The sequence below is a fragment of the Oncorhynchus kisutch genome, linkage group LG24 (genome assembly GCF_002021735.2).
Source record: "Oncorhynchus kisutch isolate 150728-3 linkage group LG24, Okis_V2, whole genome shotgun sequence".
NCBI classification, from domain to species: domain Eukaryota; kingdom Metazoa; phylum Chordata; class Actinopteri; order Salmoniformes; family Salmonidae; genus Oncorhynchus; species Oncorhynchus kisutch.
The window spans coordinates 27,189,651-27,294,240 of record NC_034197.2 but is presented as its reverse complement, the minus strand read 5'-3'; the positions used below and the strand labels follow the sequence as shown (position 1 = coordinate 27,294,240).

Genomic DNA, 104,590 nt, shown 5'->3' with positions numbered 1-104,590 from the left:
ATGGTATTAACAGGAAATGGGGGAGATTTCATGACAATTCCTTCACATGGTATTAACAGGAAATGGGGGAGTGACCTCTCATAGGCTGCACTAACACAGGCAGTCCAATAATTATATTTGTTTCACTATTTGATCTTTTGACCAATCAGTTCAGCTCTGAAAAAGTCCAGATGAGAAAAGATCTGATGTGATTGGTCAAAAGATCAATACGTGGGGGGGGGGGGGGGGGGGGGGGGGGGGATTCGGCTGCCATAGTATCCTGATTGTGCAACTCAGACCTTTTTCAGTTGGGGCACGCTTTAGGAATGTTCAGACAGTCTCTGGTATGTACTGTGGTTTATTGGTAAATGGTACACTGTACACTGTAGCCTAGTTTTATGTGATTATTTGTGTACGAATAGTGTGTATAATAGTTTTTATGTTTGAGCCCTGCATGCAAACCCATTGATTGTCTTGATTAGAGCACTTCTTCCATCACTCAGACATCACACTAACTGTTAGCTTCACACATTGCTTTTCATGTGACCAAATGTGTTCAGTACCTGTTGGGTTCCTTGGCCACCACCACAGAGACACAAAGCCAGTCATCCTCATCAGTGCCCCATTTCAGAGAGAACTAGAGGAGATAATCAGGCGTTGCAGCAGTTTCTCCTCTCTTCCACCATCTCTCGCTGTCTCGCACGCACGCAAGCACACGCACACAGCGGAGATGAAGACAAAAAGGGAGAGATTATTTAAAAACGTAATCAATGGCCCTTTTGTTTCCATTCTGCTTCTGTCAAATGGTTATTCATGAGAATTGAACAGTGGTTGGTTGCAGTGCAACTCTAAAAATGCAATTTATACATTTGTCACGGACATTATAATCAGATTAGGCACATAATACACTGAAAATAAATCCTCCTTTTTGTAGAATGCCAGCATCTGAATGGGGCCGTTTCGTTTATAATTTGTACGTTTATTTGCCACGTGCTCAGGTGTAAAACAGTACAGTGGAATACTTACCTTGAGAGGTCTTTCCAACAATGCAGTGATAAGAATAATAATACTATAGATAATAATAATAATAATAATAATATAGATAATATTAATACTATAGATAATAATAATACTAATACTATAGATAATAATACTACTAATACTATGGATAATAATAATAATAATAATAATATAGATAATATTAATACTATAGATAATAATAATACTAATACTATAGATAATAATACTACTAATACTATGGATAATAATAATAATAATAATAATATAGATAATATTAATACTATAGATAATAATAATACTAATACTATAGATAATAATACAATAGATAATAATACTACTAATACTATAGATAATAATACTACTAATACTATAGATAATAATAATACTAATACTATAGATAATAATACTACTAATACTATAGATAATAATAATAATAATACAATAGATAATAATACAATAGATAATAATAATACTACTACTATAGATAATAATAATACTAATACTATAGATAATAATACAATAGATAATAATAATACTACTACTATAGATAATAATAATACTAATACTATAGATAATAATACAATAGATAATAATAATAATAATAATAATATAGATAATAATAATAATATAGATAATAATAATACTAATACTATAGATAATAATACAATAGATAATAATACTACTAATACTATAGATAATAATACAATAGATAATAATACTACTAATACTATGGATAATAATAATAATAATAATAATATAGATAATATTAATACTATAGATAATAATAATACTAATACTATAGATAATAATACAATAGATAATAATACTACTAATACTATAGATAATAATACTACAGATAATAATAATAATAATACTATAGATAATAATACTACTAATACTATAGATAATAATACTACAGATAATAATAATACTAATACTATAGATAATAATACAATAGATAATAATACTACTAATACTATAGATAATAATACTACAGATAATAATAATAATAATACTATAGATAATAATACTATGGATAATAATAATACTAATACTATAGATAATAATACTATAGATAATAATAATAATACTATAGATAATAATACTATAGATAATAATACTAATACTATAGATAATAATAATTTTTAAAACTATAGTTAATAATAATACTATCGATAATAATAATAAAACTACTATAGATAATAATAATACCATAGATAATAATAAAAATACTATCAATAATAATACTATAGATAATAGTAATAATACTATAGATAATAATAATACTATAGATAATAATAATACGATAGATAATAATAATAATAATAATACTATAGATAATAATAATAATACTATAGATAATACTAATAATACTATAGATAATAATAGTAAAATACTATAGATAATAATAATACTACTATAGATAATAATAATAATAATAATAATACTATAGATACTGATAATAATAATACTATAGATAATAATACAATAGATAATAATAATAATAATAATACTACTATAGATAATAATAATGCTATAGATACTAATAATGATGCTATAGATACTAATAATACTATAGATAATAATAATACTATAGATAATAACGATAATACTATAGATAATAATAATAATAATACTATAGATAATAATAATAATAATACTATAGATAATAATAATAATACTAAAGATAACAATAATAATAATAATAATACTATAGATAACAATAGAACAGAAAAACATTTTTAAGTACAAATAAAAAAACACACAATAACTATGATGAGAGTGAAATAAAATAGAATGCAGGTATATACAGTTCAGTGCCAGTACCTTATTCCATGTACAGGGGTACTGCAGTCGTTGAGGTGGGTTTATACATATAAAGTGACTGGTAATGGGATATACACTAAGTGTACAAAACATCAGGAACACCATCCTAATATTGAGTTGCATCCCCCTTTGCCCTCAGAGCAGCCTCAATTCATCGAGACATGGACTCGACAAGGTGTTGAACGTGTTCTACAGAGATTCTGGCCCATGTTGACTCACACAATGCTTCACACAGTTGTGTCAAGTTTGCTTAATGTCATTCTTGATACACACGGGAAACTGTTGAGCGTGAATAACCCAGCAGCATTGCAGTTCTTGACACACTCAAGTTGGTGTGCCTGGCACCTACTACCATACCCCTTCAAAGGCAGTTACATCTTTTGTCTTGCCCATTCAGCCGGTGAATGGCACAAATACACAATCCATGTCTCAATTGTCACAAGGATTAAAAATCCTTCTTTAACCTGTCTCCTCGCCTTCATCTACACTGATTGAAGTGCATTTAACAGGTGACATCAACAAGGGTTCATAGCCTTCACCTGGATTCACCTGCTCAATCTATGTCATGGAAATACATGTTTTGGATACTCAGTTTACATGTAAACAGGGCTTAAAAGTGGATGTTAGCAGAAATATATAAATACTTAAAGTCAGTGGCGATTTTAGCAAGTAAATCTTGAAGGGGCAAACTCCCCCAAAAAGTTTTAGATGCATGCCAGCAAGCCCCTACACAACACTAAACAATACATTAACTGCACTATAACGGTGACAAGCGGTGCCCACAAACTGTTAGGGCCTACATAAAGCTGTCCCAACAGCAGAGCTTTCTTTTCAGGGCCATGGAGTGAATCCTTACCACCACTACAACTGGCTATCAGCGGAGCCTTGTCTGGCAGCTAAACCGTTCATTCAGCCTCATTTACTGCCATTTTTAAACACATAGCTGATATGACTGACTTGCTTAAACAAATGTGGTTTCTACTGACAATTAAAATGTACAAACTATGGCATAAGGGAACGATGAGCGGATAGGAGGCAATCCGTCATTTCGATTAAGACATTAATGAACGAGCTAAGATAGACGTTGTAAATATAACTGTGTTTAGCAGTTTTGAAATGCAGCAACAGAATGCAGAACATGGGCTGCTCTTACAGTATTTACCCTGTAAACCAAGTCAAAACCGTAGGATAAATAAAGGGGACATATAAGCAGACAATGAAAGCTCCTACAATATTAGATTATGAAATTGCTCAAAAACAGGTTATAGGCTACATGTGCACCACCGAGTCAGAACAGTAGCATTAGGCGAAATTAAGAGGTGAAAATATACCAAATTATTAGGGTGAGGCACATGGGCTACTAACAGCTTACTACTTAACATACACTTATGTATACTGTAACTAAGATGTAATACTATCTCACTGGCATACTACATCATTTATGCAGCAGCATATAAGACATTTTTGGACTCACCTTGTTGTGATGTGCTCACTTGAACAGGAAGGTGGCGCGGCAGCCCTTCATGGGAAAATGTTGTAATCAAGGAAAGAGAAAGATTTACAATTCCGAGTTGGATGACCTTTCAAAACATATTTTCCCAGTCTGAGCTTGTTTATTCCCGACTTCCCAGTTGAAATGCTTGCGGTTAACCACTGTCACCGATTTCTTCCAAACCACTCATTGTTGAATTTGAGATTTCCAACTTGTTATGTAATGTTTATGTCCAATGGCCAATGAGCACCAATACGTTTTATCTATAATTTATCTTTATTATTTCTCTTCATATGACAAGGATTAAAAATGATTTGCCAGTAGATTGTCAAATTGATTCATGATGATGACTGCTTTTCTAGCTTGCTAGCTAAGATTTTGAAAGTAAGAAGTTGACATGATCAGTCCAATCAAAGCTACTGTACATATAGCATGATTTGATGTAATTTTATCTGTGGCCAATGAACGTGAGCCTTCTTGGAAGGGCAATACTAATGTAACTATATGGCAGGACGAGGAGGACTAGAATTTTCAATGTCTACCCTTACTAAGGACTGGTGACGTAGTTTCCCCATGAGTGACAAAACACTGAGCCATTCATGGCACGACGCTCCTATTTTCTGCCCCACCACCACAGAAAGCACTGAGCTAGGCTGAAACACCTGCATTTTGGAGCTGCCTTACTCAAGAAAACAGAAAAGAGACCATGTTTGTATGTAGCTTTATTAACTTTATTAATAAATATGTATTTTACATTGTTTGCAAACTGATATGTAACTTAATGCCAAAATAACATGCAAAACAGGCAAGCCACCTCAACAGAATATATCTATTTTTATTTTACTTTATTTATTTTTGCTATGAATGTGGGTCTTAAAGAGCTCCCCCAGCCCTGAATGACAGGTTGCCACTGATTAAGGTAATACACGAATGGTAATATATACACGTAAACAGGAGTAATAGTGACCAATAGCAGGATAAATAGATAAATAATAATGGTTATGGCAATCAATAATCAAAGGACAACAATGTGATGGAGTAATAAGTTTAATCAATAATCATTATAGCAGAATCGTGGATTATGTCTGAGTGGGTTGAGACCTGTGGATGGGCATAGAGTCAGTGTGGATAGTCTGTGGGAGAAGGAGGGCAGTAGTTGCTAACCATTTAACAGTCCTATGGCGAGGGGATAGAAGCTGTTAAGGAGTCTGTTTGTCTGAGCCTTGATGCATCAGTATCGCCTGCGGAACGGGAGCATGAAGAACAGTCCGTCGACTGGAGTCTTTGGCAATTCTTCTGTAATTTCTCAGACACCGCTTGGCATATACGTCCACGATGACTGGAGGCTCGCCCCCACTGATCCGCCTGCTGTCCGCACCACCCTATATAGGGACTTTCGAACTGGGCAGTTGCCATACCAGACGGGGATACAACCAGTCCGAATGCTCTCAATGGTGAAGCTGTAAATCTGAGGGGACATGCCAAATAATTTCAGCCACCTGAGGGAGAAGAGGTGCAGCTGTGCCTTCTTCACGACAGTTCTGGTGTGAGAAGACCATGTTAAGTCCTCAGTGATGTGGACAATGATTAACTTTAAGCTCTTGACCCTCTCTATTGCAGCCCCGTCGATGTGGATGGGGGTGTGCTCCTTGGTCTTGCTGTGACGTTGAAGGAGAGGTTGTTGTCCTGGCACCACACTGACAGTTCTCTGATCTCCTTCCTGTAGGCGGTCTCATCGCCGGTGGTATCAGGCTTACCAACGTTGTGTCGTCAGCAAACTTGATGATGGAGTTGGAGTCGTGGCCAGATATTGTGTATCTGTGTATTTATTTGGTCTAAATTATTATTTTCTTAAAAAAAATAGAGCTCTACATATTCTTGCCATATAAAACCTACCATATGTGATATAAAACTGTTGCATGATTGGACAGACATGGCAAGTCTTTATGGCTCATGGAAACTGGTCCTAATGGAACGTGGACAGGAAGTGAGGTCAAGAGGCACAGGGTTCGTTTGTATGTCCTTAATACACAGAAGAAAAATAACGGACAAGAAATAGGGGAAGGACAGAAAAAGAAAGGAAACGATGAGAGGGATAGATTTATCTAGAGAGTAAAATAGAAAAAAAGTGGGGGGAGAGGTAGAGGAGAAAAAAATAGAGGGAAAATGTGAGGTAGAAGAGGGAAGACATACGATGAGTGCAGGGAGAGCGGGAAAAGAGAGGGAGCCAGACGGAAGGTGGGGGTGGAAAAGTTTTGTGCATAGTGTGAAATTTGATCATGTCATGGAGACTTTACAGACAGCTGGGAAGTCCCCCCTAAGTTCTCCCTCGCCCCTTGCTTCCCAGCTAGGAATCTTCGGGAGAAAAAGAAGCCTGCAGCATCGGACTGGCTCCACAGTTAACTGTTCATTTACTTCGAGTGGAAGAGTTTGTCTTTATTTATTTATTTTTAAATGTATTTAACCACTCATTGAGAGAGGTAGTTAGGAAACCAGGCCAAAAAGACCCCTCAGAGACATCAATAATCGACAAGAATGGAATGGTCTACCGTATCAAAAGCTTTGGTGAAGTCAATAAAAATAGCAGCACAACATTTCTGACTTAACACAGTAATGAAAATACACACAGGACACCGTGTCTTTTTAGTCACATTTATTGTATTTATCCAGTATGACTACCTTTACACAGACATACCACTTCTCTATAGGAAAACAAAACTTCATAGGATTAGTTCAGCAGTATTACATTAGACTAAACTCAGTTATTTCATCATTTAATTTTTTCACTTTTTCAACATCTTCAAAGTTATAGGTTTGTTTTCGATTCTGTGTAAAGGTTCCCATGACTGATGAACATGCATATGACATTAAATTGTAATGAATATGCCACTAATCATAATGCACATTATTGAGAAGAATACCGTACTGCATAACAATTCAAATACATACCAACATACAGATGAAGTCGTTATTTCATATAAAGGTATCACACTCAATATGGATCAATACTGAAACACAATATGACAATATAAAGTTGACACAGCTAGTGTATTATCACAGTGCTATTGCTTCCAGCAAACAGAAAACGTTTATTTTCCTTGTAAAACAGCATTAAAATTGCACTTTATTTTCTTCTTTTGTTTTTGCTTCCCAACCGTATTGATAACTTTTTACGCCTCAACAAACGAGCATTGGCAATAATGGCACAATTCAAGCTTGTTGATGCAAAATCTGTTTTCTGTTTCCTGAAATCACAACGCTTTAATAAGATGTAAAAAAAAAGATTCAAGAATAAAAAATACGATTTAAAAACTCAAAATGGACAAACAAACGACAAAATGCGCTCCCTGCACATTTGCCAACAATACTATTGATAGCACATTACCTTAACCAAACAAAGTTCCAGATCACCTAGATGTTTCAATAGAACACTGATCTACCCAGAACACAGTAGTGGTGTTTGTAACATATTGTTCAATAGGAGGCCAAAGGGATTTATTTTGGTTCCCAGTTTGATAAAAATAAAAAAGATTCTCAATACCCCTGAATTTTCTGATAGGATCACTGACCCGCAGAATTCAACACAATATCAATTGAATTGAGCTAATTCGAAAACTATCATCTCACCCCTGCAAAAAGGGCTCATCTTTGCATTTATTGCTGCTCACAAAGTCGGTTTAAACCCAAACCTCCTCACCTAAAAAACGAACAAAAAACACTAGTCTACGATTCTCCCTTGAAACAATGAAAGGCACGACTGGTCAGAACGAAGAACAAAACAGACCCAAAACAAATCCTGGGCAGCTCTAGGACAGAAAGCCACGGCCCCAAACTATACCTTTCCCACTGATGTACGGCTTGTCTTTCTTTCTGATTCTTCATTCTTTTCAAACCTAAATGATGTACCAAGATTTGGCACGATAAACAAAGAGAGAATGAAACAATTCCAATTTGGAATTTAATCGTTGCACTTGCAGAGAATTCTGTGCGCCAGTGATCCCTTATCAGTGTGACACCCTGGTAAGAAGCTGGAAAAACCAAAATAATTTTGTCACTCCGTTTCTTCCCCCAAGAACTTCTTACCATTTTTGGAATCAGAGTGTCGTCAAGTTTCTCTGCGTTATCTTTGAACTATTCCTAGGAATAATAAATACACGAAAACCCCAGAATTTGCTCACCCTGGATTTTGTTTAGAACATGGCAGCAGAACAAACATAAAATCAAACCAACAGCATAATAATAATATGACACATAACAATAAAAGGATGCTTATTCAGTTGGACAAATTCTCAGAATCTTAACAGTAGGACTGTGGTTTGCGGTGTGGCTTTAGGAGAGTAAATGGTCTCTATGGATGATACAAAGAGACAACATATAGGAGGAAATATATTCCTATTCATATATGTGTATACTTGACTAAATAACTCACAAACCATAGCACTAAACCTTTCCTAGGTTAATAATATAAAGTTATAATACTATAATAAAAGTGCACAGGTTAAAGAAAAAAAGATATATAAAAAAATAAAAAGATCAAACCAGACAAAACGGTTTGTTGATTTACATTGAGGAAAGACCCCGACTCCCCTGGCTTCTCATGGGAGGGATAAGTCAAATAATCACAAACTCGGATCATCATTTTACTAGGAGGGCAGAGTTCACTGTACTTGTGAGCATTGTCTTCTCCCCAGCAGCACTGGGAAATGTGAAATACCTTTTCATTCCCACACATAGGACATAGAGGTTAGAGGTCATATAGGTTATAGAGGCCATAGAGGACATATAGATCATGCTATATAGTGAGTTAAAGGGCAACTTGGAGGAATATTTCATATTCATATAAGAGATTTTGTTTGGTCGGGTTTTACAATTTTGGCCTCTAGGGCTAGCTGTTTTCAGGAACACTGAATGTGACGTCGGCAGTGTTAGAGGATCCTGAGTTTGAGGATCCTCATCCGGGCAGAATTAAATTAATACAAAATGAAGAAACATAGAAATCAGAAAAATGTGGATTATTGGTCAATTTAGACTTGGTCAGTAATGATGCCAGTCCAATGAAAAACAGGAAATCAGAAAGAGTAAAAAGATGAATGCCGAAGCCCCAGTTAGTTATAGTTGCTACTAACTACAGGTAGGTGCAAACTGGGTTAGTTGTTTTGAAGCAGACTCTGACATATCAACATCATGTCAATATGTTCTAGAGGAGCTGATGTAAAAGCACTATTGCCTGAGGAAGATCAGCAAGTGCGAGAAGCCGATGACCTCACAAGTACTATGACCTTTGACACCCCCTCCCCCCAGAACCAGGTCAGTCATAGGAGGGCTTTTCCCAAATGGCATGCAGGTTAATGAGAACGGGCATGTTTTTTATTTGTTGCATGCAGGCTCTCAACCAATCAAAAATCTAATTAAGAGCGTGTGAGAGAACTCAACTTGATGTGGGCAGAGCCTACAGACAGAGGTAGGAGGAGTTTATTCTGGTGGCATTCTATTGATGACACCAGATAAACGGACATTGATCTCAAACTAGACCAAGAGAACTGGGGGGGGGGGGGGGGTCTCTCTAGCCACAATCACATCCTGGATTATTAAATCTATCTATTGCTCAGTGAATCCTTAGAGCCGAAACAAGGAAAGGGGGATAGAGGGTCAACTCATTTGAATCAATGTCCACTGGTAAGATTCCACAGTTAGAGACAAAGTAGTTTTTAAAAAATGATACATGTTTTTGTTTATCACCAAGGGTTTAGAGCACCTCAAATAACCCTGGAACCCATGTCTCCAAACACAGTATCAAATTCATGATCAGCATCGTTTAAACACTATTATTAGTCCTCTGTTCTCTCCTAGTCTCTACACTCAGCGCAAACTGATATAAACAAAGAGTGAATCTATCGCTGTCACTGAAGTGGAACAATAACCGAAGAGTGATTTTCACTCAGTGGAGGTGTTTGAATGATGTGAACACAGTCTCCATACTGTGTTGTGTGTCTAAAGGCCTCGTAGGGCAGCACAGCACATACTCAACTCAAGCAGGGTTGGGGATGTCCCTCGTTCTGAGGAACGACAGCTCTCCCTCTCTATTCCAGAGAGAGGGGGCCTAGGAGGATCCTAGAAGATTCTAACCTGATTACAATCATATCATTAAGAATATATAGTTTTTTTATATGTTACTGGTAGAAAAAGCATAATTTTATGAATCTTCAAGGATTTCCTGGCATCAACCCTGCTTTTAGCATCATAAAGCTAACAATGTGTGGTTATGTAAAACATAGATAAATCCAACACAAGCCCCACATTTTTGTTATCTGCCTGGCACAAGCTTGCAAGGTTTAAAGCTTTTTTGGGGATAATGAAGAGAGTATATTGGTTTGTCCTCTTGCATACAAACAGCAACTCAGAAATGAACGACCCTCCATTTATAATATTTTCAGAAAACAACATACACACACAGTGCCGGAGCTGAGATCACGCTCACTCACACAGACACACACACAAACAGACACACACTCATACACACAGACACACGCAGGGTTCAGAACACGCATACGCGTGAGGACGTTACCTGATGATATTCAGAGTCCCCCCCCCCACAAATCCCCCTCTCTACTTAAAGGGGGAGTGGCGTTTCAGGGCGAGCAAGCTGCTGACAATCTAAAAGAGAGAGAGAGGGGTTGTCATGACAACCAAGTGACGAGACACAGGTTATAGTCATGTGGAGGAGGACAGGGTTTTCAGCCACATAACCACACATAGTTCATTTGAGAGCTCAAAGGGGCCTCCAAAAAGAGAGGGAAAGGAGATAGAGATGAGCATTAGGGTGATAGACACAAAGACGGGGCTTTACATCGATAGATAGATATAGTTGATATCAAGTGCTTGGGTCAACAGGCACTTTGCTGAAGGTTGTCGGTTTTGTTTGCAGAATTATGATCCGGATCTGGGTGCCATTGATTTTTGTGCTTTTTTAGGATCTTTACTGATGTTACAAAAATCACCATCAATCAAAACTATATTGTATCTGTTCACAGTTATTTTATCCTTTTCTAATAGAAGTTAGAACCTGAGGCACCTATTCTGAAGTGCACTTAATTTAGGTGTAGAGATCGTTTCGTCTTGCTTTCGTTCTCTAGTAATATGGCTCTGAAAGAACACCAATATGACATATACTGGGTCACATGGAATAGCCCTCCATTTCTTTCAGCAGACATTAAATAACTGCTCTGGTTAAAATGTAGAGCCCTGTAGTACATAGCTTGTGCTGTGCCACACACCTTTTTACATAGAAAAACTGTTAAAAGCTCAGTAGCATTCTCAGCTGCAATGCCATGCGATTGATCTGAATGAATCCTGAAATTAAACATCTGTGGTCTTAGGTGCTCCTTTACCACCCACCTCCGACATCACTAATCATCAGCCAACCCGCTTTGAGAGTTTTGAAATTCAGTTAGAAAACCCAGCAAATCACACTGGACTCCCCTAAGCAACAGCATGGGGAGTTTGCATATTGTTTTGTTTAATTTGTTTATGTAAACATTAAAGAGTGACCTGATTGGTCAGCGGGTTGCTGGGCTGGCTCAGTCCTGGGGGGCCAGGAGAGAGGAGGATGGGAGGCTTTATCGAAGGAGCACCAACGCCAACAGACGAGCAACACAAGGAGAGGATGTCAGCTTCAGTCACATGACCCCTTAAAGTGACACCCTCTTCCCAAGTCCCCACCCCCTAAGTGCATTACAGTTACCAGGCAACACACTCAGGGGGTTCAGAACACACTAAGCACAAATGCTGCCACCTTTAACATCATCATAAGTGCAGCACCCCATAATATCCACAGAAGCCTACCGGCAGCCGGTTGAGACCCTATCCACATGCCATACATTATGTCTACAACAGTCCCAAACTTCTAGTGCGTACTGTACATGCACATCTGCATTCCCCTAAACGTTTACACTAGCAGACGTGAGTGGCCATACGTGGCCATGGGCATACTTATGTACTGTAGGTTAGACACACACCAGGCCCTATGAGGCTACAGGCTGGGCAGGCAGGGAGCTAAGCGAGCATAGTGGGGCTCTTTAACATTAATGCAGGGGAGCGCCTCGGGCTCCTCCCCTCTGTACACAGCAGTCCCGTGCTGACAACACAGCCGCTTCAGTCGCAGTAGATCTTGTACTTCTCGCTGCAGAAGACCACAGGGCCTCCACGGATGCAGTTGGGCATGGCGTTGAGCTCGTTGGGGCGGCCGATCCCGGCACAGGTGAGGCCGTGACTAATGCGTGGGTTGTTGGCGGCGTTGGTCTGCCCGTTAGTGGTTCTGCCGTTAGTGGTTTTGGCTTTTGGTTTGCCTCCGCGGCGGGTCTGCTCGGTGTCAAACTCCAGGTCCTCCAGGCGCTGGGTCAGGGCCAGCTTCTGCTGGATGGCCATACGGAGTAGGGAGTTCAGGGTCTTCTTCTCATCCTCCGCCGCAGACAGCTGTCTCTGCATCTCATCCAGCTGAGTCACATACTCATCACAGCTACAGCAGAGAAGGAGGGAGAGAGAGAGATACAGAAATAATGAGAGAGAGAGACGGAGGGAGGGAGGGAGGCTTGACTTTTTGTCTTTCTTTACTGAAACTCATTTCATTTTTTTAAAACTCACACCCACTTAAAAATAAAACATCTAAATATATCCTGTACTGCAAACATGTACCATACTCACCTTTCCATTTACCACACGATACAAACCGACATCACAATACCCAAAATAATACCCACTTCTACAACCGTATATCCAAAACATCTTCCCCAGCTACACAGACAAACACAGTTTCTTTCATTACACAGAAAGGACACCCCTGTCCGACTCCCGGTTCAGACCGTACCAACCAGCTGTTAGTGGCCAGGGCTCCATGAAGAACCCTCCACTGGAGGTCCACTGACCTCTTTGGTACTGGGGGTTTGTAGAGCCCCCTCCACCTAAAACCCACCATACTCTCCGCCCCACATATCCCCTGCCACTGATGTGCCTTCACTCCTGTTAGGCTTCTAATGTTCCTAACCTTAACGCAGAAGTTGAGGAGGGCTTTTAACTCCCACATCCTCAAACTCCCTCAGGCTCCTAATGTTCCTCACCTTAATGCAGAGGTTGTAGAGGGCTTTACCTCCCACATCCTAAAACTCCCCCAGGCTCCTAATGTTCCTCACCTTAATGCAGAGGTTGTAGAGGGCTTTACCTCCCACATCCTCAAACTCCCCCAGGCTCCTAATGTTCCTCACCTTAATGCAGAGGTTGTAGAGGGCTTTAACTCCCACATCCTCAAACTCCCCCAGGCTCCTAATGTTCCTCACCTTAATGCAGAGGTTGTAGAGGGCTTTAACTCCCACATCCTCAAACTCCCCAAAGCTCAGAGTGTAAAATCTAACAAGTCCTCCAGACCCCCTTGCCAGTCTCCAGTCTCTGCAGTCACCTGCAGTTGCGAAAACATTGGTGGCCGCTCCCCCTTCGGCCGCTCAAACACCCCCCCTTACCGGCTCAGACAGTGCCTCCTGGACCTCCTCCAGGAATCTCTCCAGCAGCCTAAGAGACATTATCCATGTTTGTTGTGCCAAGACTTCCGGGGTTTTCCACCCCTCCTCTCCCAGCAGTCTCAGGTCACCCAGCCTTTGTAAACCCCCTGTCATCAGTTACCTCTGCAGGGTGGCCGACTGAACCGATCTCAAAGGGATGGCTGGGTTGTGGAAGATAGGCTCCTCCCACACCCATAGCCCACGCTTCACACCCCCTTTTCGTATGGGCTTAGCAGCTGCCAGGCCCTCAGCACTGCAGAATAAAAATCTGAGAGACCTGCTGTACTCAGCCTCTCCAGCTTCATGAGGAATAGCTGCAGGTCCAACCCTAATCCACCAGCTCTCCTCAGCAGCGTGCATGCTGGTTCCCTCCAGCTTCATGAGGAACAGCTGCCGGTCCAACCCTAATCCGCCAGCTCTCCTCAGCAGTGTGCATGCTGGTTCCCTCCAGCTTCATGAGGAACAGCTGCCGGTCCAACCCTAATCCGCCAGCTCTCCTCAGCAGCATGCATGCTGGTTCCCTCCAGCCAACATCAGTATGGTACAGCAGTCTCTGCACCGCCCTTTGACCGGAAAGCAGCCATCCTGCTCTCCAGTTCCACCAGGCCCTGTCCTCCTTCGTGGACGGTCATGTACAACACTGCCGCCCTCAGCCAGTGATGGTCCGACCAGAAGAAGTCCACCAGCTTGCATTGCTGGTCTGCGAGCAGACTGGCGGAGGGGTTGAGGACAGCCAGTTTATGCCACAGGGAAGATGCCACCAGGTTGTTGATTATCAGCACCCTCCCTCTATATGACACTTTGGACAGGAGCCACCTCCACCTGGCCAGTCTTGACACCACTGCCTGTGACAGCCCCTCCCAGTTCTTCCAGACCAACTTCTCCGAGCCCAGGTACACCCCCAACACTTTAAGCCCTTCACAACCCCACTGCAAACCCCCTGGAAGCAGAGGAGCCCTATCCCCCCATGCTCCACATAACAGAGCTTTGCTCTTGCCCCAGTTCACCTTAGCTGAAGAAGCTCCCTCGTACACCTTCAGACTGGTCTCTAGTGCCTGCATATCCTGACCATCCCTGACCATCACAGAAACATCATCTGCATATGCTGACACTGCTATGCCTGCCATCACATCCATGCCTGTCCAGCACACTCTCTGCAGTCTCCTGCGTAGTGTGTATAACTGCCCAGATAGAGGGCATCCTTGTCTAATGCCCCGTCTCACCCAGACTGGTCTACTGAGCCCCCCTCCCACCTTAACCATACAGCTTGACTGGCTGTCAGCTCCGGGCCCATTGAAGAGGAGTCTGAAAAAAATAACTCCTCATCCTCTTCCTCAGACTCACTTTCCTCCTCATCTCCATCATCTCCCATCCTGACCACCTGCCCTTCCTCTCTGGTCAGGGCCTCCTCCACAGCACCAGGCAAAGTTTCTATGGTGCCTTTAACCACACCCCTTTTCCTTTTCCGCTTGACACCCTCTTCCTCCCCCCTAGTCTCTTACACTTCCCCACTAAACTCTCCTCATCCACTAGCATAACCTGACTAGATCCAGCCGCATCTACACCACCCTCCATAGCATGTCTAGGCCCCGCATCATCTACACCATCCTCCATAGCATGACTAGACCCAGTCTCATCTACACCACCCTCCATAGCATGACTAGACCCAGCCTCCACTACCCCACCATCTCTAGCATGACTAGACCCAGCCTCATCTACACCACCCTCCATAGCATGTCTAGGCCCAGCATCATCTACACCACCCTCCATAGCATGACTAGACCCAGCCTCATCTACACCACCCTCCATAGCATGACTAGACCCAGTCTCATCTACACCACCCTCCATAGCATGACTAGACCCAGTCTCATCTACACCACACTTCATAGCCTCCACTACCCCACCCTCCATAGCATGACTAGACCCAGTCTCCACTACCCCACCATCCATAGCATGACTAGACCCAGCCTCATCTACACCACCATCTCTAGCATGACTAGACCCAGTCTCCACTACCCCACCATCTCTAGCATGACTAGACCCAGTCTCCACTACCCCACCATCCATAGCATGACTAGACCCAGCCTCAGCTATCCCACCATCCATAGCATGGCTAGACCCAGCTTCAGCTATCCCACCATCCATAGCATGGCTAGACCCAGCTTCAGCTACCCCACCATCTCTAGCCTGACTAGGCCCAGATTCATCTACACCACCATCCCTGGCATGACTAGGCCCAGCCTCTGCTGTCTGCATCTCATTACCCCCTGCACTTTGACCTCGATTTCTCCCACTGGCTTTTGTGCCCTCACCTTGTCTACAGGCTTTATGTGGGCACGCAAAGCTCTTATGCCCCAAATCCCCACACTCAAAACACATAGACTATCTGTGCTGGCAAACCCTGCATAGAGCCCCTCCTCGTGCCTCACTTTAAAATGCAAATTTAGTTGTTGCTCATTGTTGTTCAGAAACATAAACACCGAAACAACGTGTTTAACGGCATCGGCCTGACAACCTGCCGTCAGTACACGAAAACCGCTAGCAAACTTACCAAACTGACTCTGCTCTTTCCGGATTTTATCCTCCGTAATAAATGGAGGCCCATTTTCAACTATCACTCTTGTCGAAGGGGTAGAGAGAGGTGAAGTTGGCACCAACACATCACTTACAAATATTCCACTTTCAATTAGCCTACCAACCAAGTCTGCTCTTTTCATGAACACAACCACAGCTTTGTTCATTCTAGAAGCAGAATGTATAAATTCAGCTCCTACCTGTTCACCGACCACGAGCAGAACCTCCTCCACCTTAACTCCATTCTCAGGAACACACCTGAATCCATGCTGTATCGACAGCGTCTCCTCCGCACTAGGCTGAGAAGCCATCGCACACACCACACCTTCCAAACCTCAGGAAACTTACTCTGTCCTCTTCCAACCTAACTTTGAAAAAACTGTGGATACCACTAAAACAAACAGTGCATTAACCCTCCACCATAGAAAAATAAAATTGAAAGAAAAAAACAAGAAAAGAAACAAGAAAGTTAGTTAGGACAGTGTACTCCACACCAAACACTCCCCAAAACTCTCAGCATGCACTGCAAGAGAGAGAGAAAGAAAGAGGGAGAGAGGGAAATGGGGGAGAGAGAGAGAGCGGGATAGGGAGAGAGAGAGCAAGATGGGAGACAGAGAGGGATATAGAGAGGGATGGGAGGATAGAGAGAGTGATAGGGAGAGAATAAGAGAGGGAGAGGGATAGAGAGAGAGCGAGAGAGAGAGAGGGATGGGAGGAGAGAGAGTGATAGGGAGAGAGAGAGAGGGATAGAGAGCGAGGGATGGGAGGAAAGAGGGAGTGATAGGGAGAGAGAGAGAGGGATAGATAGAGAGAGAGGGATGAGAGGAGAGATAGAGAGGGAGAGAGAGAGAGAGGGATGGGAGGAGAGATAGCGAGACAGAGAAGGATATGGAGAGGGATGGAAGGAGAGAGAGAGTGATAGGGAGAGAATAAGAGAGGGAGAGAGAGAGAGAGAGAGAGAGATGGGAGGAGAGAGTGGGATAGAGAGAGAGGATTGGGAGGAGAGAGAGAGAGAGATAGGGAGAGAGAGGGAGAGGGATAGATAGAGAGAGAGAGAGAGAGAGAGAGAGCGAGAGAGAGATGGGAGGAGAGAGAGAGGGAGAGAGAGAGAGAGGGATAGAGAGAGAGGGATGGGAGGAGAGAGAGGGATGGGAGGAGAGGGATGGGAGGAGAGGGAGAGAGAGAGAGATAGGGAGAGAGGGAGAGAGAGGGATAGAGAGAGAGGGATGGGGGAGAGATAGAGAGGGAGAGGGATAGGGAGAGAGAGAGGGATGGGAGGAGCGATGGAGAGAGAGAGAGAGGGATAGGGAGAGAGAGGGATAGGGAGAGAGAGGGATGGGAGGAGAGAGAGGGATGGGAGGAGAGGGATGGGAGAGAGGGGGATGGGAGGAGAGATATAGTGAGAGAGAGGGATAGGGAGAGAGAGGGATGGGAGGAGAGAGAGAGAGGGAGAGGGATGGATAGAGAGAGAGAGGGATGGGAGGAAAAGGGGGAGAGAGGGAAATGGGGAAGAGAGAGAGGGAGGGATAGAGAGAGAGCAAGATCACATTAGAATCAGGCATTTGTCTCCAAAGTAAGTGATATTCCAGTCTTTGAACTTGAACACCAGAGAAGATAATTGAGACATTTTCATTGTCCATCCAGTAGGTGGCAGTAGCAACCTGCACTGTAAACAGCCAAAGGTACAGTGTCGCAGTGACTGGTCTGTAGGGTTCACTACCGTGGGTAGTAAACCATACAGTCAAATAGTCATATAGTCCATTCAGACTATTCATATTGTCTGTGGCCATATCTGAAAGATTTCACTTCCCTTTGAGCCCTCTGAATACCAATGCAAGAAACACGTTTTGACCTATATTCGCCTTGACCTACCTCCCCAGGGCCTATCTTCACCACCAGATAGAGCCCTTAAGGTGTCTACCAGAACCCTGAAGTCTACGGCACTGTCATTTCACCAGACTATCTCTCCATCTCCCCAAGCACCTAAACTGTCATCATCTTGTAAGAACAACAGGATCTCATTTCACCCCCACAAGACCTCATCTAAGTGTTGCACTGAGACAATAGAGAATGTAGAGATGTATGTACCATTCACAGCCCCCCCCCCCCCCCTTCACCAAACGGTACACTGTTCATCTCAAGGCCCAGCTACACATGACTCACTTTGTGCTGCTAATATCCAAACACAGTATGGTAATATATGCAGAGTTTATTAGCCTAACATACAGCCCATTTGAATGTGTCCCCGGTTTTCATGTAGTCTTTGCTGATGAGGACTAAAAACTCATTAATTGATTAACATTCATTCTGAATGCAGCTCTACCGTGTGCCTCAGTTTGTCTGTCTGCATGACAATATGAGGAGTCTGAGCACAGAGCGAGTTAATAATAGATCACGCACAAAGGAGTAAATGTCCCTCCTGCATCACCTCAGGAATGGGCTAAGGGAGAGAGAGAAGAAGAAGGGAGAGGGGGAAAACGAGAGAGGTGCAAGGGATGGAGAGGTGCAAGACTGGGAGAGATACAGTTGAAGTCGGAAGTTTACATACACTTAGGTTGGAGTCATTAAAACTAGTTTTTCAACCACTCCACAAACTATAGTTTTGGCAAGTCGGTTAGGACATCTACTTTGTGCATGACAAGTAATTGTTCCAACAATTGTTTACAGACAGATTATTTCACTTACAATTCACTGCATAACAATTCCAGTGGGTCAGAAGTTTACATACATTAAGTTGACTGTGCCTTTAAACAGCCTGGAAAATTCAAAAAAATATGTCATGGCTTTAGAAGCTTCTGATTTACATCATTTGAGTCATTTGGAGGTGTACCTGTGGATGTATTTCAAGGCCTACCTTAAAACTCAGTGCCTCTTTGCTTGACATCATTAGAAAATCAAAAGAAATCAGCCAAGACCTCAGAAAAACAATTGTAGACCTCCACAAGTCTGATTCATCCTTGGGAGCAATTTCCAAACGCCTGAAGGTACCACGTTCATCTGTACGAACAATAGTATGCAAGTATAAACACCCTGTGACCACGCAGCCGTCATTCCGCTCAGGAAGGAGACGCTTCCTGTCTCCTAGAGATGAGAAAAGTGCAAATCAATCCCAGAACAACAGCAAAGGACCTTGTGAAGATGCTGGAGGAAACAGGTACAAAAGTATCTATAGCCACAGTAAAACAAGTCTTATATTGACATAACCTGAAAGAACGCTCAGCAAGGAAGAAGCCACTGCTCCAAAACCGCCATAAAAATGCCAGACTATGGTTTGCAACCTCACATGGGGACAAAGATTGTACTTTTTGGAGAAATGTCCTCTGGTCTGATGAAACAAAAGTAGAACTGTTCGGCCATAATGACCATAATTATGTTTGGAGGAAAAAGGGGAGGCTTGCAAGCCGAAGAACACCATCTCAACCGTGAAGCACGGGGGTGGCAGCATCATGTTGTGGGGGTGCTTTGCTGCAGGAGGGACTAGTGCACTTCACAAAATAGATGGCATCATGAGAAAAGAAAATGATATGGAGATATTGAAGCAACATCTCAAGACATCAGTCAGGAAGTTAAAGCTTGGTCGCAAATGGGACTTCCAAATGGACAATGACCCCAAGCATACTTCCAAAGTTGTGGCAAAATGGCTTAAGGACAACAAAGTCAAGGTATTTGAGTGGCCATCACAAAGCCCTCACCGCAATCCCATAGAAAATTTGTGGGCAGAACTGAAAAAGCATGTGCGGGCAAGGAGGCCTACAAACCTGAATCACTTACACCAGCTCGGTCAGGAGGAATGGGCCAAAATTCACCCAACCTATTATGGGAAGCTTGTGGAAGGCTACCCGAAACTTTTTACCCAAGTTAAACAATTTAAAGGCAATGCTACCAAATATTAATTGAGTATGTAAACTTCTGACCCACTGGGAATGTGATGAAATAAATAAAAGCTGAAATAAACCATTCTCTCTATTATTCTATCATTTCACATTCTTAAAATACAGTGGGGATCCTAACTGATCTAAGACAGGGAATTTGTACTAGGATTAAATGTCAGGAATTGTGAAAAACTGAGTTTAAATGTATTTGGCTAAGGTGTATGTAAACTTCCGACATCAACTGTACTTCTGAGCACACAGACCTAGATTTACTGTCCTCTCGCTATCTCTGATGCTTCTTTTATATTCATCCTGCTTCACCTTTTCTCTAGCATCAAATGTAATATAACATGCAATCTCTCACATTAGTGGGAAATAGCCCAAGATATGAACTACTCTTATTTTGCCTTTCTCTCCCTCGCTCTTTCTATCTCTTCTTTAGTCTCACTGTGCTGTGATGCTAATTCTACCCTTTCTATACCGTTTTGATCTGGTGTTTGTGGATGTGAGTGTGCTAGAGCCAGGCAGGTGTGAAAAACTAGGTCATGCTGCCCGGAATGTAGAGGCAGGGGTTCATATAATCATTTGGTCTCTAATCTGCTCAACCCCTCCTCTCTCATTATTACTCATTATGCCATTTTTACCCTCTCTCTCCTTTCCCTGCATCCTCATATTAAATCTCTCCATCATCTCTCTGTCATCCCCTCCTTAATGTATCATCCTTCCTTCATCCTTTCTCTTATTTCTTCTTCTCTCCCTCCCCCTGCCTTTCTCTAGCCTTCTATCAAACTCCTCTATGCTCGCTACCTGCAGTCACTTTTTTCTCTCCCTTTTCTCTCGCTCTCAGTCCCATTTCAATGCTGCTGTCGCGGCTATCTGCGATGACATTGACGTTCCCAAGTAATGATGTTAGCCACACCATTGCAGAGATATCTGCGTCCTACCTTCCACCCCAGCTGTCCTTTAGCCTAACTCACATTGGCACCAACGAAATGGCATCTCAAAGCACTCCCTCAATCCTGCCCGCAGGTCCCCACACATCCTGTAATTAGAACACTCCCTGGCACTGGATTCAATCAAAGGAATTCTAGGTTAGTCTGAATCTAAACCGTGCGACAAAAAACACTGCAAGTTCGATCTGCGGGATTGGAATGTTTTCCTCTACAATTCCAAGTGTCAATAATAATCTATAAAACGACGACACGACAACCATGTTGCTGAGGTCTGTTGTGGTTCTTACCATTGCCCCAGTCAATGCCTGAAAGCCTCTTCTTATTGTTCACATAAGACCTAATTTGTTATTGAGTCTCTCACTATTGGCCCGTTGAGGTGTTGTGTTATTGCACATGGGCACTCCTCTCTTCCCCCATATACACAAACACGGCCCCCCCCCTTGTGGGCTTGCAGTCTGATTCCCAGTGGGACACACACCCAGACAATAGGGATCAGTGCAGTTTAATTTGACCCAGTGTGAGATGGTGAATGGGGGTGGAGGGGCTCCCAGGATACGCAGTGCCCTTTAAGATGGACTAGCCATGCTGGGGAGAGGGTGTAAGAGGGCGTGGGTTTTCCCGGGAAAAAATACAGGGTTCCATTCTGGGGATGAGGAGTTACAATGGGGCCCTTCTTGGCCTGATAGAGAGGGGTGGCGGGCTACAATGCCCCTGGGTGTCTGGGGGCGGCTGGCCCTTTGTAGAGCAACAGTCTCCACATTCAGAGTAGTCAGGAACAGAGACTCCAAATCTCAGATGATCTATAGAAGCCAGGGGTTACGAAACACACACACAGGCTCACTGCACACACACACATGCGCACAGAGTATACACATGTGCACGGAATTCACTCATATCCACACCCACACACATGCGCTGAATGAAATATGACGAGGTGTTCATAGGGAGGGTATGGACTACACAGACAGGTGCACATGCCCTAAACATGGCCATACTGAAAAATGTGGTGCAGGCACACTGCACTACAGCCCATTTGTTTATCACATGGACTATGTACTCAGACCCACACACTCCCCTCAGCTGTTCTCTGGCTATGTGGGAACAGCACTGGTCATGGTGGAGGAAGATGAGAGAGAGGACACAGGAGGGAGGAGGAGGGAGAGAAAGGATGAATAACATAACCAACAATGAAATGAAGAACAAAATGGAAATCAGAGGAAGACAAAGATATACTGAACAAATATAAACGCAACATGCAACAATTTAAAATATTTTACTGCCTTACAGATCATATAAGGAAATCGGTCAATTGAAATAAATAAATTAGGCCCTAATCTATGGATTCTTGGGGGGCAGGGGCATTGGAGTAGAGAAATTAACATTAAATCCTCTGGCAACAGCTCTGGTGGACATTCCTGCAGTCAGCATGCCAATTGCACACTCCCTCAAAACTTGATACATCTGTGGCATTGTAAAACTGCACATTTTAGAGTGTCCTTTTATTGTCCCCAGTACAAGGTGCAGCTGTGTAATGATCATGCTGTTTAATCAGCTTTTTGATATGACACAAGATTTGCCAAGATAATCCATGCACCTGACATGGATTATCTTGGCAAAGGAGAAAGGCTCACTAACAGGGATGTAAACAAATTTGTGCCCAACATTTTAGAGAAATGTGCTTTTTGTATGCAAGGAAAATGTTGGGGATCTTTCACTTCAGGTCATGAAACATGGGACCAACACTTTACATATAGCTAATTAAAATGCCTTTATTTGTATGGCATGTTCAGTGGAAACAAAGATAAAAAATGCTGATGCGTTTCGGCTGCATGGCCTTCGTCAGGGAGTACCCCCTTATGAAGGCCATGCAGCAGACCATGCCATACAAATAAAGGCATTTTATTTCATTATATGAACAGTGCCTTGGTCCTCCTTTTTTTTGATGATCAATTTGTCCCTTTTACCAAAGAGCACCTTCTGTCTACTAAAACCTACTACTGTGTACCTTAGTACCTTCTGTCTACTAAAACCTACTACTGTGTACCTTAGTACCTTCTGTCTACTAAAACATAATACTGTGTACCTTAGTACCTTCTGTCTACTAAAACCTACTACTGTGTACCTTAGTACCTTCTGTCTACTAAAACATAATACTGTGTACCTTAGTACCTTCTGTCTACTAAAACCTACTACTGTGTACCTTAGTACTTTCTGTCTACTAAAACCTACTACTGTGTACCTTAGTACCTTCTGTCTACTAAAACATAATACTGTGTACCTTAGTACCTTCTGTCTACCAAAACCTACTATTGTGTACCTTAGTACTTTCTGTCTACTAAAACCTACTACTGTGTACCTTAGTACCTTCTGTCTACCAAAACCTACTATTGTGTACCTTAGTACTTTCTGTCTACTAAAACCTACTACTGTGTACCTTAGTACCCTCTGTATACTAAAACCTACTGTTGTGTACCTTAGTACCTTCTGTCTACCAAAGCCTACTATTGTGTACCTTAGTACCTTCTGTCTACCAAAACCTACTATTGTGTACCTTAGTACCTTCTGTGTACCTTAGTACCTTCTGTCTACCAAAACCTACTACTGTGTACCTTAGTACCTTCTGTCTACTAAAACCTACTATTGTGTACCTTAGTACCTTCTGTCTACCAAAACCTACTATTGTGTACCTTAGTACCTTCTGTCTACCAAAACCTACTATTGTGTACCATAGTACCTTCTGTCTACTAAAACCTACTATTGTGTACCTTAGTACCTTCTGTCTACTAAAACCTACTATTGTGTACCTTAGTACCTTCTGTCTACTAAAACCTACTATTGTGTACCTTAGTACCTTCTGTCTACTAAAACCTACTATTGTGTACCTTAGTACCTTCTGTCTACTAAAACCTACTATTGTGTACCTTAGTACCTTCTGTCTACTAAAACCTACTATTGTGTACCTTAGTACCTTCTGTCTACTAAAACCTACTATTGTGTACCTTAGTACCTTCTGTCTACTAAAACCTACTATTGTGTACCTTAGTACCTTCTGTCTACTAAAACCTACTATTGTGTACCTTAGTACCTTCTGTCTACTAAAACCTACTATTGTGTACCTTAGTACCTTCTGTCTACTAAAACCTACTATTGTGTACAGTATCTTTGCACCACTTCCCTTCCTCCTTTTTTCTACACTTTACATGTAGCGTTTATATTTTTTGTTAAGTATAGAATGAGAGTGTGTGCTTGTATGATTTAACTGCAGGTGCTGGTCTGATCATTAGTCTTGCCTTGTGTGTGTAGCGCTGTGGGCTGCTGAGAGCAGGCATGTCCAGACATGTCTTAGGAATGAAGAGCCAGGGTCTTACTGTAAACTGATACCACAGCTGGAGTAAAGCGTACGTGCACACACGCACAAACACATTGGGAGCTTGCGTTATATAAAAGGGTCTATAAAAGGGTATATAAAAGACTTGCACATTTATTCAGTCTCACTCCCTAACTCTGTTCACTCTAACCCCCCCACTCTGTTCACTCTAACCCCCCCACTCTGTTCACTCTAACCCCCCCACTCTGTTCACTCTAACCCCCTCACTCTGTTCACTCTAACCCCCTCACTGTGTTCACTCTAACCCCCTCACTCTGTTCACTCTAACCCCCTCACTCTGTTCACTCTAACCCCCCCACTCTGTTCACTCTAACCCCCCCACTCTGTTCACTCTAACCCCCCCACTCTGTTCACTCTAACCCCCCCACTCTGTTCACTCTAACCCCCTCACTGTGTTCACTCTAACCCCCTCACTCTGTTCACTCTAACCCCCCCACTCTGTTCACTCTAACCCCCCCACTCTGTTCACTCTAACCCCCCACTCTGTTCACTCTAACCCCCCCACTCTGTTCACTCTAACCCCCTCACTGTGTTCACTCTAACCCCCTCACTCTGTTCACTCTAACCCCCTCACTCTGTTCACTCTATCCCCCTCACTCTGTTCACTCTAACCCCCTCACTCTGTTCACTCTAACCCCCTCACTCTGTTCACTCTAACCCCCTCACTCTGTTCACTCTAACCCCCTCACTCTGTTCACTCTAGCCCCCCCACTCTGTTCACTCTAACCCCCTCACTCTGTTCACTCTAACCCCCCCACTCTAACCCCCCCCCACTCTGTTCACTCTAACCCCCTCACTCTGTTCACTCTAACCCCCCCACTCTAACCCCCTCACTCTGTTCACTCTAACCCCCCCACTCTGTTCACTCTAACCCCCCCACTCTGTTCACTCTAACCCCCCCACTCTGTTCACTCTAACCCCCCCACTCTAACCCCCTCACTCTGTTCACTCTAACCCCCCCACTCTGTTCACTCTAACCCCCCCACTCTGTTCACTCTAACCCCCCACTCTGTTCACTCTAACCCCCTCACTCTGTTCACTCTAACCCCCCCACTCTAACCCCCTCACTCTGTTCACTCTAACCCCCTCACTCTGTTCACTCTAACCCCCTCACTCTGTTCACTCTAACCCCCCCACTCTGTTCACTCTAACCCCCCCACTCTGTTCACTCTAACCCCCTCACTCTGTTCACTCTAACCCCCTCACTCTGTTCACTCTAACCCCCTCACTCTGTTCACTCTAACCCCCTCACTCTGTTCACTCTAACCCCCTCACTCTAACTCCCTCACTCTAACTCCCTCACTCTAACTCCCTCACTCTAACTCCCTCACTCTAACTCCCTCACTCTGCGGCCACACACTCCAAACTGAGGCAGTCCACTGAAAGTCTCAGAAATCCCAAAATCTACCTTTTAACTCGACAGAGTATGTCAAAAATGCAATTTCCATGAGAAAGACTCAAATCAAGTCCCTGTAGAGAAGCTACAATGAAAGACCCCTCCATCCCTCTAGGATGTGTTGCTGTGAAGATGGAGGACAGATGAGGGGATGGAGGGAAGAAACGGGGGGGGGGGGGGGGGGCGTGGGTCAGTCATGGCCATCTGCCTCTTAAAGTTTCTCAAAGAGGCCTCCACCCCTTCTCCTCCTGCCCCACCATCATTCTATAGGGCCAAATTAGCAGGCTCCAGACAGTATAGTGACTGAACACCACCACCAATATCCAGGCTGAACACAGCCAAGAACCCCACCACCACCAATACCCAGGCTGTACACAGCCCTGAACCCCACCACCACCAATACCCAGGCTGTACACAGCCCTGAACCCCACCACCACCAATAACCAGGCTGTACACAGCCCTGAACCCCACCACCACCAATACCCAGGCTGAACACAGCCCTGAACGCCACCACCAATATCCAGGCTGAACACAGCCCTGAACGCCACCACCAATATCCAGGCTGTACACAGCCCTGAACACCACCACCAATATCCAGGCTGAACACAGTCCTGAACACCACCACCAATATCCAGGCTGTACACAGCCCTGAACAGCACCACCAATATCCAGGCTGAACACAGTCCTGAACACCACCACCAATATCCAAGCTGTACACAGCCCTGAACACCACCACAAATATCCAGGCTGAACACAGCCCTGAACACCACCACCACCAATACCCAGGCTGTACACAGCCCTGAACACCACCACCACCAATACCCAGGCTGAACACAGCCCTGAACACCACCACCACCAATACCCAGGCTGTGCACAGTCCTGAACACCACCACCACCAATACCCAGGCTGTACACAGTCCTGAACACCACCACCACCAATACCCAGGCTGAACACAGTCCTGAACACCACCACCACCAATACCCAGGCTGAACACAGCCCTGAACACCACCACCACCAATACCCAGGCTGTACACAGTCCTGAACACCACCACCACCAATACCCAGGCTGAACACAGCCCTGAACACCACCACCACCAATACCCAGGCTGTACACAGCCCTGAACACCACCACCACCAATACCCAGGCTGTACACAGCCCTGAACACCACCACCACCAATACCCAGGCTGTACACAGCCCTGAACACCACCACCACCAATACCCAGGCTGAACACAGCCCTGAACACCACCACCACCAATACCCAGGCTGTACACAGCCCTGAACACCACCACCACCAATACCCAGGCTGTACACAGCCCTGAACACCACCACCACCAATACCCAGGCTGAACACCACCCTGAACACCACCACCACCACCGATACCCAGGCTGTACACAGCCCTGAACACCACCACCGATACCCAGGATGTACACAGCCCTGAACACCACCACCGATATCCAGGCTGAACACAGTACTGAACACCACCACCAATACCCAGGCTGAACACCACCACCAATACCCAGGCTGAACACAGTCCTGAATACCACCACCACCAATACCCAGGCTGAACACAGCCCCGAACATACTGAGGCCGCATCCGAAATGGCTCCCTATTGCCTATAGTGCACTATATAGGGAATAACAAAAACTTTACAATAATTATATCTAAATCAAATCAAATTTTATTTGTCACATACACATGGTTAGCAGATGTTAATGCAAGTGTAGCAAAATGCTTGTGCTTCTAGTTCCGACAATGCAGTAATAACCAACGAGTAATCTAACCTAACAATTCCACAACTACTACCTTATACACACAAGTGTAAAGGGAGCCCCGTCGCGGACCAGGCTAATAGCAATCACCATACAAGGTTAAGACTGAGGGGGAGGCTAAGGGCCAATTTCATGAGTCCCCCAGAGCAGAGCTGAGCTATGTTATGTTTGGTTTAGTTATGTTGTGTTATCAGCATATTCAGTCTCTTACAACAGCATAGGAGGACAAGGATGGAGACCAGGGAAATAAACATTTAACATGCCTCTCTCTGGTGCTGCCCTTTCCCTCTGTATCATACAGTATCTAACACCCTTGTTCTGCTACTAATAGCCACTACCTCTTAACGGCCACTAGGTTCAAAACCCCTGATTGTTCAGTGCCAGCAGAGAGGTAGAGGTGAAGTGAGAGGGTCCACGTCAAAATAGAGTGATAAGCAGACCGATAAGTAGACCGCCTGCCTTCCTGCTGTTGGGCCAACGACTCCCATTCTTAGGATGGAGACAAGACCATCTCGTCCTTACATACAGTATCTCTGGTGCTAGCTATTCTAAGCACAATGTCAGTTATTTTCTAAATGGCTGCCTCTGAGGTGCTCAGTGAGAGCTGAATTGCTCTCATGTCTTCAGAGGGGTGGTTTAACACCTGTATCAGACCATCTGGCCCTGCATTGCACCAAATCATTATGTCAACAGAAACTAATATTTACAGAGGAAGACAGTTTTCTCCACCATGCTAATCGATTAGCTACTGCAGTTATATAGAGTTTCTCAGTAACACCAGCTAATGGACTGGAAGTGAAGTTATAGCATTACCCTACTTTAAAGATGAGGGGTGCTGACTACACACTCTCTGTGGATGGCGCAGCCCTCCTCTCCTCTCTCCTCTCCTCTACTTTCAGCACAGCGTGACATGAGCTTTGCTGTAAGCTGGGGAGTCTTAAAGACAGAGAGAGACTGCCCCAGAGTCGCCATCTGGTCCAGGGAGGTTTGCAGGAGAAGAGAGGAGATCAGAGCAAAAAAACTACCAAAAGAATGTGCAGTACATGAATATACTGTACACATGTGTAGCGATACTCAGTCATTGTCACACCCATCCACCCAAAAACATAGAACCCCCACCACACACACACACACACACACACACACACACACACACACACACACACACACACACACACACACACACACACACACACACACACACACACACACACACACACACACACACACACACACACACCTCTTCAGGAGGAAGACTACTGTATGTACGGTGAGACTACGTTGAGTCTATGTTGAGACTGTAGTGCAGTACAGTGTATCTGAGGTAGTAATCCAGTCTAGACTGAGGTAGGGATTATAAGGGAAACCCTTAGGCCTGCTTCTTATGGGAATCAACAGACTTAGCCAGCAAGGGGTTTTAACGTAGCCCCTTCATCTGATACACTTGGTCAAAAACACTGCTTCTCCATCATAGCATTATTATCATACAGATTAGAGATGTGTTCATTTTATGGCCATCCTCCACTGGCCCAGATTCACAGAGAAAAACAACACTCCTATTAAACCTGTGTGATATTAAAAGCATGTTATGGACACGTCGTTACCATATGGTAAATATGGCGTGTGCTGTTAAACAGAGATTGACCTTGTTGTGAGTGTGGTGTTGGGATGGTGTCTCTGTGGTGTTAGGATGGTGTCTCTGTGGTGTTACTGGTAGGTTAAGATATTAAAAGTGGCCAGATGGCCAGATCGGGACTTATAGGTGTTTTGGACAATCAATCTTTCCATTTAATCTCATGGCAACAGCTTTTTAAAACATGAACATGCTAAATACATGACATGTACACTACCGTTCAAAAGTTTGGGGTCACTGAGAGTTTTCCTTGTTTTTGAAAGAAAAGCACATTTTTTGCTCAGAAATATGATGATGATGATCAGAAATACAGTGTAGACATTGTTAATGTTGTAAATGACTATTCTAGCTGGAAACGAGACATTTTTTATGGAATATCTACATAGGCGTACAGAGGCCCATTATCAGCAACCATCACTCCTGTGTTCCAATGGCATGTTGTGTCAGCTAATCCAAGTTTATCATTTTAAAAGGCTAATTGATTATTAGAACAACTTTTTGCAAGTATGCTAGCACAGCTGAAAACTGTTGTACTGATTAAAGAAGCAATAAAACTGGCCTTCTTTAGACAAGTTGAGTATCTGGAGCATCAGCATTTGTGGGTTCGATTACAGGTTCAAGAACAAGAATAGACTGATGAGTTTCAGAAGAATGTTCTTTGTTTCTGGCCATTTTGAGTCTTGTCGTGTGACAAACATAAAGAATACATAAAGTCTGATCTGATGTACAGAGATTAATCTGTTACCATTGTATATAGAGAGAGCATATGTAAATATCTGTTCTTGGAGCATCGTTGACTACTCTCTTACTGTGTGGCCAAGGAGCGAGATAGTGTGTTCCTAATGTGTTTTAAACAGGAAGTGTGATAGTGTGTTCCTAATGTGTTTTAAACTAGGAGCGAGATAGTGTGTTCCTAATGTGTTTTAAACTAGGAGCGAGATAGTGTGTTCCTAATGTGTTTTAAACAGGAAGTGTGATAGTGTGTTCCTAATGTGTTTTAAACTAGGAGCGAGATAGTGTGTTCCTAATGTGTTTTAAACTAGGAGCGAGATAGTGTGTTCCTAATGTGTTTTAAACAGGAAGTGTGATAGTGTGTTCCTAATGTGTTTTAAACTAGGAGTGTGATAGTGTGTTCCTAATGTGTTTTAAACAGGAAGTGTGATAGTGTGTTCCTAATGTGTTTTAAACAGGAAGTGTGATAGTGTGTTCCTAATGTGTTTTAAACTAGGAGCGAGATAGTGTGTTCCTAATGTGTTTTAAACTAGGAGTGTGATAGTGTGTTCCTAATGTGTTTTAAACAGGAAGTGTGATAGTGTGTTCCTAATGTGTTTTAAACAGGAAGTGTGATTGTGTGTTCCTAATGTGTTTTAAACAGGAAGTGTGATAGTGTGTTCCTAATGTGTTTTAAACAGGAAGTGTGATAGTGTGTTCCTAATGTGTTTTAAACAGGAAGTGTGATAGTGTGTTCCTAATGTGTTTTAAACATGAAGTGTGATAGTGTGTTCCTAATGTGTTTTAAACAGGAAGTGTGCTAGTGTGTTCCTAATGTGTTTTAAACTAGGAGTGTGATAGTGTGTTCCTAATGTGTTTTAAACAGGAAGTGTGATAGTGTGTTCCTAATGTGTTTTAAACTAGGAGTGTGATAGTGTGTTCCTAATGTGTTTTAAACAGGAAGTGTGATAGTGTTTTCCTAATGTGTTTTAAACAGGAAGTGTGATAGTGTGTTCCTAATGTGTTTTAAACTAGGAGTGTGATAGTGTGTTCCTAATGTGTTTTAAACTAGGAGTGTGATAGTGTGTTCCTAATGTGTTTCAAACAGGAAGTGTGATAGTGTGTTCCTAATGTGTTTTAAACTAGGAGTGTGATAGTGTGTTCCTAATGTGTTTTAAATATAAGTGTGATAGTGTGTTCCTAATGTGTTTTAAACAGGAAGTGTGATTGTGTGTTCCTAATGTGTTTTAAACTAGGAGTGTGATAGTGTGTTCCTAATGTGTTTTAAACAGGAAGTGGGATAGTGTGTTTCAAACAGGAAGTGTGATAGTGTGTTCCTAATGTGTTTTAAACAGGAAGTGTGATAGTGTGTTCCTAATGTGTTTTAAACAGGAAGTGTGATAGCGTATTCCTCTTACCGTGTGGCAAACATGGCCCTGAGTGAGGAGAAGGTGGCGGCGTCCTCCTTCAGGGCCTTGAGTTCGTTCCTCAGCTTCATCATGGTTTCCGTCACCATGGCCTTCTCATTCTCATACTTACTCTTCAGGTTGGCCAGCGCCACCTCAGCAGTCTGCAGGGGGGACACGACACAACAACGGATCAGACCACACACCGTCTTCAAAAAGTTGACACCAACTCCAGACTTCTTCTTTTTAGAAGAAACATCAATGTGTTGAAAATCCCAAATTATTTGCATAGTCAACTTACACACAGCTCTGACACACACACTTATCCCACCAGACGTCTTTTCCCAGTCCCCAAATCCAGAACAAATTCAAGAAAAGTACAGTATTATATAGAGCCCTTATTGCATGGAACTTCTTTCCATCTCATATTGCTGAAATAAACAGCAAACCTGGTTTCAAAAGAAGCAACACCTCGCCTCTCCCCTATTTGACCTAGATGGTTTGTGTATACACTGATATGTAGGCTACATGTGCCTTTTTTACATGTATGTCGTTCTGTCCTTGAGCTGTTCTTGTCTAATGACGTTCTGTATTATGTCATTCTGTATTATGTTTCATGTTCTGTGTGGACCCCAGGAAGAGAAGCTGATGCTTTTGCAACAGATAATGGGGCATCCTAATAAAATACCAAATACCGGCAACTGGACACACACAGACTGGGGCTCTGGGCTGGCAGGGTGTGTCTGCTTTAGAGAGCATTCATCTTTTCACATGGATACAAACCCACAGCCACCAGCTGTCATGGTGTTTTGTTATGAATTTTAGCTGCAGTGCATTTGCTGTGACAGCTGAACACGCTTCAGACAGCTACCTCCCTGCCTCAGTCTCCTGACTTTGATTATTAGAGGGGAGAGAGATACAAACAGAGATATTCAGTATCTGACCTGTTTGTTGGCTTTGAGCACGGTCCTCAGGGTGGCGATCTGCTCCCTCTTGGTGCTGAGGAGGGACTTGAGTTTGAGGATTTCCCCCATGCAGGCCTCCTTGTCCTTATCAGCCACTGTGCCTAGCTCCAGAGAGGCCATCCTCTGACGGGACAGCTCTGTGGTGCGGTCCACCGCCAGCTGGAGGTGCTTGATCTGGTCCCGGATGATGGCCACCAGGTTGTACACGTTCATTGGTTCCCGGGGCGAGGGGGGAGAGGAGACAGGGGACAGGGTGCTGTCGGCAGCTTCGGGGACGGGGAACAGGCCCTTAGTGAGCAGTATGGGGGAGCGGTGGCCGCGACCCTCAGGGCTGGTGCGCCCGCCCTTGCCCTGCTTGTAGAAGTCGAGCATGACGCGGTTGGGAGTCTGGTTGTTGCACATGCACACGTGGTTGTAGAGTGTGGCCAGCTCCTCGCTGAAGGTGACCAGCTCGTCCTGCGCTACGCTCAGGCTGCCCTGGGACTCGCCCGCCACGTCACTCACCTTTACAGATAGAAAGAGAGATACTTTATCAACTAATAAACCAGTCGTTTGTGAGAAATCTGGTTTGCAAGTATGAAAAAATATATATACACAATTCATACACAGAGAAAAGTACAAATAAATCAACTACAGATATCACCAATATAACACAAACAGAAAAATATGTTTCTCACCTTGCGCAGCGCCTTCTCCAGCCTGGCCTTCTCCTCTCTCTCCACGTGGCTGGTCTTCTCCAGAGAGGCCAGCTTCTCTCCAAGGGCTGTGACATGAGTCTCCAGACGGCCTCGCTCCTCCTCATAGTGTGACTGACAGGAGTGGTACTCTGCCTTCAGGGTTTTCAGCTCCTCCTTTAGCTCACCTGCCTCCGACACCGCAACCTGAGCCCATCAGAGAGTTTCAGGAATAGCTTCAACATCTGTGTGTGTGTGTGTGTGTGTGTGTGTTATTTTAGGCTTAGGGGGTAGTTTTAGGGTTAGAATTGGGGTTAGGTTTAGGGAAAATAGGATTTTGAATGGGAATCAATTGTTTGGTCCCCACAAGGATAGTAAAACAAACGTTTGTGTGTGCTTACAGTATATGTGTTTATATACATGTTCAATTACCTTGTACTTGCACTCCAGGATCTCGGGTCCATTGATGTCCACCTCGTAGTAGTCCCCGTCCTCGTTGCTGTCGCGCTCCTTCTCATTGTCCAGGGCTGACTGGCGCTCCTTGCTGGCCTGTAGCCTCCGGATGGCGTTGAGGTTCTCGGTGAGACGGCTAACCTTGTCCTGGTGCTCCTCCAGGGCCCTGTGGGCCTGCTCCAACTGCTTCTGGGAGTCCTGCAGCGTGGACACCAGAGACACCTTCTCACGCTCCATCTAGAGACGCAGGAGACAGAACATAAGACAGATGTATTAAGTTGGTACGGTAAGTGTCTGGACAGAAAAGTGACTGAAACAATTGATAAACATTCGAATTTAGACATAATTATGCAGACATAATCTTCCCATTTCCTTGTGTTGCTCTATCCCTCTCTGTCTCAGACTACCTAATGCAAATGAATGTCCTGAAGGATGATGGTGGCGGTTTTTCAATATAACAGATAAACATCTCTGGTGGTTTGAAGGACTCACTAAGAACACTACAGTATGTAACCAAAGACAGTGCGTCTCTGTGCCAATTCAGAGCCTGTGTGACCTTGGAGATGTCTGGAATGGGTTCAACTCTGTGTTGGCAGAGGGACCAGAGCTGGGTCCATTTACACACACAAGCACTCACACAGAGTAGTGCAGGCCTCAGAGGCACCCAGCTTTTTTCAGGGGCTGATGGTGTGTCAATAATAGATGAGTATCACTGTTAATCTTACTCTGTTATTCAGCTGGGATGAATATGTCTTGATGACAGGACTCAAAAGGAGGAAATGGTTTAATAAATATCTATCTAGAATATTTAGACATGAATAGTCAGGAAAGGAACTTTTAGCTCTCAGCATATTGTATTTTTAAGTAAAGTATATACAAACGTAATTATGTGATGATACTTAGACTAAGGATACAGCTTTCCATACCCCGCCCCCCCTTACCACACCCCGCCCTCAATCTGTCCCCCTCCCTAATTCTTGTTGATGACCTTGACAAGCATCTTGGTAATGCCAAGCTTGAGGAGTCTTAATCAAATGATTTCCTCAGAGTAGACGTTTGGCATATTAAAGATGCCTGCTGCTTACAGCTAGGACTCATCTTCCATCCTCTAATGCAGATGGACGTGACCTAAATATGTAAAAGGCATATGGGCCACTGGGCCTACTGTGTAAAAGGGCAACTGGTTCGCATGAGTGAGAATCATACTCCCACGGTAGCCATTTTGGATCTGATTGCACAGTGGGAGTATTGATTCTGCTGTAACTGAAGAGTAGGGTGACCTGCTGCGAGCGGATGTCTGGGATTGATTAATCGGTCTGTGATTGATAGGGCGAGGAGAGAGAGAATGGCATCAGAGCAGTTGAATTATTGAGTAGAGGTTAGGGTTTCCCTGTTGCAATTCCGGCCAGAGGAGGGGACCCACAGGGCTGGTTGACACTATGTTGGCTTAATGCTGAACACTAAGGCCTTGCTGCTGCCTCAGAAATTCAGTATCAAAGGACCAGATCGGGTTAAATGTCATGGTACTCATACCAAGGAAATGCTATGGTAACCTAGAGGCAACCTGGTGACAACCTCATTGTGAAGTGTTGGGGGGGGGGGAATTGAGTCTTTTCACCCACAGGTATCCAACCAGTACACATTGGTAACCATGGAGACAGCTGTGGTGTTCTGATGTTCTGACAGATGGCAGGAGGGGGGGGACACACTTGTCTGACCGAGTCGACCGGCCGACTTCACATTCCAACAAGAGGCTTGGCTTCTAGGGTAGTCAAGGAAATCATTCTGATTCCAATGAATGGTATTGTATGTAGGCTCTAAGAGCTGATGAGGCTATACAGAGATCTACAGTAAATGACAGCCTGAGGTAAAAAAGCCCTCATCAGTATTTGCTATGTGTACACTTAAAGTATTGGAGTTCTATGGTGTTTTATTGCTTTTGACTCTATGCTGTAATTGACTTTGATCTCCCTTTGGCTTCTCTGGACCAATGACACTTAATAAATCAGCAAGTGATAGATTGAGCCTTCTCAAGAGCTCTACTATTGAATAAATATCCTTCTGGACCCTTGCGGGGGAAGATTGATGTACAGTGTTTGGGTGGGCCTACGCTTCAGCAAACAGGAAAGGAGGGGTGCTCAACAACAATGACAAAAATCATGAGAAGAGCTTTCAAAGAAACACTTCTAAAAGGACTAATTCATGGCAGAAAGCAGTTGGAGCACTCAACATAAAAGGCAGATCATTTTTTTTAGCTCACACTAATCCATTGTTGTGGATGAGAACAGAATGAGAACAGGTGACAAACGTCTTCATCAGAGTGACTGGACCATTGCACTTAGCTCCTATTTGACCACTAGGCTATAAATAGGAGCTAAGTGCATTGGTCAGGTCACTCTGATGTACATCGTTATTGGATCTCTGAAGAAAATAATGACAGAATCGCCACAACTAATTTACATGTATGTTAGTGTGTGTAGACTGGGCCTTCAAATACACTGGGAAAGTGTATATTAAGTGAGTCTACACACAGTGTGCAGTCAATAGTCCATTCTTCTATTCCCAACTCCAAACAAGATTTGAATTACGAGGGTGACTGAGGGTCCTGGGCACGACAACGTTCCCGTAGGCTTTGAAGATATCAAAGTATGTTTTGAACATTTTAATATCAATGAGTATTTCAAACCTTGACGTCATTCATATCATACACAGTGTAACAGATTCACTGAATGCAACATTATGGTTATACCTGCAGCGGCTGGATATTCCTGACTGTTATCCCTCTCATGCAGTCATACACAGTGTAACAGATTCACTGAATGCAACATTATGGTTATAGCTGCAGCGGCTGGATATTCCTGACTGTTATCCCTCTCATGCAGTCATACACAGTGTAACAGATTCACTGAATGCAACATTATGGTTATAGCTGCAGCAGCTGGATATTCCTGACTGTTATCCCTCTCATGCAGTCATACACAGTGTAACAGATTCACTGAATGCAACATTATGGTTATAGCTGCAGCAGCTGGATATTCCTGACTGTTATCCCTCTCATGCAGTCATACACAGTGTAACAGATTCACTGAATGCAACATTATGGTTATAGCTGCAGCAGCTGGATATTCCTGACTGTTATCCCTCTCATGCAGTCATACACAGTGTAACAGATTCACTGAATGCAACATTATGGTTATACCTGCAGCAGCTGGATATTCCTGACTGTTATCCCTCTCATGCAGTCATACACAGTGTAACAGATTCACTGTCTACGTACCTGCAGCAGCTGCTGTTTGAGTTTCTGGATCTCAGAGATGTTGAGTTCACTCAGCAGGTCGTCTACCAGGCTGGGGACGGGGCGGAACAGGTCCCCCTTCTTGGGCGTGGACGCACGGTTGTCCTCAGTGATGGCGTTGGCAAGCTTGCTGAAGCCATTCTCGTAACCATGGAGAGCCTCGTCGTTGTTGGGTTCTGTGGCTGCGTCGTCGCTGAACTTGAGCCCATCCAGAGAGATGCTGAGCGGGCTGGGAAGAGAGAGAGGACCAGAACATGATAACATGAATTTCACAGTTATTCTCATAATGCTGTTTATTATATTGTACAGGGTTTTGATGGATGAAGTGTTACAGATGGAATTGGTGCCTTTGATTGTGTATGTACCTGTGGTACATAGAGTCGCCTATGCTCATGTAGTGGGAGAGCTCTTTCCTTAGGGCGGCCTTCTGCTCGCACTCAGTCTTGATGGTCTCCAGGGCTTCCCCTAGCTGTCGCTCGGCGATCTCCTTCAGGCGGATTGCGTCCTCTAATTGGCTGTTCAGGAACTGGGTGTCTTCCTCCAGACGACGAATCTCGTGCTTCAGACCCTCAAACTCCACCTGTAGGGGCGGGACAGACAGGTAGGTGTTAATAAAAGCATAAAGGTGGGCTTATATAGGGGAAATGGAAATAGGACACCAAACTGGTTTAATCAACTCGTTTTGTCACCATAAAAAGGGGGCTTTTAAAAGTGCAAAATTGCCTTTGGTACTGTAATCTGTAATACTCTAGTCTACAGCCTTCTGTTTTAAAATCATGTCTTTAAATTTAACAAACATCATCCCTGGATATGCGGCATGTGAAGTGTTAGCAGTTCCCACATTTAAAAAATAATTTCGAAAGGAAATCCCCCATGTTTTTTGCCATTGATGTGAATTAAACTCAGAGTATTTGCTTTGCAACACCGCAGCTCTCTCCGTCTCTGTGGCATACAGAGGGAAAACTGGCTAGAAGTGGGCATTACCAGAAACACTACATTAAATTGTGTCACATTCAGACACGCTTCTCTCTAGGTGCAAATAGGCCTCCACATAAAGGCGTATCGCTTAATTAAATCTGAGCATGGTTTCTATAATCTGAATTAAATCAGTGTATTCCAGGTCTATGTGAGCAGCAGACACTGGAGAGTGCAGACAGACAGACAGGGGTCTATGGTGTGAATACATGGACAACTGTGAGTCGCAAAGACTGGGTTGTGTGGTAGACAGTAGTGCAAAGCCTAGGTTCAGAGAGCCTGGGTTAACTGGGCCTCAAGCAGATTCAGCTATACGCAGTGAGGGGTTCATAATGAAGTGTGAGTGGAGGCGAAGCCTACAGAAGCAAGAGAGTGCATGTAAAGCAGTGGAGGCAGCTGAGGGGAGGACGGCGCATAATAATGGCTGGAACGGAGCGAATGGAATGGCATCAAAACACAAGGATACCATGTGTTTAATGTATTAGATACCATTCCACTGATTCCGCACCAGCCATTACCACAAGCCCATCCTCCCCAATTAAGGTGCCACCAACCTCCTGTGATGTAAAGATCAAATCAAATTCTATTTGTTACATGCGACGAATACAAAAGTGAAATGCTTGATGGGTTGATCTCATCTCATTTCCCTTCCCCCTTCCCCCATCCCATCTAGCCCCACCCCAACCCTCTGTTGAGCAAAGAGACCAGTTTCTTCAGGATGATGTTCCCTTACCTATTCTCCTTACTATCCCACATCCCCATTTGCCAACCTAGCGACCCCCCCTCCTCTCCCCGGTGTAGTGGTTTTGCTCTTCACCTGGGTCTGTTTGAGCCCGGAAACCTGTTTCTGAAAAGAGATGTTCTCCTCCTCCAGCTCTGTGTAGTCCTGCAGCAGACGTGCCTCCCGGAACTTATACTCTTTGATGTCATCACGCAGGCGAGTCCGCTGCAGCTCCACCACCTGGATGTTCTGTAGGGGTGAACGACAGGGACAGAGGGAGAAGAGGAGGGAGGGATGGAGAGAAAGAAATTAGAACAAGGCTGTAACGTAACAAAATGTGGAAAAAGTCAAGGGGTCTGAATAGTTTCCGAAGGCACTGTATGTTAGACTTGAGTACAGTAGCCTACATGTATTGACACATCAAGATGTCGGAGCAGCTCGATGTAGTACAGACGCTAGCATGTGTTATCAATACCTGACAGATTAACATGCTTACTGTAATACAGATACAGCGGAATGCAGCATCTCCCACCTTGCAGTGAGCTTGGCCTCGTCTCCTTTAATAACTTGAATGTAAGAATGTAGCGAGGGAAGAGAGGAGAGAGAGAACTCAGAGATAACTCCCTGTTCCCCTCCTCCGATGACAGACTGACAGGCTCAAAGCCAACAGGATCAGATACTGTAAGCCCTGCAGAGCAGCCAGCCTGTGTCCTCACCATCTCTCTCTGTCCCCCTGTCTGTCCTCCTTCATACCCCTTCCTTCCCCTCCGTTGGCCTCGAATACCTCCCCTACCACCCCTTAAACCTTCCCCTGTCACCCCCCCATCCCTACCCATCCCAGCCAGTCGCCCCTTCGCTTACAAATGCCTAAGTCTGAAGGTTAGGCTACATAAAAGCTCTGCAGTAAGGAGATACTCAGTAAAGGCGTGTGTGGTGCTTGCTCTGAATGTATGTGTGTGTGACTTTGAGAGCGAGCATGTGCAACCTGTTTTCTGCAGTTATCAGTGTATGAATCCATTAATTTTGAGAGTGAGTTCAGCCATGCAGTGGGGTCTCTTTGATTATGCGTGCATGTGTGTAGCGTGACACACAACCTCTAATCCTTTCAGGTGACCGAGTTAAGGTGAAAAAGGAGTATCCGTCAACACACACGTCACTCCAGTCACAAATCAGAGGGGTCACTATCTTTAAGAACAGGTGCTGATTGAGTATGTGGAAAGTTTGAAATGCATTCTACAAAAACATCTCAGTAATTTGACTCATCAGTTTAACCAATGTAATCAATTTAACCAATTGAATCAACCCATTTGTCTTTATTACTGTCCATTACCCATCTAATAGGACTTATTCATTCAATAGGACTTATTCATGAGGTTGTGTGCATGTATAATGAGTGTGGGCATAGTCTATCCTGCCTGTGTGGAAATCCTGGTATTGGTGCATTGATGAATAATGCATGATCTACCATACAGATCACACCAATCACGATAATACTACACTGTAATTACACTTCGGAATCTCCAGCTGGGAAGGCAGGAAGGAATCGATACAATCGCCATACAACTACAGTGGCTAAATCATTACCTACAGTCTTTGGACTTTACAGTATACTTAAATGTCTGTGTATTTCCCTAATCTGGTGTACATTCCGCTAACAGTCTTTTAGTACTTAAAAACACACTTGAATGGTAGTCTATGCTTAAATAGCCAGGTTAAGGCTGCACAGTAAGTGAAGGGTTAGGCTGACTGAAATACACTGACTATAATGAGAAAAGTTGGAATGTAGAAGGGGCTCTTGCCTGCTTATCTGTAAAATGTAAATGACATGACGGCTGTGCTGAAGTCAAGACCTAAAGCCCCATACGAGACATTCTGACTCATTTGGTTGGACCCTATCAACAACACTCAGCAGTGTAATTCCTTCACCTATAGACTACATTTAGCAGTGACACCACTGACATTTCTCAGAAAGCTAAAATGAACAGAGCACAGCTGCAGGACTGAGAGTTTCTGCACGCAGGGTCAAAATAAGGCCATCTCAATGACACTACTTCTGGACTTAAGAGCATGTTCAATGGAGAGAGTTCCAGAGTAGAGGTTTAAAGGAGCAGTTAACTATTTTACAATATGATACGAGATGGTTCCTCAACCTGATAGTAGTCTATGGGCCAGGAGAAATTGTAATCCATGGTTCGGTTTTCTTTAAACAGCCACTACAAACTTAAGCTAACTTTAGACACCGCTAGCTAAAAATCAATGGTAATGATAGGGGCATGTCCATATCACCTTGAAGTAACCTCAAACCAAATATGGAGTTTATTTGAGTAGATTTCAGGTGCTTTTGGTCATGTCCCCATCACTTCCATATATTTTTAGCTAGCGGTGGCTAAGGTTAGCTGAAGATTGTAGTGAACCCAAATTTTGGATTACAATTTCTCCTGGCCCATAGACTACTATCAAGGTGAGGAACCATCTAACATCATGTTGTAAAATAGTGAACTACTTAAGTCCAGGAGCAGGCTAAATCTATGTTAGCGTAATCTACAGTGCAAGTGTGTTTCCCTTTTCTCTACAGTGATTTGTCATGTGCAGGATTGACAGATAGCCAGGTGGTCCAGTCTAAGTAATATGGAACGGTCTCTTCCAGTCCAGGGTCAGTTTCCTCAGCTGGAGGGTCAGTGCTGTCTGGCCTTAATGAATACCGACCACCACACAAACTGATTAAGAAGCTCCCCAAACCGATTAGGATGCAAACGAGGGTTTTGACCTTCCACCCTGCTATCCGTAAGAGCCCACTCTGCTCCCGCCATCACTGACCATGCAGAGGTCCTCGGCGACTGCGTGAAGGGGTGTCTGCAATTCTGCCGGACAGAAAAGGTGGGCTGTAGTTACACAGCAGGGGTTATGGTGGCTGAGTGTGTGGCTGCCATAAAACCTGATTAACATTTACTCAGGTGAATGACAGAGCCCTCCCCTGGGGGTTTCTGGTTTTGTTGTCATTTGACGTCCCACATTAAGGACCCTGTCAATGTGAGGTGTCTGATTAACATAAAGAGATGTGTGGACTCCCTGCCTGCTGTCACTACAGGCACACACCAACTGCCTCACTCAGACACACACACTCAAACCCACCTGACTGGGGAGTGTGTGTGTTTGGATAATACTTAAGAGTATTAATGTTAATGTGTGCAAACTGTGCACAAGTACACAAGCATAGCTGTAGTGATAAATTAAGCCTAATGTGCAGTATACAGTATGTGTGCATATCTCTGTGTCCTCTGATAAGTCCTTGACTGTGGTGTAATCCTCTCTCTATATGGGATGCAGTGGGTGCTGCTGTAAAGGATATGAAAGCACTGGCTCAGTAGATTCTAGAGGTCAGAGCTCCCTCCTCTGAGCCAATTCAGTCATACTGGAACTCTACTGAACACTTTCAAACCTATAGCTCCAATTTCACAACTAAAACCGCCTTCGACAGCATACCGAGTCTTAACCAGCTCATGTCTCAGCAAAGCTTAGAGTTCGTACCTAAAGTGTTTGAGCTTTTCACAATCACCGCTATTGAAAATAGCTCTATAACTCGGTAAATCACTATGTTAGAGGTTACAGCTCAATACCGCTGTAGATTAGGTGGGTTTTGAAACTGTGGTTAGACTCTGGCTTGGTCTTAATAGTATGGGATATCTAGTGTGTTTCTCCATGAAAATCCCACATTTACTACCTTTTCCCATTTCCCTTCCCTGGAAAGAAGGTACAAGATTCCCAGATGGCACGAAGAGGGATTACTGATATGACAGCACTGTCTGGCTCACAATAATGGGATTTGTACTGGATACAAGGTAATGTATTGTGTTCTTCCCACCCCACACTAAGACATTACTCCATTTCACTACCTTTTCAAGCTTTTTTTATTATCTGAAAGCAACCTTTGCTTTTATACTGACAACACCATCAGGTCAGTAGGTACCCAACATGACAACAAGTGGTGGTGTGTTGGACACAGTCACTCATCTACATATAGAGGTCTATAGAGCCTGTCTGCATTCCTGATTTCTGTACCTGTAAGCTGTGTAATATTGACATAAGCTCAGAACCACTTGTTTTTCAAACATGGTCCTGTTTTATCAATTGCTGTGCTGAACAATGGACAGTTCATTACCTCAGTCAAATTACTATGTAGCTTAAATTTGTGTGTATTTATATTTATTTTTGCAATAAAGATCATGATGCTACAATAATACAAACTCACAATAGCCTGATGATATACACATGATTTAAATAGCAGGACAATGTAAAGTCCATTATCCCGCTGAAGAGTATGGATTTGACTGTTTGAGAAGGTTTGAATCCTAAGCAATCTATTGTTGGAAGTACAATAGACCAACATAGATACTGTAGTAGGTCAAAGCTGTGTGCTGGAAAACCTTGGTAGCGCATGGGTGAAGTATGCATTGTGATGCTGTAAAACCTTGGTAGCGCATGGGTGAAGTATGCATTGTGATGCTGTAAAACCTTGGTAGCGCATGGGTGAAGTATGCATTGTGATGCTGTAAAACCTTGGTAGCGCATGGGTGAAGTATGCATTGTGATGCTGTAAAACCTTGGTAGCGCATGGGTGAAGTATGCATTGTAATGCTCATGTGAATTTCAATTCTTTTTTGGATTCAGACCAATGCCTACTTCTCACTTAAAACATGTTTCTTTTTTACACCGGAGGGTGATTATGTAACATTATTATACAACATGATTCAGCATAACACAGCAATACTGTAAAGTAAAAATACACAATGACAAATGTCAACAGAAATAATGTACTTATTAGTATTTCATTTATATTATCAGCTGATTTTCCAGAGGGAAGAGAAAAACCATACGTTTAAGCTGCAAAACCTTTCCCTGATCTCTTTTAACAAGACAATCACGCAAGTTCCTGGAAAATACACAAATAATCAACATGCAGCCTATCCATGAACCATTTACATACATTACTGACTGTTATATTAGGTGCTCTGTATTCTGCAACAACAGAGGGCTGTGCTACATACTTCTCCCCCTGACATCCTTGTCATCCACCTTGGTGGAAACAACCTAGGATACACCAAGGGGACACAGACGTGCTGATTTCGAGGTGGTCATCCGAATGTTTCCTGGGACAATGGTGGTCTTCTCTGATATCGCGCAGCAGAGGAGCTAGATATTCCAGTGAGACCAGCGCGTAGAGAGGGCCCGGGGCTCTGTCAATCTCCTGGTGTACGCGTTTCAGGGAACACAATCCGTCACCCTGCCATTAAGCAGTGGAGTGGAGCGGGGTGGAGAGCATCTGACGGATGAGGGCAATGATGTATTCCTTGAGAGTTGGGAGTTGGTCTCTCCAGTCTCCACCGTTCTCTCCTCCGTAGAAGCAAGACGTGCAAAGTAGTACACACATCACACACCCTGTTCATTGCCACTCAACGATGCACTTTTAAGAGCCATCTAATCATTGAAAATAAGCACACACCGGGCATGTGTGTGTTGTGACTGGTATGGGCGGGGGAGTCCAAACTATACACGACAGAGAATGGTCAAAACGTATCCTCCGAGAGGCGAACTCAGGACCTTTAGATCCCAGGGTGGTGACGTAAACTATTATGGTACAAACCACTATGTGCCGCTGTGCGGTTTGTTGCAACCTTCAGGTTACCAATTAAATAAAAAAAACGTTATTTTGATCAATGTATTTATAGGCTACTATTTCATCCCTCAACAAAAATATAGGCCTAGTCCCGACACATCTACGGTTGCTAGCCAAGCCAGCTGGCCGTTCATTCTATTGGTTAGGTTGCCAGAGACCCGACCCGGATGTTAAGTCTTTTTGTTCTGTATCTATGAACATTACCCAGTCGTTTGTTCTAAATGTTCCGTTGCCATGCTGGCTGGCAACGCTCTCCTCCCTTGCTTGCTAGCTAGCCAACTACGGCTAACACAGTCATGTCAAACTGTGCAGCAAGAATAACAGCAAAGTAGCTGCATTTCATTTATTTGTTTATATCAATATTGAAACAATGTTGCAAATGTGCAGATACAGATAGCAAATGTAGGCTAGAAGCATTTGGGGAATAACGTCTAGATGCTTTTTACAGTTGAGATCAAGTTAATGAATTGGCTGGCTGGGCTGATGGGACAGTGGATGTGCAGGGATTTCTCAGATGTAACAGAAAACAAGATTCACATTTTAAGTCATAGGCTGACCTGTGCTAAACAGGTTTTTTAGTATGGCTTAGAATGCGTCTCAACCAATCCCAATGTTTGTTTTGACCAACCCTTTGTAGAATAACCAATTTACTGCATGGTGACGTCCCCATGGAAAGCAGTAACTCCTGCCCATGCAAACCTGTTGATTAGAAGGGCCTGTTTAGATTGTATTTTCAACCAGAAACTATCAGGAAATAACATGGATAACATTTTGTCACACTTTTACAATGTTAGTTTCATCATCTGTGACAATATATAAAACACAGGAAAAACAGAATTTTGACAGCACTGGTCATTAATGTCTATGGGACATCATGAAAATGACCTCTCACATGGTGCCTGAACCTTTCTGACACAATTATGTATCATAAAAATGTCTGCATCCGATATAGCAGACAGGTACTGTATCAAGCGTTGTTTAGGCTGTCTAGAGACTGCCTATTTTTCTATTTTAAATCTCTCATAGATAAAGAAGGTCAACAGTCACGGGGCAAAGCAAACAGTGACTAGTCTCATGACAGATCAACTGACAGAGGTTTGGATAAAATCATCCCCCTGACTAAAGCAGGTTTGCCCAGAAAAAGAAAGAAACGCATGACGATTAGGGGCTCTGTTAATTCTCCTTAAACCTCTCTCAGATGTTTCTCTCCTATTCTCCTCTCTTTCACACTCTCCAGGTCCTCTTGCCACCCTCTCCCTTTCTCCCTCCTTCCCTAGTTGCCTAATTTTAAAGCTAGCTGACAAAGGGTCCTTTCAGTGTCCTCAGTCCCCATCACAATGCCAGCCTCAGTGCCCTGGATCCACCCGCTGTCCGCCTTCTGCCCGCTACCTCACCTCCCGGTGCCCATAAAGTGCCAGTGGAGGGGTGTCACTATCTCCTGCAAATAGTGAGATTTACACTCCAACCCCCTCCATCTAGCCAATTAGCCCTGGCCACCCACCATGCCACTGCACCAGTCCCTGTGTGTGCGTGTGTTCACAATGGAGTTGGCTCCTTCAGGCAGACAGAGCCACACACAAGGACACCAGTCGAGCACCAGTACCAGCACTGTTACTGAAGACTTGCTCCCAGCATTAATATGGCTCTAAAATCAGCTTCTCTGTTTTCACAGAGAAAGAGCGATGTAAGTGGGGTAAGTACATAGGAATACGTGGATTCATGTGTTCATTAAGTGGGGTAAGTACATAGGAATACGTGGATTCATGTGTTCATTAAGTGGGGTAAGTACATAGGAATACGTGGATTCATGTGTTCATTAAGTGGGGGCTGATTCTTGTGTTCAGGTTTTCATGTGTTTACTCAGAAGGGCCTCCTATTTTAGACCTCAATCACACAGCCTAAGTATAAAAACATGTGAGCTACATTTTGGAGAAGGACATCTGGTTTCCAGAAAGCCAATCTTAAGACTAATTTCAGTCCCAGAGCCAAAATAACGGAGGAATCCGGGATCTGTCGAAAATCGTAAGTCCATGTGAAGTAAATGTCGTCTTAAGAACTTCTTTGCCCAAATCTCCGTAATAAACACTAGTCTTTAGCTGGCTCAAAGCAAAGTGTGGGGATTCATTAAGCTCTCAACAGACGTTTTTCCAAACAGACGGGGGGGTCAAACAGACGGGGTGTCAAACTCACTCAGAGACGGAGGTCTTCAGACCCCTCCCCTCCGAGAACTGGAGAAATCGCTAAGCAGCAAAACGCTATCGCAGAGTTTAACCAAACCTGCTGAATCCCAACATGGACGGATTTGAGGAAAGGGGTTAAACAAGGAAGGGTGAGAGAGAGAGGAGGAGACAAAGGGAGAGAGAAAGAATGAAAGAGAGCGACAAAATGGGACACCAAATTGAGAGACTGCATGCAGAATTCTGCAAAAACATCCTCCATGTACAACGTAAAACAAGTAATTCATGCAGAGCAGAATTAGGACAATACCCGCTAATTATCAAAACCCAGAAAGACATTAAATTCTACAACCACCTAAAAGAAAGCGACTCCCAAACCTTCCATAACAAAGCCATCAACTATAGAGAGATGAACCTGGAGAAGACTCCCCTAAGCAAGTGGCCCTGGGACTCTGTTCACAAACACAAACAGACCCCATATAGCCCCAGGACAGCAACACAATTAGACCCAACCAAATCAGGAGAAAACATGGAAAGAATTAACCAAAAAACGGAGCAAACTAGAATGCTTTTTGGCCCTAAACAGAGAGTAAACAGTGGCAGAATACCTGACCACTGTGACTGACCCAAAATGAAGAAAAGCTTTGACTGTGTACAGACTCCGTGAGGTTAGCCTTGCTATTGAGAAAGCCTGTCGACTCTTGAGAGCTAGGTCTGCCTATGTGCACACTGCCCACAAAATTAGGTGAAAACTGAGCTGCACTTCCTGAACCTCTGCCAAATGTATGACCATAATAGTGAAACATATTTTCCTCAGATTACACAGACCCACACAGAATTCGAAAACAAATCAAACGTTGAAAAACTCCTATACACAGTTGACATCAATCTCTTCGCCACTGGCTCAACCTTGACACACCCACATGACACGCAGGCATATCCACGCACACACACTCACTGTATACACATTCCTCGATAATTGGCTCTTATCTGTCCCTCCGCAGACAAGAGGGCAGGCGGATGGCACGGCTGGCGCTCTCAAGCAAGGGAGGAATGCCAGATCTGATGTGAGAGGAGAGTGACGTCACTGACGCCAGGGCTGGATGATGGGCACGTGATGCCAGTCTCAGGACCTAGTGCCTGTACCCTGCGTAATAAGGCATTTATGCTGCTGCACTGGGACTCAAGTTTCACCCATTACTAAAGCAACAAGTAACCTGTAACCACAGTAGATGTACTATAGCCAATGTCTGATATATAAAGTTATACTCAAGTATGATCTCCTTTCACCAGCAGCGGTTGTTAACCTTTCCCTCCATCACACCACAGCAGAGCACTCGCCAGCAGAGCACTCGCCAGCAGAGCACACGCCAGCAGAGCACACGCCAGCAGAGCACACGCCAGCAGAGCACACGCCAGCAGAGCACACGCCAGCAGAGCACACGCCAGCAGAGGACTCGCCAGCAGAGGACTCGCCAGCAGAGCACACGCCAGCAGAGCACACGCCAGCAGAGCACACGCCAGCAGAGCACTCCCTGCTCTCTCCCTGTGTCATTTCAGGCCTGCCCAGATCCCCAGGGTTGCAGTCTCAGGACCACATCAATACGACAGCCATGATGGCGCCATGATGGCGCTAGTTAAATCAGCTGAAACCATCAGGGTGTGATTAGTCCTGCCTGGACACGCCAAGCGGAGTTCTATCGGTAGCAATGCAGTCACGCAAGTCTGAAACTGTGGTGTAGTAGCCACAGTAAACAGTATCTGGATGTATAGCAAATATATATGGGTGTGTACATTGTGCAAGTGAGGGCAGGTTTGGTTAATTGGGAACACTTCAATGCTAGTATGGGTATGTGTATCTGCTGCTACAATGTATTATACTAATCCTGCTGCTCACTCACTAACCCTGATTACACAACTGCTACCAGTATCCCTCTAATGTATCACTACTGATAATGATCAGGGCCTCAAATTACATTTTTGGTACTCCAGCCACTGTGGCAGGTAGATTTAAAAATGTACCAGCCACTCAGAATTTTTACCAGCCAAAATATATGTTCCCGTGGTAATGCGGCTCCACTCATGTTTGTGCCTGTGAGATTGAGTCTGACTAGTAGAAGCGTTGTCTTCTCTTCCCTAGCAGTTGAATCTCAAACATTGACAAACAACCTAGCTTGTGAACAAAACAATGTAACCTACTAACAATAAGTAAATTAGACCAACTTTTATGCCTGTGCACAGTGTTTTCTAAAATGAACCTAATAACAATGGAACCTACTAACAATGTAAGTAAATTAAACCAACTTTTATGCTTGTGCACAGCGTTTCTAAAAATAAATCTTTCACTCAGCTCCTCAGTTGCGTACAGCCCCCAACCAGGCAGTGTTGCAGCGCAAGGTGGGATAGGCTATATAGGATTCCCTTTGACTTTGTGCGATTATTTCACCAGCTATGAAAAGAAAATTACAGAAATACTTTGAAAACAGCTACTGCAGTATTTAATTGACTATACATGTGACTCGTTTCAGGAAACTAGGCGTATGTCATACGTCGCTACTTCACAGGACAGGCATTTCAACATTTATTTTTTGGCAGAAATACCTTCTGGAACATGTGAAATTTCATGTGCCCTAATAACGAACTTGTATACCATTGTTAAATTACAAGCCTTGTTGGTTTATCCATGTAAAAAGACAGGAACCTTCCCACTAGCCATGATTGGCTGAGATAGATGGGCAGAAATGCCGGGAGATGAGTTTGGATTGGTCTGCCATGTAGCACGCTTCTGTCTATAACATGAGCGGTTCAGTATGTGTTGACAGTCCTCATACTACAGCTATGAGAATGTTTGTATTGGTAGTAGTATGACTTGGGATTATGCCCCAGGTAGCACAGTGGATCTGGGCCGATTCCGGCTGAGAGTCAGACTCGGCCGACGTCATGTGTCTTCGGCAGTATTACTTATGGCTAGGATGTGGGGATTGAGCTCGGGCTGATTCCGGTGCGAGTCATCTGGCCCAAATGTATTACTTGGGTCTCGGGAAGATTCCGGGGAGAGTTATCTGGCTCAAATATATTACTCGGGTCTCGAGCCGATTGGGGCTACTCTCTGATTACATGGGCTGCTTTTTATAATTAGCATTTCAATATTTATTTTTCTATATTTTCTCATTGTTTCTGTGAACAAAAATACAATCAACATTTAAATTAAATTATTTAAGAGTCCTGTGTAGTATTTTGATACTTTGTGCAAGGCAATTGATAAGCATTAAAAACTTTGTGGATGGAGCCTCCCGAGTGGCGCAGCGGTCTAAGACACTGCATTTTTGCTACAGATGCTGGTTCGAGACCCGTGCCAGCCGCGCCCGGTAGACCCATGAGGCGACGCACATGAGTTAGCGGAGGGTTTGGCCGGCCAGGACGTCCTTGTCCCATCATGCTGTAGCGACTCCTGTGGCGGGCCAGGCGCATGCACGCTGACACGGTCACCAGGTGTATGATGTTTTTTTCCTGATGGGTATAATTTGTATGTATAAAATGTATAATAGTCATATTTAAAATGACTAAATCTGATAATTTTGTATACATTTATTTACATTTGCATCGGGCTGCTTCTGGGGGGATTCTGGTAAGATGCCGGTCAAAGTCGGCTGAATTCCGGTAGACGGAACCGGTCCGATGTACGTGGGCCGATTCTGGGCCGTCATTCAGTACTTAGGCTTAGTCCGACACCCGATTCCAGGCCGATTCAATCGGTTCTGGCCCCCTGGAAGAGGGCCGCTTCTGGGCTCATTCCTCATTGCTATCTGGGACTGGTTCATTGTTTAGCTAGCTAGCTTTCTCCTGGATTCACCTGATCAGTCTGTCATGTAAAGAGCAAGTGTTCATAATGTTTTGTACACTGAGTGTATATTCTTGTGTATTTATTTTTTTCCGATGTGCATTTGTTTTATATGACAATAGAACTGCATTGTTGAGGAAGTAATTGAGGTTGACGAGCTTGCAAGCAAGCATTTAACTGTACTGTTTACACTTGCTGTATCCTGTGCACATGACAAATCAACTCTGATTTTATTTGTGAATGTGAAAGAGTGTGTGTGTGCCAGTGATTGTGTAGTTGAGCATGTGCAAGTGTAATTTTGATTGCATTCATGCACAGGTTGTCAGGATCTGATCTCATATAACCAGTCTATACCTATTATCAAATCCAATCACGAATGGTCCAACAAACTAATCCAGTCATGGTCAGTGATGGTTAACTAAAATCTAGATCCAATCAAGTTATGATTACATATACTGCGTTTAGACAGGCAGTGCAATTCTGATCTTTTTTTCACTAATTGGTCTTTTGACCAATCAGATCAGATGTGATTGGTCAAAAGACCAATAAGTGGAAAAAGATAAGAATTGGGCTGCCAGTGTGAACGCAGCCAATGTGTCTTTTGTGCATCTAGGCTACACCCGTCCAGATATCAGGACGCATTTTAATACCAGGTGCAGATGGGGTATATTAGTCCGTATGCAAACTTGTATCTACAGTAGAATGTGGCAACTGAATCTATTTTTTCTCCCTCTTCTTCTCGTCTCACCTCTCTCATCTCCTGGGTGATGGAGGCCAGGCGTTCGTTCTCTGACTGGGTGTTGGTGAGGACATTACGGGCCTGGCGGAGCTCCGTCTGCAGCTCCAGGACCCGCTGCTCGTAATAGGCCTCCTTACACACCGCCTCCTGGATCAGAGACTCCTCCCTGCTCTCCCCGTCGGCAGCCACCTTCTTATGGTTGGAGTAGACTTGTCCAAACGCCTGGAGAGAGAGAGAGAGAGAGAGGGTTTGGTGAATGAGCTATTTTTCCCATTTGAAATTCTGTCATTTTGAAATGAGCCTACTTTTACAGCTGAGGTTCAGCTGGGGACAGAACAGAGAAGTGTTGCACCAATAACCCTGCCTCCTAAAATAGTCTACCCTGGAGAGAGAACCACTTAGAAGAAGGCAGTTCTAATAAAAACAGAAGATTTAGGCTGTAGGAAACCTCCTGGACAAATATCACCATCCCTCTCTGATTATAGAATTTAGTCTAATGCTCTTAAGGTCATTTAGGAGTACAGGCAGATCAAATGAGGAAATCATCCAAATCCCCCAGATTGAAAGTAGCAGATGGAGTTTAGAAAGGGAAGATGACTACTACCTCAGGGACACAAGGCGGGAGTGTTAGCAGGTTGGCCATTATTGGGATGACTCATGTACTGGAGGTAGCTCTTCAGGTTAGTCACTAGCTGGCATAGCCACAAAGTCAAAAAATCTGATTTTAAACCTAAAACTAACCTTAACTCTAACCACACTGCTAACCTTACATTTTTGTTTTCATGATTTTTTACGATATATAATTTTGACTTTGTACATCTAGTGGAACTCCTTCAGCTCTGCCTCCAGGACAAGATTAATCTCAATAAACGTCAACCTGTAGAGTGTGACAGTGTGAGACGGCTTGTATTCACTAGTCTGTTTTGTTTCACTGATTCTATTGGTCTTTAGTGGCTTGGGGTGGGTGACGGAGTGTTTATTCACTATTAATGGTTGCCGCTCTCTGGACTTTGGCCTTAATTTCTTAATGGACCACGAGGCAGCCCTTTTACAATGCCTGTTCAGAAATGTCCAGCCACACAGAGAGACTCTAGGTTAGGAGTCTCTCCCTCCCGCTCCCTGCGTCTCTCTCTCTCTCTCGCTCCCTGCGTCTCTCTCTCTCTCTCGCTCCCTGCGTCTCTCTCTCTCGCTCCCTGCGTCTCTCTCTCTCGCTCCCTGCGTCTCTCTCTCTCGCTCCCTGCGTCTCTCTCTCTCGCTCCCTGCGTCTCTCTCTCTCGCTCCCTGCGTCTCTCTCTCTCGCTCCCTGCGTCTCTCTCTCTCGCTCCCTGCGTCTCTCTCTCTCGCTCCCTGAGTCTCTCTCGCTCCCTGCGTCTCTCTCTCTCTCTCGCTCCCTGCGTCTCTCTCTCTCTCTATCGCTCCCTGCGTCTCTCTCTCTCTCTCGCTCCCTGTGTCTGTCTCTCTCTCTCGCTCCCTGTGTCTGTGTCTCTCGCTCCCTGTGTTTCTCTCCCTCGCTCCCTGTGTCTCTCTCTCTCGCTCCCTGTGTCTCTCTCTCTCTCGCTCCCTGTGTCTCTCTCTCTCGCTCCCTGTGTCTCTCTCTCTCGCTCCCTGTGTCTCTCTCTCTCGCTCCCTGTGTATCTCTCTCTCGCTCCCTGTGTCTCTCTCTCTCTCCCTGTGTCTCTCTCTCTCTCCCTGTGTCTCTCTCTCTCTCTCCCTGTGTCTCTCTCTCTCGCTCCCTGTGTCTCTCTTTCTCTTGCTCCCTGTGTCTCTCTCTCGTTCCCTGTGTGTCTCTCTCTCTCTCTCGCTCCCTGTGTCTCTCTCTCTCTCTCGCTCCCTGTGTCTCTCTCTCTCTCGCTCCCTGTGTCTCTCTCTCGCTCCCTGTGTCTCTCTCTCGCTCCCTGTGTCTCTCTCTCTCTCCCTGTGTCTCTCTCTCTCTCTAGCTCCCTGTGTCTCTCTCTCTCTCTAGCTCCCTGTGTCTCTCTCTCGCTCCCTGTGTCTCTCTCTCTCTCCCTGTGTCTCTCTCTCTCTCGTTCCCTGTGTCTCTCTCTCTCGTTCCCTGTGTCTCTCTCTCTCGTTCCCTGTGTCTCTCTCTCTCTCTCGTTCCCTGTGTCTCTCTCTCTCTCTCTCGTTCCCTGTCTCTCTCTCTCTCTAGCTCCGTGTGTCTCTCTCTCTCTCTCTCTAGCTCCGTGTCTCTCTCTCTCTAGCTCCCTATGTCTCTCTCTCTCTAGCTCCCTGTGTCTCTCTCTCTCTAGCTCCCCGTGTCTCTCTCTCTCTAGCTCCCTGTGTCTCTCTCTCTCTAGCTCCCTGTGTCTCTCTCGCTCCCTGTGTCTCTCTCGCTCCCTGTGTCTCTCTCTCCCTCTCCCTGTGTCTCTCTCTCTCCCTCTCCCTGTGTCTCTCTCGCTCCCTGTGTCTCTCGCTCCCTGTGTCTCGCTCTCTCTTGCTCCCTGTGTCTCTCTCTCTCTTGCTCCCTGTGTCTCTCTCTCTCTTGCTCCCTGTGTCTCTCTCTCTCTTGCTCCCTGTGTCTCGCTCTCTCTTGCTCCCTGTGTGTCTCTCTCTCTCTCTCTCTCGCTCCCTGTGTGTCTCTCTCTCTCTCGCTCCCTGTGTGTCTCTCTCTCTCTCGTTCCCTGTCTCTCTCTCTCTCTCGCTCCCTGTGTCTCTCTCTCTCGCTCCCTGTGTCTCTCTCTCTCTCTCTCTCTCGCTCCCTGTGTGTCTCTCTCTCTCTCGCTCCCTGTGTGTCTCTCTCTCTCTCGTTCCCTGTGTCTCTCTCTCTCTCGCTCCCTGTGTCTCTCTCTCTCGCTCCCTGTGTCTCTCTCTCTCTCGCTCCCTGTGTCTCTCTCTCTCTCCCTCCCTGTGTCTCTCTCTCGCTCCCTGTGTCTCTCTCTCTCTCGTTCCCTGTGTCTCTCTCTCTCTCTAGCTCCCTGTGTGTCTCTCTCTCTCTAGCTCCCTGTGTCTCTCTCTCTCTAGCTCCCTGTGTGTCTCTCTCTCTCTAGCTCCCTGTGTCTCTCTCTCTAGCTCCCTGTGTCTCTCTCTCTCTAGCTCCCTGTGTCTCTCTCTCTCCCTCTCCCTGTCTCTCTCTCTCCCTCTCCCTGTGTCTCTCTCGCTCCCTGTGTCTCTCTCTCTCTTGCTCCCTGTGTCTCTCTCTCTCTTGCTCCCTGTGTCTCTCTCTCTCTCTCTCTCTCGCTCCCTGTGTCTCTCTCTCTCTCTCTCTCTCTCCCTGTGTCTCTCGCTCTAAAAATAATACTCATCCTTCCATTACATATTTAATTTCCAATGCCCAACTGCAGTGATTTATCCGACAGAGATGAAAATTTCTCAGCTGGACTACAATCCCCATGTCTGGATTCACCGGAGTCAATCAGACATTTGACATTACTTTAAGCTGTTCCCCGGGCGCCGAAGATGTGGATGTCGATTATGGCAGCACCCCACATTTCAGGTGAAGGCATTCAGTTGTACAACTGACTAAGTATCCCCCTTTCCCTTTACTTTCTCTCTGCCCCCGACCCACACTCTACACATCCACTCCACAGTACACATTCACTCTACAGTACACACACTCTACACATCCACTCTACAGTACACACACTCTACACATCCACTCTACAGTACACACACTCTACACATTCACTCTACAGTACACACACTCTACACATTCACTCTACAGTACACACACTCTACAGTACACACACTCTACACATTCACTCTACAGTACACACACTCTACACATCCACTCTACAGTACACACACTCTACACATTCACTCTACAGTACACACACTCTACACATTCACTCTACAGTACACACACTCTACACATTCACTCTACAGTACACACACTCTACACATACACTCTACAGTACACACACTCTACACATTCACTCTACGGTACACACACTCTACACATCCACTCTACACATTCACTCTACAGTACACACTCTACACATTCACTCTACAGTACACACACTCTACACATCCACTCTACAGTACACACACTCTACACATTCACTCTACAGTACACACACTCTACACATTCACTCTACAGTACACACACTCTACACATTCACTCTACAGTACACACACTCTACACATTCACTCTACAGTACACACACTCTACACATTCACTCTACAGTACACACACTCTACGGTACACACACTCTACACATTCACTCTACACTACACATTCACTCTACAGTACACATTCACTCTACAGTACACATTCACTCTACAGCACACATTCACTCTACAGTACACATTCACTCTACACTACACATTCACTCTACACTACACATTCACTCTACACTACACATTCACTCCACAAGTACACATTCACTTTACAGTACATATTCATTCCACAGTACACATTCACTCCACAGTACACATTCACTCCACAGTACACATTCACTACACAGTACACATTCACTCTACAGTACACATTCACTCTACAGTACACATTTACTCCACAGTACACATTCACTCCACAGTACACATTCACATTCACGTCACAGTACACATTCACTCCACAGTACACATTCACTCCACAGTACACATTCACTCCACAGTACACATTCACTCTACAGTACACATTCACTCTACAGTACACATTCACTCTACAGTACACATTCACTCCACAGTACACACGGGCACGTGACTGTGGATGGATTTCCTAGTTTTACTGCGTTCTATAATAATCCCAGTAATTCCTTCCTATAGAGAAAAAAGGAAATCTGCACTTTAAAATTACAATTATGAAATTGACCCAGTTACAGCTGAAGAACCCCTGTGTAGAACTAGTTCATCGGTTACAGCCAGACATGACAATGACATCATGTCTAGTGCATGATAGACATCTCACGTGTTGACATTTCTGTGTTGGGGAGAGTTAGAGGGTGCAGGAAAGTAGATGGCATCGTTGATCAGATAAACATTTTGGTTGAGATCAACGGTATGCTTTCAGTGGAATCCAGGAATGGCTCTAGAATGGTGGAATGGTTCTGGCTGTAGCATGGAACAAGAAGTCAAGGACCTCAGGCCACCTACACCTTAGCTAGCACACATACCCACAGGCCTGGAGAGGCTTATGGTTTAGGAGAATGTAAACACAGGACTCATGGAACTGGAGGTCTCTTATGAACATGTCCCTAAATGCCCCTCTGAAGGCCAGCACTGCGTTAGGTGTCCACACAGAGTCAACACTGAGCTCATAGACCTTGGGATACCTTAATAGATGATAAATGACCACACTTCTAGTCCGTCTACATACCGTATCCACACGTTATGAGTTCTACCACACACACCATCCAGTGTGCCCCAAATCTAGTCCCCCTCTCCACCCAAACCTCATCAACCCTCTTTGATTAGATTGTCATTAAAAGTAGGGATTAACCAAATCAGAAAGTAGGGGAATCCTATCACTATAATCTGGGTGTTTGTGGTGGGGATTGGGGGGGACACTGACTGGGGGGCAGGCAGGCAGGCTTCAAACAGGGGGCACCCAGCCAAATTCTGCTGACCCAAGCCCCTTAATCTCAACCCCTACGTGTTTGGTTACTTTTGGGGGGGGATCCAGGCAGGCAGGCAGGCAGGCAGGCAATCTTAATGCGGAATCCCAGACACCCAGCCTAAAAATGCATCAATACAGCACCATATGTTTTAGTTAACTGTGAGAGGATGTGAGTGGGCATTAGCACATTGTGATATGGCCAATAAAATGGGCATACATGATACCACACAAAGATCTGTATGGTAGGTGACAACTGACACTTATGGATCTAACCAGACTTCTTGCTGGGTTCTGATCCCTATAGGAACCCAGGCAGTCCAGTCCGCAAGGCACATCATCACAGTTAGCTTCATCATCATGTGATGTTCTGAGGAGGCAGATGATGTGGTGTCATCTCTAACCTTCCTCTCCATCTGTCTGCTTCTCTTTCTCACCATCTCCTGTTCCCTCTTTCGTTCCATCCCTTTCTATAACAGACAGAATCACAGGGGATGTGATTACTAGTCATATGAGAGAGAAACTTGTGACTAATCTTCAAAGGGTAGGAGATTCGTACGGCTAATGATTTCTGTTTGGACTCTCATGAGTAAGATTTCTAATTAATTAATCACACAAACTTGAAACTCTACTCTACTCTAAGATCTGGTGAGGGCAGAGGCCTGTGTTTGGTATCAACTACCAGGTTCCTAAAAATGTGGACTGAGTATGACAACCAGGAAATTGGAGAATATGATTGGCCAACAGATCAGCAAACAAATCCTCCATTGTTCAATAGTTAAGACAGACTATTTTGTTAGTCAGATCATTTATGATCCTAGACACAGTTCCTGGTCAGGATGACTGACTAACTATTTAAGCCCAAAGACCACCTGATTTAAAGCTATACATCAGCTCAGAGAGAAGGTTAGAGCAGGGTACTAGGGAGGGCAGGTTAGAGCAGGGTACTAGGGAGGGCAGGTTAGAGCAGGGTACTAGGGAGGGCAGGTTAGAGCAGGGTACTAGGGAGGGCAGGTTAGAGCAGGGTACTAGGGAGGGCAGGTTAGAGCAGGGTACTAGGGAGGGCAGGTTAGAGCAGGGTACTAGGGAGGGCAGGTTAGAGCAGGGTACTGGGGAGGGCAGGTTAGAGCAGGGTACTAGGGAGGGCAGGTTAGAGCAGGGTACTAGGGAGGGCAGGTTAGAGCAGGGTACTAGGGGGGGCAGGTTAGAGTAGGGTACTAGGGAGGGCAGGTTAGAGCAGGGTACTAGGGAGGGCAGGTTAGAGCAGGGTACTGGGAGGGCAGGTTAGAGCAGGGTACTGGGAGGGCAGGTTAGAGCAGGGTACTAGGGAGGGCAGGTTAGAGCAGGGTACTAGGGGGGGCAGGTTAGAGCAGGGTACTAGGGAGGGCAGGTTAGACCAGGGTACTAGGGAGGGCAGGTTAGAGCAGGGTACTAGGGGGGGCAGGTTAGAGCAGGGTACTAGGGAGGGCAGGTTAGACCAGGGTACTAGGGAGGGCAGGTTAGAGCAGGGTACTAGGGAGGGCAGGTTAGAGCAGGGTACTCGGGAGGGCAGGTTAGAGCAGGGTACTAGGGAGGGCAGGTTAGACCAGGGTACTAGGGAGGGCAGGTTAGAGCAGGGTACTAGGGAGGGCAGGTTAGAGCAGGGTACTAGGGAGGGCAGGTTAGACCAGGGTACTGGGAGGGCAGGTTAGAGCAGGGTACTAGGGAGGGCAGGTTAGACCAGGGTACTAGGGAGGGCAGGTTAGAGCAGGGTACTGGGGAGGGCAGGTTAGAGCAGGGTACTAGGGAGGGCAGGTTAGACCAGGGTACTAGGGAGGGCAGGTTAGAGCAGGGTACTAGGGAGGGCAGGTTAGAGCAGGGTACTAGGGAGGGCAGGTTAGACCAGGGTACTAGGGAGGGCAGGTTAGAGCAGGGTACTGGGGAGGGCAGGTTAGAGCAGGGTACTAGGGAGGGCAGGTTAGACCAGGGTACTAGGGAGGGCAGGTTAGAGCAGGGTACTAGGGGGGGGGCAGGTTAGAGCAGGGTACTAGGGGGGGGCAGGTTAGAGCAGGGTACTAGGGAGGGCAGGTTAGAGCAGGGTACTAGGGAGGGCAGGTTAGAGCAGGGTACTAGGGAGGGCAGGTTAGAGCAGGGTACTAGGGAGGGCAGGTTAGAGCAGGGTACTAGGGGGGGCAGGTTAGAGCAGGGTACTAGGGAGGGCAGGTTAGAGCAGGGTACTAGGGAGGGCAGGTTAGAGCAGGGTACTAGGGAGGGCAAGTTAGACCAGGGTACTAGGGAGGGCAGGTTAGAGCAGGGTACTAGGGGGGGGCAGGTTAGAGCAGGGTACTAGGGGGGGGCAGGTTAGAGCAGGGTACTAGGGAGGGCAGGTTAGAGCAGGGTACTAGGGAGGGCAGGTTAGAGCAGGGTACTAGGGAGGGCAGGTTAGAGCAGGGTACTAGGGAGGGCAGGTTAGAGCAGGGTACTAGGGAGGGCAGGTTAGAGCAGGGTACTAGGGAGGGCAGGTTAGAGCAGGGTACTAGGGAGGGCAGGTTAGACCAGGGTACTGGGAGGGCAGGTTAGAGCAGGGTACTAGGGAGGGCAGGTTAGACCAGGGTACTAGGGAGGGCAGGTTAGAGCAGGGTACTGGGGAGGGCAGGTTAGAGCAGGGTACTAGGGAGGGCAGGTTAGACCAGGGTACTAGGGAGGGCAGGTTAGAGCAGGGTACTAGGGGGGGGCAGGTTAGAGCAGGGTACTAGGGGGGGGGCAGGTTAGAGCAGGGTACTAGGGAGGGCAGGTTAGAGCAGGGTACTAGGGAGGGCAGGTTAGAGCAGGGTACTAGGGAGGGCAGGTTAGAGCAGGGTACTAGGGAGGGCAGGTTAGAGCAGGGTACTAGGGAGGGCAGGTTAGAGCAGGGTACTAGGGGGGGCAGGTTAGAGCAGGGTACTAGGGAGGGCAGGTTAGAGCAGGGTACTAGGGAGGGCAGGTTAGAGCAGGGTACTAGGGAGGGTAGGGTCAAAGAGTTCAACCTTGTTCTTCTACTCCAACAACCATCATCCCCTCATCCCTCATCCCTCCCACTCACAAACACACCACCTTCCTCTAAACCTGTAACTATAGAGCAGAAGAAGGGGAATGGGTTGCTATTCATGCTCTCTAACAGGTTTAAACAAATCAAGAAGCAGAGCCTGTGGTGTCAAACTAAACTCCAGCTGTCTGAGATATTCTATTTTTCCCTCATGTTCCAATGGGAGAGAAGCAGGCTTCTTGTTAGAGGGGGTTGATCAGGGCCAACACTGCAGGTGGAAGAAGGGAGAGATCCTCCAGAGATACAGCAAGACCTTCAGAAGCAGAAGATCAAACTAGCAGAAGACTAAGTTAAGCCTCTTATCTGTTCTCTATCTACATGTGTATGCTGTAGTCCACTGAGAAAGGCCTGTCGTGAACTAATCGATTCCATTTTTTTTAACAAACATTGCCTCAGGGCCAAACTCTGTTGGAGCCCACACTATCCGGATAAATGCTATTCAGGTTTGGATCAGCTTCTCCAATCTCTGACCTTGTGATGATCCTTAAACTCCTGTTTAACCCCACACTGCTATCCCCTCCATATTCCATCACAAACAAACATACAACAACAAAATGGCCCTGAATGACAACCCCTGTCGTTCTCTGTAAACACCAAGGCAGTGACTTGCTCCTGCAGGTTCACGCTCTAAAACTGTTTCTCAAACTCGGTCCTCTGGATCCCAAGGGGTTCACATTTAGTTTTTTGCCCTAGCACTACACAGCTGATTGAATTATTTGAGGACCAAGTTTGAGAAACACTGCTCTACAACATCTGTAGAGTACAACCTTTCCTGACACAGGAAGCAGCGCAGACAGACAGACAGACAGACAGACAGACAGACAGACAGACAGACAGACAGACAGACAGACAGACAGACAGACAGACAGACAGACAGACAGACAGACAGACAGACAGACAGACAGACAGACAGACAGACAGACAGACAGACAGACAGACAGACAGACGAGTACAAAAAGGAAGAAAGAGAACCCAGATCTGGAAAAAGTTAATTAATCAAATAAAATACAATATTGATATCAAAGGAAGCTAGCAAGGGGAAATAGATGAAAATGTTATGATAGAGAGAGAGAGAGACAGAAAGAGAGAGAGAAGGAAGGACGATCTAACTGTTTTCTGGCCCCTACATTGCAGTCTCCACAGGGGCTGGATGGATGTGAGTAGCACACAGACCTAGAGACTGGTCCGTCAGCACACAACACACAACACAAACACACTGCTGTACTGCAGAAAAATAACACAGAAATTGCCAAATGAGTTTAACAACAAACCCAGGACTGTTCACTATGACAGCATCTCTAAGCCAGATTCTGATAGCTAAACGAATGGTACACACCCTGGCTGTATCCGATAAGACACCTTTGGGTACGCTCACAGGGCAATACCACTCTGGCAGGGCATAACACACCTAAAAGGCCACCACCACCCGCAGTACAGCCCAGAAACGTGAGAGAGAAGGTACAGTAGGCACCAAGACCTTTGGACCAGCAACAGAGTGAGACAGAGAGATTTGAAGATAAACATAGCTTCAACTAGGTCTAGATTGATTGTGGAAACAAAAATACTGACAACCAGGTTTAAACCAGTTAAATACTGTATTTAACACACACAAACCAGTTTATACAGTAACACACACACACACACACAGGTGGTAGTGTTATATAATGAGAGAGAGAGAGGGCCTGTACTGGTTACTCAGACAGTCAGTCAGTCACATAGCAGTTGATAATAATCAGTGACTTGACCCTGCATGCCTCTGCAGTGTCTCAGCTCCCTGAAGACTGCTCAGTGTTTCAGTGCACCTATACACAGACTATGCGTTGTGCGTAGGGCCCCACAGCCACTAGGGCCCTCAGAATTTGGTAGTGCATCCGCAGTTTTCCACTTGTTATGTCAGTCACTGACAGTCACTCAATTAGTGTATGTTAGCAGTAATCTGCTTATTCCCAGAAGGGGCCCCTGATACACATGCGTGGCCAATATATAGTGGGCCCTCTAATAGACAAATCCAAATCACACATTGGCTAGGCATGTGTATCAGGGGCCCCTCCATTGGCTAGGCATGTGTATCAAGGCAACATTTTTTCAGGGTTATGAACAGAGCAGTGGAGAGGGGAGGTTATAGCTAGCCTTGTACATCCTGATTTCGCAAGCTTACATTCCGTTTCACTAGCAGATGGTTCAGGATGATTCATACGAGACTAGGTTAAAGCCGGTTAGAGAGAAAAACAGTCCAACTCAGTCGTTCTTCCTGCTTCGTGAATCACACCTCACAAACAGAAACATCCTCCCTCTCTCTCTTCCTCTTCCTCCCTCTCTGCCCCGCTGTCTCTATCTGTCATTCCCAGAACACTGCACAGAGGTTTTTCTCTACCTTTCACAGCTTCAAGGTGTGTCTGCAGTTTCTATATTTAGTGCCCATTGCCAAATGCTTACAATTATGGATTTCTACAAGTGTGTTCTTCATAATGGACATACAAACACTGACCCTGGCACTTGAGGTTCTCTCACATTCCCTCACTCCCTCTGACAGCATCTGAGGTCATTTCTATTGCTAAACAACAAAAGAGCTGACCCTGTTTTTCCCTCATCTGCATGCTACTCCTATAAAGCCTTGGTGAGGAATGTTAAGCCTTTCACATGGATATGTGTGGTTCTGCTACTCATTTACCCAGAGAGCAGTGGCACTGGTGGTTGATGTGCTACAGTGATCTCAAAGCCAATGGCAACGTGTTAATGAGTGACAGAGAGCTAATTATCACTACTGTCTGAACGAGCCTCCTCACCAGCTCGAGAGAGAAAGAGAGCGAGAGAGCGAGAGAGAGAGAGGTAGATTCCTCACATCACAACATGGTTAACGCTGTTCATTCCCTATAGTTCAAACCTCATCTCCTTCATCATGGAACACCTTCAGTAGGCTTTCATCATGTCACATGGAAAACATGTGATCTGGGCTATGTTACCGTGACAACTGGGCCTGTTCTATAGTACATACAATTCTACAGATATAAATCAAGTAACATATTTTCCCTCCAACTCTCAGCAGATCCAGACATGAGTCATCTATCAGGAGATAAAACGATGATGATCTGATTAACGACGAGGTCCTTCATTGTACGGACCTGTTTCAGAATGAGAGAATCATAATTTCCAAGAGTGAGAGAGAGAGGAGAGAAGGAGAGAGGAGAGAGGAGAGACAGGAAAAGTAGAGAGAGAGAAGGGGAAAGGAGAGAGGGGGAAGGGAGAGAGAGAAAAGGGAGAGAGAGAAAAGGGAGAGAGAGAAAAGGGAGAGAGAAAAGGGAGAGAGAAAAGGGAGAGAGAGAAAAGGGAGAGAGAGAGAGAAAAGGGAGAGAGAGAAGGGGAAAGGAGAGAGGGGAAGGGAGAGAGAGAAAGTAGAGAGAGAGAAAAGGGAGAGAGAGAAGGGGAAAGGAGAGAGGGGGAAGGGAGAGAGAGAAAATGAGATAAACGGAGGCAAAGACATTAGCTATTGTCTGGGAGAAAGCCCCATTGATTCTCTGCACTGAAAAGAGCCATTGGGCTATTATTTATGCACATGCGCACACACTTTTTACACACTTGCTATTGCGTATTTTCATTTGTCCTATTTGCCCTGCAGTGAGGTGTACTCCAGCACCTGGTGCTCCATGTCGGGGCTCGCTCTTCCTCCAGACAGTGTTCAGAGTTCTCAGTACTGCTGGGGTTTCGAAACACACAGTGATGGGAAGGAAAACCATACCAAAGAGCCTAGGGAGCAGTGTGTGAGAGGTTAGACACAACAGGCAAACGCACACTAAAGCATTGAAACGCACAGACAAATAGCAGAATTGGGTTTTATCTGGATGGGGATCATCAAAGTGTTTTTGTGTTTTCCTCTCCTCATCATGAGATTAAAGTGCCAGAAGATGAGGGGGCTGAGACATCTGAACTTCATCCCCTAAAACCTACTACTGCAGGCCCGGGAGTTTGCACACCTCCAGAGTAGTGCTGGGAATTGCCACGGACCTCACGATACAATATTATCACGATAGTAAGGTGCGATTCTTATCGATACGATACTGCAATTGTATTGCGATTTGATTTTGCTCACGGAAAGAAAAGAGAGAGCCATGAGAGAAGTTTTGATCAGTCAGAGAAATAGAAGTGCTGAAAACATGTTGGCTCACTATTTAAAAAGAAGATGAAGAACAAGCAATAGGATGATAAATACAGGAGTATTGGCGCAGGTACAGCCAACTAGCACTACCTCCAGTAGAACATATATATATTTTATTTTTATTTTTTATATATATATATTTATTTTTACAAATTGATACTTGGAGTCAAATATCAATACAATATTGCGATACGTAACTGTATTGTTTCCACCCCCCATAATTTCTCTATAATAGAAGGGCTGGAGGGTCACGTTAGATGGAGAATGCCAGACACAGAGAGAGAGGCTGGAGGAATGAAACCCCCTCGCTCACACACACTACACACACACTGCAGTGTCTCTGTACTAGAATCAGACTCAGGAGGCCCTTTACACGGCTGACAGAATACTTCTGCTCCGCTACAAAACAATATCAGTACAATCAATTAAGCCTACAGTGTATATCTATGTGTCTCCTCTCAAAAAAGGGAATAGACTACTGTGGCTCTCAAGCTTTCCACTTAAGTCTGATTAGTGCTATAATCAGATGTCATTGGAGAGAATCACCTAGGCCTAATTTCTTATTCAATGAAAGTACTCCTAGTAGCTGTGTTAGCGATTCTGTCAGTGTGCTATCTTCATGTTTAACCCTTATATTGCCAGGTTAGGAAGCTGAGAACACATTCTATTTTACAGCAACAACGAAGGGAAGAGGAGAAAGGTTAAATGTGTCAATTGGAAGTTTAGTGAAACACCTGCAATGGAAGGACCTAGAACCTTGCACTGTTATTGGACTAGATGATAGAGAGAGAGACAGTGTCTGCATGTGTATCGGTCCGGGCCTCAGTGGGTCAGTATTACTGTGTTATTACAGGGTAAAAGCACTCATCATGGACTTTGCCGTGGCACTAACCAACAGAGCTCAGCATTAAAACACATTTTTCTTTTTTTAATACATTATCTGTGGGTGGATCTTAGCAGTTCAGGCCTATTAACCCTGCCTGTCTACCCATTTACACTGCTCCAGCCAAATGTCACGCCCACTAACGTTTCTTCTCCACGATGAGTCTGGATTTAATCTCATTCCCGATGACTTCTCGAATGCAAACCCAATCAAAGATTTCTGATTGGTCCCAGAAACTGATGGGCTGGGCCAGAACCTGAACACGTGTGCAAAGCAGCGTTTAGGAAATACTCATTGGCTTTGATACTCTGATTCATTACAGATGATCCAATTGCTGATGACATGTTTTGTACAATGGCCCTCACTTTAACATCAGCACAAACAACTTCTTGCCTTTATGGTAGGGTGGCCAGATGGAAGCCACTACTCAGTAAAAGGCACATAACAGCCCTCCTGCCAAATGGCAGGAAACCTGGCACAATCCCTACGGTGAAGCATGATGGTGGCAGCATGATGATGTGGGTATGTTTTTCAGCGACACAGACTGAGACACGAGTCAGAATCAAGGGGAAGATGAACGGAGCAAAGTACAGCGAGTTCCTTGATTTTAAAACCTGCTCCAGAGCGCTCAGGACCTCAGACTGGGGCATTCACCTTCCAACAGGACAACGACACTGAGCACACAGACAAGACAATGCAGGAGTGGCTTCGGGACAAGTCTCTGAATGTCCTTGAGTGGCCCAGCCTCTCTCCAACATCTCTGGAGAGACCTGAAAATAGCTGTGCAGGAACGCTCCCCATCCAACCTGACAGAGCTTGAGAGGATCTGCAGAGAAGAATGGGAGAAACTCTCCAAATACAGGTGTGCCAAGCTTGTAGCTTTATACCCAAGAAGACTCCAGGCTGTAATCGCTGCCAAAGGTGCATCTACAAAGTACTGAGTAAAGGGTCTGAATACTTATGTAAATGTGATATTTCAGTGAATCTTTTTATTGTGCAAACATTTTTTTTGAAACATTTTTTGCTTTGTCATTATGGAGTATTGTGTATAGATTGATGCACTGTACGTGAGGTGAGGAGGTAGGGTAGGGTAGGGTAGTTTTCTGAACGGGTTCAACCTGAAATGAGTTAGTGGTTTATTTACATAGAAAAAACACTGGAAGTTAAAAGTCTACAGAAAAACGTGTTATTTCTCCCTACCAGAGAAAAAGTAGTTATTCTGCCAGGGTGCTGTTTCGCAATGCAAAGGAGGGAAGCCAAATAACTCCAAGCAATTTTCTGCTTATTTGCCTCCGGTCTCAACAGAAAATGTATGTAACGGACGGGTTAAACTAGTAATACATACAGTCTACTGAATAGTAAGGGAGGGGCATGTTTTTTTCTGGTAGTGGTTTTAATCCAGTCAATTGAATAGTAAGGAACCATCTGTATAATATATGAGAGGATATTTATATGTAGCAGTCTATAGAAAATAAGGCAAGCAGCTGTAGGGGCCTGTCCTCTAGAGGTTATTTATGCAGTCTATTGTCTGGCTGCTAAATCTTCAATTGCCCATGAGGAAAGGAAACTCTCTCAAGGGAGGGTACTGATTCTAAAGCTCCATACATCAGGCGCACCTATCAGAGCCTGTCTCTGGTGTTGATATCATTACTCATATCAGAGCCTGTCTCTGGTGTTGATATCATTACTCATATCAGAGCCTGTCTCTGGTATTGATATCATTACTCATATCAGAGCCTGTCTCTGGTATTGATATCATTACTCATATCAGAGCCTGTCTCTGGTGTTGATATCATTACTCATATCAGAGCCTGTCTCTGGTATTGATATAATTACTCATATTAGAGACGCTCGGTGCAGCACAGGCTCATTCATGATTTAGTCTCTCTATGATTTGCAATACAAAGACAGCCTTATCTGGTGCCAGGCTGTGTGTCAGTTGGTCCTCTGCCACTAAACAGAGTGAGATATGTTTCTCTGACAGGCTGAACCCATATTCTGACATGATTTACAGTTCTACACCAATGAAGCGAATTAACTGTGTATAACCTCTCCATTCCCCTCAGACTCATTCTTCGTAATGTCACTGGGGACAGACTCGGGAAGGTGGGGGGGGGGGGGGGGTGGGGGGGGGTGGGGGGGGGTTGAGCTGGTACTTAACAGATCGCATTTTAAAATCAATCCAGAGTTCATAAAGCCAGGTGTCATTTCATCTTCATTATCTTACATTAGATGAATACTGTATACGAGACCTCTCCATCATCACAGCCCCATATATCACTACTCAGACATGTCTAATCAATTAGGAGGTGAGGAAGGGAGTAGGGTGAGGGTTAGGGAGGGAGGGAGGGAGGAAGGAAGGAAGGGAGGGGGGTAAACGATATACCAGATTTGCCTCCTTCCTGTGCATCCCCAACTCATTTATTCACTCACCTAATGTATCCCTCATTCCAAATCCCTTCCTTCCCTCTCTCTGCCCCCTTACGGCCCAAAACCCTCACCCTCTAGTCCACACCCATCCACCTGTCACCCTCTATTCCACACCTCACCCTCTATTCCACACTCATCCACCCCTCACCCTCCATTCCACACCCATCCACCCCTCATCCTCTATTCCACACCCATAAACCCCTCATCTATTCCACACCCATAAACCCCTCATCATCTATTCCACACCCATCCACCCCTCATCCTCTATTCCACACCCATCCACCCCTCATCCTCTATTCCACACCCATCCACCCCTCATCCTCTATTCCACACCCATCAACCCCTCATCCTCTATTCCACACACATCAACCCCTCACCCTCTATTCCACACCCACCAACCCCTCACCCTCTATTCCACACCCACCAACCCCTCACCCTCGATTCCACACCCATCAACCCCTCAACCTCTATTCCACACCGATCAACCCCAATTCCTATCTGCTAACCCACCCACCCAACCAACCCAGTCTCTTGGCTAGCCCCCCCTCCCCCCAACATAGACAGAGAATAATGACCCCTTTCCTACTAGCAGTAATTGGTCTCTGGGTGTGGGGGGCTAGTCACTCCTGCCCTCTCTCCCAGTGGGGTTAATTCTCAGGTCAGGAAGGTACAGCCCTGCCATATGAGACCCAATCAATCATACAGACAGACACACAGACAGACACAATGTCACATACATTAACCATTCTGTATTACAATGACAAATTGCTGGGTTTCATATGCACACTATCCTTCAAGTGAGAAATTAGTCCAAGCGAAATGCATGGATGTTCACTTCCAAGAACTGCATTGACTTTCTGTCAAATGATGGATATCTCATCATTAGTCTACCTTAATATACTTTAACTCTAACATACACAATGCAGTGAAATACTTGGGAGACTGTATTCAGTGCAAATGCAGGCCACATATTCCTCCTAACACAGCCAAACAATGGTTAAGCACTTCCCTTTTGAGCCGTGGCTCTTTAAACTCATTAGGAAGACTTCTGGTGTAACCGAGCAGGGTTTTGCACTCCTCTATTCACACCTAAAAGAGAGGAGGCTGGTTCCCACAGGAAAGCCTGGCACTGGGCCTTGCCACCCCACCCCCCTCTCCCACTCTCCATCTCTTAGTCCCAGTTCTCAAGGACCCCTGAGAGACTGGCACACATCCAATTACAATCTCCCCATACCTACCCTCTTTTCCAAAACACACACAATCCCCCTACCCCTTCCTAGGCCTACAAGTCCCTTGTGATCGGTCTTGATCCACCCCTCCTGCTTCACCCATTTTCTATCACCATCCCTCCCTGCCTCCCCTCCTACATGTCTGACATACAATAGCACATATAGCAGTGTTCCAGTTACGTTTCCCTGACTATGGTCCACTTTCCTCCACACCCACCCAGGCTCCACACCCACCCAGGCTCCACACCCACCCAGGCTCCACACCCACCCAGGCTCCACACCCACCTAGGCTCCACACCCACCTAGGCTCCAGATCCACCCAGGCTCCACACCCACCCAGGCTCCACACCCACCCAGGCTCCACACCCACCTAGGCTCCACATCTACCCAGGCTTCACACCCACCCAGGCTCCACACCCACCCAGGCTCCACATCCACCCAGGCTCCACACCCACCCAGGCTCCACATCCACCCAGGCTCCACATCCACCCAGGCTCCACACCCACCCAGGCTCCACACCCACCCAGGCTCCACACCCACCCAGGCTCCAAGGGGATACTGCGGGAGAAAGGAGGAATACTGGGGGATAAAAGAAAGGGGATACTGCGGGAGAAAGAAGGAATACTGGGGGAGAAAAGAAAGGGGATACTGCGGGAGAAAGGAGGAATACTGGGGGAGAAAAGAAAGGGGATACTGCGGGAGAAAGGAGGAATACTGGGGGAGAAAAGAAAGGGGATACTGCGGGAGAAAGGAGGAATACTGGGGGAGAAAAGAAAGGGGATACTGCGGGAGAAAGGAGGAATACTGGGGGAGAAAAGAAAGGGGATACTGGGGGAGAAAGGAGGAATACTGGGGGAGAAAAGAAAGGGGATACTGCGGGAGAAAGGAGGAATACTGAGGGAGAAAAGAAAGGGGATACTGCGGGAGAAAGGAGGAATACTGGGGGAGAAAAGAAAGGGGATACTGCGGGAGAAAGGAGGAATACTGGGGGAGAAAAGAAAGGGGATACTGCGGGAGAAAGAAGGAATACTGGGGGAGAAAAGAAAGGGGATACTGCGGGAGAAAGAAGGAATACTGGGGGAGAAAAGAAAGGGGATACTGCGGGAGAAAGGAGGAATACTGGGGGAGAAAAGAGGAATACTGGGGGAGAAAAGAAAGGGGATACTGCGGGAGAAAGGAGGAATACTGGGGGAGAAAAGAAAGGGGATACTGCGGGAGAAAGGAGGAATTCTGGGGGAGAAAAGAAAGGGGATACTGCGGGAGAAAGGAGGAATTCTGGGGGAGAAAAGAAAGGGGATACTGCGGGAGAAAGGAGGAATACTGGGGGCGAAAAGAAAGTGGATACTGGGGGAGAAAAGAAAGGGGATACTGGGGGAGAAAAGAAAGGGGATACTGGGGGAGAAAAGAAAGGGGATACTGGGGGAGAAAAGAGGAATACTGGGGGAGAAAAGGGGATATTGGGGGATCAAGGGGGATACTTGGAGAGAAAGGGGGAGAGAAATGGGGATACCAGGGGAGAGAACTGGGGATACCGGGGGAGAGGAATGGGGATACTGGGGGAGATATTCGGGGAGTGAGAAGGGACCCAAATTGACTGGCCTACTTGCACTGAGGGCCTGGTGGAAGACAGGGGAGAGGGATGGGGGGGGGGGTTAACAGAAGGCCTGGGGCCATAGCCTGGAATGAGAGGGTGGCCCAGTGGAGCTGGGTCTGGTAGTGTGGTGGGACTCAGAAGGCAAACCATGGACCCACCCAGATACACTATACACACAGTGCCCCCAAGCTCTTCAACATGGTCATTCAAACAGTGAGCCGCAGTCTGCAGTGTAAGATGGCTGGATGGATGCATAAATTAACGGAGGTATTTCATCACCGAGTCTGACACCTCATCCCAATATAAGCTCTACTTTCCATGTCTGTGCCCCTGAATTGAAGATAGGGGTGGGGCTGGTCACACCTGTGTGTGTGTGTGTGTGTGTGTCAACTAATGCCATAAACATCATTATTCCTGCGCTCTGTATTATGCTAATAATACCCCCTCCCCCTGCCCCTCTTTTGTTTTTGGGTATGCTCCCGTACCCCAAGGGGACCTCTTATACACCATCAGGGTCAATTCTCCCTCTATATGCCCTGAGGGTGTTCTCCTGTGGGAGAGGCTCAGGAGGGGAGGTGGATCCAATCTCCCATACAGCACTGAGCACGTGTGTAATGGCCAGGTCATTAGCACATTCACCCACATACTAGAGCGTGAGTATGTGTGTGTTAGATTAGAACACATTAGTAGATGCTGGTTAAGGACCACATCACAGCATCAGCTCAGAGGGGTAGGTATCCTCCGTTTCCTTGGCGATAGTCAGAACAGGAAACAGTGCATTTAAACACCCCACTGAGAGGAAACCAACACATTGCTTCCACAAACACCCATCTTCATTGCCTGACGACTCATACAGTATTGAATTTCCCTGCTCTGTCTATCACAATACATTAATCTTGGGGATGAAACGTTTGTGGGTGTGGCGTTTGGACGGAGCAATGTGTATGGATAGCCAGGCTACCATCTTCAGTATTCAAAACATAAAGGGGGGGTGGACAGGGATTTTAATTAACTCTATGCCTCTGCTCTGTACCTCTTATTCTCTCAAAGATGTCCGGTCTGGTCCATAGAGCCATATTTCATCTGCTTCCGTACTCCTATAATTAACCAGCTAGGGCTATGTTGAGGTAAACAGGATGCATGGCTGGACTGTAATTCAATAGAGGGAAGGAGCTGTGAGGAGCAACAGGGAGGTAGCTGAGGGAGAGCGGAGGGAGGGAGTCAAGACGCCATGGGTTAGGAGTGAGGAGGCCAAGCAGGGTTGAGACTTGACGCCTCCAAAGATGCCCTTGAAGTATGGCCTTATCTCTCTTCTCTTAACCTCTGAGGAGGGCTGGGGGCAAGAAAGATGTCTTGTGGGCTCTGAAGCAGAGACATGACATTTGTTAAAGACTTTTTCCACATTTTGTTACAGTCTTATTCTAAAATTGATTAAGTCGTTTTTTCCCTCATCAATCTACACACAATACCCCATAATGAGAAAGCTAAAATAGGTTTTTTATAAATGTTTGCACATTTATTGCATATGAAAAACGGAAATATCACATTTACATAAGTATTCAGACCCTTTACTCAGCACTTTCTTGAAGCACCTTTGGCAGCGATTACAGCGTCAAGTCTTCTTGGGTATGATGCTACAAGCTTGCTTGGCAAACCTGTATTTGGGGAATTTCTTCCATTCTTCTCTGCAGATCCTCTGAAGCGCTGTCAGGTTGGATGGAGAGCGCCGCTGCACAGATATTTTCAGGTCTCTCCAGAGATGTTCGATCGGGTTCAAGTCTGGGCTCTGGCTGGCTGGGCCAAGAACATTCAGAGACATGTCCTGAAGCCACTCCTGCATTATCTTGGCTGTGTGCTTAGGGTTGTTGTCCTATTGGAAGGTGAACCTTCGCCCCAGTCTGAGGTCCTGAGCGCTCTGGAGCAGGATTTCATCAAGGATCTCTCTGTACTTTTCTCCGTTCATCTTTCCCTCAAACCTGACTAGTCTCCCAGTCACTGCCGCTGAAAAACATCCCCACAGCATGATGCTGCCACCACCATGCTTCACCGTAGGGATTGTGCCACGGTTCCTCCAGACTTGACACTTGACATTTAGGCCAACGAGTTCAATGTTTGGCTGAGCGGCCAGCTCTAGGAAGGGTCTTGGTGGTTCCAAACTTCTTCCATTTAAGAATGATGGAGGCCACTGTGTTCTTGGGGACCTTCAATGCTGCAGAAATCTTTTGGTACCCTTACCCAGATTTGTGCCTAGACACAATCCTGTCTTGGAGCCCTACGGACAATTCATTCGACCTCATGGCTCGTATTTTGCTCTGACATGCACTGTCAACTGTGGGACCTCATATAGACAGGTCTGGGCCTACCAAATCATGTCAAATCAATTGAATTTACCACAGGTGGACTCCAATCAAGTTGTAGTAACATATCAAGGATAATCAATGGAAACAGGATGCACCTGAGCTCAATTTCAAGTATCATAGCAAAGGGTCTAAATAAGGTATTTCTGTTTTTTATTTTTAATACATTTACAAACATTTCTAAAAACCTGTTTTCGCTTTGTCATTATGGGTTATTGTGTTTAGATTGATGAGGATTCTTTTGTATTTAATCCATTTTAGAATAAGGCTGTAACGTAACAGCATTTCGAAAAAGTCAAGGAGTCTGAATACTTTCTGAATGCACTGTAGGTCTTAAATCCCAAAATGGGGAGAGGGAAGGTACAGTGTTGCTCACAACAAGCAGAGAGGAGCAGGGTAGGGTGGTAAGGCTATCTGTTTCCCTGGATCCGTTAGGGGTGTGTGGGTGTAAACTAAACTACTGTATCTCAGGTCACCTGGAGCGCTTGGCAAGGCAGAGAGCATAAACAGGGTTTGATGGCGATCCGATAATAGAGTCCACACACTTTCATAAAAGGAACTATGCAGGCGGGAGTCAAGTAAACACACACACACACATCTGATCCATTTATATAACATACAGTATACTTGCAGAAACAGCATCACATAACCACCCTGACACTGACAGGCATTTACTCTTGACCAGGCAGAGAATAGAGAGCCTATCTCCAGAAACACTACATAACCAGGTGATGGTCAGTGCAAGTACAAATAGCATGTATGGGTAAGTGAATCTAACACCAGTGACAGTACCCAGTGTCTAGCCGAACACCAGTGACAGTACCCAGTGTCTAGCCGAACACCAGTGACAGTACCCAGTGTCTAGCCGAACACCAGTGACAGTACCAAGTGTCTAGCCGAACACCAGTGACAGTACCCAGTGTCTAGCCGAACACCAGTGACAGTACCCAGTGTCTAGCCGAACACCAGTGACAGTACCCAGTGTCTAGCCGAACACCAGTGACAGTACCCAGTGTCTAGCCGAACACCAGTGACAGTACCCAGTGTCTAGCCGAACACCAGTGACAGTACCCAGTGTCTAGCCGAACACCAGTGACAGTACCCAGTGTCTAGCCGAACACCAGTGACAGTACCCAGTGTCTAGCCGAACACCAGTGACAGTACCCAGTGTCTAGCCGGGTGATAGTGAAAATCATGGGACTAACAAGCCTTTCACTCTCAGAATATGTGTAATAATAATCATCAGCACAATCATTGATATAGGACATATGTAAGAGAGACAATTAAGAGACACAAGTTAGATAAAAAATGTGCTGAAGAGTACATTCTGTGGTGAAGACAAAACGTCTAGCCTAATCAGCTAGTTGAGGAACGGACAGAATGTGATGACGGAGAGATAAAAAACAACAGAAAGAGGAGGAGGACAGGAGAGGGGGGGAGAAGTGGGGAAGGAGAGGCTCCCCTCCGTCAGTTCACAGCACCAACTCTGTAACATACACGCACACAGGCATGCACACATGGTCTCAGATGGCCCATTCAAACACATTGGGTTCTTTGTGTTGAGGGATTTATGAAGGCGATGAGTGGAGGAGGCAGGAGAATGTCAGCCGTACACAGAGACCAGAGCTCTTCTGTTTAAACCCTAACATCGTGACAGAGGATCTCAGGCCCGCCATGATGACCTCACCCTCTACTTATAGCCTGATCTGGCCATAGTGCTCCACTAACAGGATTACACTAGTGGAAGAATGACCCTGCTGGGCCACTGTACTGCTACTCTCAATGCACTGTGACTGGATTCATTCATTCAGAGCTGCCTCGATCTAATGTCCAAAGAAACAATCACTATTCCACACACACACACACTTTGTCTCTTTATGCCCTTCTGAATTCCAGGGGTACTCCGGGTGGTCGAGGAAAACCCCAAATTGCCGTTATCCTCAGTCTAATACCCTCCGAAAGCTAAATACAGCTAATATGGCCCGGTGCTGTAATCTGGGGTCCATACTGCACTAGAGAGGGCAGATGGGGGTCTGGGATTTAACCCGCTCTAGGTTGGCATCCTGGGGGCGGGGGGCATGGCCCCACCACAACAGAGAGGTGGCGGACTCAACAGGGCATGTGTTTAGAAACGGTGGCTGAAGTGAGTCAAAATCCCCATGAACATGAACTTCTACCACACCAAGTCTGATAAGACTGAGAAACACGGTCAATGAGAGTTGGCCAGTGAGAGGGATTTTGACGAGACACAGGTAAGCTGCTTGATATCAGATCGTGGCGAGAGAGCTTCCACTGCAGTCAGTAATGACACCATCCTGCGTACTATATACTTAACTAGGCAAGGGGGCAGTCAGTAATGACACCATCCTGCGTACTATATACTTAACTAGGCAAGGGGGCAGTCAGTAATGACACCATCCTGCGTACTATATACTTAACTAGGCAAGGGGGCAGTCAGTAATGACACCATCCTGCGTACTATATACTTAACTAGGCAAGGGGGCAGTCAGTAATGACACCATCCTGCGTACTATATACTTAACTAGGCAAGGGGGCAGTCAGTAATGACACCATCCTGCGTACTATATACTTAACTAGGCAAGGGGGCAGTCAGTAATGACACCATCCTGCGTACTATATACTTAACTAGGCAAGGGGGCAGTCAGTAATGACACCATCCTGCGTACTATATACTTAACTAGGCAAGGGAGCAGTCAGTAATGACACCATCCTGCGTACTATATACTTAACTAGGCAAGGGAGCAGTCAGTAATGACACCATCCTGCGTAATATATACTTAACTAGGCAAGGGGGCAGTCAGTAATGACACCATCCTGCGTACTATATACTTAACTAGGCAAGGGGGCAGTCAGTCGCCACATGCTGTCCATCATGTGTGTTGCACTACAGTAAAACCCAGAGAAGTTATATAACAGACAGTTATACCCTGGAAATACCAGGCACCTGGAACATAATATCAGGCACCTGAAATTCTAAACCTTTACTCTTGTTGATGTCTTGGCTGCTGTCTCCCAAAGCAAACAGCAACAGTTCACCTGACTAACCCTCCCACCAGAGACGCACCTACACCAAACCTCATAACTGAAGAAGAAACAAACACAGCTCCTCCCCCTGCCACACCACCCAGCCACTACCCTGCTTCACAAACACTCAGCTCCTCCCCCTGCCACACCACCCAGCCACTACCCTGCTTCACAAACACTCAGCTCCTCCCCCTGCCACACCACCCAGCCACTACCCTGCTTCACAAACACTCAGCTCCTGGCCTTAATCTGGCCTTAATGGCCATGTATTCTCATAATCTCCACCTGGCACAGCCTGAAGAGGACTGGCCACCCCTCAGAGCCTGGTTCCTCTCTAGGTTTCTTCTTAAATTCCTGTCTCTCTAAGGAGTTTTTCCTAGCCACCGTGCTTCTGTGCTCAGCCACCCTGGCCCTGTGCTCTGCTTCACTCAGCTCCTGTGTCAGTAGAGCCACCCTGGCCCTGTGCTCTGCTTCACTCAGCTCCTGTTGTTTCAGGCCCTGTGCTCTGCTTCACTCAGCTCCTGTTTCAATACAGCCACCCTGGCCCTGTGCTCTGCTTCACTCAGCTCCTGTTTCAGTAGAACCACCCTGGCCCTGTGCTCTGCTTCACTCAGCTCCTGTTTCAGGCCCTGTGCTCTGCTTCACTCAGCTCCTGTTTCAATACAGCCACCCTGGCCCTGTGCTCTGCTTCACTCAGCTCCTGTTTCAGTAGAACCACCCTGGCCCTGTGCTCTGCTTCACTCAGCTCCTGTTTCAATACAGCCACCCTGGCCCTGTGCTCTGCTTCACTCAGCTCCTGTTTCAGTAGAACCACCCTGGCCCTGTGCTCTGCTTCACTCAGCTCCTGTTTCAGTAGAGCCACCCTGGCCCTGTGCTCTGCTTCACTCAGTTCCTGTTTCAATACAGCCACCCTGGCCCTGTGCTCTGCTTCACTCAGCTCCTGTTTCAATACATCCACCCTGGCCCTGTGCTCTGCTTCACTCAGCTCCTGTTTCAGTAGACCCACCCTGGCCCTGTGCTCTGCTTCACTCAGCTCCTGTTTCAATACAGCCACCCTGGCCCTGTGCTCTGCTTCACTCAGCTCCTGTTTCAGTAGACGCACCCTGGCCCTGTGCTCTGCTTCACTCAGCTCCTGTTTCAATACAGCCACCCTGGCCCTGTGCTCTGCTTCACTCAGCTCCTTTTTCAGTAGAACCACCCTGGCCCTGTGCTCTGCTTCACTCAGCTCCTGTTTCAATACAGCCACCCTGGCCCTGTGCTCTGCTTCACTCAGCTCCTGTTTCAGTAGACGCACCCTGGCCCTGTGCTCTGCTTCACTCAGCTCCTGTTTCAGTAGACCCACCCTGGCCCTGTGCTCTGCTTCACTCAGCTCCTGTTTCAGTAGAGCCACCCTGGCCCTGTGCTCTGCTTCACTTACACTCAGCTCCTGTTTCAGTAGACCCTGCCTGGCCCTGTGCTCTGCTTCACTTACACTCAGCTCCTGTTTCAGTAGAGCCACCAAACAACTCAGTGCTTCACTGTACAGTACCTCAGACTTAAACACCCAGCAACCAACATACATTTGATCTGTGATTAATACAGCCTGCTGGTCCTTTATCCATCACTGATGGTAGAAACAAAAGCCCTTTATTCATCCAGGCTAACAGCAGTCGGGTCTTTGTACAGTCCAAAGCACCATATATAGTAGCTCGGTCCAAGTGATTGTAGTTACACCAGATACAGAATGTTGGCTTCACTTGACAAATCTAGAATGGAACTCTTTTCTGAAGGCTGTGTTTTTGAGTCATTGCTGACATTGCTTTCTGCTCTACTGCCCACTGGACCCACACATCCTCTATCTCTCTATCTGACTTCATTTCAGTTTGGCCTAATCTATACGACACCAGAGAAGCACGACAGAGCACCAGGAAGGGGAGGGTCAGGCAGCAGCACCCAGACAGGCCCTCCCTTCCCTGGGCTGAGCGTGGAGTGTCGCTGGGCTCTGGCCTGGCTCCCAGACCTCCGTAAGCCCTGAGCACAGTGGCTGGGATTCATCCTCTTAGGCCCAGAAGGGAGGGGATTTGGGACTTTATTTAGTGCCATTTAGAAAAGATTACCCCTTAATTGCGGAGTGGATGTCCGGCGCAGGGCCGCCACAGATGAAAGGGCTTGTTAAAATACCCTCTACAATACGGGGAGAGGGCAGGAGGAGGGACATAGTTTAGAGAAGAATCCCCATCAAACACACACGGTTTGATGGCTCCAGGGAGGGAGGCCCTGTCCATCTCTGAACAACCCCACCATCAGGGCTCCATACTGGGGCAAACACACCAGACAAACACTCCCTACTACCAGAGTCCAATCCAACTGTTGGACTACAATCAAACTTTCCGACATTTCTTCCCTTATAAGGCAGCAGATGGGACTGTGTTTCCTCCTCCTATTTTTAAAATGGATCCAATGGGGATCCTAGGTCAAACACAGTGGAAGAGTTTAAAGTCACACCAAACATTTGTTGAAGGACATATGTACGTTAGTGAATTTGCATTTAAAAGTGACCTGTCGTTTCAAATATGGCCACAATGGGACGCCTCTCTCAATCTGTCTTTTGTTCTCCTCTGTGAGCGTTTAACTCTCCCTTTGTCTGTGACACCCAAGACGTGTTAACCCCATCGGGCTCAGGCACACAAAGACTAGCGAGTCAAGGACAGAGCTGGCAGTTTTTATTAAACTTAACAGTGTCTTGGACTTCCACAGCTGTGAGTGTGTGAGTGAGTGAGTGAGTGAGTGAGTGAGTGAGTGAGTGAGTGAGTGAGAAAATGGCTGAATGACACCCCCCATAATGCCACAAGAACCCAGAGAACACTGGCCTTTGTTATGACAACTGTGTGTTGAATTACAGAGAGGTCTGGCATTGCTGTCTGGTCCCCTAATAATTAGAGCATGCTGACATCTTTATGGCCACTTGGTCAACCTTGTAGCATCTCTAAAGCACCCAGAATGTCACATGTAACAGCAACAGTTGCTTGAGATAATGTCACATCATGCCTCATCTTCACCACAAGACAAATATGCCACAATCAGTGAAGTTTCCCCAGACCACTCATCCCTGTAAGAGTCATGATTAAGATTGGGGTTGAGGAAATCTCAATTTCAGTTTTGGGCTAATTGGGTAACATTTGCAAACTGTTTGTTGTCTGAGAGGGATATGCTGTAAATGAAGATGACTTGATGTATTTTGAAAGTAAGACATTGAAGATTATAATAAATAGTGCTTTGACGTCATACAACCAAGTCAAACACCTGCGAGTCCAAATGTGTACTTTACATTTTCAAACCATAAAACTCATGTCATATCCAATGTCAACGCTTATGATCACTATGTTTGATGTACAGCCACAAAATGACATGGCGTCATACCCTGGATTGGTCTGAACAGAATGAGCCTGTTTGTTCATTGTGCAGAAAATTTGCCGGGGCACATGCACCTGAATGCACTCATGACTATTTTCTATGTGCACCAAAATGACGATCTGTTTCTCTGAATTGCCTTGTGAAAGTCTAACACTGTAAGATCATATTTTATAACTTAGCTAATCATGTTGGCAACAGAATAAGCTTTTAAATCTTTCCCACCTGACCCAGATTGCCATTTCTAATGGACCGTTCTTGGATTCCATAAACAACAACAATAATTGTGTCATGGCGGGGATGCAGGGTTGTGTTCCAAATTAAACAACTACAAGTGTGCTTGCTCTAGTTCCTCAACGGCACAGCTAGGAGCTCAAAAAAGTACCTTATAGTTGACTCTTCTTTACGTCATAAAAGTGAACACTTTGGAGGTTTGTGTCCACTTGGAGACACCAGCTAGTCCTCTCACTCAAAGCCTTGTAGTGTTTTTGTCCTATGTTGCACCTACCCCGCAGAATAGTCTTATCATGTTACTGAATATCTCCAGAGTATTTTCAGATTTCGATATCAAAAAATGAAATGTACAATGCACATAAAATCAAAAGTGTAATGTGTGGATTCAGTCTTGTGTCCAGTGAACTGTTGTGTCCTCACCTTTGGTCTAATAATTTCCCCATAATATCCAAACTGTTCCCTTTCAATGGCTACCATTGTTGTGCATATGCTTTTCATATTTCTTAGAAACATTTCTATCCATATAGGCCAATTCCCACGAGCGTAAATGGTTAATGTAAGAGGTGAAAGTCCACAGTCTTCACATCACAGGGTGGTGAGTACCTTTATTACTTTATAGAACTAAAGGATGTACTAAACCTCCTCTTATAAACCTACACTATGAAGAAAAAAAATGTATGTTGTGTTTTGATACGATCTGATCATTGAAGATGAAGGAGATGACGGAAAGGAGACGAGGAGAGGAATCCACTTTAAACTATTGAGAAACACCCCAAAACACCTCACAGGGGCTGGGAGCCAAGTGACCCAAGATGTAGGTCTCACTGGACAACAGATGGACACTAATCCAGCGTAGCCGTAGCAGCTAGCTCAGACTGCCACTCACTTCCCCTCGCTATGGGCTATCAATGGGTAGCTAGCAACAGTCACCAAGCAGTAAGCACCCTCTACCCCTGTGAGGTGGGTGTAAGATTAGGGAGGGAACGTTAGCTTGCCACCAGTCCACTCACTCACAAACAATGACAAGAGTCAAAAGCAAAGCAAAACAGAGAGATCGCAACCTTACGTTATAGCTATGAGTCCTATGGAATATAAAGAGATTGAATGATAATATACCAGTAGTATGAATCTAAAGCCTGAGCAGTATGGGAGCAGTAATTCAAGGCGACTAGCAATTAGGAGGGCAGTAGGATTCCTTGAACACTTTCTACTAGAAAACGTGAAAACAACATGTGGGGGAAATCATGTAAGTATTCAGTGGATGGACCTATAGAAAAACAGAAAATATCCTCAAAATATACTATATCAAATCCATCCATAGTTATAGCCTCATGGATGGTCTCTCATGTTCCATTATATGCCATTCTGCAGCAGCAGGTAGCTGCTGTAAAGCCATAGTCTGCAGAACAGCAGACTCAGTCACACTTATTCACAGGCACACTGCCTCCCAAGTGGTGTGGACTAGTGTGTGTGTCCTCTTCTTCAGGTCTGTCGTTGACTGCCCCCGGGGTTAAACCTACTGTATACCATTGCAGCTGGACTTTGCTCACTGCCAAAGTGGACTTCTGACCTGCTTGTTCCACCCAGATTGGAACAAAAGAGTTTTAAAAAACAGTCATTTTAAACACGCAACAAATATTAATTACATACAAAGGCTGAGTGTGTGTATCATCTGGACAGGGTTCAGTGTTGGACAGACAGTACGGTGTAAATCTTCCAGGTCTTTTATTCCGACCTGTCTAAGTCCTCAAAGAGGACCGCCAAAGAGAAAGGAAAACCAAACATGGTATTCAGCAGGGTAAATAGTAACCAGGTACAACCATCTCCAGAGACAATGGTCATTCAACATGACATTTACCTGACTAGACAGTAGTCCAACAGTCTTAAATACCCCTAGAGACAAAGGACAGCCAACATTCTGTTTGTAGAGGTCAGCTAGACCATTTGCAGTTGCTAAAGAAAATGAATAGCAGTAAACCAGAATTGCTCCTAATAGCACTGCCCTAACTCAACACACAGTGGCAGGCAAAATTAAATGAGCTATTTGAATTCAGACAACCCATTGTGACTGAAGACCTATAATGGCATGAGTGCACTGTACTTCAAGAGGCCATCTGAGCTAAGAGTTTGTTTCAACAGAACAACTCGTCTCTTCTGTAACAGATAACTATATTCAGGCATCCTGTATAATATGAAATATGAAGACATTTTGAATGATTATTATATTTCCCACAGATATACTGTAGATAAGGTGTATTTTTAGACAGGCCTCTCTTGTCTCTGACCATGTTAACCAGGTACCCAGCTGCTATCCCACAGTGAACTAGAGGAAGTCAGAGTTGAAAGGGATCTGTTTTTCCCCCGTCCTCTTTCCTGATAACAGAGCTTCCTGCCTCCACACACCACCACAGAGGGAGAGGAGGGCTGGGAGAGAAAGCGTAGGGCGGAAGGGGGAGGGGGAAGATGGAAGAGGGGGAGGGGAAATGTTGTTCCTCTTAGAGTCAACTTTTACAATGAACCTTGACCAATGACCTACGGCCAACATTTAACTCTAAAGGCACAATACCAGACAACACAACAATCCCCGGATATCACTGCCCTCTGGTTATTATTGTGGTTAATGGCTACACAGATGGGATATTTCTTACATTAAACATTTTTACACTTATCCAGAGTGACTTACAATTAATGGATTTATCTTAAGATAGCTAGGTGAGACAACAACAAATTGCAATCGTATCATGTACATTTTCCCTCAGCCAAGTATTTATCAGCAAAGTCAGTGCTAGTGGAAAAAGAGAAGTAAGGAGGGGGGGCATCGAGCTGGGCTCTTCAAAGAGGTAGGGTTTCAAACGTTTTCCAAAGATGGTAGAGACTCTGCTGTCTGCTGTCCTGACTTTAGGGGGAAGCTTGTTCCATCAGGACTGAGAGGTGCTTTGACTGGGCTGAGTGGGAGCTGACCTCTCGTATGGGTGGGAGGGCCAAGAGACCGGAGGTGGTGGAACAGAGTACTCTGATTGGGATGTAGGGTTTGAGTACAGCCTGAAGGTAAGGAGGTGCAGTTCCTCTTGCTGCTCCGTAGGTAAGCACCATGGTCTGGAAGATGATGCGATCTTCGACTGGAAGACAGTGGAGTGTGCAGAGGAGCAGGGTGACATGGGAGAATTTAGGAAGGTTGAACATCCGGTGGGCTGCGACTTTCTAGATAAGGTGCAGGGGTTTGATGGCACAAGCGGGGAGCCCAGCCAACAGAGAGTTGCGGTAGTCTAGACGGGAGATGACAAATGCCTGGATCAGGATCTGCGCTGCTTCCTGTGTGAGGAAAGGTCGTAATCTACAGACGTTGTAGAGCATGAACCTGCAGGAGCGAGTCACTGCTTTGATGTTCGCATAGAATGACAGGGTGTTGTCCAAGGTCACACCAAGGTTCTTTGCACTCTGGGATTTCTAATACTAAAAAGTACTGTTGGACAGAAGGCTAGTATCAGCCAGGACTTGACCATACATCTAACACTGGCAGTAATGAAACCATTGTTTCATCTACCAAGCGGAGAGGAAGAAACACATTTATCATGGCAATGATGTCATCTCCTCAGCTAGGCTATGAGGGTAGTCACTAAAATGGCAAAATATAAATTCGATTTCGACACCATTCGGATCCAGGCATGACTCAATGCAAATGGGGCGGCAGGTAGCCTAGTGGTTAGATTTGATTTGATTTGATTAGAGCGTTGGGCCAGTAACCGAAAGGTTGGTAGATCAAATCCCCGAAGTGACTACGTAAAAATCCGTTGTTCTGCCCCTGAACAAGGCAGTTAACCCACTTTTCCTAGGACGTCATTGCAAATAAGAATTTGTTCTTAACTGACTTGACTACTTAAATAAAAGGTTAAAAAATATAGCAATATCTACAATAGGCCCACAAATGGCAGCCAGACAAACAATGAACTGATTTCCAAATAGACAACGTTTGACTGATCATCAAACCAGAATCAATCAAACAAACATTGGACATTTGTTCATTACACCATTGTCAACGGGTCACTAACTTCATAAGTCAGACAAAAATGCAATGATTCAGACTGCTTTTTGAAACAATTGTTGGCTTGGAAAATAATCAAAAAAGAAGAAAAACAAAAGCACTCCATCTGTATCTAGGAGCAACCAGTTTATCCTATTCTCTCTCTTTTACTGCCATGGTTACCATTCTTGCTTCCAGTCTGTTTCCTCTATTCAGAGGTTTCCTGTTGTTATTCTGAGATTCTGGCCAGGGGAATGCATGGGAACGCAGAAGAGAGGCTGCTGAGACAGCCCCAAGAAAACCTCTCTGAAACCCAGCCACTATGCACAGAGGAAGAAGGGGAGAGGAGGGAAAGAAAGTGAGACATGCAATAGGGAAGGAAAGAAAAAGGGAGAGAAGACTGAGGAGAGGGGGGATCGAGAGAAACAATGAGCTCATTTCCTTCAGATTTTACAGCGTCATATCTGTTCGGCCAAGGGTACCTCTCTCCCTCTGCCTCCCTCCTCCATCTCTCTCTCCGTCTCATTCCTCAACCCACTCACATATTCACACACCCAAGGGAGCTGTGCACATGTTAAGCGAGACAAGGAGGAGTGAAGCATCACGGGGTACCCGGCCCACTGTGCACTAATGATTGGTCTATTCTAGTCATGTGGGAAGAAAGAGGGATGTAAAGATCTCAGAGTCGTCACTAGCTTCTATACCCACAAAGTCATAAACCCCAACCATTTCCAGAATTGATCTTCTTACAACTGTATTTCTAAACCTTAAAATAAGTATCAAAATGTATGTAATCATTACTGTAAGTCGTGATAAATTACTAAAATGTAAATGTCAAATGTAACCCTAACCTTAAACCAAAAATATCATGTTTGTAGCCATTTTTGACTTTGTGGCTGTGGCATCTGACTTTGTGGCTGTGCTAACTAATTGAACACCTCAGAAATGGGTTCCACATAGCAGGAAGCAACTCATCCAGGCCATGAAGTGACGCTCTGGGTAGAAATCTCCTCACTGCTAAAGAGGGCATCCCCTTTTTCTACCAAACTGCCCTGGGACACGTGAGCTGTTCAGCTGCTGCAGCGGTTCACTCTGACTCGCTTACTCCCTAACCCAGTTCTTACCCTGCTCTCTCTCTCTCCTAATCAAAATCACAAGGCTGCTGAAACCTCTGCCAGGAAAGGGGAAGAGAGATCTAGGACTGGCATGTGAAATTTAAGTGGGAAAGAGGTTTTCACAGTTTGGAAACACAGGACAGTCCTTTATCCTGTCTCCCTGCCCTGACTAACAGTCAGCATTCCTCCCATTCCTGAATGGTCAGAACTCCTTCAGTTTCCTCCATTAATAAGTTACTCATCCTTCCTCTTTTTCAGGCGGGAACTTTCAAAATTCAAAAACCACATGCCCGCCTCTTTCAAACCGTACTGGAAATACCAGATCATTCAGGTCCTCTGGTTTGGGAGACTGCTTTAGTAAGAGTACTGTCTTAATGAGCATTTGAAAGCTTTCATGTGTGTGTGTAAATTAGAATTGAAACCATATCAACCAAAAGCAATGGAGTGAATGTCCACTTTTTAATTAGTTACACATGAATAATAATAATTTATTACATTTCTACAGCGCTTTTCATAAACTATCAAAACGCTTTAATAAGCAGGGTGTCAGTGGATAACCATTACTCAAATACATTTGTGATGATAGAACTTTCAGCATTGGTCAGATAACTCATCTTCACCTTCATCTTCATCAGAGTACTATTTCAGTGGTGCAATGTATTAGAGTTCACATTTCAAATCCCACAGAAAATGACTATACACAGCAAACACTGTATGGGCATGCAAATATTACTAAGCATGGAGCTAGAGAGAAGAGGCAGTACGGCAAGAATATCAATGCACCCACAGACGCCAGGGGAATCACTGATAGAGCATGAGGCAAGGTTACAAATACATCATCTCCTCACCCCGTTACAGTTGACCTTGTGGGGTGGGGAGCACTTGTCAGAATAGAATGTAAAAAACAATAATGGCATTTCAGGACATATCATAGGCTAGGCCTACAGCTGCCAATAATAAATAAGCACAGGGCCTATATCATTCATGCAAACATAAAATCTATGGTATTTTATAGCACTGTACATTTAATGCAGTAAATAGACACCAGTAAAAGACTACTAGGTATATGCCTACCTCTTTGAGCATGTCCAGTTCCTGGCGCACGGTCTCGTATTCGATCTCCAGGTCGTCATACTGCTGTTTCAGCTGCTGCTTCTCCTCCAGCACCGCCAGCCCGTACTCTGCCGCCTGGATCTTCTCATGGGTAGTCTCACTCAGCTCCCGGGAAAGGCGCTCGATCTCGGCTCGTAGCCACTCCGGTCCGGCCTCTAGCACCCGCATCGCGTCGGAATAGCGCTGGTCCTCCACGGACATACTATGGACGATGGTGATCGATCAACCGCGGCCGATGCGCCAGCGACGTACAATGTGGGGACGGGACGGCTTGAAGCGGTTCCAACCTTGAAGGATCACGGAGAACCCTTTCGTTGGAATAGATTATTCGATTATTCTGTATTTGAACTGCATGATTGATACTCTTGTGTTTCTCGTTGCCGCTTTGGGAATTACGTTTTCGGTCAAGTAGCTTTGGTTTCTTTGCTTTCTTCCGGAAGGAGAGGCTTGTCCATTATCCCCTACAACTGCTCCATGATTGCTGTTCCTTTGCCCTTCGCCTCTCCCCGGCTGCTGAGCGATTGGGGAAGAAACGGTCGGTCGCTGTCAGATCACTCAGCTGAGAGTACAAGAAAAGAATGGTGGTTGATGGGAAATGTAGTACCACAGACAAATCACTCACGAGGGTAAACTTCCTGTGAAATTGGTGGCTTTTCACAAACAGGCTATAATGTGCTGGTCTTTGCTGTATAAACAGAACTTTTCACCTCATAAATGTTTTATATGGAATAATGGGTAGATATTACATAGAAGATGTTATTTTACCGTAATTGGTTCTCGAAAAACATTGTCCTTGTCAGCCAATTATTTAGTAGTTGTGGGAATACATTTAAGCAGAGAGTTATGGAAAGATACAAGGAATATGGAATATGGAATATGACACTGTTATAAAAGCTATACCTAGTGGGATAAAATCTTACTTCAGAATAATGCATATTTTGGAACATCTAATCTAAGCAATATCCAGGTGAATGGCATAGGTTTACTAGATAAGAAATTCAACAATAGTTTAATAAGGGATATTTTTTTTTGTTGTTGGATTTCAATCGTTTGATTTAAACTGACGCCATGCTTGGCTCACTCCACACAAATTTTATGGTGACCAATAAAGTAAAGGAGATCTTTTTTAAGATTATCAATAGATTCTACCCGTGTAATATAGACTGACCACACCGCTCGCATCGTGGGCGCAAACATTGCAAAATAAATTTAGGAATCTATGTTATTCAATTATTGCACCCACAGTGCTCGCATGCGTCAACGAGCGTCTTCGTTGCCAAGGGCTCAAATAGAAGTCATTCCTTTTTCTGACGCAGATCGGGCTGCAAGTCCTGCTTCTCCCAGGACTTGCCATCTCCTCATTGGTTATACCCACATGGGTGATTGGAAGATGAATTGTGTTGCCGGTTGTCGTAGTAATACTATGAAAGTTTAGATGCCAATGACCATATAAGTTCAAAGATGAAAAAAGGAGGAGAGATGACTAGAGAGATGACTAGAAATTATTCTGTTGACCGTTTTGTGTGTGGATTAATTGTCGGAGTAGAGGACCTTGTGCATTTCAGGTAAAATATCAACCTAATGTTTATATCCCTGGACAAATTAGCTAGCAACAGCAAGCTAGCTAAATAGGACAAATTAGCTAGCAAGTGCGGGCTAACTAGCTAAATTGCCATAAATGTTTAATGCTTTTCGACCTATCCCCAAATTAATGTCATTGGTTCAGAGTTTGTTTTGATATTTTAAGCTGCGTGTCATGATCACGTTTGGTGTAGAGGAACAAAATAAATGTATGCACGATGTCGCAGCCGGTTTGGGTTCCGTGTTATAGCTTGATTTCTAAATATATACCTGATGTTACTAGTGAATGCAGTTTTTGTGAACTAGAAACTGAATCTATTGAACACTTATTTTGTATTTGTTTAAATAGTGAGGTGTTCTGGACTGATGTCAATCTATATATTGGCAACAAAATGCATACAACCATAGAAATATCTAAGTTTGACATTATTGGACTACACCGATTCCACAATTAAAGTCAGTATGTCATAAATCTATTTTATTAGGAAAACATTTCACACAAAAAAAATCACAATTTACGAAGAAAAAGCTACTTATTAAAGAAATCTGATTTGGAAAACTATTTAGAATCAGTAAAACGTATGCAAAAAGTGTATCCGTTACATGTCTGTATTTGATATGGATGTATTATTATTTTTTAAATCTGACTTATTTCTTTGTGTAATCCCTCTGGCTATTGTTTTGTGTTTTGCATTTTACTGTTGAATAAAATTAAATTTAAAAAAAATAGATTGTGGAAAGAAACGTACAGTTGAAGTCTGAAGTTTACATACACCTTAGCCAAATACATTTAAAACTCAGTTTCACAATTCCTGACATTTAATCCTAGTGAAAATTCCCTGTTTTGGGTCAGTTAGGAGCACCACTTTATTTAAAGAATGTGAAATGTCAGAATAATAGTAGAGTGATTAATTTCAGCTTTCATTTCTTTCATCACATTCCCAGTGGGTCAGAAGTTCACATACACCGAATTAGTATTTGGTAGCATTGCCTTTAAATTGTTTAACTGCAAATGTTTTGGGTAGCCTTCCACAATAAGTTGGGTGAATTTTGGCCCATTCTTCCTGACAGAGCTGGTGTAACTGAGTCAGGTCTGTTGGCCTCCTTGATCACACACACACACACACACACACACACACACACACACACACACACACACACACACACACACACACACACACACACACACACACACACACACACACACACACACACACACACACACACACACACACACACACAAACAGACACACACACACGCTTTTTCAGTTCTTCCCACAACTTTTCTATGGGATTGAGGTCAGGGCTTTGTGATGGCCACTCTGATACCTTGACTTTGTTGTCCTTAAGCCATTTTGCCACAACTTTGGAAGTATGCTTGGGGTCATTGTTCACTTGGAAGACCCATTTGCGACCAAGCTTTAACTTCTTGAGATGTTGCTTCAATATATCCATATAATTTTCTTACTTTATGATGCCATCTATTTTGTGAAGTGCACCAGTCCCTCCTGCAGCAAAGCACCCCCACAACATGATGCTGCCACCCCCATGCTTCACGGTTGGGATGGTGTTCTTCGGCTTGCAAGCGTTCCCCTTTTTCCTCCAAACATAACGATGGTCATTATGGCCAAACAGTTCTATTTTTGTTTCATCAGACCAGAAAATATTTCTCCAAAAAGTACCATCTTTGTCCCCATGTGCAGTTGCAAACCGTAGTCTGGCTTTTTTTATGACGGTTTTGGAGCAGTGGCTTCTTCCTTGCTGAGTGGCCATTCAGGTTATGTCAATATAGGACTCGTTTTACTGTGGATATAGATACTTTTGTACTTGTTTCCTCCAGCATCTTCACAAGGTCCTTTGCTGTTGTTCTGGGATTGATTTACACTTTTCTCACCAAAGTATGTTCATCTCTAGGAGACAGAACGCATCTCCTTCCTGAGCGGTATGACAGCTGCGTGGTCCCATGGTGTTTATACTTGCGTACTATTGTTTGTACAGATGAACGTGGTACCTTCAGGCATTTGGATATTGCTCCCAATGATGAACCAGACTTGTGGAGGTCTTGGCTGATTTCTTTTGATTTTCCCATGATGTCAAGCAAAGAGACACTGAGTTTGAAGGTAGGCCTTGAAATACATCCACAGGTACATCTCAAATTGACTCAAATGATGTCAATTAGCCTATCAGAAGCTTCTAAAGCCAATACATTTTTGGGAATTTTCCTGATGGTGGGACATGTGAAGATGAGAGTACAGAGAGTGACAATGAGTGGCCTACAATCGTGAAAAAGAAAGGAAACAAAAGAAGTAAAGTTCTGATGGAAACTAAGAAATCCCTAGATTTGTTTATAGTCGGTGTTTTCGATCAATTTTACCTGTGGGGATCCGTTAGAGGTCATGAGGAGAGGAGTATCATGGAGGCATTAGGTACATTTGCATCTGTGAGAGTCAAGAACTGGGGGGCGTATGAAGGCATATCAAATATCTCAACGTAGCAGTGCTGCTGATTTAAGATCAGTTTAGCCTTTTAGATCACTATAAATACGATTACATGAACAGAAGGTGCCTGATCTTAGACCAACACCCCTACTCTAAGAGGCTTGATACACATTTGGCCCCTGGTCTTATTCAGATTTTGTGTGAATATTTCAAATACATGTAGATACATTTGCATTTTTGCTCAAATACATGTAATGCTTTAAAAAGTATTCCAGAGATGCATGTAAATAATGCGTATGCCTGACAATGTATTCCAGAAAAGCGTGTAAATACTTGGCTTTGACATATAGTCTACAAGGTGACAAGATGGTTAATATTATAACAAAACAATGGAAAAACACAAAGGAAAAACAATTTCAAGCTATTTGTATTACAAAGTAGACATTAAAAAGCATTTAATTTCACACATCAATGTAGGCATAAATGTTCTTTTCAAGTTTTCATATTCTATACATTCATGTTCTTGTCTCATGACATATTCCATGTACATATTCCATGGTAGATAGCCTACGTTTTTTGTCAAGTATCACTGGACCATCTCTTGCAACAGACATTTTCACACCTACAGTATTTACACTTGTCCATTAACATGACATAGCCTAATATTATTCCATGTTCAAATGCCATGCTATATAGATACAGTGGCTTCTTCTTTAATTAAATGTACAATTTAAAAAATAAAAAATAAAGAACCTTTAAGAACTATTCATATTCCATACTTTTATGTTTTTGTCTAAAGACCTTTTTCATGTACATATTCTATATCCCATGCTAGATACAGTGGCTTCTTTGACTTTTTTTGTGAGAAGGTCCAGTAAGACACACTTCAAACATTTTTAAATAAACTTTCAGCTTGGTGATTTGAATGAACAAACAAAAATTCAAGCCAAGATAAAATACTGGGGTCTTTAATTCCCTTTCCAGCTTTGCCAGACTCTAGTGCTGAATCTATAAATAAGTCAGTCTGAGGCTGATTTCTGAGTTAACTGTTTTCATCAAAAGGATATGCACAAGTATGCTCTCTTCCTTTTGCTGCTACAGTACCTTTATGGAGACAAAGTGCAGCTAAATTCCACATTAAACTGTTTAAAGTTTTGAAGAAGAGGTCTGGCAACTGAGTTATTGACTAAAGGACAGACTATGTTCATCACAATAGCACCTTCAAGATTTTTCCATTTGACACCTTGAATGTAATACATTCATCTACAAAAGATTTCAAGTACTTTTTCATGTGTGGCTTTTGGGGCCCAAACCATAAGTGTGCTTTTTTTATATGTGTATGGATTTCCGAAGCAGGGCACCTGTCGAGGGGGTTATTTATGGGGTTTTGCATTAAATGGATGCAGATGATAGGTCTATACCTGAAAAAGTAGATTAAGTTATTGGTGCATGTTGACTGACCTGTATGGGGAATGTTGTAAGGAAACCCACTTCATCCATATAAAACCATTTTTATGAGTCTCTCCCTTCTCATGTAACGCTAGGCTTTATGACACCCTGTAAGAGTGTTTGTGCACAAGCACCATAGCCGCGGGAAGTAGGGGTGCTGGAGGTGCTGCAGCACCCCCTGGTGGTGAGATGGTAAGACTGAAAGAATGGGTGGTGTTGCAAAAAAAATGGGACAAAAAAAGATGCATTATTGATATAAATGATAATGGAATTGGGGAAGGGGAGAGAAAAACATGTAATATTTATATATGTGCCTCATTCTGCATGGAGAGCTATCAGCTCTGCTTTGTAAGCGGTGTGCTGATGATATGCTTTTATCTATTCAGTTATGGGGGTTTGGAGTTAGCCAGTACGATAAACAGTTTAGTTTGAGTTGAGTTTTGTCTCTCTCTGTCCCTCTCCCATAGGCGACATGTGAGTTTCAAGTTTGGGAAAGCTAATTTTCACCATAAAAATGCAGCTTTATAATGAAGTATTCCATGCATCTATCATTGCATCTATCATTGCATTTGCAGACTTAAACACAACTTGTGCAATTTGAAGTCCATCTAACCTGGAGGAGGAAATTATTGTCCAAAAACAAAGTTTCAAGTGGCACTGACCCAACAATAATAAATAGTGAATATGCTCCGTTTGGAGCGCATTCTCCTCTGTCTCGAATAGCTCAACAGTGAAATGACTGACAACACTGTCAGCCAATCCGATGTCTAGCCAGTCAATTCAATTCAAGGGGCTTTATTGGCATGGGAAACATATCTTAACGTTGCCTGAGCTTGTTAAATTGTCTCAACTAGCGAAAAGTCACCAATGGGAATACGAGACAGTCGCAAATATTGTATCCAACCACCATCTCCTGTTTGACATGTGATCCAATCATATTTGCCCTTTGACTTTAGACCCGGCCCCAACTAGAATTTCCAAGAAACTATCGGCGGCCATGACACTTTACCCGCATCGGATCATTGTTGTTTACATCACACGAAGAGAGAGTGACAGCGTAAATATATTTTATAAGCTGCATGAAATCCATTGTAATGTTATTGCTACATCTGTGAAGTTGTAAGAATGGAAAATTCAATTGTGAACATTATTATACAGTGCGATCTCTGGTGTCATCTACCTATGATGCACGTAGCATTGGTTTTGTCATCGGTAGCGTTAACTAACGTCACCGGTAGAATCAGCCACAATTTATCAGCCACAACCTCCCTTATCTCACCTCATTTGTCACATCGTATATAAAAATGTTATACTGTATTATTGACCGTATGTTTGTTTTACTCCATGTGTAACTCTGTTGTTGTATGTGTCGAACTGCTTTGCTTTATCTTGGCCAGGTCGCAATTGTAAATGAGAACTTGTTCTCAACTTGCCTACCTGGTTAAATAAAGGTGAAATAAAAAATAAATAAACTTGGCTGACATTTTTTATAATATTTTTTTACAATCGTAACTATTTTAATGCATACGACGATTAAATTCGTGCATTGTTGTATGGTATTGTAACGACCCTGGGTTTATAAACGCGGAAATCGACCCTGGGAGGTTGTGAAAGCATGTGCACGCGGTGCAGGCTAAAGTACAGTAACGTTAGTGTACAGTAGTTTATTTTCGGTCCCAGTATATGGCACAATTTTCCAGTATATGGTACAATACAATGTAGTATTAGCTAATACATGTATTATGTTAGCTAGTTTAAAGGTGTGAAAACCGTGATATTTGCCTTGCATTTCAATCTAGACACACATACATATGAGTCAGCAACGTGTTAAGCTATTCAATTCCCTTGACGTTCTGCATGCATGAATACTTACCATAATGGAAGATATGCATTGTGTTAATCTTACTATTTGCCAATGTAGATGTGACATGCATTGAATGCTACACAACTTTATATGCATGGTTTCCATAAATGCAGTGTGTACTTTGCAAAGATGAAAACCCTTCCATGATGACACTCCCTTCCTGTATTTGTCATATAGGCATATGCATTCTTTGTCCTATAGCTACATAACTAAAACTAGTAGCTGTCACTTACCATTCATGCTGCGGCTTGGCTCTAGATGTGTTCTCATGGTGCTGAGAATGCTTAGTACTGTAGCTGTCACTTATGTATTCTCTGTATGTATTATGTATGAACCCTTGGACATAGAGGTACCTCCAGCGCTCCCTCCTGCCTCTCGTTCAGCCCCTGCCCCTGGTAATCTACCCAAGGCCCCCTTGTATCCATCCCAGGCTTCTGTCCTTCCGGTGAGGGCGGCGACTAGTAGAATAGGTGAAGGAGGCAGGAAGGACATCACCTATTCTACTGGTCATCGTACAGAGTTTTTTCAAATAATAAATGAGAAGCTTAGAAATGGTAATTCAGTATTTGCTAATGTTGCTTCTATATTGTCTGTAGCCTATGACTAATGGCAGGAACTCTCATGACAGACAAGTCTGAGGTGAGACACCAGCCTGAGATCTGTCCTTTTTTTCAATGTTGGCCTCTGCTACACTGATCTTCAACACAGGGGTCCCTCAGGGGTGAGTTCTCAGTACCGGTTCACTCATAACTGCATGGCCAAGCACGAATCCAACACCATCATTAAGTTTGCCGACAATACAACAGTGGTAGGCCTGATCACCGACAATGATGAGACAGCCTATAGGGAGGAGGTCAGAGACCTGGCAATGTGGTGCCAGGATAACAACCTCTCCCTCAACGTGATCAAGACAAAGGAGATGATTGTGGACTACAGGAAAAGGAAGACTGAGCATGCTCCCATTCTCATCGCTTCAAGTTCCTTGGTGTCCACTTCAACAACAAACTAGAATGGTCCAAACACACCAAGACAGTTGTGAATTGGGCACGACTATGCCTATTCCCCCTCAGGAGACTGAAAAGATTTGGCATGGGTCCTCAGATCCTCAAAAGGATTTATACAGCTGCACCATTGAGAGCATCCTTTTGAGGATCTGAGGACCCATGCCAAATCTTTTCAGTCTCCTGAGGGGGAATAGGCATAGTCGTGCCCAATTCACAACTGTCTTGGTGTGTTTGGACCATTCTAGTTTGTTGTTGAAGTGGACACCAAGGAACTTGAAGCGATGAGAATGGGAGCATGCTCAGTCTTCCTTTTCACTGCCTGTTATGGCAACTGCTTGGCTTCTGACCGCAAGGCACTACAGATGGTAGTGCGTACGGCCCAGTACATCAGTGGGTCCAAGCTTCCTGCCATCCAGGTCCTCTATACCAGGCGGTGTCAGAGGAAGCCCTTAAAAATGGTCAGACTCCAGCCGCCCTAGTCATAGACTGTTCTCTCTGCTCCTGCATGGCAAACGGTACCCGAACACCAAGTCTAGGTCCAAAAGGCTTCTTAACAGCTTCTATTCCCAAGCCATAAGACTCCTGAACATAAGACTCTCTGTTTATTATCTATGCATAGTCACTTTAACTCTACCTACCTGTACATATTACCTGGACTAACTTGTGCTCCCACACATTGACTCTGAACTGGTACCCCCTGTATATAGCCTTGCTACTGTTTACTGCTGCTCTTTAATTTTTATAATTTTTTAATTACATGTTTTTTTTAACACTTATTTTTTCTTAACTGCATTGTTGGTTAAGGGCTTGTAAGTAAGCATTTCACTGTCTACACCTGTTGGATTTGATTTGAACTGGCCCAGCGTTGTCCGGGTTAGGGGACGGTTTGGGCGGGGTAGGTCGTTATTGTAAATAAGAATTTGTTCTTAACTGACTTGCCTAGTTAAATAAAGGTTAAATAAAATAAAATAAATGAAAGTGATGCTGCTATTTGCATCATGTGATGCAAAATGCATCATATGGGGATGATTTCTGTATTTTGAAAGTTACATATCTTGAAAACGTGATTGCTGACAATGAAAACATTTTGGGACTATGACAACAGTGGACTAATGAAACAAATAGCAAAATATAGTTTTTGGGTGTAAGTTTCCTTTAACGTTAGCTAGCTAGGAAGCTAACTAACTAATGTTAACCATGTGGTTTAACCAAAGCTAAGGTGGTTTGGTTTTCTATACCGTTCCTGGTTTAACTAAGAGCATTGTACCATTAATGTGGATGCTACCATGATTACGGATAGTCCTGTAATCATGGTAGTGAGAAAGTTGGATGCACAAATATCGTAATCATAGTAGTACAAAAAGTGCTGATATGGAGGAAAATGCCCTCATATTAAAGCTGACAGTCTCCACTTGAACCTCAGTCATTGTATCATTTCAAGTCCAAAGTGCTGGAGTACAGGGCCAAAAAAATGTGTCACCGTCCCAAGACTTTTGTATCACACTTTATTTAGCTAAATGATTATCCATAGTTGCCTCTTTTGATACAGCTACAGCAGTATGTAAATGGACTGTTACCTTGGAGACAACATTAAGGTAGAAAAACATTTACACTCCAATTGAACTCCCTGTGAAGTTTTCCTTTCTCTCATTCCAGTTGTTCTCGGGAGACAGATCAGTGTCTGTAGAGAGAAAACATTTGACCAGGTGGAGTCAGGCTTCTTCTTCGTCTTTGGACCACTACACCAACAAGGCAGAAGTTTTGGATCAGTGAGTCACCAACTCATTTTATGCCTTACACAACTCAGCACATACTTTTGTATATATAGTGTATGTGGACACCCCTTCAAATTTGTGGATTTGGCTGTTTCAGCCATAGACGTTGCTGACAGGTGAATAAAATTGAGCACACAGCCATGAAATCTCCATAGACAAGAGAATGGCCTTACTGAAGAGCTCAGTGACTTTCAACGTGGCACCATCATAGGATGCCACCTTTCCAAGTCAGTTCGTCAAATTTCGTCCCTGCTAGAGCTGCCCCGATCAAATGTAAGTGTTGTTATTGTGAAGTGCAAACGTCTTGTAGCGACAACGGCTCAGCAGCGAAGTCGTAGGCCACACAAGCCCTGAATATTCTTAGCAAAAATCGTTATCTTTAATTTACAATCTGTAGAAACGATGAGAATAGAAAGGTTCAGAACTTTTGTTAAACATCACAGCACAGTTGAAAAATATATGGCAAATAGAAATCAAAACTTAATGGTCTTCCGAGATGGATGGGAGGAGTTGATGGTAGCTAAAGGATGGCATTAAAAACAAACAAAAGATAACTATTGTAAAATATACTGTGTCCGTAAAATGTATATAGCATGTAGGCGAAGTGTTGTTGTCCATTAGTTTTGTGCAATTATGGGAGGGGTGGTCGGGTTACTGGAAAATAATAAAGGAAAATATATATATAGAGCCTTCGGAAAGTATTTAGACCCTTTTGACTTTTTCCAGATTTGGTTACGTTACGGGCTTATTCTAAAAAGGGTTACATAAAACAATTTCCTCAGCAATCTACACACAATACCCCATAATGACAAAGCAAAAACAGGTTTTTAGACATTTTTGCAAATGTATTAAAAATAACAAATAAAAATACCTTATTTACATAAGTATTCAGACCCTTTGCAACAGTAAGAGACTCAAAATTGAGCTCAGGTGCATGTTTCCATTGATCATCCTTGACATGTTTCTACAACTTGATTGGAATCCACCTGTGGTAAATTCAATTGATTGGACATGATTTCGAAAGGCACACATCTGTCTATATACGGTCCCACAGTTGACAATGTATGGCAGAGCTAAAACCAAGCCATGAGGTCGAAGGAATTGTCTGTAGAGCTCTGAGACAGGATGCCAAGCATCATGCCAACATCCCTACGGTAAAGCATGGTGGTGGCAGCATCATGCTGTGGGGATGTTTTTTTGCAGAAGGGACTGGGAGACAAGTCAGGATCGAGGGAAAGATGAACGGAGCAAAGTACAAAGATCCTTGATGAAAACCTGCTCCAGAGCACTCAGGACCTCAGACTGGGGTGAAGGTTCACCTTCCAACAGAACAACGACCCTAAGCACACAGCCTAGACAACGCATGAGTGGCTTCGGGGCAAGTCTCTGAATGTCCTTGAGTGGCCCAGCCAGAGCTCAGACCTGAACCCCATCCAACATCTCTGGAGAGACCTGAAAATAGCTGTGCAGCAACGCTCCCCATCCAACCTGACAGAGCTTGAGAGGATCTGCAGAGAACAATGGCAGAAAATCCTCAAATACAGGTGTGCCAAGCTTTTAGCGTCATACCCAAGAAGACTTGAGGCTGTAATCACTGCTGTAATCACTGCTTCAACAAAGTACTGAGTAAATGGTCTGAATTCATTTAAATTATATTTCAGTTTTTAATTTTGAGTACATTTGCAAACATGTCTAAAGACCTGTTTTTGCTTTGTCATTATGGGATATTGTGTGTAGATTGATGAGAAAAACAACAATTTAATACATTTTAGAATAAGGCTGTAACCTTACAAAATATGGAAAAAGTCAAGGGGTCTGAATACTTTCCGAAGGCACTGTAAATACATATTTCCGAAATAAAATGTATGCGGGATTGGAAATAATGCAGACAATTACATTGATGGAAGTCACAATACATCTGCTATATTAAAGCTGATATACCCCTGCCCCCCAAAAAACAACTAAAAACAATGGCTCAGCTGCGAATTGGTAGGCCACACAAGCTTACAGAATGGGACCGCCGAGAGCTGAAGCGCGTAAAAATTGTCCTCGGTTGCAACACTCACTACTGAGTTCCAGACTGTCTCTGGAAGCAACTTCAGCACACGAACTGTTCGTCGGGAGCTTCGTGAATTTGGTTTCCATGGCCAAGCAGCCATACACAAGCCTAAGATCACCATGCACAATGCCAACCGTTGGCTGGAGTGGTGTATTGCTCGCCATCATTGGACTCTGGAGCAATAGAAACACGTTCTCTGGAGTGATGAATCACACTTAACAATCTGGCAGTCCAACGGACGAATCTGGGTTTGGCGGATGCCAGGAGAATGCTACCTGCCCGAATGCATAGTGCCAACTGTAAAATATGGTGGAGGAGGAATAATGGTCTGGGGCTGTTTTCATGGTTCGTGCTAGGCCCCTTAGTTCCAGTGCGGTACCGGAGCGCCACGTCTAGGTCCAAAAGGTTTCTTAACAGCTTCTACTGCTGAACAGTTCCTCAAATTGCTACCCAGACTATTTGCAATTACCTCGACCAACCTGTACCCCCACACATTGACTCGGGGGTACTTTTATTTTATTGTGTTACTTTTTATTTTGTATTTAAGAAAATATATATATGTTGTCCTTTTGTGTATTTTGTAAATATTTTCTTAACTCCTTTTTTTCTTAAACTGTGTTGTTGGTTAAGGGCTTGTAAGTAAGCATTTCACGGTAAGGTCTACCTACACCTGTTGTATTTGGTGCATGTGAGAAATACAATTGTATTTTATTTGAAGGGAAATCTTAAAGCTATAGCATACAATGACATTCTATACGATTCTGTGCTTCCAACGTTGTGGCAACAGTTTGGGGAAGGCCCTTTACTGTTTCAACATGACAATACCCCAGTGCACAAAGCGAGGTCCATACATTAATGGTTTGAGATTAGTGTGCAAGAACTTGACTTGACACAGAGTCCTGACCTCAACCCCATTGAACATCTTTGGGATGAATTGGAACGCTGAATGCAAGCCAGGCCTAATCGCCCAAGATTAGTGCCCGACCTCACTAATGCTCTTGTGGCTGAATGGAAGCAAGTCCCCGCAGCAATGTTAGTGGAAAGCCTTCCCAGAAGAGTGGAGGCTGTTATAGTAGCAAAGTGGCGTCTAACTCCATATTAATGCCCATGAGTTTGGAATGAGATGTTAGACGAGCAGGTATCCACACCTTTTTGGTCATGTAGTGTATGTATCGCTCCACCTTCCTCAAACTCCAGTGACCTACTTTTGTTTACCTTTTTACCTATGTCTATCCTTGTACAAGGATTTTAAGTTGGGACTTCAACTCCATACTAAATCTAATTCCATATCCTGTATTGTTCTGCACACTCTATAGATTATGCTGATGCCCCACTGTAAGAACCTGGAGATCTTCACTGTTTCTGGTGGAGGTGACGTGGCCACAAACAATCCGTGGGACACCTTCCAACGCTACCTCTGTCTGGACAACAGCCAGAGGGTGATCAAGACATCTTCAAACCCATTGGAGGAGACGACCCAAGGTTCCTTGCCTCAGACTTCCTCCAATGGGTTTTGAGAAGGATGTGAGTAGTGAGGAGTTGAGCAGAGATTAATTGGGACAGAGCTCATGTCATTGTTTTAGGTGGAATGTATTCAGTTTGCAGCACAGGAGGTTGGTGGTGCTGTACCTTAATTGAGAAGAACGGGCTGGTGGTAATGATGAGTGGAATAGTATCAAATACATCAAACACATGGCTTCCAGGTGTTTGATGCCATTCCATTTGCTCCATTCCAGCCATTCTTATGAGCTGTTGTCCCCCCTGTTCTCACACTTACATATTTTGTTCTACCTGTGCTCTTTCTACAGATTTTATTTTATTTAACTAGGCAAGTCAGTTGAGAACAAATTCATATTTACAATGACTGCCTACACCGCCCAAACCCAGATGACGCCAATTGTATGCCGTCCTATGGGACTCCCAATCACGGCCAGTTGTGATACAGCCTGGATTCGAACCAGGGTGTCTGTAGTGGCTCTGGCTTGCTGATATCATCTGATCTGATGAGATTCCCTGTGATTTGACTCCTGTATTACTGACAGTTTTCAATAAAACTTCCAATGACAAATTGAAATAATTTGAGATTCTGTAATTGAAAGACAATTGTAGTTCCCAATCAGATAATTACTATAAAACAAATCTGTTTTCCTCAGTGCAGTTGTAAACAACCATCATGGACTCCATCCTCAGCTCCTCCATCACTGCAACGGATTGTCCAGTCTGCTGAGAGGGTCATTGGCTGCCACCTGCCCTCCTTCCAGGTCCTGCACGACTCCAGGGCCAGGAAGCGTGCAGGAAAGATCATTGCCAACCCCTTCCGTCCCCCCTGGCAAACGGTTCAGGTCAATCACGACCAAAACCTCACGCCACCTGAACAGTTTCTTCCCCTTGTGCCATGGCCCTCATCCAACCGGCAACCTGGTCTACGATGATCCTGTCATCCATGGACATAGTACTCTGCGCTATTCATCCACAGACTATTCACTGCACTATCATCACAGAACTGCACATTGCTCTTTGCACTCTCTTACATGCATAATTTATAATGTAGCTTATAGCGCTCACAGTGTACATACTGTATGTGAATCTGTGGAGATTCTGCATCTATATATTTTTGGGTCTGTAAATTTTGTTTATCATCTGTCTGTATATTGTTTATTGTTGCAGCACCATTTCAGTCATTCCTGTACATGCAAATGTGTTTGGCAAATAAAGCTGATATGTTAACCTGAGTTTATCATAGGTCAATTAATATTCTATTATTTGAGACTGGTTATGTACTGGAAGAACTGTAGCACATTCTTCCCTTTGTGTCTTCATGTAATTCAAAATTCCCCATGTGCTGTGTGTGTCCTTGGGCTTAACCTAAGCATTGGCTCCTGCCTGTAATTAGTGGACTTGTTTTATGGTGTTTGCTAGAGCTGACTGTCTGCTTTTACAGACACACATTTCTGGGAAACAAGTAATAAGCTATAACTGACTTTAGCAAGTAGATTCCACTGAACTCAAGGTACAGTATACCTATTAGAATTGATTTGGTTATCAAGCTGCTGTGTTTCCCAAGTTGTTCGGCGCTTACTGCTCAAACCTGCTAGCTAGCTAAAAAGACAGCTCTTCTATGGTATATTGGCGATTGCCCAATTGAATGTGCATCCCGCCACCTACTGTGTGGGACGGAAACAGGATCCCCCCTCAAAAAACGGAACAAACTACCAAAAAACTACCATATCTGATCCCTACAGAGGCTCAAGGGGAGCCTAGGAGGGCGGGCCGTCTTCCGGCGCCAGTCTTCAGATGTAAGTCCCAAAAACGTTTCTGCCGCAGCCACAATGATGTCCAGTTTCTTAGATTTATTTTAGACTTATAGTTTATAAATGGGGCAATGAATGCCACAATATCCACCTTAACACACAGGGTATCTTTTGACTGGCAGGAAACATTTACAACACGCTGTGGTGCATCCACTACCATATTGTCACTAGCATCACTTGTTTTCTCAATTATTTTAATTGCCTTCGCATAGGAGATTCGAATGGTTGCTCTAACTTTTGCCACCCCAATCTCCTTCACCTTTACAGGGCACTCCTGGAACTCGGAATCATGATCCCCACCACCACCATCTGACATAACCAAGCTTCTCATGCGTAGGTAGATGCTCTATATAAAAAAATAACAGGATGGACAGACTTTCTTATTTTTCTCCATTCACCCAGCGGGTCAGATGCCGGGCAGCAACCACACCAGGAATTCTCTTCAGGTATTAAACCTCAACCCCTGAGATGACTCCTTTGAGAGGTGCTCTACTCCGAAGTTCTAACGACAAAACGTCTGTTGTCTGGATTCTTTTGAGGTCCACTGCAATCTTCCTCTGTTCCTCAGAAATACAATGAATTGAAAATAAGACCACTCCTGGTCACTTTGACAGACTTTTCTGGGGGGGGGGGGGGGTGAAATGTACTTCTCCCATGGGCAAAGAAACTCAAAGGCGTGATGATATTAACTAACAGTCATTTTGATCTGAATGTGCACATTGTCCAAACAGATCTGCAAGGTAGATGATTTAAAATGTATTATTGGACCATAAACAGATATGGGTCATTAACCTATATGGTCCAAATAATGATGATCATCGCTTCTTTGAAAATATATATTATACATTATCAACCCTGCAAGCAATACAAGACTCTATTATTATTGTATTAAATACCCCAATGGACTGTATAGGAAATCACACTACAAACTAGCACCCTCATGCTCTTAAGGAAATCATGAATGTCATGGATATATTGGAACTAGTGGATATATGGAGGCTTAAATAACCTGACCTACTGAGATATACATAGCGGACGATCAATCAATCTCGTAGTCTTAACTTCTTTCTTATATCATTCTTGTTGGCACCAAAAGTTTAAAAAGTGTTGATAGGGGATAGATTGCGGTCGATCCATCAGATAACGGAATTTCCACGTGGGCGAGGATATTGGAAATGTAATCGAAGATGATAACTTGTTTTTAACTAGGACAGAGGAATTTATAACAGATTTTTTCCCGACATAATATATGTACAGCAAATCCGCTTATTGTATGGGACACTTTTAAATGTGCCTTTAGAGGCCATGCAATTCAGTAGACTACTCATCTCTAAAACAAAAGCAATTTAGGTCAAAGGAGTCAGTACTAACAAAGGAAATAGAAGGTCTAACAGAACAGATAGACAGGAATAAAAACTGTACCATAGAGGCTCAGAATAAGTTGGAGGAAAAACAAAAAGAAATAGGGGAACTTATTCAACAAAGATCAAGTGTAATATATTAGAATAAAGCAAACTGGATGGAATATGGGGAAAATGCACAAAATTATGTTTTAATATTCAACATAGAAATACTTCTAAAAATAATTTACTGAAACTTGTTACAAATTACTGAGTAACCTATGATTCGCCAAATTCTATTTTTAAAGAGGCCGCAAAGTACTTTAAGCATATGTTTTCGTTTCAGTCTCCTTCATCTCCTCTAACCAAAGCTAATTGTACGGATTTGTTTTCTATTAATAATGTAAAATGAACAGCCATACCGAATGACTCATGCGAAGGTGAAATTACAGAGGAATTAAAGCCTTTAAGTCTGGGAAAACTCCAGGTCTGGATGGCGAACCAGTTGAGGTATACCAAACCTTTTTTGATATACTCAGAGGACGTTATTAGCATGTTTTAATCACTCATATGCAAATGGTAGATTATCAGACACTCAACAAGGTCTGATTTCATTATTACTGAAACAGGAGTGTAAATAATGGCTACATCTCAGAAAGTGTTTAACTGTCAAGAGGAGTAAAACAAGGTTGCCCACTATTGGCATATCTATTTATTATGGTAATCGAAATGTTAGCTATTAATTTCAGATCCAACAATAATATCAAGGGATTCGAAATACAGCGCTTAAAAACCAAGGTCTCATTGTACACTGATGATTCATGTTTTCTTTTAAATCCACTTACTTGGATCCCTCCACAGCCTCATAGAGGATCTAGATCATTTTTATAACCTCTCTGGATTACAACCAAATTATGATAATTGTACTATATTATGTATTGGATCACAAAAAAATACTACTTTGTGGTGATGGTGATGTGGATATACTCGGGATACATATCCCGAAATAAATACATGATTTCACTCCAATACATTTTATAGAAAGTTTGCAAAAATTGAAAAGATCTTGCTACCATGGAAAGGTAAATACCTTTCTATTTGTGGAAAAATCACCCTATGTTCAAGAAAGGCCCTTTTCCCATTATTCAGATTACAACCTCTCACTTTCACTTATTTGAAAAGGAAATCATCTCCCAAATATCACTATTTTTTAAAACAAAGCCATAGAAAGTTGGTTGTAATTTCTATTTAATCCACCAGAAAAGACAGAACAAATAATACAACAAATATTGTGGTTAAACTCAGATATACTAACTGATAAAAAAAAATATATATATTTCAAAAAAGTATAATCTTCGTAAATTATATCATAAATACGACGGGTGTCATACATTCTGCTAACTAAAACATGGAAATGTCTGCTCTACACAAAAGTACAACCAACTAACTGTAGCATTACCGCAAAAATGGAAGAGGAAAGGGAAGCGGGAAAAGTAATGAACTTGTCTGTCGGCCTTGCATTAAAGACCATAATTGGTTAAAGAAAATTGTGATAAATAAAAAAGTACACCAGTTTCATTTAAGGACCAAAAAATTGACAGCCGTGTCATATAGATTGCAAAATAGTTGGAAAGAGATTTTTGACGTACTGATTCCATGGCACATGGTTTATGAACTGAGACGCAAAACGACGCCAGATTCAAAATGTTGTATTTTTCAATTTAAACTATTATACAGAATTCTTGCAACCAACAAAATTGTATTTATATGGGGGATAGATACAACCTTCCCAGCTCAGCAGATTTTGCTGCGAAGAGGCAGAATCATTAGATCATTTGTTTTGGTTTTGGTCCATATGTAGTTTAGTTTTGGTTACAGGTCCAGGAATGACTGAATAATTGCAATATTTACTTGGAGCTAACCCTGCAGATAGCACTACTGGGCGATCTGAAAAATCATAGTCAATCGATCAACAATATAATAAAACTTTTAGCAATTTTTTTTATTTTCAATGGAAAGGCTCAGAACTTTTGAGAAATGTCACAGCACAGATGTAAAATATATGGCAATTAGAAATCCAATATGGATGGTGTTAAGAGATAGATGGGAGGGTTTGAAAGGTTGGGACTAATAGCAACTAATAACAGCAAGATAAATACATGTAAACATACTGTGCCCGTAAAACGTATATAGATTAAGAACTTATTTGAAAGAGCACAGTTTGAAATATATGGCAAATATAAATTAAACTGGATGGAGATCATAAATATATGGGAGAGGTTGAGGGTAGAGGAAGGACAAGAGTTAAAAACAAACTAAATAAAACTATTGTAAAATAGACTGTGTCCATAAAGTGTATATAGTTTTGTAATGAAACAGCAGGGAGCAGGCTCGAACCCTCGACGTTCGACGCGCTATCGCGCCGGACCTCAAAAGCATGCTCATGCGGCAAGGTCGATTTCCGCGGTTATAAACCCAGGGTCGTTACACTATTTATAAACTGGAAATACAGTCCTAAGCGTTGTTGTTCACTCGTTTGCTCCAATTGCGGGAGGGGTGGTG

The 104,590-nt window shown here is 44.2% G+C and overlaps 1 protein-coding gene and 1 long non-coding RNA gene across 2 annotated transcripts; one reads left to right on the top strand and one right to left on the bottom strand.

The window, feature by feature from the left end:
• Positions 1-6,956: 6,956 nt before the first annotated feature.
• Positions 6,957-85,743, bottom strand: LOC109868995 (protein bicaudal D homolog 2-like). The gene is made up of 10 exons (XM_020458798.2): positions 85,169-85,743; positions 51,098-51,310; positions 38,754-38,906; positions 37,327-37,541; positions 36,944-37,190; positions 33,646-33,903; positions 33,217-33,420; positions 32,519-33,043; positions 31,587-31,738; positions 6,957-12,833 (listed from the first exon to the last, which is right to left on the bottom strand). The coding sequence occupies exons 1-10, from the start codon at positions 85,406-85,408 to the stop codon at positions 12,470-12,472; spliced, it is 2,571 nt and encodes an 856-aa protein (XP_020314387.1). The 5' UTR covers positions 85,409-85,743; the 3' UTR covers positions 6,957-12,469.
• A 5,910-nt stretch (positions 85,744-91,653) lies between these two features.
• LOC109869513 (uncharacterized) lies at positions 91,654-100,109 on the top strand. Its single transcript, XR_002252042.2, has 3 exons — positions 91,654-91,732; positions 95,200-95,312; positions 98,694-100,109. It is a non-coding gene; the product is annotated as an uncharacterized LOC109869513 (long non-coding RNA).
• The last annotated feature ends 4,481 nt before the right edge of the window (positions 100,110-104,590 follow it).

What these genes read in the sequence shown, in the direction of transcription:
- LOC109868995 (XM_020458798.2), bottom strand. Translation starts at nt 85,408, where the DNA reads ATGTCCGTGGAGGACCAGCGCTATTCCGACGCGATGCGGGTGCTAGAG. An exon ending in TCAAACAGCAGCTGCTGCAG is followed by an intron (nt 33,904 to 36,943) that starts GTACGTAGACAG and finishes CTGCGTCTCTAG; the next exon opens with ATGGAGCGTGAGAAGGTGTC. An exon ending in TCCTGGAGTGCAAGTACAAG is followed by an intron (nt 33,421 to 33,645) that starts GTAATTGAACAT and finishes TGATGGGCTCAG; the next exon opens with GTTGCGGTGTCGGAGGCAGG.